The following is a 144,179-nucleotide window of genomic DNA, read 5'->3' as shown; positions in this document are numbered from 1 at the left end:
TCGAATTCAAATTCTTTGAGTCAAACCTTGGTTTCAAAAAGTCAAAGGATGTGTTCATCCTAAAATTCGACTTCTGTTTGACGTTTCTGATTAAATTAAAGATTGAGAAAGATTCAAGGAGTAATTTGAAACATATTTGGTGTTGAAACCTTTATCAAAAACATTCTAAAAATCGAAATCAAATATTGAGTTTGTTTTTTTTTTTTTTACGATACAGTATCTCCTTTTCTTTTATATATATATATATATATATATATATATATATATATATATATATATATATATATATATATATATATATATATATATATATATATATATATATATATATATATATATTTGGTTACTAAGTTACACAAACACTTCCTATCAGACGTTTCTATTTTTAATTACGAGTTTTAAAACAAAAACATAAGCTGTTGATGAATCTATGATCGAATGATTGAAATTTATGAAGAAGAAAAAGAAGGAGTAACAGAAACACGGGTTAATTAGATTCGGATTCATCATATAACCAGAAAATATGTCAGCTCAGCTGGTTTTATTGGGTGATGGGATTTTGAGAGGTCGGGGGTTCGAGCCTCGCACAGGAAATTTTTTTTTTAAAACCCTTTCCAAGGTAGTTTTCTATTATTATTATTATTATTATTATTATTATTATTATTATTATTATTATTATTATTATTATTATTATTATTATTATTATTATTATTATTATTATTATTATTATTATTATTATTATTTACTATTATTATTATAGATTGTTATTGTTATGGTTATTATTATTGTTGTACTTGTTAATTATGGTTATTATTACATGTATTAAAATTACTACTAGTATTATTATTAACATAAGTGTATATATATATAAGAATTATCATTTATTATCATAATATTAGATACAATTATGAAAATTATTATTATTGTTATGGAAATAATATAAGTTACTATTATTTTCATAAATATTAGTATTAACATCATTTTAAATTTATTAGTATTATCATTATGTATTATTATTTTCAATACCATTATGATCAATATAATTAGATAATTATAAGTAGTAATATTAATAATATGAGTATCATTATTGTTATATTATTAAAAATTATTATCCTAAATATTATTAGTAATAAAATTTGCTATAAATATTATTATTATTAGTATTGTTATTATCATTATAATCAGATACAATTTTCATTACTATTATTAATATTATTTTACCAAATAAACATTATGTATATAAAAACATTTATAAGTAACAATACATATAAGTATGTGCTAATGATATTAATGACTTTTACATAAATATACATATATAACATATTAATATCTATTTTATATATAATACTAATCAGATATATATGTATATATTAATGTAACTATATAGATAATAAGAAATTTGAATATAAATACACAAATTGAATATATATATATATATATATATATATATATATATATATATATATATATATATACAAAAGATAAATAATAAATAAATATGAAATTGTTTAATTACAAATATATGCTTTAATATATATATACAAATGATATAGGTTCGTGAATCCAAGGCCAACCCTGCATTGTTCAGTTGTTCAATATAGGCATATGTATTTTTACTACAAAATACATTAGGTGAGTTCATTTGCTCCCTTTTACTCTTTACATTTTTGGGACTGAGAATACATGCGTTGCTTTTACAACTGCTTTATTAAATGCTTTTGAAATATATTTTGAACTGCGAATACATGAAATGCTTTTATAAATATTTGACGAGATAGACACAAGCAAAACATTCCTCGAATGAATTATTATGCAGACAGAAGTTCTGCGGATTATTATTGAATTATGTGGACATGATATTTGCCACCATTGAATTATGTGGACATGATAATTGCCACCATTGAATTATGTGGACATGATAATTGCCACCATTGAATTATGTGGACATGATAATTGCCACCAGTTGATGTGAATGTTATATATCGAGAGAATGATTTTATACACAAGTTAGGTGTATGTTATTTTTGTGCACAAGATATGTGTACGGTTACTATGATTTATGAAAATGGTTTCGTACACGAGAAATATGTACTGTATTTAAAAGATATAGCATGTACATTACATGTGGGTATAGGATTCGGGCCTATTTGTACCATGCAGGATTTAAATCTTGTGGTCTATCAAAGTGATTAATTTTATTGTTTTATGATAAACTTATGAACTCACCAACCTTTTGGTTGACACTTTAAAGCATGTTTATTCTCAGGTATGAAAGAAGTCTTCCGCTGTGCAATTGCTCATTTTAAAGATATTACTTGGAGTCATTCATGACATATTTCAAAAGACGTTGCATTCTAGTCGTTGAGTTCATCAAGATTATTATTAAGTCAATTATAGTTAGATATATTATAAAATAGTATGCAAGCCGTCAACTTTCGATGTAATGAAATATTGTCTTTTCAAAAACGAATGCAATGTTTGTAAAATTTATCATATAGAGGTCAAGTATCTCGCGATGTAATCAACTGTTGTGAATCGTTTATAATCGATATGGACTTCGTCCGGATGGATTAGGACGGGTTGCTTCAGTTGGTATCAGAGCGGTGGTCTTAGCGAACCGGGTCTTGCATTAGTGTGTCTAACTGATAGTTGTTAGGATGCATTAGTGAGTCTGGACTTCGACCGTGTCTGCATGTCAAAAGTTTTGCTTATCATTTTTGTCGGAAATCATCTGCTTATCATCCTTAGGAAATTACCTGTTCATTATTCTTAGTCTAGACACGTTTTACTGCATTGACTGCATGAATAGTGTATAGACAAAATTCATATCTTAGCGTATCTGACAATTTATATCTTAGCGTATATGTTATTGTTACCTTTGCCTGCCAGCTTCCGTAGATTCCTCCGTAACTTATGAAATTTTAGTATTATATATGCATATGTAAATTATGTATTGCAGGGTACTAATCTACATCCTATAATCTATTTCTTATCAAAAATCTTTCATCTAATCATACGAGATGAATCCCTCAACCAGTTCGAGTTCTCAGATTCCGATAGCTATTTCGATAGTTATTCCGACAACTATTCCGACATGGATGTTCACCTAAGCTCCGAAAGCAGCGTCACCAGAATGGATCAATCAGCCATCCCCAATTCATCTGATGAGTTTATAGTCGACTTAACCAATGGAAACGAGAAGAAGGCGATACTTTCCATCAACCAAATTTCCTCTTGACGAAGAACCTGAAGCACTTACCGGCGAACCTGTTCGTAACACCACTTTCACCCTCCTTTCCCGAATATCTCGCCACGACTATATCATAACTCAGATTCTAAACCTTATTTATTTGCCCGTTCTTACCGATAATCATCCCAGAATAATAAGTCAACAAACTACGCGCCCGAGTTGTAGCCTTGAAAAATATGGTGCAAAACGTATCAGCTTCAACAACATCAACGGCACCAACAGTACCACCAACACCAATACCAGTACCATCAACAACACATGCTTCAACATCACAATCTGTACCTCGAGCATAATCATCATTCTACATGACGTTCTACATCAATTATCTTCGTTCTTCATGGCGATTAAGTAATCTCTAATGTTTTAGAGATTATATATTCTAGTTCTAACGATAAATCAAATGAGATTAATATCATATTAACTCATTAAATCCATGATTACATCTGAAGGAAATATATATGTATATATGTTTTCATAAAGATTGTAATAAAAAAAAAGTTTCTTTCGTACAAACTGTTAATGATGAAAATATTTTAACGGGTAGGTAATACCCGAGGAATATTTAGATTTCACATTAATAAGTTACACAGTACATTCTTCAAATCTGATTCAACATTCATTTACTATCCTACTTACATCTACAAAGATACGAACCCGTTCACCGCAGAATAACCATTTTCATTCAATTTCATATTTGGATTTTGACCTATCAGAATCCAACAAGTGGCATAATGAAGAAAAACATTGGACAAAATAAAAATTTGTTAGAAACAAACAAATTAACTATAAGAAATTCTGTTAAGAAACCACGTTAACAAGATCCTAGCTAACTGTTAATTCCGTATTACATTTTATTTATCGCAATTTATTTATCGCATTTTATTTATCGCAATTTTAATTCTCGCAATCTTATTTATCGTTATTTAATTTCTGTTATTTATTTTACGCACTTTAAATATCGGGACACGTATACAAGGTTTTGACATATCATATCGACGCATCTATATATATTATTTGGAATAACCATAGACACTCTATATGCAGTAATGATCGAGTTCTCTACACAGGGTTGATGTTGATTCTACAATAATATATATAGTTTGAGTTGTGATCGAGTCTGAGACATGTACACGGGTCACGATACGTAATTCGAATATTATATATTAAACTATATATGAATTATTGGACTGTCAACTGTGGACTATCGACTGAGGACTAATAACATTGGACAATTAAAATGAATTAAAATATTGATTATAACATATGAAAGTAAATATTTCTTCAAGTTTGCCACTTGATTTCATCTTAAGCCTCATTTGTATCTTGATGATTCCAATCTGCATTCAAACATTTCATGATTCTTGAAAACACCTCAATCGAGAGAATGAACCAACCGCACTTCAGCTACGGAAGAAAAGATTGATGCATATAGTTATGCACCTGAAAACACTCGGAACCTGAGTGAACGTTTAAAACTTATTTGTGCTAGCTCCTTTGGCGTTGTTATTTTCGAAAATCACTTTACAATACCTTTCCAAAGTAGCAAATTTTGTCACAGCTTCAACAAGTCAACTTTGACTTTTCGTTCGAATCAACCTTATTAACATCTTGATTTATACGTGTGCTCTTTTATTGTTACTGGGAAACTTTTTATATTCCATCATACTACCAGCAGACTTACCAGCAACCTCGTTGCTTCTTGGCTTAAATCTCTCCGATAAATCACTATAATTATCTATTGAAATCTTATTATGAACTCATCGGTATCTTATAACGAGAATTGTCATATCAATTACCGAGAATTAGCAAACAGTATTTCGAATCTCACAGCGTTTCTACATCAACAGTTATATGTATACATATAACATTTATCTCTTAGAACTATGATCCTCCACTCTGAAATTCTGAAAAGCACCCAGTTTGCGAATCGATACTCCAACTTTTGAAAAATCTGAATGAAACAGCAGAAACCGTAGACAACCGTAAACGATCTTAACCGTCGGAAGTTTGACGATAAAGAATAGTATGTTGGAAAAGCTCAAAAAAATTGGAACTAGAAAACGTATTGAGCTAACCACGAAGGAGACCAAGGACAAATACAAGGACCATACCATATATTCAAAGAAACCAGGTAATTCTGGATCCGATGAAACCTTCAACGAATATCTTGCTCCGTACACATGTTAAAATCTTGCAGAAAATCTTCCTCCATCAATCATCGAACTTAGAAATTCCAAAATATCATCATAAATATCTTCGATATTTCTGAAGATATTTTCATAAATATTCTCGTCCGAAATTATTTACTTCTTTGTGCTATCTATATTACATCATAAAGGAAACTACCTTAGTTTCTAAATGTCTCTAAAATTCGAGTTTGAATTATGAATGATTTTGAAGTAGTGTTGGAAATTGATGCATGAGTTAGTATAATATAATGACACTTGATCAACGTGATTATATTACAGTAAGTCATGCAGAGTTTCTAATGAAACGTGATGATTCACAGACCATAACGTCATCATGTGTCATGTTACACGACTCTTACATTCCATCTAATCTCAAAACATATCAAGAACATATCCTCTTGATAGTTCTATCCTTTCTCTTGAATTATGGTAGGTTAACCCATCAAGATCGTGCTATTACAATCTCTCTCTTAGAACATTAGTCATGTTCATTCGAAACTTCATACTTACGAATTCTGGATCATTATTCGCTTGACTTAAAGTCGGGAAGAGGAAAATAAAAGGATGAAACTCCAAAATATAAAGGAAACAAAGGGAGTGAATTTATAGTGAAATATCCGACAGAGCAATAGAAATAGATCATCGAATTTAACTAAATAGGATTCTAATTTCCTTAAGAATCAAATCTTATTACAAATATTTTCTCTAAATCCCTTGAATTCCGGAAATCAACCGTGACTACGTCACCGATTAAGACGAACATTCATTTACTCATTTCACTCTTTTGTGATAGCTTCACTCGTACTCTTCACAAAAATCATATCATTTTATCTATATTACTCACTAGTTATAAAACTCTATTTATCAACTCATATGAGTCATAAAAACATACTTATTGTCAGCCATGACCATCCCAATCAAATTTCGGGACGAAATTTCTTTAAATTTATATATAAATCTAGTTTTAAGATTTTTATTTATAAAATTGTAACATATTTTTATTTCTATTCTAGTTTTTAAAATATAAGTTTTATTTAAATTATATAAATATTTTAATTAAATTAAAAACAGAAAATAAAAAAATATATATAAATAAAATTACGTTGAACCTGTCAAAAGAAGCAACCTGATCTGAAATTTGAAACCCCACGACTCGCGGAGTTTTCCAGCCTCGGGCACCGCAAGTCGCGGAGCAGCCCTGACACGGGTACACAGGAACCCTAACAGCATTAATTACGGGATAATTATTATTATTATTATTATTATTAATTCTAAACCCTAATTAGGGTATTTTTATTATAATATTTAGTTTTAATTAGTTTATTTTGTTTTATTTAATTTAATTTAGTTTAATTAAATTATAAAATTAATAATTTTATAAAATAAATAATATAAAAATAATATTTTTATAAAAATTGTACTTTTTACAACTTTTAGTATATTTTTATATTTTATCCCTTTTTAATTGTTTTAGCGTAATATTTGTGTTTTTCGCTAGTTTTTAGTTTTAAGACTTAGTTTTTGCCATAGTTATTTTTATTTCTAGATTTTTAGGCTTTGTCGTAAAATCCCTTAAGTACTTTTTCTTTAGACTAAGATTTAGGTGCTTTAGAATTTTGCGACGCCTTTTTAAGTTTTAGTACATTTTTAAGATATTGCCATTTGGGATATAGTTTTACTTGTAAGCTTTAATATTTTTAGACACCTTTTACCTATGTATCAATTATCATTCCAATTAGTAATCTCAATTTGCGATTATAATTTTAAGTTAGTGATAGTAATAAGGTTGGGTTAGTCGAGTATTTTTAAGTTTTATAGTCATTCTCTGTTTCTTTCATTTTTCGACGCCTTTTTCAATTTTTTTTTCTTTTTCGACCTTTTTCGACGCGCTCTTTTTCTTTCTTATTTCTCGCTATTCTAGTTTTTAGGACATAGATTTTTATTCTACTTCTTATCTATACTTCTTAAAATTACGAAAATTTATTTTAAGTGGTTAAATTGATAGACATCAAAATTTTCTGGTTCGTAGTAATAGTTGGATTTGTACGTGGACCGGGTTATTGGAGCCAAACAGTCCTCAATTATATTGAGACCAAACGAATCCTGCCCCTCTGCTGCATCTTTTGGCTATTCGAAACGTGGGCAAAATCAGAAAAGTCTATTAATTGGATAACTTATATAATTTTTCTTTCTTTTTAAAAACTAATAGGATATTCAGTGAATGCACCGAGCAAGACGTTCACCACCTTTTGTACGTTCACCACCTGTAACTAGATCAAGACATCTAGAAAATATTACCGCCATTGATTTTCCTTTATAATCGTCATCCAGTCGACCAAGTACTCCAATTCAAATTTCCGATAATCCATTTTTTGAACCCGACCTCACAATTGAGAATCCGGATAATATTTAGGGACAATTCATAGATCCTGAACCATTAAATTTTCCTCCGGAACCACCAATCATTCAAACAGAGATTGTTGAGGAACGAACCATTAAATCAGAATCCTCTAGTGATTCAGATTCAACAAATTCAATTATGGAGAATCTGGAACCTTTAAGTATGGAAGACCGAATGAGAGCTAAACGCACTGGCCAAGGTCACGCAATTACTCATCCTGACATTAATGCGCCAGATTATGAAATCAAAGGACAAATTCTACATATGGTGACTAATCAATGCCAATTTAGTGGTGCGCCGAAGGAAGATCCAAATGAACATCTTCGTACCTTTAATAGGATCTGCACACTATTTAAAATAAGAGAAGTTGAGGATGAACAGATATATCTCATGTTATTTCCCTGGACTTTAAAGGGAGAAGCCAAAGATTGGTTGGAATCGTTACCTGAAGGGGCGATTGATACATGGGACGTTTTAGTTGAAAAATTTCTTAAACAATTCTTTCCGACATCTAAAGCCGTAAGACTTCAAGGAGAAATTGTTACGTTCACATAGAAGCCAAATGAAACTCTATATGAGGCGTGGACAAGATTTGGAAAGTTATTAAGAAGATGTCCGCAACATGGTTTAGATACCTGTCAAATAGTACAAATATTCTACCAAGGATGCGACATCACTACAAGGAAAGACATCGATATAGCAGCTGGTGGTTCCATTATGAAGAAAACCGAAACTGATGCTTACAAAATTATTGATAACACTGCTTCCCACTCACATGAGTGGCACCAAGAAAAAGATATCGTTAGATCATCTAAAGCAGCTAGAGCCTATTCTAGCCATGACTTAGATTCCATTTCTGCAAAGATAGATGCTGTCGAGAGACGAATGGAAAAGATGACTAAAGATATCCACTCAATACGAATTAGTTGTGAGCAGTGTGGAGGACCACATTTGACAAAAGATTGTCTCAGTATTGAATTAACAATGGAACAAAGAGAGAATATTTCATACATAAACCAAAGGCCTGGAAATAATTATCAGAATAATTGTCAACTGCCAAGACCGATTTACAATCAAAATCAGAATTATAACCGAAATATTCCATACAACAACCAACAAGGTCCTAGCAATCAACAAGTATCCAATAATACTTACAATCAGCAAAGACCTAATTTTCAAAACAAACCACCACAAACCGATGATAAAAAGCCGAATTTAGAAGATATGATGACGAAGCTAGTTGAAACTCAAACGCAGTTTTTCACATCTCAAAAACAAACTAATGAACAAAATGCTCAAGCATTTAGAAATCAACAAGCTTCTATTCAAAACTTGGAACAAGAAGTAAGTAACCTAGCAAGGTTAATAGGTGAAAGAAAACCGGGAAGTTTACCTAGTGATACAAATGCTAACCCCTAGAATGAAACAGCTAAAGCCATTACCACAAGAAGTGGTACAACACTTAAACCACCTGAAATACCTGTAACTTCTGATGAAGCTATTCCTACTCCACAAGAACCACAACCTGATCAAGATAAGGAAAAAGAACCGGTAGTTGAAAAGGTTAATGAAAATAACACAGCTAAGGATAAACCTTATGTTAAACCATACCAACCACCACTTCCTTACCCGAGTAAAATGAAGAAAGAGAAACTTGAAGCCGAGCAATCCAAATTCTTGGATATGTTTAAACAGATAAATGTAAATCTTCCTTTCATTGATGTGATTTCAGGAATGCCTAGATATGCTAAATTCTTGAAAGATCTAATCACAAATAGAAAGAAAATGGAAGAACTCTCGACCGTTACTATGAATGCTAATTGTTCAGCAGTGCTGTTGAATAAGATACCAGAAAAATTATCTGATCCAGGAAGTTTCACAATTCCATGTTTTCTGGGTAGTCTTAGTTCAATAGAAGCATTGGCAGACTTAGGTGCTAGTATAAATTTAATGCCGTATTCACTATACGCTAAACTAGACCTTGGAAAATTGAAACCAACAAGAATAAGCATACAACTAGCCGATCGATCAATAAAATATCCTAGAGGGATAATGGAGAACATGCTAGTTAAAGTTGGTACTTTAGTATTTCCAGTAGATTTTGTTGTTCTGGACATGGAAGAAGATTCTCAAGTTCCTCTCATATTAGGAAGACCATTCTTAAACACTGCTAAAGCAATGATAGACGTGTTTGGTAAGAAACTGACCCTAAGTATAGAGAATGAGAGTGTTACCTTTTCAGTTGATAGAGCAATGCAACAACCACAATCTGCAGATGATACATGTTATTATATTCAAACTATAGATTCACATGCAGAATTGTTAGAAGAATTTCCAGAATTACAAGGAACAGGAGAATGTTCTTTAGGAGAAGGAACTGAACCAATTGATGAAGTTGAAATGTTAGCTACACTTATAGCTAATGGATATGAACCAACAACAGAAGAAATTCAAATGCTAAAAGAAGAAGACAGATATCGATATAAATCATCGATAGAAGAACCACCGAAATTAGAGTTAAAGCCACTTCCAAACCATTTGGAATACGCTTATTTACATGGTGAATCTGAATTACCTGTAATAATATAGTCTTCTCTTACTAAAAATGAAAAATCTCAACTCATTTCTGTGTTGAAAGCTCATAAACCAGCCATTGCATGGAAGATTCATGATATTAAAGGAATAAGTCCTTCGTATTGCACACATAAAATCCTTATGGAAGAAGGTCATAAAACGTATGTGCAACGCCAACGAAGACTAAATCCTAATATGCAAGATGTTGTTAAAAAAGAAATTATTAAACTGCTAGATGCAGGTCTAATTTATCCAATTTCTGATAGTCCATAGGTAAGCCCAGTTCAATGCGTGCCTAAGAAGGGTGGCATGACTGTTATCACAAATGAGAAAAATGAGCTTATTCCTACTAGGACTGTAACAGGATGGCGTGTATGTATTGATTATAGAAAATTAAATGAGGCCACCAGAAAAGATCACTTTCCCTTACCTTTCATTGATCAAATGTTGGAAAGGCTAGCCGGAAACAGTTACTATTGTTTTCTAAATGGTTTTTCCGGATATTTTCAAATTCCAATAGTACCCAAAGATCAAGAGAAAACCACATTTACGTGCCCTTATGGTACTTTTGCTTACAAACTCATGCCATTTGGACTTTGCAACGCCCCTGCAACCTTTCAAAGGTGTATGATGGCGATTTTTCACGACATGATAGAAGAATGCATGGAAGTTTTCATGGATGACTTTTCAGTCTTCGGTGATACATTTGAATCATGTTTAGCTAATATTGAACGAATTCTGATTAGATGCGAACAATCAAATCTAGTACTTAATTGGGAGAAATGCCATTTCATGGTTAAAGAAGGCATTGTTCTTGGACATAAAATCTCAAAGGAAGGAATTGAAGTGGATAGAGCTAAAGTATATGTAATTGCTAAACTTCCACATCCCACCAATGTTAGAGGAGTTAGGAGTTTTCTAGGGCATGCCGGTTTTTACCGACGTTTCATAAAAGATTTTTCTAAAATTACCACTCCTATGAATAAACTCCTAGAAAAGGATGCTCCATTCATCTTTTCAGATGAATGCGTCAAATCTTTTAATATTCTTAAAGAGAAACTCACTAATGCGCCGATCATGATAACACCAAATTGGAATCTACCATTTGAACTAATGTGCGATGCAAGTGATTTTGCAATGGGAGCCGTTTTAGGATAAAGGATTGAAAAACGATTTCAACCTATATATTATGCTAGTAAGACGTTACAAGGAGCAAAAACGAATTACACAACTACTGAAAAAGAACTCCTTGCTATTGTCTTTGCTTTTGACAAATTTCGTTCATATCTCGTTCTAGCAAAAACGGTGGTCTATACCGACCATTCTGCTCTTAGATACCTATTTTTGAAACAAGATGCTAAACCAAGATTAATCCGTTGGATCTTACTCTTACAAAAGTTCGATATTGAAATCCGAGATAAAAGAGGAACAGAAAATCTCACCGCTGATCATCTTTCTCGTCTTGAAAATCCCGAATTAGAAGTTCTAAATGAATCGGCCATACAAGATAACTTTCCTGATGAATATCTATTGAAGATAGATTATAATGAAATTCCATGGTTTGCAGACTATGAAAACTACTTAGTATGTGGATTCCTTGAAAAAGGATTGTCGTACCAAAAACGAAAGAAATTCTTCAGTGATATAAAACACTATTTATGAGAAGATCCACATCTATTTAAAAGTTGTCCAGATGGAATAATACGCCGATGTGTATTCGGAGATGAAGCTAGTAAAATTTTAAACCATTGTCACACAGGACCAACAGGAGGGCATTATGGGCCTCAACTAACAGCAAGAAAAATTTATGATGCTGGATTCTATTGGCCTACAATTTACAAAGACGCACACCTTCTTTGCAAATCCTGTGATGCTTGTCAAAGGGCCAGAAAAATAAGTCAACGTGATGAAATGCCACAAAATGTCATTCAAGTATGTGAAGTATTTGACATTTGGGGTATTGACTTTATGGGTCCATTTCCAAAATCTCATAATAATCTATATATTCTCGTAGCCATTGATTATGTATCTAAATGGGCGGAAGCACAAGCTCTCCCAACTAACGATGCATGAGTTGTAGTCAACTTTTTAAAACGTCTTTTTGCAAGGTTTGGAACACCGAAAGCTTTAATAAGTGATCGGGGAACTCATTTATGTAATAATCAACTTGAGAAAGTTCTCAAAAGATATGGAGTAACTCATAAAATCTCCACCGCATATCATCCACAAACAAGTGGACAAGTTGAAAATACCAACCGAGCTTTAAAACGTATTCTAGAAAAAATCGTAGGATCAAATCCGAAGGAATGGTCCATTAAATTGGAGGATGCACTCTGGGCTTTTAGAACAGCCTACAAAACTCCAATTGGAACCACACCTTTTAGACTCATTTATGGAAAAGCATGTCATCTTCCAATAGAAATTGAACACAAAGCATTTTGGGCTTTGAAGACATGTAATCTTGATTTACATGAAGCCGGACGTCTACGATTAAGTCAACTAAACGAATTAGAAGAATTAAGACATGAAGCATATGAAAATTTGTTAATCTATAAGGAAAGAACGAAGAAATGGCATGATGAAAGAATCAGAAGTTCAAAAGAATTTAAAGAAGGAGACAGACTTCTTCTTTTCAATTCACGATTCAAGCTATTTCCTGGAAAATTGAAATCAAGATGGTCTGGACCATTCATAGTCAAAAGAGTTTTCCCATACGGAACAGTAGAGTTAATAAATTCAAATGAGATTGAATTTAAAGTTAATAGTCACAGAGTTAAACATTACATAGATAGTCCGATGGAAGTTGACAACGAAGTTAATCACAATTTCGATACCACAGCTAACTAAGTGTGGGGAGAATCAAGTCTTTTAAAGGATAATATGTATTTCTATTAGAGTTAGATTTTCTGTTTTCGTGTAGTTCTCGAAAATGGAACCCGAATGGTCTTTCCCTAGCTGACCCTAAAGAACTAGTCTTCTCCCCCCATTCTGAATTTTTATTTTTTTAGGTTTTTACGAAATGAAGACTTCCTGTGAACTAAATCATGGTCTAATACTACATGCTTTGATCACTAAACGTAATAATGACACATTTCCGAGTGAAATAGTATCAGTAATCAGAGAAAGATTAGACGGAGTAAGAAAAGAATCCAGATGCAAAGATAATAAGTTACAATTTGGTAAAGGAAAATCAAAATCCGCAGCGAAAAGAAGAGCACGACACCTAGAAAGATGTCACAAATGCGGAAAATGGTCACATGGAGGTAAATGTTCAAATAATCAAACCTATTCAAACACCGAATTTGTTACTTTATGCAGAGACGGATATGTTTAGAAGAAAAAACACTGAATGCTCGAGGTTACGCCTTTGTAGCTATGGAAAACCAATTAAACCAACTATCTTATGAGTGGGATAGATCATATCACTAAGAATACTATCTCACAGGTAAGTCTGTACAGTTTTTATTTTTTTTATTTTTTTTTCATTTTTAACCTTTTGATAATAAACGCTAATTTGTTCGCTATAAAGTATTAAATTGGTATTCGATAAAATTAGGTTTGGCGACCGAAATTATTGATATCATACAAAAATTTATTACATCACTGCGAAATTTAACGTTTATTCTTAAGGTATAAATATCTTTAATCAATCAACCCAAAATATTTCAAAAATTCGTCATGAGTTAAATTAGGTCATGGAACCGAAATTACTTTACCGAAAAGAGGGGCGCATATTTTTGATAATATTTGATTGATTAAAGTGGGATAAAAGCCAAAAAGATTTTTAATTTTATTTTTACCATGTTTTTAAAATTAATATATAAATCTTAAATTAATATTGTGAACTTTGTAAGATCAATATGTTTAAGTTTGTCAATATTTGAAAAATTTTAATATTTTTAATATAAGTTTGTATGTATAACAACAAAATTAAATATAAGTTTGGTGTGAATTTATAATATGAATTTTTAATTAAGTTTGGTGTGAATTTTTAATTTTATGCATTTTAAATTTAAGTTTGGTGTGAATTTAAAAACAAAAATTTACTTTATTTCGCTAAGTTAAAAATATGATTTTTAAAATTCGTCGTAAGTTGAAGACTAGGTCTTTGAACCGAAATTGCTTTACCCGAGGGAGGGACGAGAACTTTTATTATCATTATTTTTAAACTTATTGAATTAAAGTATGCCAAAAACATTAAAAAAACCCAAAAATCTTAGCTTTTAAAACAATCGCTACAAAAAGACAAATTTTAAAATTTTGTCGAGGGATGAACTAGGACATCGATCCGAAACGACCTCGTCCTAAATAACAAGGGGAACAAAATTTTAAAATTAATTACTTAATTGTTTTATAAGTTAACGATTATTAAAAAAAGGCACCGCGACTCGCGGAGTTTGCAATGGCCAAATGCCGCGATTCGCGGAGGATGTAAAATACAGAAAAAAATAAAAGGGGCCAAACAGATCAGTCTGCACACACCACACCCACAAATAACTGCGAAAAACACCCGAAAAATACACAAAAATCGAATTTTTTCACCAAAAATCATCAAATCTTTTACTAAAATCATGTTGAGAAGGATGCTATCAAGGAATTACTCAAGAAAAACGGTAAATTTCTACACCTAAACACCATTTAATCCGAAAATTAGTGTTCTTGAGCAATTTTATACCCAATTCGATTTTGATGTTTTTTAGTGTAATTATGCTTAAATTGCTTGTGTATTATGCTTGAATAACCTAGATTGATGCTATTTAACATGATTAGAAGCCTTAAACTTCAAATTTTGAGTAATCTAGGGTTTGTGTTCTTGAGCAATTTGGGGCTTTTTGATATAAACAGGTTATGACCGATTTTTGTCATGAATTGTTGCTAAATTAAGTAGTGTAACATATTTAGGTAGTTAAATGATCCAAACTTTGAGCCTAAACATGATTTTGAGAATTAAAGTAGACTTTTTCAAGTCTAAAATTCATGAACTTGATTTTTAAGAGATAATGCCATTTGAAACTTGTTTAATTGCTAGTAATGATTATTTTGACATGTTATTTGAGTTGAATGCTTATGAACTTGGCGAACATTTTCGTATATGCTTATTTGAAAAAGTGTAGATTTGTTAAAAATATGAAAATGAGCTTAAGTTTGATATAAATTGAACATGTCATTGTAATTATTTTGATTGATGATTTTGCTGACACTAATGCATATTTGGATGCACAAAAATTGTGTTTGATGTGTTTTGCAGACTGAAAGGGGTGAATCTTCATCCCAAGCTCGTAATGCTCCTCCTGAGAATGCGAAACAACAGGATGTTGATAGCTATTATAAACAAGATATACCTCATCCAGTTATGACATTTTCAGATATGCATTTGGAAGAGTTGCACCCGAACTTGAGATTTGACAGACGTTGGATAGATTATCCAAAATACCAAAGGGGCTTGCATACTCTTCATTCTAAAGTTGTTGAAGTACCTAGGGTAATAGAATGGGCACCGTTAGAAGCTGTAGAATTAGCCGGGCCAATTAGAGAATTACTTACACAGAGGTATGGTAATTCTACTTTTAACGATTGGGTACGATTATTCAGCATACGTAGACCTGTATATAAAGTATGGTGTGAAGAATTATTGTGTAGTATAGAAATAAATGATCAGGTAGTTAGTTTAACCGATCGATCTTTTATTAGATTTTTGTTAGGAGGTTCGATGCGCCACATGTCTCTACTAGACATGGCTCAGGCCTTACGTATATATACGCCTGAGGAGTTAGTATCTGCCGATTGTAGAGGGTTGATATTAAATGGTAGAAAGATTGATGAAAATTTTGATACACATGGTGTATGGAGTCAAATGACTAGCCATCACCGATTTAAAGGGGGAAATTACTCTTATTTGGATATAGATAGAGCAGAGTTAAGAGTAATTCATAGGTTTTTAGCTAATTCGATTACACAAAGAGGTATGAATAAGGAAAAGGTAAATGAACAGGATTTGATTTACCATATGTGTATTCGAGACCCACAAAGCGCTGTAAGTATACCGTATTGTGTGGGTTATTATTTATCAGCTATGGTTAGAGGGATGAGACCGCACAGTATAATAGGAGGTGGTAAATTTATTACTTTGATTGCTGAATATCTCGGTGTGGATATAAGTCGGGGGGGATTACTAATCGAAGAACCAGAACCCCACGATACAATTGGTTTAAATGTATACCATGGTGCTAAAGTTTTGAAGAGGCGAAATAACGCCGCAGTACGATATAATGGTAGACATCCACAGATTGAGAGAAACCGACAGCCAGGTAATGTGGGAGGGGGAAATGAAATGACAGAAATGCAAAGGTTTATAGTTTCACAAGAGTACGAAAATGCTAGACATCGAGCATTTGAAGATTGGCAAGTTCATCAAAACCAAATCATAGCTTATTGCCAACAAATAGATAGAAACTATATTCCTACTCCATCGCCCGTATTTCCTCCCTGGTCTATAGAGATCCAACCACCGTATCCTACGTATAACCCAGCCGAAGCATTCTATAACATATACGGTTATGCATGGAACCCCTACTGGTATCAGTATCATCCCTAGTCTACTTAGTTTTATTTATTTTATTATTTGTAATGTTGATACATTTAATACTTATGTTAATATTGTAATAGTTTTTATAATTTTCTAACTTTTATTATTAGATTTTAATAATTTTTGAATGTGGGGTGATATACCAAACTTCAAAAATATGTATATATGTTTGCAGTTTATCTTATGTACACAACAGGGAAAAACAACGCATTTTCAAAGACTGGCATTAAGTTCAGCAAAAGCAACTAATTTTGACGACAAGATGCAAAATATATGTGAAATAACAACAAGACGGAATGAAAAAATGATATGCACCATTTATCATTTAGAAAACAAACGCCAATATGTTTGGAAACTTTGGTAAAATTCAATCATTTTTCTACGCTAATCACCCTCAATAATTTAAATTGTTACTGATTTCTTGCAAATGAGGGCATTGCAAGATCTTAAGTGTGGAAAGGGGTTAAATTCTTTCGGATTTTTATCTTAAACACTTGGTTACCATTAAAAATACTAGTAAAGCAGTAGTTGTATTAGAATCTAGTGCTCTCTGATAATAAAGAACAGCCCTAGTCTTATATACTGACTACCCAATTCTAGTAAAATTTTTCAAAATTTTCAATTAAATGACCTCAAAATCATGTTTATACATATTTATGAATGATAAAACTAGGTTTTAACACCGAAATTATTGTTACCTCGGAAAGGACATAAATTGAGAAACAAACCAAAATATTAAAATTCATTTAAAATGGAATAGAGGACAATAAAAAGGAAAATAAAAGCCAAGTGTGGGAAAATTTACCAAGATATTTTAAACATATGTCACATATTTCTGTAACAAATAACTGAAAATACTTTTGCTTTGGACTAATCTAAACTGTTTTACCCGATGAAAGAAAAGAAGATATGGATCTACACGATGAATCAATTCCATCATTAAAAGGAAGTAAAGTCTTCTGAAAAAGAAACGCGCTTCTTGATTTAGGTCAGGAAGTTGTCGTCCAGACCAGCTGTAGGTTGACGAAAAATCTAGAAAAGTCATCACTAAAATCAGCAGGAAATCCACGGACCTCAGCATAAAACAGGGTCGCCAAGTGGTCAGATTTATCCTAACCATGAGAAGGATTTATCTCGTACAATGGGGGGGCACCGTGCAAATTAGCTTGATAAGACTAATGAATCAGATCCCCAGAAAGGATAATCTCCTTAAAAATTAAAAATCAGCTTTTAAGACTGATATTACTCAATCCTTGAGATTGACCTTAAAGATTGAGAATTCAAACTCATGGAATTCAATGATATCTAAACTCGAGCTTGAACGAGAAAATATTTTGATAAAATTACAAACCGATTTGTTTTCTGAAAACCCTATTTTCAATGCGTTCATTACCATTGAACGTAAAAACCTAGGAATTCACCTGGAATTCATTAGGTCATCTGAACCAAATCGGGTGTCAACCGTAAGAACGGTGGTTGCATAGCATGGTCAAAGACAGGACCTTGTGCCAGACCAAAAAATTATAAGGGTGAGCTTTACTATTGCTCCTACAAAGGATAGTAATTGCGTCCGTCACGTTATAGACCATAATTAAAAGCATGTCAAGGGACATTGCCTTAACAGTTGCTTGTTCAACGCTTTCCTTTACAACCGGACGGTAGTTTATCGAAAGGTAATATACGGAGCAAGTATACTGGACGTGTTGCTTTCCTAATACAAGGATAGCAAGTGGGTGACACAAAACCGCAAGTTTTGAGCTAAAATTTTCAAATCTGAAACCCACCAAACCCACAAAAAGAATTTGCAAACACCGGTGAAGGGTTATTCCGTAAAACTTATTTAGGGTAAAAATGAAATGTCCCGTTCTTATTGATTAAAAACGTTCCATATTAATTGATTTCGTTGCGAGGTTTTGACCTCTATATGAGACGTTTTTCAAAGACTGCATTCATTTTTAAAACAAACCATAACCTTTATTTCATAAATAAAGGTTTAAAAAGCTTTACGTAGATTATCAAATAATGATAATCTAAAATATCCCGTTTACACACGACCATTACATAATGGTTTACAATACAAATATGTTACATCAAAATCAGTTTCTTGAATGCAGTTTTTACACAATATCATACAAACATGGACTCCAAATCTTGTCCTTATTTTAGTATGCAACAGCGGAAGCTCTTAATATTCACCTGAGAATAAACATGCTTTAAACGTCAACAAAAATGTTGGTGAGTTATAGGTTTAACCTATATATATCAAATCGTAACAATAGACCACAAGATTTCATATTTCAATACACATCCCATACATAGAGATAAAAATCATTCATATGGTGAACACCTGGTAACCGACATTAACAAGATGCATATATAAGAATATCCCCATCATTCCGGGACACCCTTCGGATATGATATAAATTTTAAAGTACTAATGCATCCGGTACTTTGGATGGGGTTTGTTTGGCCCAATAGATCTATCTTTAGGATTCGCGTCAATTAGGGTGTCTGTTCCCTAATTCTTAGATTACCAGACTTAATAAAAAGGGGCAAATTCGATTTTGATAATTCAACCATAGAATGTAGTTTCACGTACGTGTGTCTATTTTGTAAATCATTTATAAAACCTGCATGTATTCTCATCCCAAAAATATTAGATTTTAAAAGTGGGACTATAACTCACTTTCACAGATTTTTACTTCGTCGAGAAGTAAGACTTGGCCACTGCTGATTCACGAACCTATAACAATATATACATATATATTAAAGTATGTTCAAAATATATTTACAACACTTTTAATATATTTTGATGTTTTAAGTTTATTAAGTCAGTTGTCCTCGTTAGTAACCTACAACTAGTTGTCCACAGTTAGATGTACAGAAATAAATCGATAAATATTATCTTGAATCAATCCACGACCCAGTGTATACGTATCTCAGTATTGATCACAACTCAAACTATATATATTTTGGAATCAACCTCAACCCTGTATAGCTAACTCCAACATTCACATATAGAGTGTCTATGGTTGTTTCGAAATATATATAGATGTGTCGACATGATAGGTCGAAATATTGTATTCGTGTCTATGGTATCTCAAGATTACATAATATACAATACAAGTTGATTAAGTTAAGGTTGGAATAGATTTGTTACCAATTTTCACGTAGCTAAAATGAGAAAAATTATCCAATCTTGTTTTACCCATAACTTCTTCATTTTAAATCCGTTTTGAGTGAATCAAATTGCTATGGTTTCATATTGAACTCTATTTTATGAATCTAAACAGAAAAAGTATAGGTTTATAGTCGGAAAAATAAGTTACAAGTTATTTTTGTAAAGGTAGTCATTTCAGTCGAAAGAACGACGTCTAGATGACCATTTTAGAAAACATACTTCCACTTTGAGTTTAACCATAATTTTTGGATATAGTTTCATGTTCATAATAAAAATCATTTTCTCAGAATAACAACTTTTAAATCAAAGTTTATCATAGTTTTTAATTAACTAACCCAAAACAGCCCGCGGTGTTACTACGACGGCGTAAATTCGGTTTTACGGTGTTTTTCGTGTTTCCAGGTTTTAAATCATTAAGTTAGCATATCATATAGATATAGAACATGTGTTTAGTTAATTTTAAAAGTCAAGTTAGAAGGATTAACTTTTGTTTGCGAACAAGTTTAGAATTAACTAAACTATGTTCTAGTGATTACGAGTTTAAACCTTCGAATAAGATAGTTTTATATATATGAATCGAATGATGTTACGAACATCATTACTACCTCAAGTTTAGTAGGTAAACCTACTGGAAGTGACAAGAAATGATCTAGCTTCAAAGGATCTTGGATGGCTTGAAAGTTCTTGAAGTAGGATCATGACACAAAAACAAGTTCAAGTAAGATTTTTACTCGAATTAAGATAGTTTATAGTTATAGAAATTGAATCAAAGTTTGAATATGAATATTACCTTGAATAAGAAAGATAACCTACTGTATATAACAAAGGTTTCTTGATCTTAGATGATTACTTGGAATGGATTAGAAAGCTTGGAAGTAAATTAGTAAACTTGAAGGGATTTTTGAAGTGTTCTTGAAGTGTTCTTCCTATGATGATTATAGCTTGATTCTTGAAGTGATTTTTGATGAAGATGATGATTAACTACTGGAAAAATACGTTCATAATAGTGTGAGTGTGTTGAGAGAGAATTAGAAAGAGAATTGGAAGTGAAATGGAGTGAATGATGAGTGGTAATTGGTGAGTGGTGAGTGGGGTTAAAAGGAGTTCTAGTTAGTTGACTAGCTCATGGTAGAAGTTAAAATTGATTAGTCATACATGACATAATCAAGAGTGGAATCCCATGCTAGTTCCTATTGGTATATACCCATAGTAAGTACGTTTTGAAGCTGTGTATAATACGGGTAAGAATACGACTAGAATTCTTGATGAAAGAAAAGAATGGGAAAGTAACTGTAACCATTTTTGTTAAGTATGAGTGTTTTGATATATGTCTTGAAGTCTTCCAAAAGTATTTTAATACATCTAAATACACTACATGTATATACATTTTAACTGAGTCGTTAAGTCATCGTTAGTCGTTACATGTAAGTGTTGTTTTGAAACCTTTAAGTTAACGATCTCAATTAATGTTGTTAACCCATTGTTTATTATATCTAATGAGATGTTAAATTATTATATTATCATGATATTATGATATATTAATATATCTTAATATGATATATATACATTTAAATGTCGTTACAACTATAATCGTTACATATATGTCTCGTTTCGAAATCCTTAAGTTAATAGTCTTGTTTATATGTATATAACTCATTGTTAATATACTTATGGTGATACTTACTTATCATAATCTCATGTTAACCATATGTATATCCATATATATATATATCGTCATGTCGTTTTTACAAGTTTTAACGTTCGTGAATCGCCGGTCAACTTGGGTGGTCAATTGTGTATATGAAACATATTTCAATTAATCACGTCTTAAAAAATTTGATTGCTTAACATGTTGGAAACATTTAATCATGTAAATATCAATCTCAATTAATATATATAAACATGGAAAAGTTCGGGTCACTACAGTACATACCCGTTAAATAAATTTCGTCCCGAAATTTTATGCTGTTGAAGGTGTTGACGAATCTTCTGGAAATAGATGCGGGTATTTCTTCTTCATCTGATCTTCACGCTCCCAGGTGAACTCGGGTCCTCTACGAGCATTCCATCGAACCTTAATAATTGGTATCTTATTTTGCTTAAGTCTTTTAACCTCACGATCCATTATTTCGACGGGTTCTTCGATGAATTGGAGTTTTTCGTTGATTTGGATTTCAACTAACGGAATAGTGAGATCTTCTTTAGCAAAACATTTCTTCAAATTCGAGAAGTGGAAAGTGTTATGTACACCCGCGAGTTGTTGAGGTAACTCAAGTCGGTAAGCTACTGGTCCGACACGATCAATAATCTTGAATGGTCCAATATACCTTGGATTTAATTTCCCTCGTTTACCAAATCGAACAACGCCTTTCCAAGGTGCAACTTTAAGCATGACCATCTCTCCAATTTCAAATTCTATATCTTTTCTTTTAATGTCAGTGTAGCTCTTTTGTCGACTTTGGGCGGTTTTCAACCGTTGTTGAATTTGGATGATCTTCTCGGTAGTTTCTTGTATAATCTCCGGACCCGTAATCTGTCTATCCCCCACTTCACTCCAACAAATCAGAGACCTGCACTTTCTACCATAAAGTGCTTCAAACGGCGCCATCTCAATGCTTGAATGGTAGCTGTTGTTGTAGGAAAATTCTGCTAACGGTAGATGTCGATCCCAACTGTTTCCGAAATCAATAACACATGCTCGTAGCATGTCTTCAAGCGTTTGTATCGTCCTTTCGCTCTGCCCATCAGTTTGTGGATGATAGGCAGTACTCATGTCTAGACGAGTTCCTAATGCTTGCTGTAATGTCTGCCAGAATCTTGAAATAAATCTGCCATCCCTATCAGAGATAATAGAGATTGGTATTCCATGTCTGGAGACGACTTCCTTCAAATACAGTCGTGCTAACTTCTCCATCTTGTCATCTTCTCTTATTGGCAGGAAGTGTGCTGATTTGGTGAGACGATCAACTATTACCCAAATAGTATCAAAACCACTTGCAGTCCTTGGCAATTTAGTGATGAAATCCATGGTAATGTTTTCCCATTTCCATTCTAGGATTTCGGGTTGTTGAAGTAGACCTGATGGTATCTGATGCTCAGCTTTGACCTTAGAACACGTCAAACATTCTCCTACGTATTTAGCAACATCGGCTTTCATACCCGGCCACCAAAAATGTTTCTTGAGATCCTTGTACATCTTCCCCGTTCCAGGATGTATTGAGTATCTGGTTTTATGAGCTTCTCTAAGTACCATTTCTCTCATATCTCCAAATTTTGGTACCCAAATCCTTTCAGCCCTATACCGGGTTCCGTCTTCCCGAATATTAAGATGCTTCTCCGATCCTTTGGGTATTTCATCCTTTAAATTTCCCTCTTTTAAAACTCCTTGTTGCGCCTCCTTTATTTGAGTAGTAATGTTATTATGAATCATTATATTCATTGATTTTACTCGAATGGGTTCTCAGTCCTTCCTGCTCAAGGCATCGGCTACCACATTTGCCTTCCCCGGGTGGTAACGAATCTCAAAGTCGTAATCATTCAACAATTCAATCCACCTACGCTGCCTTATATTCAGTTGTTTCTGATTAAATATGTGTTGAAGACTTTTGTGGTCGGTATATATAATACTTTTGACCCCATATAAGTAGTGCCTCCAAGTCTTTAATGCAAAAACAACCGCGCCTAATTCCAAATCATGCGTCGTATAATTTTGTTCGTGAATCTTCAATTGTCTAGACGCATAAGCAATCACCTTCGTTCGTTGCATTTATACACAACCGAGACCTTGCTTTGATGCATCACAATAAATCACAAAATCATCATTCCCTTCAGGCAATGACAATATAGGTGCCGTAGTTAGCTTTTTCTTCAAAAACTGAAACGCTTTCTCTTGTTCATCATTCCATTCAAATTTCTTCCCTTTATGCGTTAATGCAGTCAAGGGTTTTGCTCTTCTGGAAAAGTCTTGGATGAACCTTCTGTAGTAACCAGCTAGTCCTAAAAACTGGCGTATGTGTTTCGGAGTTTTCGGGGTTTCCCACTTTTCAACAGTTTCTATCTTTGCCGGATCCACCTTAATACCTTCTTTGTTCACTATGTGACTAAGGAATTGAACTTCTTCCAACCAAAATACACACTTTGAAAACTTAGCGTACAATTCTTCCTTCCTCAATACTTCTAACACCTTTCTCAAATGTTCACCGTGTTCTTGGTCATTCTTTGAGTAAATAAGTATGTCATCAATGAAAACAATGACAAACTTGTCAAGGTATGGTCCACACACTCGGTTCATAAGGTCCATGAACACAGCTGGTACATTAGTTAAACCAAATGGCATGACCATAAACTCGTAATGACCGTAACGTGTTCTGAAAGCAGTCTTTGGAATATCATCTTCTTTCACCCGCATTTGATGATACCTGGAACGTAAGTCAATCTTTGAATAAACAGATGAGCCTTGTAGTTGATCAAATAAATCGTCGATTCTCGGTAGTGGGTAGCGGTTCTTGATGGTAAGTTTGTTCAACTCTCGGTAGTCGATACACAACCTGAATGTACCATCTTTCTTCTTGACAAACAAAACAGGAGCTCCCCACGGTGATGTGCTTGGTCGAATGAAAACATGCTTTAAAAGTTCTTGTAATTGGCTTTGCAGTTCTTTCATCTCACTGGGTGCGAGTCTGTAAGGAGTACGAGCTATTGGTGCAGCTCCTGGTACAAGATCTATTTGAAATTCAACGGATCGATGTGGGGGTAATCCCGGTAATTCTTTCGGAAATACATCGGGAAATTCTTTTGCAATGGGAACATCATTGATGCTCTTTTCTTCAGTTTGTACTTTCTCGACGTGTGATAGAATAGCATAGTAACCTTTTCTTATTAGTTTTTGTGCCTTCAAATTACTAATAAGATGTAGCTTCGTGTTGCCCTTTTCTCCGTACACCATTAAAGGTTTTCCTTTTTCTCGTATAATGCGAATTGCATTTTTGTAACAAACGATCTCTGCTTTCACTTCTTTTAACCAGTCCATACCGATTATCACATCAAAACTCCCTAACTCTACTGGTATCAAATCAATCTTAAATGTTTCGCTAACCAGTTTAATTTCTCGATTCCGACATATATTATCTGCTGAAATTAATTTACCATTTGCTAATTCGAGTAAAAATTTACTATCCAAAGGCGTCAATGGACAACTTAATTTAGCACAAAAATCTCTACTCATATAGCTTCTATCCGCACCCGAATCAAATAAAACGTAAGCAGATTTATTGTCAATAAGAAACGTACCCGTAACAAGCTCCGGGTCTTCCTGTGCCTCTGCCGCATTAATATTGAAAACTCTTCCGCGGCCTTGTCCATTCGTGTTCTCCTGGTTCGGGCAATCTCTAATAATGTGGCCCGGTTTTCCACATTTATAACAAACTACATTGGCATAACTTGCTCCGACACTACTTGCTCCGCCATTACTCGTTCCGACACCATTTGTTCCTTTCGTTCTATTAACCCCTGGTCCGTAGACCTCACACTTCGCCGCGCTATGACCGTTTCTTTTACACTTGTTAGAAAATTTAGTGCAGAACCCGAGTGATACTTTTCACACCTTTGGCATAGCTGCTTCTGATTGTTGTTGTTGTTGCGGTTATTATTGTTGTTGGGATGATTGTTGTAGTTGCTGTTGTTGTTGTTGTTGTTGTTGTTGTTGTTGTTGTTGTTGGGCCGTTTGTTGTAGTTGCGATTGATGTTGCAATTGTTGGGATAATTGTTGCGATTATTGTTGTAATTGCTGTTGTTGTTGTATTGGTGATTCTTATCACCGTTTTCCTCCCACTTTCTTTTGACTTGCTTCACATTGGCCTCTTCAGCAGTCTGTTCTTTAATTCTTTCTTCAATATGGTTCACTAGTTTGTGAGCCATTCTACATGCCTGTTGTATGGAGGCGGGCTCGTGTGAACTTATATCTTCTTGGATTCTTTCCGGTAATCCTTTCACAAACGCGTCGATCTTCTCTTCCTCATCTTCGAATGGTCCCGGACACAATAGGCACAATTCTGTGAATCGTCTTTCGTACGTGGTAATATCAAATCCTTGGGTTCGTAACCCTCTAAGTTCTGTCTTGAGCTTATTGACCTCGGTTCTGGGACGGTACTTCTCGTTCATCAAGTGCTTGAATGATGACCACGGTAGTGCGTACGCATCGTCTTGTCCCACTTGCTCTAGATAGGTATTCCACCATGTTAACGCAGAACCTGTGAAGGTATGCGTAGCGTACTTTACTTTATCCTCTTCAGTACACTTACTTATGGCAAACACCGATTCGACCTTCTCGGTCCACCGTTTCAATCCGATCGGTCCTTCGGTTCCATCAAATTCCAAAGGTTTGCAGGCAGTGAATTCTTTGTAGGTGCATCCTACACGATTTCCTGTACTGCTAGATCCAAGGTTATTGTTGGTATGTAGCGCAGCCTGTACTGCGGCTATGTTTGAAGCTAGAAAAGTACGGAATTCCTCTTTATTCATATTCACGGTGTGTCGAGTAGTCGGTGCCATTTCCTTCAAAATAGTCAAATGGAACAAGTTAATCATACAGAATATTAAGAGTAGTTAATAGTATTTCGTAGCATAATATGAACTCATTTATAAAAGCTTTTTCTTCATATTAGCGTTTTATAAGTTTAAATTCGGGTAGTACCTACCCGTTAAGTTCATACTTAGTAACTAATATACAATTCAACTACTACAATTCTATATGAAAAACTGATTATAATAATACTTCGCGTTCAAACTTTTATACAATATTTTACAAACTTATAATACCGCTTATTTTACATAAAGCATGAAATATAGCACACAATAACTTTGATACAAGATAGTTGTGAAGATAATTCTAGCTAGTACACAAGTCGTTCAGCAAAGGCAATAAAGACACGTAATTCATACGTCCAGAAACAAGTCATGCATTCTGGTTTTACTAGGACTACTTCCCATCCTTGGTCTTGTGGAACATAACCGTTATGGCCGTTGATAAGACAGCGTGTTGTAACGTCGTCAAAGGGACGAAGGTTACGTAATGTCCAACAGTCCCGTAACAATCTAAAAACCTCATTTCTTACCCCAATTACCGACTCCGTCACTTGTGGGAACGTTTTGTTTAATAGTTGTAGGCCGATGTTCTTGTTCTCACTTTGGTGGAAAGCGAACATTACTAATCCGTAAGCATAACATGCTTCTTTATGTTGCATGTTAGCCGCTTTTTCTAAATCACGAAGTCCAATATTCGGATATATTGAGTCAAAATAATTTCTTAACCCATTGCGTAAAATAGCATTTGGGTTCCCCGCAATATATGCGTCAAAGTAAACACATCGTAACTTATGGATTTCCCAATGTGATATCCCCCATCTTTCGAACGAAAGCCTTTTATAAACTAAGGCATTCTTGGAACGTTCTTCGAATGTCTTACAAACTGATCTCGCCTTAAATAGTTGTGCCGAAGAATTCTGACCGACTCTAGACAAGATTTCATCAATCATGTCTCCGGGTAGGTCTCTTAAAATATTGGGTTGTCTATCCATTTTGTGTTTTTATACTGTAAAATAGAACAAGAGTTAGATTCATAAAAAAAATACTTATTAATACAAGCAATTTTTACATATATCATAAAGCATAAGCACACTATATTACATATATTACACCACACGAATACAACTATCTTATTCCGACTCGCTTGTTTCTTCTTCTTCGGTTTTAGTTCGTTTTGCCAAGTTTCTAGGGATATATGATGTTCCCCTAATACGAGCCGTCGTTTTCCACATTGGTTTAGAAAAACCTGGTGGTTTAGAGGTTCCCGGGTCATTGTTACAACTTAAGGACTTCGGGGGTTGACGATACATATAAAGTTCATCGGGGTTGGAATTAGATTTCTCTATTTTTATGCCCTTTCCCTTATTATTTTCTTTTGCCTTTTTAAATTCAGTTGGGGTAATTTCTATAACATCATCGAAATTCTCGTCAGAATCCGATTCATCGGAGAATTGGTAATCCTCCCAATATTTTGCTTCCTTGGCGGAAACACCGTTGACCATAATTAACGTTGGTCGGTTGGTTGAGAATTTTCTTTTACTTAACCGTTTTATTATTTCCCCCACCGGTTCTATTTCTTCATCCGGTTCCGATTCTTCTTCCGGTTCCGATTCTTCTTCCGGTTCCGACTCTTCTTCCGGTTCCTCTTCGGGAACTTATGAATCATTCCACGAATCATTCCAATTTATATTTGACTCTTCATTATTATTAGGTGAGTCAATGGGACTTGTTCTAGAGGTAGACATCTATCACATAATATCAAACGCGTTAAGAGATTAATATATCACATAATATTCACATGTTAAAAATATATAGTTTCCAACAAAATTTGTTAAGCAATCATTTTTCAAGTAAACACGGTCGAAGTCCAGACTCACTAATGCATCCTAACAAACTCGATAAGACACACTAATGCAAAAATTCTGGTTCTCTAAGACCAACGCTCGGATACCAACTGAAATGTCCCGTTCTTATTGATTAAAAACGTTCCATATTAATTGATTTCGTTGCGAGGTTTTGACCTCTATATGAGACGTTTTTCAAAGACTGCATTCATTTTTAAAACAAACCATAACCTTTATTTCATAAATAAAGGTTGAAAAAGCTTTACGTAGATTATCAAATAATGATAATCTAAAATATCCTGTTTACACACGACCATTACATAATGGTTTACAATACAAATATGTTACATCGAAATCAGTTTCTTGAATGCAGTTTTTACACAATATCATACAAACATGGACTCCAAATATTGTCCTTATTTTAGTATGCAACAGCGGAAGCTCTTAATATTCACCTGAGAATAAACATGCTTTAAACGTCAACAAAAATGTTGGTGAGTTATAGGTTTAACCTATATATATCAAATCGTAACAATAGACCACAAGATTTCATATTTCAATACACATCCCATACATAGAGATAAAAATCATTCATATGGTGAACACCTGGTAACCGACATTAACAAGATGCATATATAAGAATATCCCCATCATTCCGGGACACCCTTCGGATATGATATAAATTTCGAAGTACTAAAGCATCCGGTACTTTGGATGGGGTTTGTTAGGCCCAATAGATCTATCTTTAGGATTCGCGTCAATTAGGGTGTCTGTTCCCTAATTCTTAGATTACCAGACTTAATAAAAAGGGGCAAATTCGATTTTGATAATTCAACCATAGAATGTAGTTTCACGTACGTGTGTCTATTTTGTAAATCATTTATAAAACCTGCATGTATTCTCATCCCAAAAATATTAGATTTTAAAAGTGGGACTATAACTCACTTTCACAGATTTTTACTTCGTCGAGAAGTAAGACTTGGCCACTGCTGATTCACGAACCTATAACAATATATACATATATATTAAAGTATGTTCAAAATATATTTACAACACTTTTAATATATTTTGATGTTTTAAGTTTATTAAGTCAGCTGTCCTCGTTAGTAACCTACAACTAGTTGTCCACAGTTAGATGTACAGAAATAAATCGATAAATATTATCTTGAATCAATTCACGACCCAGTGTATACGTATCTCAGTATTGATCACAACTCAAACTATATATATTTTAGAATCAACCTCAACCCTGTATAACTAACTCCAACATTCACATATATATTGTCTATGGTTGTTCCGAAATATATATAGATGTGTCGACATGATAGGTCGAAACATTGTATACGTGTCTATGGTATCTCAAGATTACATAATATACAATACAAGTTGATTAAGTTATGGTTGGAATAGATTTGTTACCAATTTTCACGTAGCTAAAATGAGAAAAATTATCCAATCTTGTTTTACCCATAACTTCTTCATTTTAAATCTGTTTTGAGTGAATCGAATTGCTATGGTTTCATATTGAACTCTATTTTATGAATCTACACAGAAAAAGTATAGGTTTATAGTCGGAAAAATAAGTTACAAGTCATTTTTGTAAAGGTAGTCATTTCAGTCGAAAGAACGACGTCTAGATGACCATTTTAGAAAACATACTTCCACTTTGAGTTTAACCATAATTTTTCGATATAGTTTCATGTTCATAATAAAAATCATTTTCTCAGAATAACAACTTTTAAATCAAAGTTTATCATAGTTTTTAATTAACTAACCCAAAACAGCCCGCGGTGTTACTACGACGGCGTAAATCCGGTTTTACGGTGTTTTTCGTGTTTCCAGGTTTTAAATCATTAAGTTAGCATATCATATAGATATAGAACATATGTTTAGTTAATTTTAAAAGTCAAGTTAGAAGGATTAACTTTTGTTTGCGAACAAGTTTACAATTAACTAAACTATGTTCTAGTGATTACGAGTTTAAACCTTCGAATAAGATAGTTTTATATATATGAATCGAATGATGTTACGAACATCATTACTACCTCAAGTTTAGTAGGTAAACCTACTGGAAGTGACAAGAAATGATCTAGCTTCAAAGGATCTTGGATGGCTTGAAAGTTCTTGAAGTAGGATCATGACACAAAAACAAGTTCAAGTAAGATTTTTACTCGAATTAAGATAGTTTATAGTTATAGAAATTGAATCAAAGTTTGAATATGAATATTACCTTGAATAAGAAAGATAACCTACTGTATATAACAAAGGTTTCTTGATCTTAGATGATTACTTGGAATGGATTAGAAAGCTTGGAAGTAAATTAGTAAACTTGAAGGGATTTTTGAAGTGTTCTTGAAGTGTTCTTCCTATGATGATTATAGCTTGATTCTTGAAGTGATTTTTGATGAATATGATGATTAACTATTGGAAAAATACGTTCATAATAGTGTGTGTGTGTTGAGAGAGAATTAGAAAGAGAATTGGAAGTGAAATGGAGTGAATGATGAGTGGTAATTGGTGAGTGGTGAGTGGGGTTAAAAGGAGTTCTAGTTAGTTGACTAGCTCATGGTAGAAGTTAAAATTGATTAGTCATACATGACATAATCAAGAGTGGAATCCCATGCTAGTTCCTATTGGTATATACCCATAGTAAGTACGTTTTGAAGCTGTGTATAATACGGGTAAGAATACGACTAGAATTCTTGATGAAAGAAAAGAATGGGAAAGTAACTGTAACCATTTTCGTTAAGTATAAGTGTTTTGATATATGTCTTGAAGTCTTCCAAAAGTATTTTAATACATCTAAATACACTACATGTATATACATTTTAACTGAGTCGTTAAGTCATCGTTAGTCGTTACATGTAAGTGTTGTTTTGAAACCTTTAAGTTAACGATCTCAATTAATGTTGTTAACCCATTGTTTATTATATGTAATGAGATGTTAAATTATTATATTATCATGATATTATGATATATTAATATATCTTAATATGATATATATACATTTAAATGTCGTTACAACTATAATCGTTACATATATGTCTCGTTTCGAAATCCTTAAGTTAGTAGTCTTGTTTATATGTATATAACTCATTGTTAATATAATTATGGAGATACTTACTTATCATAATCTCATGTTAACCATATGTATATCCATATATATATCGTCATGTCGTTTTTACAAGTTTTAACGTTCGTGAATCGCCGGTCAACTTGGGTGGTCAATTGTCTATATGAAACATATTTCAATTAATCACGTCTTAACAAGTTTGATTGCTTAACATGTTGGAAACATTTAATCATGTAAATATCAATCTCAATTAATATATATAAACATGGAAAAGTTCGGGTCACTACAAAAAAAAACTAGATTTAATTTTCAAAAGATCAAATGTTTTCATAAAGATCCAATTTCCTTAATGGATCTAAATTTTATAGTCATGTGGGACTGTAAACCATATCGCTACTACCATTGTTTATACCACCGTATAGAAATCACTGATGTACAAAGTGTGAAGAATAAAGAAGTGATTCTAGTATTTCAAGACTATATTGCTTGAGGACAAGCAACGCTCAAGTGTGGGAATATTTGATAATGCTAAAAACGAACATATATTTCATAGCATTATTCCTCAAGAAAGACAAGCTTTTAGTTGCAATTGTTCTATTTAAAAGTGATATTCGTTTAAATAATAAAAGGTGAAGACAAAAGACAGATTCGACGAATTGAAGACGCAAACGACCAAAAAGCTCAAAAGTACAAAATACAATCAAAGAGGTTCCAATTATTGATAAGAAACGTCTCAAAATTGCAAGAGTACAAGATTCAAAACGCAAAGTACAAGATATTAAATTGTACGCAAGGACGTTCGAAAATTCGGAACCAGGACCAGAGTCAACTCTCAACACTCGACGCAACGGACTAAAAATTACAAGTTAACTATGTATATAAATATAATATAATATATAATTAATTCTTAAAATTAATATATATATTATAATATATTTATAAATCGTCGGCAAACAAAGAGCCAAAGCTGGGTGAGCTGTAATTTCAAACTCCGCGAGTTGCGGAGTTTGAAGGCAAAAAAATTACGCGACTCGCGGAGTTCACCTGGACTCAAATTCCTATAAAAGCCAACGCAGTTCGACGAAAAATATATCCAAAAATCTCTCTTTCTCTATATGTAAACGTAATATATATATATATATATATATTTTAATTTTAATTTTAATTATAATTCTAATAATAAGGGTATGTTAGCGAATGTTGTAAGGGTGTAAGTCGAAATTCTGTCCGTGTAACGCTACGCTATTTTTAATCATTGTAAGTTATGTTCAACCTTTTTAATTTAATGTCTCGTAGCTAAGTTATTATTATGCTTATTTAAAACGAAGTAATCATGATGTTGGGCTAATTACTAAAATTGTGTAATTGGGCTTTGTACCATAATTGGGGTTTGGACAAAAGAACGACACTTGTGGAAATTAGACTATGGGCTATTAATGGGCTTTATATTTGTTTAACTAAATGATAGTTTGTTAATTTTAATATAAAGATTTATAATTGGACGTCCCTATAAATAACCATATACACTCAATCGGACACGATGGGCGGGATATTTATATGTACGAATAATCGTTCATTTAACCGGACACGGGAATGGATTAATAGCCACTAGAATTATTAAAACAGGGGTGAAATTATGTACAAGGACACTTGGCATAATTGATAACAGAGTATTAAAACCTTAGGTTACACTCAGTCGACATCCTGGTGTAATTATTAAACAAAGTATTAAAATCTTGTTACAATTTAAGTCCCCAATTAGTTGGAATATTTGACTTCGGGTATAAGGATAATTTGACGAGGACACTCGCACTTTATATTTATGACTGATGGACTGTTATGGACAAAAACCAGACGGACATATTAAATAATTCAGGACAAAGGACAATTAACCCATGGGCATAAAACTAAAATCAACACGTCAAACATCATGATTACGGAAGTTTAAATAAGCATAATTATTTTATTTCATATTTAATTTCCTTTATTTTATATTTAATTGCACTTCTAATTATCGCACTTTTATTTATTGTAATTGTATTTAATTGCACTTTTAATTATCGTACTTTTTAATTATCGCACTTTTATTTATCGCAATTTCATTATCGTTATTTACTTTACGCTTTAAATTAAGTCTTTTATTTATTTTTAATATTTTACATTTGGTTTTAACTGCGACTAAAGTTTTTAAAATCGACAAACCGGTCATTAAATGGTAAAAACCCCCCTTTATAATAATAATATTACTTATATATATATTTGTATTTTTATAAATTTAAACTAATATAGCGTTAAGCTTTGTGAAAAAGATTCCCTGTGGAACGAACCGGACTTACTAAAAACTACACTACTGTATGATTAGGTGCACTGCCTATAAGTGTTGTAGCAAGGTTTAAGTATATCCATTCTATAAATAAATAAATATCTTGTGTAAAATTGTATCATATTTAATAGTATTTCCTTGTAAAATATAAGCTATTTTATATACACCTCGCATAACATCAATGCACATACCTTGGAAAAGTCTTCAAACAATGCCAATAAATGATATCAGCTTCACTACCGGTATCCGTATAGATACATCTGATGAACTTGTTTGCAATTTCTGTTGAAATGACCACTGGCTGAACGGATAAGGCCTAATTTTGAATTACTTGAAAAATGATTGGAGCATATCTCCAGCTATCAACATTGTTATCCGACTGCTCACCGTCCTCATAGTGACTACCATTCAACCACACCATTTTGATTACAACATCTGGAGTTAGCTCAGGCTCCGTGATCCGGTCTCCGTACTGGTTTCTGTTATCTCTTCCGCCATGCTCTTCCCTTCTTCTATTCTCACCTCGACGACCTCTTACACCATCATTCTTCTGCCATCCAAATTTTTTGCGAGGATCATTTATCCTATATTATTTTCCTGGCAACAAGTGGTTTAACTCTCCTGATTTGATCTTTGTGATGAATTCTCTCATCAGAGATTTGCAATTATCTGTATCATGACCCCATGCCTCATGAAAGTCACACCATAGTTCACTTTTTGGACCCTCTCGTTCCTCCATAGGTGCTGGAGGATTGAAAGTAGTCCGAATTGGCTCAGTGAAAAGAATCTCTTTTGGAGTTTTAGTCAGCGCCATTATCAACGGATGCCTCTCTATTGGCCTTCTGGTTATGATGAAAATCATTAGGATGATTGTTGCCTCTCCATCCACCATTGGAATTGTCATTCCTCCTCTGATTTCTGTCAAAGTACCGCCCTCCATTGTGCGGTTTGCTACTGCTGCTACCATCAAACTTGCTTAGTCCTAGCTCACCAGCTCGAACATGTTTTTGTGCAACTTCCAACGCTTGATGCAGAGTTTTTGGCAAGTCATACCTTAATGTATGAACAAGTGCACTAAACCTTCGCTGATCCAAACAGAAAATGAAACCGAACACTAGCTGCGACTCTGGAAAATCAGGTATCTTTTGTGCTTCAAGCGTGTATCGCTTTATGAAATTACTCAAGGACTCATTATGATGCATCGTTATCTCATGTGCATCAAGATGTGTCAAAGTGCAGCTACGAAGATTTTGATATTGCATAACAAACTTTGCACGAAGATCCAAATAACTTGTAATACTCCTTGACGGTAAGCTTGCAAACCATTCCCTTGCCATTTTCTGCAACACCATTGGAAACATATGACAAGCTACCTCGTCATCCCAATGTTGTAACCTCATTGCACCCTCAAACATAGTAAGAAAATCTTCAGGATCCGTTGTACCGTCATAAACTCCAATTGCCGGTATGCCAAGATTTCTAGGCAACGGATAGTTAGCAATTCGATCAATAAAATATTGAGTGGACTCTGCCATAGCTGGTGGTTTTGTAGTTTGTTCTCCAGTGATTAAAGCGAAAAAATTATCCACAGCCACAGCACGGACAGCGGGCTGCGCTAAGCGTTGCTTATACTTTACCGGAGCTGTCTGCTTAAGGATTTCATTTAAAAGCAATACCGCCTGCTTCTCAGACATGAACTCATCTTTGTCACCAATTTCATCGTCAGAATCATTATTAATATAGCTCAAGTCATTATCATCCTCAGAGTCATCAATAAGACTGCCCAGCTTGTCAAGTAGTCTGGATAACCTGTACTTTGATATAGATTGCTTTTTCATGATTTGCTTGTCTTTGCCATCCGCCATTCGTCGAAAAGGTATAAATGATGGACATCGTCGTGGTTGCATCAATGGTCGCCTCTCTGGATTAGTAACAAGATTTGGAAGCCTTTCTGCACTTTTGGTTGTTGTTTCTTCGATTACTGACCTTTTCTCTGAATTAGTTGCCAAACGCTTAAGCTTTTCTGCAGTTTCAGCAATTGTTTCTCCAATCGTACCGTCCGGTGGTGGAACAGGTACTTCTTCTTCAGTTACCATGTCTTCAGTTAATGGATTGTTGGCTGCTTCAAGTACATTTATGAATGGAGCTTCAGTTGTTTTTGTTCCTTTTCCGTTTCGCGTGTTCTTTGTATTAGTGGATTGCGCCATTGTTAACACCTATTTCCTTATGAGGTAAGGATTAGTGTGTTAGCACAATACTAGAAATGATCTATCTAAAGGTGGGGGAGTGTTGCCAATTGATTTTTACCCTCGGGAAATAATCCCTGCAGACCCGGTTCACATGTATAGAAAATTGTAGGGTGTCTTAATCAATCTTTTGTCCGCTGAGCGCTGAGCTACTAGCCGGATGACTTCTAGTGAGAGAAAGTACTGTGAGAGAGAGAAAGGTGAAGTCTCTGTTCACAAGTTGTCAGAATGTCTGAATGTGTAAAATGACGACCCAAGGGGTCTATTTATAGTGACAGATCCACCGGATTGTTCGGGGACACGTGTCAGATGATGATACGTTCTGTTATTCGTGATCCGAAGTTTACGCTGAATGTGGCGCCTTCTGGCCAGGGCTTAAGCGTTAGGCGGCCTTCAGGGCTTATACATGACGGAAGCAGCCTGCACAGCGGAGAACGCTTGACGGACAGTTTCACAAAACCATTGTTCTCAGTGTTCCTGATGCTATTTTCATGCGAATATTGTGCCTTTATGCGTGTATACGATAGGATACACCATTATTATTATTATTATTTGTTTAAGATTAATAAAAAGGATAAACACTTAATTGCACGATACATATATTTTTTCAACGAAAAATTAGTAAGTATATAGATAAATAGGAATTGTTTGTAACAACGAAAAATAAAGCATCTTAACTAAATTGGATCCCCTGAATGCGAAACCCCCCACCCCCAACAGAAGAATTAACAACGAGAAGGGTGGAACATGTGAAACCATAATCGAATAGAACGATGCCCGACACAATTGGAGAAGCGGGGGAAACGATGCCGATGTTATAGATAGACGCCTAGAGGCAGTGTTGCAAAAGTTGGCCTAGTGTCTGTGGTTTAGGGTTTAAGTTTATTGATAATGATACAATATATATGAAGCCTAGATCACACAATTTGCAGTGTCAACGACGGTGGTGGAGGTCGAAGACACACCGTTTCCACTGGCAGTGATGGTGGTGAACCAAGTGTGGTGGCTAGGGCTGTTAACGAACCGAACTAGAGCGAGCAGGAAGAATTTAAGCTTGGCTTGTTTAACTATTACTCGGTTCGAACTCGGATCGAGCTCGATTAAAAAATTCATATTTTGTTCGAGTTCGAACTCGATTATTTTTTCTATGTTCGAACTCGAATTCGATGTTCGTTCAAAAGTTTGAAGTTCGATCCTCGTATTTTAACTGATTCCTCCTTTGTGATGTAATATTGTATATGTATTCATGTTTCATGTTACTCGACTCGTTTTTTGCGGGCTCGAGTTCGGGATGGTTTTAGGCACAACCCGATTACCTGACCCCGTATACCCGAAAAAATACACGAGTCCATATATCTGGCCCGTATACCAGATTATCCAGCCTGTATACCTAATTACCCGGCCGGTATACCCGATTACCCGGTCCGAATACCCAAAAAAGACTTGAAAACCCATGGACAAATCCATTTTCACGACAATTTCTAAGTAAATTGGGACCCGAATACCCGTGGGAAAACCCTTTTATCCACTAGTTAGTATTTAAATGGGGACTTCACGGGTACGGGTCTGGGTTTGAGACGGGTTATTTTAATCGGGTTCGGCTCTGAGATTACCTAAATCCACTTTTTTTCTTCCTATGGTAGAATGTGGTGGTTCAGTGTTGGCAGGTGTTTTGATGATGGTTTAAGTGGTTCAATTGTCCAATAATAATTCTATTCTCGGGTGGTAGTCCGATTGTCAGGTAGTGGTCCGGTGTTTCCGATGCTCTTGTGGATTCTTTTTATGATATTGACGGAGTAATAAATATATAATTGGAATTGATAGTGCTCCAAATGAACATATATTTAGGCACAATATCCTTCCAATATGTAAAGCTTTTAGTTGTAATTGTTCTATTTTTATGTAATATTCGTTTAAATAAATAAGTGCGAAGACAAAAGAAGAAAATGACGATTTGAAGACGCGAACGACCAAAAAGCTAAAAAGTACAAAGTACAATCCAAGTGGTTCGAATTATTGATGAGAAACGTCTCAAAATTACAAGAGTACAAGCCGCGAAACGCAAAGTACAAGATATTAAATCGTACGAAAGGACGTTCGAAAATCCAGAACCGGGACATGAACCAACTATCAACGCGCGACGCAACGGAGCTAAAGTTACAAGTCAACAATGCACAAGAATATAATATAATATATAATTAATTATATTATATTATATATATTATATTATATATTAAATAAATACGCGCAGCCCATGTTTAAAACTCAATGTGAGCTGGAACAGCTGGCTATGCGATCGCATGGCCAGAAGGCACAAAACTCATGCACTCGCATAAGTTACTGTAGCAGGCCAAGTTCTATAAATAGCAATGTTTTCTGCCGAATTATGTACGCTCTTTTCATTTCTTTCCTTCTGTAATCATAATAAATATTTATATTTATAATTTTAATTTTAATTTAAGTTTAATAATAATTGGGTTATTGTAAGAAATGTTTTACAGGTTTTAAAGTCGGAACTCTGTCCGTGAACCGCTACGCTATAAATAATCACTGTAAGCTATGTTCTTCCTTTTTAAATTAATGTCTCATAACTAAGTAATTATTATGCTTATTTAAGCCGAAGTAATCGTGATATTGGGCTAAATATTAAAAACGGGGTAATTGGGCTTTGTACCATAATTAAGGTTTGGACAAAAGACCGACACTTGTGAACATTGGACTATTGACTATTAATAGGTAGGGGGTATTGTTTAATTGAATGACAACTCATTGGAACCTGTCGAACCTATCTTCAAATTAGTTAAACTAATAATTATTAAATTGATTACGAATGTCCTATTTAGTGACGTTTATACGACATCGTTTACAATTATTTGATTAATTATTCAGGTTGGGTAATTGATTATTCATTCTGATCAAGTGGGTAAATTAATATTCATATCTAATTAAAACAGGGGTGGATTACATACAGTGACAACTGGTGTAATTGTTGACAGAAGTGATAACTGCGTCACAGTTTAAATCCTTGATTAGTTGGACTATTTGACTTCGGAAATAAGATTAATTTGACGAGCATTTTATAATTATGACTGATTGACTATTATGGACAAAAACCAGATAGGTATCAGATAAATCCAGGACAAAGGACAATTAACCCAGATAAATAAATTAAAATCAAAACGTCAAACAACATGATTACGGAAGTTTAAATAAGCATAATACTTTTATTTCATACTTCATCGTACCTTTATTTACTGTCATTTTAATTACTGCAATTTACTTTATCGCAATTTAAATTCTGTCATTTATATTATCGTCATTTATCTTTACGCTTAAAATATAAAATCGACAAACCAGTCATTAAACGGTAAAACCCCCCTTTTATATAATATTATTACTACTTATATAATTATATATATTTTATATAAATATATTTTATAAAATATAGTACGTATCACTAGATCCCTGTGGAACGAACCGGACTTACTAAAAACTACACTACTCTACGATTTGGTACACTGCCTATAAGTGTTGTAGCAAGGTTTAGGTATATCCCATTCAATAAATAAATAAATAAATAACTTGTGTAAAATTGTATCGTATTTAATAGTATTTCGCAATAAAAATATAACTATTTCGTATACACCTCGCATAACATCAAGTTTTTGGCGCCGCTGCCGGGGAACTCGGCGAAACGCTATAGTTTTTATTTGTAAAAATATAATTAACAAAAAAATATAAAACATTAAAAGAAAATATATAAATATATAAATATATATATATATATATATATATAAATATATATATATATATATATATATATATATATATATATATATATATATATATATATATATATTTAAAAGTTTTTTTTAAAATATATAAAATTATAGATTATTTCTATTTTTTAAAAATATAAGTTTTTATAAATATTTTATATAAATCAGAAATATATATATATATATATATATATATATATATATATATATATATATATATATATATAAATTTTAAAACTATGTCGAACCCGAATTAAAGCCCAATCCCTTCTGGAATTGCAGGCCATGTGACCGCATGGCTGTTTTACCTCAACCTCATGCGATCACATGAGGTGAGGTGACAGGTCTGGTACCTTAGCCGTACGGAGTAGGGTTAGGTTTTAATTATTATTATTATTAACTAATTATAGTTAGGGTTTAATTTAATAATAATTAGTTTTAGTTTTAAATTTATTTTGTATTTTTAAGTTTTAATTAGTTTTATTAATATATAAATTAATACTTTTATAAAATAATAATATAAAAATAATATTTTTATAAAAATAAGTAATTTTGTCACTTTTTATATCTTTTTATCAATTGCATATTTTAATCGTTTAATTCTTAAATTGTATATTTATCGTTCGTAATTAGTTTTAAGTTTAGTTTTTGCCGTAGTTATTTTTATATTTCTAGTTTTTAGGCTTTGCTGTAAAATCCCTTAAGTGCTTTTTCTTTAGAATTAAGATTTAGGCGCTTTAGAATTTTTGCAACGCCGTTTATAGATTTTAGTGCCTAATTAAGTTATTGTCGTTTTGGATATAGAATTCCTTTAAGCTTTAATACCTTTAGGTGCAACTTTTTAGATTTAGTTTTTAGACTTTTAAGTTTCGACGCTTTACTTTCCTATTTTGATTTTTCGACCTTTTATTTTTCGACGTTTTTCGACGCATTCTTTTTCTTTCTTATTTCTCGACGCTCTAGTTTTTAGGATATAGAATTTTCTTTATCTTCTTTAAACTTCGACGAAAAATTATTTTAAGCGGTTAAATTGATAGACATCCAAAATTTTCTGGTTCGTAGTAATAGTTGGATTTGTTAGTGGCGAGTTGTGGGCTTCCGATTTAAAGGGTCCTGGCTACCTGCTGCATCTATTGGCTATTCGAAACGTGGGCAAAATCAGAAAAGTCTATTAATTTGATAACTTTAGTAATTTTTATTTTTATAACTAATAGGATATTCAGTGAATGCACCGAGCAAAACGTTCACCACCTTTCATACGTTCACCACCTGTAACTCGATCAAGACATCTAGCCAATATTGTCGCCGTTGATTTTTCTTTAGAATCGTCATCTAGTCGACCAAGTACTCCAATTCAAATTTCCGATAATCCATGTTTTGAACCCGACTTCAAAATTGAAAACCCGGAGGATATTCAATGACAATTCCAAGATCCAGAACCACTAATCATTCCTCCTGATCCACAAACCGTTAAATCAGAATCCTCTAGTGATTCGGATTCAACAATTTCAATTATGGAAGTAACGGAACCTCTAAGTATGGAAGACAGAATGAGAGCCACACACACTGTGACAACCCGGAAATTTCCAACCAAATTTAAACTTTAATCTTTATATATTCCTGACACGATAAGCAAAGTTTGTAAGTTGAATCTCAAGAATTTTAAACTGTGTTCATACATTCATTTAACCTCGACCAAATTACGAAGATTCACGAACCATTATTTAATTGGATATGAATATGTATAGGTATATGTATATATAACAGTTTGAGAATGTTAACAAAATATTAAACGTATAATACTTTATATGAACGTATTTGTTTCAATATGATTAGCGATGGAATTAGAAGATAATATCAAATGATTGATTTATCAGATACATTGAACTATGATCTTGAGTCCCTATTGAGAGGTCCACTTTGATTTAGAAAACCTTTCCTTTTTAACGGTATTCGGAAAATGGTAAAGTGATTTACAAGTAAGAACAAAAGTGTCAAGTAGCGAGAAGCTAGTCAAATTGGTGGAAATTCCTGTTAAGTTCCAATACATGCCTTACAATAATTACCTCGTGACTTTTGATAAGATAAATTAATTAACCTTCATATTATGTATTGTGAAAGTGAAATTAGAGAATATAGGTAAATTAGGAAATAGATATTGACAAGTTAAATAGATCAACATTTTACATTAATATGATTCCATACGTTTGATTTTCCTTTAAACTTAATCCTACGAGTCATGATTAAAAATGGAAATTTAAAACCCTGAAACCTGATATGATTCATATATGATTGTACTTTCTTAAACGAAAAAGCCTTTTCGATATAATTGACTTTTATTATTAAAAACGTCTTATAACATAAACAACTTCTACTATTATAACCTTTGTAATAAAATGATTTTTGAATATAAAATAATTTGGTTATTAAAACGTTTTATGAACGTTTGTAGATAAATGAACTATATCAATTTTAGAACTTTAAAAATACAAATTTTACAAAATAGTAATTTTTAATATTTAAACAATTTCTAAAAATATAAGTTTTGAATGACATTAGTTTTGAAAGACTATATTAAGTAAATAGTTCAAATTTATATTTCGAAATGGAAAAACAAATATATATAACTTAGTCATAAAACGTCCTGATTTAAAATAATATATTTTGATAAACAACGAGCCACTGATTTATAGAAGCAAATGACCACAACGCTCAATTATATAAGTTACATTTTTCATAACATACATTATCAATGACTAAAACTAAATTTTGATAATGGTACGAGTCACTAAACGTAAAAGGCTAGTTTTCTAAACGTACGAAAGTGCGCTCGAAAAACTGAAAGTGGTACATGAGTCGAGTGATAACGTACGACTCATTTGAACAAAAATTACATTTTAACTATGCACGAGAATATAATATAATCTTTAATTAATTCTAAAGATTAAATATAATATATATTAAATAATATATATATTAACGTATCATGTGTAAATGTGTAATGTAAGGAGTGTCGGCAAATTAGATTAGTGCATATGAGCTGGCAACCAGCATCATGCGATCGCATGATAATATCATTGGGACTCCATGCGATCGCATGGAGTCAAAATCTGGAAATCAATTATAAAATGAACTCGTTCAGCTCATTGTGCACATAATCTCTATCTCTCTATATCACATATATTACTCCGTATATATTTATATTTATATTTATATTATTATTATTATTATTATTATTAATCATATTATTATTATTAAGAGGGTTAAGTGTTATTATTATTATGTATTATACATAAAATACTACGACGAGGTTCTGCCCGCGTGATTCCAAAATGAGCTTTTCGAGTAGGATAGGGCTAAGGAAATTATGGGTTATAGCTATGGAGGTAATGGGTAGGGTTCATGGGTATGCTCGTGAGGTCAATCTAGTGTTTATCGTCTCCGTTGCGTCTACGTACCTTTCCTGTAATATTGAATTTCAATATTGATACGTGAGTACTCGTAAATAAATTTTTACATATTAATAGTGTATCCCTGACTAGTGCTCGAGTATATAGGATTATGCATGCTTGTACTTTTGATATTGCCCTTAGATAGGATATGTTGAATCTTGAGTTAGTTACGCCTACGGTTAAGATAAGGTATAAGATACGCATGTCATTGGAAAGCTAGTGAAAAATTAATAACTTTTCATTTAGATGTCGAATGATTTCGACGAACGGATTTGAAGTTATAGTCAATTGAATTTTTGTAAAAATGATTATTATTATCGTCGTTATTATCGTCGTTCTAGTTTTTATCAAATTACTATTATTATTATTATTATTATTATTATTATTATTATTATTATTATTATTATTATTAATAAAAAGTATTAACATTAAAAATTGTTATTTTTATTATTATTACTATCGTTATTATCGTTAATGTTATAATCAGTATTATTATTATTATTATTATCATTAAAATAGTTATTAGTATTATCCTTATCATAATATTTATTATTATTAGTATTATTATAACTAAAACTAATATTAGTAACACTTAATTATTATGATTATTATTATTATCATTAAAATGAACGCGATATAAAAGATGATTTAAAAGCTACTAACAAATCGATTAGGAAATAATGAGTATGAGTATTATGATAAAATTTAAAATATTGAAAGACATTGATTTAGATAAAATTATCGTTTTTCATTATTTTTATCACTATTATTATTAAAAGTATTATTAATATTAAAAATAGTATTTTTACGAAAATTATTATTTTTAAGAGGAATATCATTGTTAATCAAAAATTTTATTATTATTATCGATTTATCATAATATCATTTTTGGTAAATATAAAAATTAATATTTTTACTAATAAGATAATAATAATTATTATTACAAAATAATACAACTTTTACTTATTATTATTATCAATGTTATTATATCAAATAAATATGTAACACGAATAATATAATTACCTTAATAAAACCTATCATAAAATTTTTATGATATTAAATGAACCTTATGAATTTTATTACTTAAGATATATAAAAGTATATTTTATATAAAATTTTATTTATTAATAAATGAATTATATTATTTACTTTAATAATGCTTTTAAAAATATTTAAAAATATAAAATGATGATATTTAAACTATATAATAATCATGTATAAATTTTGGAAATCATTTTTGAATCAAATTGACTTTTGTTGACTTTTGAATATTAGTCTCGAGCATTAGGATTGTGGTACACTATGATCTGACCTAATTGTTAGACAAATATTGACCAACATATAAATATATATAATTAATTTAGGTTCGTGAATCCGAGGCCAACCTTGCACTTGTTCAATGACGTTATATGTATTTTTACTACGAAATACAATATGTGAGTTTCATTTGCCTTTTTACCCTTTATATTTTTGGGCTGAGAATACATCCGCAATTTTTATAAATGTTTTACGAAATAGACACAAGTAATCGAAACTACATTATATGGTTGAATTATCGAAGCCTAATATGCCCCTTTTTGCTTGGTAGCCTAAGAATTAGGGAACATCACTAATTTTGAGAATTAGTGCACGCCTAATTGACGCGAATCCTAAAGATAGATCTATTGGGCCTAACGAACCCCATCCAAAGTACCGGATGCTTTAGTACTTCGATGTTGTTTTTATCATGTCCGAAGTATTTCCCGGAATAATAGGGGATATTCTTATATGCATCTTGTTAATGTCGGTTACCAGGTGTTCAATCCATATGAATGATTTTTGTCTCTATGCATGGGACGTACATTTATGAGAACTGGAAATGAAATTCTTGTGGTCTATTAAAATGATGGAAATGAATGATTATGATAAACTAATGAACTCACCAACCTTTTGGTTGACACTTTAAAGCATGTTTATTCTCAGGTATTAAAGAAATCTTCCACTGTGCATTTGCTCATTTTAGAGATCTTACTTGGAGTCATTCATGGCATATTTCGAAAGACGTTGCATTCGAGTCGTTGAGTTCATCAAGATTATCATTAAGTCAATTATAGTTGGATGTATTATGAAATGGTATGCATGCCGTCAACTTTCGTTTTAAAGAAAGTTTGTCTTTTAAAAACGAATGCAATGTTTGTAAAATGTATCATATAGAGGTCAAATACCTCGCGGTGTAATCAACTATTGTGAATCATTTATAATGTATATGAACGGGTCCTTTTAGTTGGTATTAGAGCGGTGGTCTTAGCGAACCAGGTCTGCATTAGTGTGTCTAACTGATAAGTCGTTAGGATGCATTAGTGAGTCTGGACTTCGACCGTGTCTGCATGTCAAAAGTTTTTCTTATCATTTCTAGTCGAAAATCATATGCTTATCATCCTTAGGAAATTACCTGCTTATCATTTTTAGTCTAGACACGTCTTGCTACATTAATTGCATGAGTAGTGTATAGACGAAATTCATATCTTAGCGTATCTGCTAAATCTTATGTTATCGTATCTGTTACTTTAAACTTTGCCTGACATATCCCTCAAATTCCTCCGTAATCTACGAAATCTTTTGATCTATATATATATATATATATATATATATATATATATATATATATATATATATATATATATACATATATCCTATGTAAATAGAATACCACCCGATAGCCGAAAAAATCATTTTATATCGAAAAATCCTTTATCCAATCGTACGAAATGGAATTCGTCGTTAGTTCAAGTCATTCGGATTCCGAAATGGAATCTCACTCAAGCTCCGAAAGCAGTGTGACCGGAATGGACCAACCAATCAGTAATCATCTATTCTGGATGAATTGGGGATGGGTTCGTAGCCTCCTCAATCATTGGAGACATGAAGAAGGCGATCCTTTCCATCCACCACATTACCCTCTTGACGAAGAACCTGATGCACTTACCAGCGAACCCGTTCAAAACACCATTTTCTCTCTCATTTCTAGAGTATCTCGTCACGATTATATATTACATCAAATTTTAGATTTTATTTATCCTCTCGTCCGAACCGACAATCACCCCAAGTGTAATAGAAGAAGTCAACGAGCTTCGCGCTCGGGTAGTGGCTTTGGAGAATATGGTGCAGAGATTACAAACACCAGCAGCAGCACCAGCAGCATAACCAGTACCACCATCATCAACGTCAACAGTACCATTACCACCTCCAACCACAACCGCGTCGTAAACCTCTGTAGTGACCCGAACTTTTCCATGTTTATATATATTAATTGAGATTGATATTTACATGATTAAATGTTTCCAACATGTTAAGCAATCAAACTTGTTAAGACTTGATTAATTGAAATATGTTTCATATAGACAATTGACCACCCAAGTTGACCGGTGATTCACGAACGTTAAAACTTGTAAAAACTATATGATGACATATATATGGATATATATATAGTTAAAATGATACTATGATAAGTAAACATATCATTAAGTATATTAACAATGAACTACATATGTAAAAACAAGACTACTAACTTAATGATTTTTAAACGAGACATATATGTAACGATTATCGTTGTAAAGACATTTAATGTATATATATATCATATTAAGAGATATTCATACATGATAATATCATGATAATATAATAATTTAAAATCTCATTTGATATTATAAACATTGGGTTAACAACATTTAACAAGATCGTTAACCTAAAGGTTTCAAAACAACACTTACATGTAACGACTAACGATGACTTAACGACTCAGTTAAAATGTATATACATGTAGTGTTTTAATATGTATTTATACACTTTTGAAAGACTTCAATACACCTATCAAAATACTTCTACTTAACAAAAATGCTTACAATTACATCCTCGTTCAGTTTCATCAACAATTCTACTCGTATGCACCCGTATTCGTACTCGTACAATACACAGCTTTTAGATGTATGTACTATTAGTATATACACTCCAATGATCAGCTCTTAGCAGCCCATGTGAGTCACCTAACACATGTGGGAACCATCATTTGGCAACTAGCATGAAATATCTCATAAAATTACAAAAATATGAGTAATCATTCATGACTTATTTACATGAAAAAAAAAATTACATATCCTTTATATCTAATCCATACACCAACGACCAAAAACACCTACAAACACTTTCATTCTTCAATTTTCTTCACCTAATTGATCTCTCTCAAGTTCTATCTTCAAGTTCTAAGTGTTCTTCATATATTCTACAAGTTATAGTTACATAAAATCAAGAATACTTTCAAGTTTGCTAGCTCACTTCCAATCTTGTAAGGTGATCATCCAACCTCAAGAAATCTTTGTTTATTACAGTAGGTTATCATTCTAATACAAGGTAATAATCATATTCAAACTTTGGTTCAATTTCTATAACTATAATAATCTTATTTCAAGTGATGATCTTACTTGAACTTGTTTTCGTGTCATGATTCTGCTTCAAGAACTTCGAGCCATCCAAGGATCCGTTGAAGCTAGATCCATTTTTCTCTTTTCCAGTAGGTTTATCCAAGGAAGTTAAGGTAGTAATGATGTTCATAAAATCATTCGATTCATACATATAAAGCTATCTTATTCGAAGGTTTAAACTTGTAATCACTAGAACATAGTTTAGTTAATTCTAAACTTGTTCGCAAACAAAAGTTAATCCTTCTAACTTGACTTTTAAAATCAACTAAACACATGTTCTATATCTATATGATATGCTAACTTAATTATTTAAAACCTGGAAACACGAAAAACACCGTAAAACCGGATTTACGCCGTCGTAGTAACACCGCGGGCTGTTTTGGGTTAGTTAATTAAAAACTATGATAAACTTTGATTTAAAAGTTGTTATTCTGAGAAAATGATTTTTATTATGAACATGAAACTATATCCAAAAATTATGGTTAAACTCAAAGTGGAAGTATGTTTTCTAAAATGGTCATCTAGACGTCGTTCTTTCGACTGAAATGACTACCTTTACAAAAATGACTTGTAACTTATTTTTCTGACTATAAACCTATACTTTTTCTATTTAGATTCATAAAATAGAATTCAATATGAAACCATAGCAATTTGATTCACTCAAAACGGATTTAAAATGAAGAAGTTATGGGTAAAACAAGATTGGATAATTTTTCTCATTTTAGCTACGTGAAAATTGGTAACAAATCTATTCCAACCATAACTTAATCAACTTGTATTGTATATTATGTAATCTTGAGATACCATAGACAAGTATACAATGTTTCGACCTATCATGTCGACACATCTATATATATTTCGTAACAACCATAGACACTCTATATGTGAATGTTGGAGTTAGCTATACAGGGTTGAGGTTGATTCCAAAATATATATAGTTTGAGTTGTGATCAATACTGAGATACGTATACACTGGGTCGTGGATTGATTCAAGATAATATTTATCGATTTATTTCTGTACATCTAACTGTGGACAACTAGTTGTAGGTTACTAACGAGGACAGCTGACTTAATAAACTTAAAACATCAAAATATATTAAAAGTGTTGTAAATATATTTTGAACATACATTGATATATATGTATATATTGTTATAGGTTCGTGAATCAACCAGTGGCCAAGTCTTACTTCCTGACGAAGTAAAAATCTGTGAAAGTGAGTTATAGTCCCACTTTTAAAATCTAATATTTTTGGGATGAGAATACATGCAGGTTTTATAAATGATTTACAAAATAGACACAAGTACGTGAAACTACATTCTATGGTTGAATTATCGAAATCGAATATGCCCCTTTTTATTAAGTCTGGTAATCTAAGAATTAGGGAACAGACACCCTAATTGACGCGAATCCTAAAGATAGATCTATTGGGCCTAACAAACCCCATCCAAAGTACCGGATGCTTTAGTACTTCAAAATTTATATCATATCCGAAGGGTGTCCCGGAATGATGGGGATATTCTTATATATGCATCTTGTTAATGTCGGTTACCAGGTGTTCACCATATGAATGATTTTTATCTCTATGTATGGGATGTGTATTGAAATATGAAATCTTGTGGTCTATTATTATGATTTGATATATATAGGTTAAACCTATAACTCACCAACATTTTTGTTGACGTTTTAAGCATGTTTATTCTCAGGTGATTATTAAGAGCTTCCGCTATCGCATACTTAAATAAGGACGATATTTGGAGTCCATGCTTGTATGATATTGTGTAAAAACTGCATTCAAGAAACTTATTTTGTTGTAACATATTTGTATTGTAAACCATTATGTAATGGTCGTGTGTAAACAGGATATTTTAGATTATCATTATTTGATAATCTACGTAAAGCTTTTTAAACCTTTATTGATGAAATAAAGGTTATGGTTTGTTTTAAAATGAATGCAGTCTTTGAAAAACGTCTCATATAGAGGTCAAAACCTCGCAACGAAATCAATTAATATGGAACGTTTTTAATCAATAAGAACGGGACATTTCAGTTGGTATCCGAGCGTTGGTCTTAGAGAACCAGAATTTTGCATTAGTGTGTCTTATCGAGTTTGTTAGGATGCATTAGTGAGTCTGGACTTCGACCATGTTTACTTGAAAAATGATTGCTTAACAAATTTTGTTGGAAACTATATATTTTTAACATGTGAATATTATGTGATATATTAATCTCTTAACTCGTTTGATATTATGTGATAGATGTCTACCTCTAGAACAAGTCCCGTTGACTCACCTAATAATAATGAAGAGTCAAATGTAAATTGGAATGATTCGTGGACTGATTCGCAAGTTCCCGAAGAGGAACCGGAAGAAGAGTCGGAACCGGAAGAAGAATCGGAACCGGAAGAAGAATCGGAACCGGATGAAGAAATAGAACCGGTGGGGGAAATAATAAAACGGTTAAGTAAAAGAAAATCCTCAACCAACCGACCAAGGTTAATTATGGTCAATGGTGTTTCCGCCAAGGAAGCAAAATATTGGGAGGATTACCAATTCTCCGATGAATCGGATTCCGACGGGAATTCCGATGATGTTATAGAAATTACCCCAACTGAATTTAAAAAGGCAAAAGAAAATAATAAGGAAAAGGGCATAAAAATAGAGAAATCTAATTCCAACCCTGATGAACTTTATATGTATCGTCAACCCCCGAAGTCCTTAAGTTGTAACAATGACCCAGGAACCTCTAAACCACCAGGTTTTTCTAAACCAATGTGGAAAACTACGGCTCGTATTAGGGGAACATCATATATCCCTAGAAACTTGGCAAAATGAACCAAAACCGAAGAAGAAGAAACAAGCGAGTCGGAATAAGATAGTTGTATTCGTGTGGTGTAATATATGTAATATAGTGTGCTTATGCTTTATGATATATGTAAAAATTGCTTGTATTAATAAATATTTTTTTTATGAATCTAACTCTTGTCTATTTACAGTATAAAAACACAAAATGGATAGACAACCCAATATTTTAAGAGACCTACCCGGAGACATGATTGATGAAATCTTGTCTAGAGTCGGTCAGAATTCTTCGGCACAACTATTTAAGGCGAGATCAGTTTGTAAGACATTCGAAGAACGTTCCAAGAATGCCTTGGTTTATAAAAGGCTTTCGTTCGAAAGATGGGGGATATCACATTAGGAAATCCATAAGTTACGATGTGTTTACTTTGACGCATATATTGCGGGGAACCCAAATGCTATTTTACGCAATGGGTTAAGAAATTATTTTGACTCAATATATCTGAATATTGGACTTCGTGATTTAGAAAAAGCGGCTAACATGCAACATAAAGAAGCATGTTATACTTACGGATTAGTAATGTTCGCTTCTCACCAAAGTGAGAACAAGAACATCGGGCTACAACTATTAAACAAAACGTTCCCACAAGTGACGGAGTCGGTAATTGGGGTAAGAAATGAGGTTTTTAGATTGTTACGGGACTGTTGGACATTACGTAATCCTCGTCCCTTTGATGACGTTACAACACGCTGTCTTATCAACGGCCATAATGGTTATGTTCCACAAGACCAAGGATGGGAAGTAATCCTAGTAAAACCAGAATGCATGACTTGTTTCTGGACGTATGAATTACGTGTCTTTATTGCCTTTGCTGAACGACTTGTGTACTAGCTAGAATTATCTTCACAACTATCTTGTATCAAATTTATTGTGTGCTATATTTCATGCTATATGTAAAATAAGCGGTATTGTAAGTTTGTAAAATATTGTGTAAAAGTTTGAACACGAAATATTATTATAATCAGTTTTTCATATAGAATTGTAGTAGTTGAATTGTATATTAGCTACTAAGTATGAACTTAACGGGTAGGTACTACCCAAATTTAAACTTATAAAACGCTAATATGAAGAAAAAGCTTTTATAAATGAGTTCATATTATGCTACGAAATACTATTAACTACTCTTAATATTCTGTATGATTAACTTGTTCCATTTGACTATTTTGAAGGAAATGGCACCGACTACTCGACACACCGTGAATATGAATGAATAGGAATTCCGTACTTTTCTAGCTTCGAACATAGCCGCAGTACAGGCTGCGCTACATACCAACAATAACCTTGGATCTAGCAGTACAGGAAATCGTGTAGGATGCACCTACAAAGAATTCACTGCCTGCAAACCTTTGGAATTTGATGGAACCGAAGGACCGATCGGATTGAAACGGTGGACCGAGAAGGTCGAATCGGTGTTTGCCATAAGTAAGTGTACTGAAGAGGACAAAGTGAAGTACGCTACGCATACCTTCACAGGTTCTGCGTTAACATGGTGGAATACCTATCTAGAGCAAGTGGGACAAGATGATGCGTACGCACTACCGTGGTCAGTATTCAAGCACTTGATGAACGAGAAGTACCGTCTCAGAATCGAGGTCAATAAGCTCAAGACAGAACTTAGAGGGTTACGAACCCAAGGATTTGATATTACCACGTACGAAAGACGATTCACAGAATTGTGCCTATTGTGTCCGGGAGCATTCGAAGATGAGGAAGAGAAGATCGACGCGTTTGTGAAAGGATTACCGGAAAGAATCCAAGAAGATATAAGTTCACACGAGCCCGCCTCCATACAACAGGCATGTAGAATGGCTCACAAACTAGTGAACCAGATTGAAGAAAGAATTAAAGAACAGACTGCTGAAGAGGCCAATGTGAAGCAAGTCAAAAGAAAGTGGGAGGAAAACGGTGATAAGAATCACCAATACAACAACAACAGCAATTACAATAATAATCGCAACAATTATCCCAACAATCGCAACATCAATCGCAACTACAACAAACGGCCCAACAACAACAACAACAACAACAACAACAACTACAACAATCACCCCAACAACAATAATAACCGCAACAACAACAACAATCAGAAGCAGCTATGCCAAAGGTGTGAAAAGTATCACTCGGGGCTTTGCACCAAATTTTGCAACAAGTGTAAAAGAAATGGTCATAGCGTGGCGAAGTGTGAGCTCTACGGACCAGGGGTTAATAGAACAAAAGGAACAAATGGTGTCGGAACGAGTAATGGCGGAGCAAGTAGTGTCAGAGCAAGTTATGCCAATGTAGTTTGTTATAAATGTGGAAAACTGGGCCATATTATTAGAAATTGCTCGAACCAGGAGAACACGAATGGACAAGGCCGCGGAAGAGTTTTCAATAGTAATGTGGCAGAGGCACAGGAAGACCCGGAGCTTGTTACGGGTACGTTTCTTATTGACAACAAATCTGCTTACGTTTTATTTGATTCGGGTGCGGATAGAAGCTATATGAGTAGAGATTTTTGTGCTAAATTAAGTTGTCCATTGACGCCTTTGGATAGTAAATTTTTACTCGAATTAGCAAATGGTAAATTAATTTCAGCAGATAATATATGTCGGAATCGAGAAATTAAACTGGTTAGCGAAATATTTAAGATTGATTTGATACCAGTAGAGTTAGGGAGTTTTGATGTGATAATTGGTATGGACTGGTTGAAAGAAGTGAAAGCAGAGATCGTTTGTTACAAAAATGCAATTCGCATTATACGAGAAAAAGGAAAACCCTTAATGGTGTACGGAGAAAAGGGCAACACGAAGCTACATCTTATTAGTAATTTGAAGGCACAAAAACTAATAAGAAAAGGTTGCTATGCTGTTCTAGCACACGTCAAGAAAGTACAAACTAAAGAAAAGAGCATCAATGATGTTCCCATTGCAAAAGAATTTCCCGATGTATTTCCGAAAGAATTACCGGGATTACCCCCACATCGATCCGTTGAATTTCAAATAGATCTTGTACCAGGAGCTGCACCAATAGCTCGTGCTCCTTACAGACTCGCACCCAACGAGATGAAAGAACTGCAAAGCCAATTACAAGAACTTTTAGAGCGTGGTTTCATTCGACCAAGCACATCACCGTGGGGAGCTCCTGTTTTGTTTGTCAAGAAGAAAGATGGTACATTCAGGTTGTGTATCGACTACCGAGAGTTGAACAAACTTACCATCAAGAACCGCTACCCACTATCGAGAATCGGCGACTTATTTGATCAACTACAAGGCTCGTCTGTTTATTCAAAGATTGACTTACGTTCCGGGTATCATCAAATGCGGGTGAAAGAGGATGATATTCCAAAGACTGCTTTCAGAACACGTTACGGTCATTATGAGTTTATGGTCATGCCGTTTGGTTTAACTAATGCACCAGCTGTGTTCATGGATCTTATGAACCGAGTGTGTGGACCATACCTTGACAAGTTTGTCATTGTTTTCATTGATGACATACTTATTTACTCAAAGAATGACCAAGAACACGGTGAACATTTGAGAAAGGTGTTAGAAGTATTGAGGAAGGAAGAATTGTACGCTAAGTTTTCAAAGTGTGCATTTTGGTTGGAAGAAGTTCAATTCCTCGGTCACATAGTGAACAAAGAAGGTATTAAGGTGGATCCGGCAAAGATAGAAACTGTTGAAAAGTGGGAAACCCCGAAAACTCCGAAACACATACGCCAGTTTTTAGGACTAGCTGATTACTACAGAAGGTTCATCCAAGACTTTTCCAGAATAGCAAAACCCTTGACTGCATTAACGCATAAAGGGAAGAAATTTGAATGGAATGATGAACAAGAGAAAGCGTTTCAGTTATTGAAGAAAAAGCTAACTACGGCACCTATATTGTCATTGCCTGAAGGGAATGATAATTTTGTGATTTATTGTGATGCATCAAAGCAAGGTCTCGGTTGTGTATTAATGCAACGAACGAAGGTGATTGCTTATGCGTCTAGACAATTGAAAATTCACTAACAAAATTATACGACGCATGATTTGGAATTAGGCGCGGTTGTTTTTGCATTAAAGAGTTGGAGGCACTACTTATATGGGGTCAAAAGTATTATATATACCGACCACAAAAGTCTTCAACACATATTTAATCAGAAACAACTGAATATGAGGCAGCGTAGGTGGATTGAATTATTGAATGATTATGACTTTGAGATTCGTTACCACCCGGGGAAGGCAAATGTGGTAGCCGATGCCTTGAGCAGGAAGGACAGAGAACCCATTCGAGTAAAATCTATGAATATAATGATTCATAATAACCTTACTACTCAAATAAAGGAGGCGCAACAAGGAGTTTTAAAAGAGGGAAATTTAAAGGATGAAATACCCAAAGGATCGGAGAAGCATCTTAATATTCGGGAAGACGGAACCCGGTATAGGGTTGAAAGGATTTGGGTACCAAAATTTGGAGATATGAGAGAAATGGTACTTAGAGAAGCTCATAAAACCAGATACTCAATACATCCTAGAACGGGGAAGATGTACAAGGATCTCAAGAAACATTTTTGGTGGCCGGGTATGAAAGCCGATGTTGCTAAATACGTAGGAGAATGTTTGACGTGTTCTAAGGTCAAAGCTGAGCATCAGAAACCATCAGGTCTACTTCAACAACCCGAAATCCCGGAATGGAAATGGGAAAACATTACCATGGATTTCATCACTAAATTGCCAAGGACTGCAAGTGGTTTTGATACTATTTGGGTAATAGTTGATCGTCTCACCAAATCAGCACACTTCCTGCCAATAAGAGAAGATGACAAGATGGAGAAGTTAGCACGACTGTATTTGAAGGAAGTCATCTCCAGACATGGAATACCAATCTCTATTATCTCTGATAGGGATGGCAGATTTATTTCAAGATTCTGGCAGACATTACAGCAAGCATTAGGAACTCGTCTAGACATGAGTACTGCCTATCATCCACAAACTGATGGGCAGAGCGAAAGGACGATACAAATGCTTGAAGACATGCTACGAGCATGTGTTATTGATTTCGGAAACAGTTGGGATCGACATCTACCGTTAGCAGAATTTTCCTACAACAACAGCTACCATTCAAGCATTGAGATGGCGCCGTTTGAAGCACTTTATGGTAGAAAGTGCAGGTCTCCGATTTGTTGGAGTGAAGTAGGGGATAGACAGATTACGGGTCCGGGGATTATACAAGAAACTACCAAGAAGATCATCCAAATTCAACAACGGTTGAAAACCGCCCAAAGTCGACAAAAGAGCTACGCTGACATTAAAAGAAAAGATATAGAATTTGAAATTGGAGAGATGGTCATGCTTAAAGTTGCACCTTGGAAAGGCGTTGTTCGATTTAGTAAACGAGGGAAATTAAATCCAAGGTATATTGGACCATTCAAGATTATTGATCGTGTCGGACCAGTAGCTTACCGACTTGAGTTACCTCAACAACTCGCGGCTGTACATAACACTTTCCATGTCTCGAATTTGAAGAAATGTTTTGCTAAAGAAGATCTCACTATTCCGTTAGATGAAATCCAAATCAACGAAAAACTTCAATTCATCGAAGAACCAGTCGAAATAATGGATCGTGAGGTTAAAAGACTTAAGCAAAACAAGATACCAATTGTTAAGGTTCGATGGAATGCTCGTAGAGGACCCGAGTTCACCTGGGAGCGTGAAGATCAGATGAAGAAGAAATACCCGCATCTATTTCCAGAAGATTCGTCAACACCTTCAACAGCTTAAAATTTCGGGACGAAATTTATTTAACGGGTAGGTACTGTAGTGACCCGAACTTTTCCATGTATATATATATTAATTGAGATTGATGTTTACATGATTAAATGTTTCCAACATGTTAAGCAATCAAACTTGTTAAGACTTGATTAATTGAAATAGGTTTCATATAGACAATTGACCACCCAAGTTGACCGGTGATTCACGAACGTTAAAACTTGTAAAAACTATATGATGACATATATATGGATATATATATATTGTTAACATGATACTATGATAAGTAAACATATCATTAAGTATATTAACAATGAACTACATATGTAAAAACAAGACTACTAACTTAATGATTTTTAAACGAGACATATATGTAACGATTATCGTTGTAAAGACATTTAATGTATATATATCATATTAAGAGATATTCATACATGATAATATCATGATAATATAATAATTTAAAATCTCATTTGATATTATAAACATTGGGTTAACAACATTTAACAAGATCGTTAACCTAAAGGTTTCAAAACAACACTTACATGTAACGACTAACGATGACTTAACGACTCAGTTAAAATGTATATACATGTAGTGTTTTAATATGTATTTATACACTTTTGAAAGACTTCAATACACCTATCAAAATACTTCTACTTAACAAAAATGCTTACAATTACATCCTCGTTCAGTTTCATCAACAATTCTACTCGAATGCACCCGTATTCGTACTCGTACAATACACAGCTTTTAGATGTATGTACTATTGGTATATACACTCCAATGATCAGCTCTTAGTAGCCCATGTGAGTCACCTAACACATGTGGGAACCATCATTTGGCAACTAGCATGAAATATCTCATAAAATTACAAAAATATGAGTAATCATTCATCACTTATTTACATGAAAAAAAAATTACATATCCTTTATATCTAATCCATACACCAACGACCAAAAACACCTAAAAACACTTTCATTCTTCAATTTTCTTCATCTAATTGATTTCTCTCAAGTTCTATCTTCAAGTTCTAAGTGTTCTTCATATATTCTACAAGTTATAGTTACATAAAATCAAGAATACTTTCAAGTTTGCTAGCTCACTTCCAATCTTGTAAGGTGATCATCCAACCTCAATAAATCTTTGTTTCTTACAGTAGGTTATCATTCTAATACAAGGTAATAATCATATTCAAACTTTGGTTCAATTTCTATAACTATAACAATCTTATTTCAAGTGATGATCTTACTTGAACTTGTTTTCGTGTCATGATTCTGCTTCAAGAACTTCGAGCCATCCAAGGATCCGTTGAAGCTAGATCCATTTTTCTCTTTTCCAGTAGGTTTATCCAAGGAAGTTAAGGTAGTAATGATGTTCATAAAATCATTCGATTCATACATATAAAGCTATCTTATTCGAAGGTTTAAACTTGTAATCACTAGAACATAGTTTAGTTAATTCTAAACTTGTTCGCAAACAAAAGTTAATCCTTCTAACTTGACTTTTAAAATCAACTAAACACATGTTCTATATCTATATGATATGCTAACTTAATGATTTAAAACCTGGAAACACGAAAAACACCGTAAAACCGGATTTACGCCGTCGTAGTAACACCGTGGGCTGTTTTGGGTTAGTTAATTAAAAACTATGATAAACTTTGATTTAAAAGTTGTTATTCTGAGAAAATGATTTTTATTATGAACATGAAACTATATCCAAAAATTATGGTTAAACTCAAAGTGAAAGTATGTTTTCTAAAATGGTCATCTAGACGTCGTTCTTTCGACTGAAATGACTACCTTTACAAAAATGACTTGTAACTTATTTTTCTGACTATAAACCTATACTTTTTCTATTTAGATTCATAAAATAGAATTCAATATGAAACCATAGCAATTTGATTCACTCAAAACGGATTTAAAATGAAGAAGTTATGGGTAAAACAAGATTGGATAATTTTTCTCATTTTAGCTACGTGAAAATTGGTAACAAATCTATTCCAACCATAACTTAATCAACTTGTATTGTATATTATGTAATCTTGAGATACCATAGACACGTATACAATGTTTCAACCTATCATGTCGACACATCTATATATATTTCGGAACAACCATAGACACTCTGTATGTGAATGTTGGAGTTAGCTATACAGGGTTGAGGTTGATTCCAAAATATATATAGTTTGAGTTGTGATCAATACTGAGATACGTATACACTGGGTCGTGGATTGATTCAAGATAATATTTATCGATTTATTTCTGTACATCTAACTGTGGACAACTAGTTGTAGGTTACTAACGAGGACAGCTGACTTAATAAACTTAAAACATCAAAATATATTAAAAGTGTTGTAAATATATTTTGAACATACATTGATATATATGTATATATTCTTATAGGTTTGTGAATCAACCAGTGGCCAAGTCTTACTTCCCGACGAAGTAAAAATCTGTGAAAGTGAGTTATAGTCCCACTTTTAAAATCTAATATTTTTGGGATGAGAATACATGCAGGTTTTATAAATGATTTACAAAATAGACACAAGTACGTGAAACTACATTCTATGGTTGAATTATCGAAATCGAATATGCCCCTTTTTATTAAGTCTAGTAATCTAAGAATTAGGGAACAGACACCCTAATTGACGCGAATCCTAAAGATAGATCTATTGGGCCTAACAAACCCCATCCAAAGTACCGGATGCTTTAGTACTTCGAAATTTATATCATATCCGAAGGGTGTCCCGGAATGATGGGGATATTCTTATATATGCATCTTGTTAATGTCGGTTACCAGGTATTCACCATATGAATGATTTTTATCTCTATGTATGGGATGTGTATTGAAATATGAAATCTTGTGGTCTATTATTATGATTTGATATATATAGGTTAAACCTATAACTCACCAACATTTTTGTTGACGTTTTAAGCATGTTTATTCTCAGGTGATTATTAAGAGCTTCCGCTGTCGCATACTTAAATAAGGACGATATTTGGAGTCCATGCTTGTATGATATTGTGTAAAAACTGCATTCAAGAAATTTATTTTGTTGTAACATATTTGTATTGTAAACCATTATGTAATGGTCGTGTGTAAACAGGATATTTTAGATTATCATTATTTGATAATCTACGTAAAGCTTTTTAAACCTTTATTGATGAAATAAAGGTTATGGTTTGTTTTAAAATGAATGCAGTCTTTGAAAAACGTCTCATATAGAGGTCAAAACCTCGCAACGAAATCAATTAATATGGAACGTTTTTAATCAATAAGAACGGGACATTTCAACCTCAACCTCACAATCTGTCCCACGAGCATCAACGTCATACGCACCATGGATACCAAGGAATACCAACAACAATAACTGACGAAGTATTAATTCATAACTTCATTGGAGAAACATTCCGCGACGATTATGTAATCTCTAAAGTCTTAGAGATTATCTAATCTAGCCCTAACCATAAATCAGTTAAGCGAACCAAAATGATAGAAGGAAGAGTAGAAACCCTGACAAAAATGGTGTGTGATTAACAAGCTAAACTTGTTTTACCAACAGCATCAACAGTACCGTCAGTGTCACCAGCATCGTCAGTACGGTCAGCATCAGAATCAACAACACCTATAACATCACAAACTCTGTCAGTTCAAGAATCACTGTGGACATCATTACGAATCAATAACACGTATATTGTATCAACGAGTTATGAAGAATTAACACATTCCCTCTGAAGAAATTATATCTATATTTTATATATATATATATATTTTGAAATAAAAATAAATCTTTCCGTGCTAAGCTATTGTATGTGAATCTTAACTACTCGGTTATTTCATATTACAAATATGCAATAATGTACGTCCCTCGCCCGTGACTTAACCATCATTAACTACAATCTCTGTCTCAATTCAACAAATTCCAATTCCTAATAAATCAAGTATATATTTGATTTTACACTTCATCATTGATGTAACCGAAACTTTTCAGATAACATCATTCGTACTTTGCGAAGTTCACAAGAATTTAACGAAAACCTACATCACATCTCAACAAATAACGAAGTATTGATTCATAATTTCAATATTATTGAAGAAATACTTATGTAATCTCTAAAGCCTTCAAGGCATTATTCAATTCTAGTTTCAACCGTAAATCGAATGAGTTTAATTTAGTATTAACTCATTAAAATCTATTTTACATCTGAGGAGAATATATACATATATATTTTCACAAAGACTGTAATAAAATTCTTATGTACAAAATATTAATTGTGAAATTTTTTTAACGGGTAGGTAATACCCGAGATATATATATATATATATATATATATATATATATATATACAATTAATATGTTACATTTTTCGAATCTGATCAAGCAAAATTATCAACTATACTTCCTACTTTCACAATAATATACATTCTTTCATAGAAATCAAAATAACCATACTCATTCAAACCCAATTACATATTCTGATTTTGAAACCTCAGAACTCAATTCAAGATATAACCGGTTTCATCACTTTTAGATTCCTACATCTTTCAAAGCTATACTTTGACTTCAAAACTGTGTTAGAACATCAAATGTATATTAACGATTACAATATGTGTTCAAACCCTTCGAAAATTTCTGAAGACACTTCAAATAATGAGCAATCGAGATAATGATTCAACCACATATTACCTACGGTTATGTAATTAAAAATCTCTCGAAACCAAAATCATAATTCAACACATATCTGTGTCAGATCCTTTGGCATTTATTAGTAAAAATAACCTTGCAATTCCTTTTCAAAGTAGCAAATTCTATCACAGCTCCAGCAAGACAACTTCGATTTTTCATTTGGATTAGCCTTATCATAATCTTGATATATATGATTACCCTTTTGTTATTAGAGAACTTTTCATATTCCACCACATTAGCAATAAACTTATTCACAACTTCATTGATCTTTAAGCCTCTCTGAAAAATTGATGTACATATTCATTTGAAACATCCGCATCTTGTAACAAGAATTTTCATGCCAATTACTGGGAATCAACAATCAGTATTTTGAAATATCGCAGCATGTCTACGCCAACAGTTAAATGTGTACATATAACGTCTATCTTCTGGAATTACACACTTCGAATGTAAAGTTTCTGAAAAACACCCTAAAATGCGAACTAATTCTCCGAAAGTGGAAAAGTGCTGATGAAGCAGCAAAAACTGTAAACGGTTTGACAGTAAAAAGTTTAATGATAAAGATTAGTGTATTAGCGAAGTTCAGAGAAAGAGAAGTTTTGGAACAGAAAAACGGATTGAGCAAAGTATGAAGGAGGCTGTGGACAAATCACCAAGACTGAACCTGGCTTCAAAGGATCCAAATGATTCAATACCTGCTGAAGTCATTAACGAATACCTTGTTCCTGACTTTAAACCCCTGCGGACAATATTCTTCATCATCCTCTGATATTAGAAATTCTAAGATATCATCGTATCTTTCATTATAAATATCCTCCATATTTCTGAAGGTATTTTCATAATCATTCTTATCTGAAATCATTTACCTCTTCGCGCTATCTGTATTGAATCATAAAAGAAACTATTTTAGTTTCTAAATTCTGAAACATTCGAGTTTAAAATAGGAATATTTTTGAAGTAGTATTGGGAGCTGAAGCATGAGTTAGTATAATATAATGACACTTGATCAACGTGATTATATTACAGTAAGTCATGCTGAGTTTCTAAATGGAACGTGATGATTCACAGATCATATCATCATCATGTGCCATGTTATACGACTCTTGTATTCTATTTAACCTCTAAAATATCAAGAAAATATTTCTTGATGATTCGGCCTTTTCCAAGGTATTCTGGTAATTTGACAAGTCACGATCGTGCCATCACAATTTCCTTCCTAGAATATTAACAATGTTCATTCCAAAATTCATATCTCATAATTCTGGACCATTACAAGTGGTGCTTAATCGCAAGAAGAAGAAACGAAAGGACAAAACTCCGAAATAGAAATTAGGGTATAAATTGTAGCAAATAAAAGAGAGCATTAACTGTGGATGACAATGATTATAGAAGACAGAAGCATAGACTTTGAAATATAAGGGAAGATATAAAGCCCAACGACAAACCAGAAATTATAAACCATATATATCGATGCATATAGCAATATAAAGACACGGGAAAACTAGAAACACTATAAACCCAAGTGTATAGTAGAAGTAAATAGATTCTTCCAGCGGCAGATGAAAAAGAAGAATGACAGATATGAAGGTAAGGAGTATATCAAGAATCAGAACTGGATGGAGCATATTGACAAATACTTTAAAGTATAAGTTGAGGGAGAAAGAAGAGAAGGTGTGAGTTGTAAGGAAACGAAGGGAGTGGATTTATAGTAAAATATCCAACAGAGCAATCAAAATGGATGATCGCATTTAAAGCGGATCCTAATTTCCTTAATCAAATCCTATTACGAAGATTTTCTCCAAATCCCTTGAACTTGGAAATCAATCCTATCTACGTCAAAAGATATGACGAATCTATACCTACTCATTTCACTCTTTTGGTAACAGCTTCACTCGTACTCTTCACAAAATCAAATGGTTTTATTCATATCACTCATTGATGATAAAACCCTAATCTTCAGCTTATATGCATCATGAAAACATACTTATTGTCAGCCATGACCATCCCAATCAAATTTCTGGACGAAATTTCTTTAACGGGTAGGTACTGTGACAACCCAAAAATTTCTGACCAAACTTAAACTTTAATCTTTATATATTCCCGACACGATAAGCAAAGTTTGTAAGTTGAATCTCAAGAATTTTAAACTGTGTTCATACATTCATTTAACCTCGACCAAATTACGAAGATTCACGAACCATTATTTAATTGGATATGAATATGTATAGGTATATGTATATATAACAGTTTGAGAATGTTAACAAAATATTAAACGTATAATACTTTATATGAACGTATTTGTTTCAATATGATTAGCGATGGAATTAGAAGATAATATCAAATGATTGATTTATCAGATACATTGAACTATGATCTTGAGTCCCTATTGAGAGGTCCACTTTGATTTAGAAAACCTTTCCTTTCGGAAAATGGTAAAGTGATTTACAAGTAAGAACAAAAGTGTCAAGTAGCGAGAAGCTAGTCAAATTGGTGGAAATTCCTGTTAAGTTCCAATACATGTCTTACAATAATTACCTCGTGACTTTTGATAAGATAAATTAATTAACCTTCATATTATGTATTGTGAAAGTGAAATTAGAGAATATAGGTAAATTAGGAAATAGATATTGACAAGTTAAATAGATCGACATTTTACATTAAGATGATTCCATACGTTTGATTTTCCTTTAAACTTAATCCTACTATTCATGATTAAAAATGGAAATTTAAAACCCTAAAACCTGATATGATTCATATATGATTGTACTTTCTTAAACAAAAACGCCTTTTCGATATAATAGACTTTTATTATTAAAAACGTCTTATGATATAAACAACTTCTACTATTATAACCTTTGTAATAAAATGATTTTTGAATATAAAATAATTTGGTTATTAAAACGTTTTATGAACGTTTGTAGATAAATGAACTATATCAATTTTAAAACTTTAAAAATACAAATGTTACGAAATAGTAATTTTTAATATTTAAACGATTTCTAAAAATATAAGTTTTGAATGACATTAGTTTTGAAAGACTATATTAAGTAAATAGTTCAAATTTATATTTCGAAATGAAAAAATAAATATATATAACTTAGTCATAAAACGTCCTGAGTTAAAATAATATATTTTGATAAACAACGAGCCACTGATTTATAGAAGCAAATGACTACAACGCTCAATTATATAAGTTACGTTTTTCATAACATAAATTATCAATGACTAAAACTAAATTTTGATAATGGTACGAGTCACTAAACGTAAAAGGCTAGTTTTCTAAACGTACGAAAGTGCGCTCGAAAAACTGAAAGTGGTACATGAGTCGAGTGACAACGTACGACTCATTTGAACAAAAATTACATTTTAACTATGCACAAGAATATAATATAATATTTAATTAATTCTAAAGATTAAATATAATATATATTAAATAATATATATATTTATGTATCATGTGTAAATGTGTAATGTAAGGATTATCGGCAGATTAGATTAGTGCATATGAGCTGGCAACCAGCATCATACGATCGCCTGATAATATCATTGGGACTCCATGCGATCGTATAGAGTCAAAATCTGGAAATCGATTATAAAATGAACTCGTTCAGCTCATTGTGCACATAATCTCTATCTCTCTATATCACATATATTACTCCGTATATATTTATATTTATATTATTATTATTATTATTATTATTAATCATATTATTATTATTAAGAGTGTTAAGTGTTATTATTATTATGTATTATACATAAAATACTACGACGAGGTTCTGCCCGCGTGATTCCAAAATGAGCTTTTCGAGTAGGATAGGGCTAAGGAAATTTTGGGTTATAGCTATGGAGGTGATGGGTAGGGTTCATGGGTATGTTCGTGAGGTCAATCTAGTGTTTATCATCTCCGTTGCGTCTACGTACCTTTTCTGCAATATTGAATCTCAATATTGATACGTGAGTACTCGTAAATAAATTTTTACATATTAATAGTGTATCCCTGACTAGTGCTCGAGTATATAGGATTATGCATGCTTGTACTTTTGATATTGCCCTTAGATAGGATATGTTGAATCTTGAGTTAGTTACGCCTGCGGTTGAGATAAGGTATAAGATATGCATGTCATTGGAAAGCTAGTGAAAAATTAATAACTTTTCATTTAGATGTCGAATGATTTCGACGAACGGATTTGAAGTTATAGTCAATTGAATTTTTGTAAAACTGATTATTATTATCGTCGTTATTATCGTCATTCTAGTTTTTATCAAAGTATTATTATTATTATTATTATTATTACTACTACTACTACTATTATTATTATTATTATTATTATTATTATTATTATTATTATTATTATTATTATTATTATCAATAAAAAGTATTAACATTAAAAATTGTTATTTTTATTATTATTACTATCGTTATTATCGTTAATGTTATAATCAGTATTATTATTATTATTATCATTAAAATAGTTATTAGTATTATCCTTATCATAATATTTATTATTATTAGTATTATTATAACTAAAACTAATATTAGTAACACTTAATTATTATGATTATTATTATTATCATTAAAATGAACGTGATATAAAAGACGATTTAAAAGCTACTAACAAATCGATTAGGAAATAATGAGTATGAGTATTATGATGAAATTTAAAATATTGTAAGACATTGATTTAGATAAAATTATCGTTTTTCATTATTTTTATCACTATTATTATTAAAAGTATTATTAATATTAAAAATAGCATTTTTACGAAAATTATTATTTTTAAGAGGAATATCATTGTTAATCAAAAATTTTATTATTATTATCGATTTATCATAATATCATTTTTGGTAAACATAAAAATTAATATTTTTACTAATAAGATAATAATTATTATTATTACAAAATAATACAACTTTTACTTATTATTATTATTATCAATGTTATTATATCAAATAAATATGTAACACGAATAATATAATTACCTTAATAAAACCTATCATAAAATTTTTATGATATTAAATGAACCTTATGAATTTTATTACTTAAGATATATAAAAGTATATTTTATATAAAATTTTATTTATTAATAAATGAATTATATTATTTACTTTAATAAAGCTTTTAAAAATATAAAATGACGATATTTAAACTATATAATAATCATGTATAAATTTTGGAAATCATTTTTGAATCAAATTGACTTTTGTTGACTTTTGAATATTAGTCTCGAGCATTAGGATTGTGGTACACTATGATCTGACCTAATTGTTAGACAAATATTGACCAACATATAAATATATATAATTAATTTAGGTTCGTGAATCCGAGGCCAACCTTGCACTTGTTCAATGACGTTATATGTATTTTTACTACGAAATACAATATGTGAGTTTCATTTGCCTTTTTACCCTTTATATTTTTGGGCTGAGAATACATCCGCAATTTTTATAAATGTTTTACGAAATAGACACAAGTAATCGAAACTACATTATATGGTTGAATTATCGAAGCCTAATATGCCCCTTTTTGCTTGGTAGCCTAAGAATTAGGGAACATCACTAATTTTGAGAATTAGTGCACGCCTAATTGACGCGAATCCTAAAGATAGATCTATTGGGCCTAACGAACCCCATCCAAAGTACCGGATGCTTTAGTACTTCGATGTTGTTTTTATCATGTCCGAAGTATTTCCCGGAATAATAGGGGATATTCTTATATGCATCTTGTTAATGTCGGTTACCAGGTGTTCAATCCATATGAATGATTTTTGTCTCTATGCATGGGACGTACATTTATGAGAACTGGAAATGAAATTCTTGTGGTCTATTAAAATGATGGAAATGAATGATTATGATAAACTAATGAACTCACCAACCTTTTGGTTGACACTTTAAAGCATGTTTATTCTCAGGTATTAAAGAAATCTTCCGCTGTACATTTGCTCATTTTAGAGATCTTACTTGGAGTCATTCATGGCATATTTCGAAAGACGTTGCATTCGATTCGTTGAGTTCATCAAGATTATCATTAAGTCAATTATAGTTGGATGTATTATGAAATGGTATGCATGCCGTCAACTTTCATTTTAAAGAAAGTTTGTCTTTTAAAAACGAATGCAATGTTTGTAAAATGTATCATATAGAGGTCAAATACCTCGCGGTGTAATCAACTATTATAATGTATATGAACGGGTCCTTTCACACATGGGCCAAGGTCACGCCATTATTAAGCCAGACATTAATGCGCCAGATTATGAAATCAACGGACAAATCCTACACATGGTAACTAATCAATGCCAAAATAGTGGTACGCCAAAAGAAGATCCAAATGAACATCTTAGAACCTTTAATAGGATCTGTACTCTATTTAAAATCAGAGAAGTTGAGGATGAACAGATCTATCTCATGTTATTTCCGTGGACTTTAAAGGGAGAAGCCAAAGATTGGTTAGAATCGTTACCTGAAGGGGCGATTGACACATGGGATGTTTTAGTTGAGAAATTTCTTAAAAGATTCTTTCCGGCATCTAAAGCCGTGAGACTTTAAGGAGAAATTATTACGTTCGCGCAAAAGACAAATGAAACATTATATGAGGCGTGGACAAGATTCGGAAAATTGTTGAGAGGATGTCATCAACACGGTTTAGATACTTATCAAATAGTACAAATATTCAACCAAGGATGCGACGTTACTACACGAAAAGACATCGACACAGTAGCTGGTGGTTCCATTATGAAGAAAACCGCAACCGAAGCTCACAAAATTATTGATAACACAGCCTCCCACTCTCATGAGTGGCATCAGGAAAAAGATATCTTTCGTTCATCTAAAGCGGCTAGAGCCGATTCTAGCCATGACTTTGATTCCATTTCCCCAAAAATATATGCTTTCGAGAGACGAATGGAAAAGATGAATAAAGATATTCATGCAATACGAATCAGTTGTGAGCAATGCGGTGGACCACACTTAACGAAAGATTGTCACATTGAGCAAACCATGGAACAACGAGAGAATGTTTCCTACATGAACCAAAGGCTGGAAAATAATTATCAAAATAATTATCAACTGCCAAGGCCAAACTTCAATCAAAATCAAAACATTATTTACAATCAAAATGGGCCAAACAATAACTCGTACAACCAACAAATTCCGAATAACCAACCAACTCAAAACAACACTTTCAATCAACAAAGACCTGGCTTGTATAAGCCACCATAACAAACCGAAGAGAAAAAGTCAAATCTGGAAGAAATGATGACAAAGCTAATGGAATCTCAAACACAATTTATTACATCTCAAACCCAAACAAATGATGTGACGACCCGAGAATTTTCGACTAAATTTAAACATAATCTTTATATGATTTCGATACGATAAGCAAAGTATGTAATGTTAAGTATAGAAAATTTTGAAACAATGTTCATATATTCAATTGACTTCGACTGCTCTCGACGATTCATGAACAATTAATTATAAATAGATATGTGTGTATTTATATATAAATAATAATTCGAAATATAATTTTAAATATTGTATGTTGTTGTTACTAAAATTTATTTTTTGTAAAATAAAATAAAAATAGGATATTATAGTAATTATTATTTAAAATATATCTCTATATATAAATAAAAATATATTAAAAATAAATATTAAATGATTGTAATACTCGTTTGATGTTTCGATTAATATTAAGCAGGTTAAATTCAAACTTATGCGATTTTAAAATAAAAGTTGATCCGAAAACGAGTTATATAAACGTTAGCTTTATTAAAAATATATTTAGAATCTATTTGATTAATTTTAAAAATATTTAATTTTGAGTTGAGATCGAGCTCGAATGACAGGTCAATTTTTATGATCGATATTGCACAAGTTTAAAATTGAATTTATGAGAAGTTGAAATTAAACGTTGGTCCATAATTAAGTTTTATAAATTCTAAGTTTGCTAAGAATATATTGAGCTAAGTTTTAATACTCTGTACAGATTAAGTAAAAATAAATAAATAAATAAATAAATAAATAAATAATAGACAGACTTTTTATGATTGATTTTTCACATTTAATGACTGAAATAATTAAAGAAATTTAATATAAAAAGTACGATTTTTCTGGAGACTTTTTATCCGTCATTGATTATCAATGGAGCACCAAATCCAGTCCGTAAATAGTGACGAGTAATATTATGACACGTTTATATAATTATAATATATATTTCCTTTCACTTTTGATTGAAATTCAATCCATGAACTTAATGGACATAAGATTCCATGTGTTACTTTGACATTTTTCTTGATATCCACTAGTAACCAACTCATTTCTATTTCACACCTACTCGACAAACAAGACAATACATGTAACAACCATTAATACTATTTGGTACTGTGATTGATTGAAATTATGAATTCATGATCGAGATTACTAGTTGTTTTCCACTGTGCCTAACTTAATTATAAACTAGTGTGTTTGTTTGTTTCACTTTTACACTTATATAGATATATGCATTGCACTCATATATAGATACATAGTTAGAGCAGAGAAGTGACAAAACAATCACCACTTCACTTCACAAATTCGACAACTCACAATCATCACCTTTATTCTTATTTCTTTTCTTGCTATATCATCAGAACCACTAGACCACTTTCATCAACCCATAACCTGATTCTCTTTTTCTATTTCGAACAATCATCAACCGGTACCTGTCTCCTTGTTTCTTACTTGATGAACAAAGACCACCTATATCAACCAGTACAATACCACCTTCACTCTCTATTCTTATTGTAGAACCATCATAAATCGCCTTTATGCTTATTCTACTCGACAACTATCACAACCATTTAACCACCATAAGTCACCACCTTCAACTCAATTTGAAACATATTTAAACAACCCGTTATCTACCGGTCATCACTCCACCATGAGCAACACCACCACTCGCCACCACCCTGCATCATCTATGACAACATCACCTTGAATGAAATCTATATCAATCACCTCAACCCTTTGATCACCATTAAACACTACCACTGCGACCTTGCTGTTGCTGCTACTGTACATCGAAGACCACCTCCCTATCTCTCTCTTCTCTTTTATTTTGGGCCATAAACCCTCACACTCAAACTACCACCAACACCATCATTTAACTGCTACTACTCTAATCTTCTATTTCTGTCCAGAACTCACAACCTCACATCAAGTTATTCATAATACAACCCGTTTTCTGATTTCCGGTTTCAGTTTTCGATCACCTCAACACGATCACCACTCTTTCGGCCTTTAACTCCACCACCAACCCTAAGTCATAGTGAGCTACCAATCTTTTATTGCAGCTGCGTCTACTACAAATCACTTCTGCTCTAATACTCGATCACCATCCGCCACCACAACCACACCCCTCTTCATCACCCCTTTAAAACTTATGATCACCAGGTATGACTTCTGTTTTCTATCGATACTATACAGCAACCATTGCTGTTAAACTATTGCATTTATTCCTATTCGACTGAAGCTAAAGCTAAACACATCGCTGCTATTCCCTGCTTAACATTTGAAGATTCACAAAACCAATCTAAATTCTAAAATACAATCAATTTTACAATTCAACAAAAACAACTATGTACATAAAATTCAACATGAGTAATTCAAAGAGACTAATAAGATCCCTAGTATTCGAACAAAATTAAAAACTAATCAAACTTACATACATAGATCCTTAATTGTATGAATCGATTGAAACAGAGAATCGAAATCGATGACTGATGAAGAGTAATGATGTAAACGATGATGGTGAATCGAAGTGATGAAGATAAAACAGGAAATAACCGATGATGATGATTAGGGTTACGATTTGGGGAGGATTGTTAAAAGTAATATCGCTGGTGATGATGATGAACTGAGACAATTGGGTAACCAGGTTCGATATAGATCAAATTATATGGATATGGATTGGGCTTTATTAATTGGGCTTCTATATTTTAGTCTAAATGTACATGGACTTCATTTAAATGGTTAAGGTATTTATGGGGCGAATTAAATCATGAATGAAATAGCAGATTGGTGGTTGGGGGTTTGTTTGTTAATCGGGAGGTCTTTGGTTCGAGACTGGGCGGTGGCAATTCTTTTTAGGAAGCTTATCTAATCATTTAAAGGTAGTATTTTTATTGTTATTATTATTATTATTATTATTATTATTATTATTATTACTTCGAATTATTTTAGTATTATTATAATTATTATTTATACAAACAAAAGATATTTATATAAAAATATACTTATTACATATATCATAAGTATATCTAATTTACTATTTTAATAACATATATATATATATATATATATATATATATATATATATATATATATATATATATATAACATTGATAATAATAATTACATTACTGTATAAAATAGGTAATATATATTATAGTTAAAATATGTAACCTAGTCTGAATGTCATTATATGTTAATTATATGTTTTAATATATATAACTAATATAGGTTCGTGAATCCGAGGCCAACCCTGCATTGTTCCGTTGTTCAATATAGTCATATGTATTTTTACTACAAAATACATTAGGTGAGTTTCATTATTCCCTTTTTAAATATTTTTGCAATATATTTTTGGGACTGAGAATACATGCGCTGCTTTTATAAATGCTTTACGAAATAGACACAAGTGATCGAAACTACATTCTATGGTTGGATTATCAAATCGAATATCACCCTATATAGTCTGGTAATCTAAGAATTAGGGAACAGAAACCCTAATTGACGCGAACTCTAAAGATAGATCTATCGGGCCCAACAAGCCCCATCCAAAGTACCGGATGCTTTAATACTTCGAAATTTATATCATGTCCGAAGGAGGATCCCGGAATGATGGGGATATTCTTATATGCATATTGTGAATGTCGGTTACCAGGTGTTCAATCCATATGAATGATATTTTTGTCTCTATGCATGGGACGTATGATTATGAGAAATGGAAGTATGAAATCTTGTGGTCTATTAAAATTATAAAATGATTCTTTATGATAAACTAATGAACTCACCAACCTTTTGGTTGACACTTTAAAGCATGTTTATTCTCAGGTACGAAAGAAATCTTTCGCTGTGCATTTGCTCATTTTAGAGATATTACTTGGAGTCATTCATGACATATTTCAAAAGACGTTGCATTCGAGTCATTGAGTTCATCAAGAATATTATCAAGTCATTTATAGTTTAGATATATTATGAAATGGTATGCATGTCTGTCAACTTACGATGAAATGAAAGTTGTCATTTAAAAATGAATGCAATGTTTGTAAAATGTATCATATAGAGGTCAAGTACCTCGCGATGTAATCAACTGTTGTGAAACGTTTATAATTGATGTGGACGTCGTCCGGATGGATTAGGACGGGTCTTCACAAATGAGAGGTTTGATCAGTCATTAAGAACTCAACAAGCTTCCATTTGAATCTAGAAAAACACGTAGGTACTCTTGCTAGCATGATGAGTGAGAGGGAACAAGGAAAGCTACCAAGTAATACTGAAGTAAATCCTCGAAATGAGAATGTTAATATGGGGTCAACAAATTCTGAAAAACCATCATCAGAAGATGGGAAGGTTTTCGATGTGAGTAACAATGAAGAAGTTACAACACCACCACCACCCGAGTATGTAAAGCCAGTGGTGGCACCATATAGACCACGCATCCCGTTTCCAAGAAAAGGAGTTGAGTATGAGCAAGTGATAGGTAATAAAGTTTGTGATACCTTTGGAAATAAGAAGAAGAAGAATAAGAAAGTACAAGAAACAAAAACCGTAAAGATAAACCCAGTAAAGACAGTTCCACCAAAACTTCCACCAAGGTTGGGTGATCCAGGTGAATTTATTGTTCCTTGTCTACTTAGTGATTGTTTTATGTATGATGCACTAGCAGATTTAGGTGCGAGTGTGAGTGTTATGCCTCTTTCATTATATAAGAGATTAGGAGTAGGTGAGTTAAATCCAACAAACATGAGTGTTAGACTCTTTGATCAAACCATTAGGCACCCAGTTGGAATTACTGACAACCTACCCGTTCAAGTGGGTAATTTAACCTTTTTAGTCGAATTTATTATCATTGACATAGAAGAGGACCCAAACATTCCTCTAATTTTAGGTCGACCATTCTTAGCGTCCACCGGGGCATTATTTGATGTAAGAGAGGGTAGAATGACACTTAGTAATGATGAAAAATCAATCACCTTTGTGAGTTGAAAGGCTAAATCTCTATCAACCAAAACCGTTGAACCAACAAAAATGATTGGTAAGAACCATATTGTTTTACCAACTCCAACGGTAGTGCTTAATAATAATAAAACTCCTAAGTTTGGGGAAGATGAAGCAATACCTAATGATGACTTGATAATAATGGTGTAACCTATGGTCTACACGCATAAAATGAAAGTTATGGAGCTCTGAGTTACGGACGTTTTGGCTTTTGAATCACTTAAATTCGACTTCGTATGACAAAGTTATGCCCAAATTAGTGAAGACACGTAAGCAACTGGGTTTTAGAATTAATTAGGCCCAAGAAGTAGCCCATGAAGCTTCCTTACCAGCCCAAGATTTGCCTATAAATAGAGGAGTTCCCCATCTCATATGGACATTAGAGGAGAGATCAGACTCTCCACTTTCTCTCTCACACACACTTTCTCTCTCTAGATTCCATCTGCCATCCGCCCAGCTCCAAAGCACGTGACCTCATCCTCTCAGCTCCATGGCACGTGACCTCATCCTCTCAGCTCCAAGGCATGTGACCTCATCCTCCTAGCTCCATGGCACATGACCTCAGCCGCCCAGCTCCAAGGCCGCCTAGCTCTAAGGCCGCCCAGCTCCAAGGCTGCCCAGCTCCAAGGCCGCCCAACTCCATGTAGTAACCCGAAATTTTCCATGTTTATATATATATTAAATGAAATTGTTATTTACATAATTAAGTGTTTCCAACATGTTAAGCAATCAAACTTGTTAAGACTTGATTAATTGAAATAGGTTTCATATAGACAATTGACCACCCAAGTTGACCGGTGATTCACGAACGTTAACACTTGTAAAAACTATATGATTACATATATATGGATATATATAGTTAACATGATATTATGATAAGTAAACATATCATTAAGTATATTAACAATGAATTACATATGTAAAAGCAAGAGTACTAACTTAATGATTTTGAAACGAGACATATATGTAACGATTATATTTGTAACGACATTTAATGTATATATATCATATTAAGAGATATTCATACATCATAATATCATGATAATATAATAATTTAAAATCTCATTTGATATTATAAACATTGGTTTAACAACATTTAACAAGATCGTTAACCTAAAGGTTTCAAAACAACACTTACATGTAACGACTAACGATGACTTAACGACTCAGTTAAAATGTATATACATGTAGTGTTTTAATATGTATTCATACACTTTTGAAAGACTTCAAGACACTTATCAAAATACTTCTACTTAACAAAAATGCTTACAATTACATCCTCGTTCAGTTTCATCAACAATTCTACTCGTATGCACCCGTATTCGTACTCGTACAATACACAGCTTTTAGATGTATGTACTATTGGTATATACACTCCAATGATCAGCTCTTAGCAGCCCATGTGAGTCACCTAACACATGTGGGAACCATCATTTGGCAACTAGCATGAAATATCTCATAAAATTACAAAAATATGAGTAATCATTCATGACTTATTTACATGTAAATAAAATTACACATCCTTTATATCTAATCCATATACCAACGACCAAAAACACCTACAAACACTTTCATTCTTCAATTTTCTTCATCTAATTAATCTATCTCAAGTTGTATCTTCAAGTTCTAAGTGTTCTTCATAAATTCTACAAGTTCTAGTTTCATAAAATCAAGAATACTTTCAAGTTTGCTAGCTTACTTCCAATCTTGTAGAGTGATCATCCAACCTCAAGAAATCTTTATTATTTACAGTAATATATCTTTCTAATACAAGGTAATACTCATATTCAAACTTTGATTCAATTTCTATAACTATAACAATCTTATTTTGAGTGGAAATCTTACTTGAACTTATTTTCGTGTCATGATTCTGCTTCAAGAACTTTCAAGCCATCCAAGGATCCTTTGAAGCTAGATCCATTTTTCTCATTTCCAGTAGCTTTATCCAGAAAACTTGAGGTAGTAATGATGTTCATAACATCATTCGATTCATACATATAAAGCTATCTTATTCGAAGGTTTAAACTTGTAATCACTAGAACATAGTTTAGTTAATTCTAAACTTGTTCGCAAACAAAAGTTAATCCTTTTAACTTGACTTTTAAAATCAACTAAATACATATTCTATATCTATATGATATGCTAACTTAATGATTTAAAACCTGGAAACACGAAGAACACTGTAAAACCGGACATACGCCGTCGTAGTAACACCGCGGGCTGTTTTGGGTTAGTTAATTAAAAACTATGATAAACTTTGATTTAAAAGTTGTTCTTCTGGAAAAATGATTTTTCTTATGAACATGAAACTATATCCAAAAATCATGGTTAAACTCAAAGTGGAAGTATGTTTTCTAAAAATGGTCATCTAGACGTCGTTCTTTCGACTGAAATGACTACCTTTACAAAAATGACTTGTAACTTATATTTCCGACTATAAACATATACTTTTTCTGTTTATATTCATAAAATAGAGTTCAATATGAAACCATAGCAATTTTATTCACTCAAAACGGATTTAAAATGAAGAAGTTATGGATAAAACAAGATTGGATAATTTTTCTTGTTGTAGCAACGTGAAAATTGGTAACAAATCTATATTAATCATATCCTAGCTAACTTATATTGTATTATACATGTATTCTAATATATTATGTAATCTTGGGATACTATAGACACGTATGCAAATGTTTTGACATATCATATCGACCCATGTGTATATATTATTTGGAACAACCATAGACACTATATGCAGTATTGTGGGAGTTAGCTATACAGGGTTCAGGTTGATTCCAAAAATATATATACTTTGAGTTGTGAACTAGCCTGAGACGTGTATACACTGGGTCGTGGATTGATTCAAGATAATATATATCAATTTTTTTTGTACATCTAACATTGGACAACTAGTTGTAGGTTACTAACGAGGACAGCTGACTTAATAAACTTAAAACATCAAAATGTATTAAAAGTGTTGTAAATATATTTTGAATATACTTTGATATATATGTACATATTTGTTATAGGTTCGTGAATCGACCAGTGGCCAAGTCTTACTTCCCGACGAAGTAAAAATCTGTGAAAGTGAGTTATAGTCCCACTTTTAAAATCTAATATTTTTGGGATGAGAATACATGCAGGTTTTATAAATGATTTACAAAATAGACACAAGTACGTGAAACTACATTCTATGGTTGAATTATCAAAATTGAATATGCCCCTTTTTATTAAGTCTGGTAATCTAAGAATTAGGGAACAGACACCCTAATTGACGCGAATCCTAAAGATAGATCTATTGGGCCTAACAAACCCCATCCAAAGTACCGGATGCTTTAGTACTTTGAAATTTATATCATATCCGAAGGGTGTCCCGGAATGATGGGGATATTCTTATATATGCATCTTGTTAATGTCGGTTACCAGGTGTTCACCATATGAATGATTTTTATCTTTATGTATGGGATGTATATTGAAATATGAAATCTTGTGGTCTATTGTTACGATTTGATATATATATAGGTTGAACCTATAACTCACCAACATTTTTGTTGACGTTTAAAGCATGTTTATTCTCAGGTGAATATTAAGAGCTTCCGCTGTTGCATACTAAAATAAGGACAAGATTTGGAGTCCATGTTTATATGATATTATGTAAAAACTGCATTCAAGAAACATATGTCGATGTAATATATTTCTATTGTAAACCATTATGTAATGGTCGTGTGTAAACAGGATATTTTAGATTATCATTATTTGATAATCTACGTAAAGCTTTTTAAACCTTTATTGATGAAATAAAGGTTATGGTTTGTTTTAAAATGAATGCAGTCTTTGAAAAATGTCTCATATAGAGTTCAAAACCTCGCAACGAAATCAATTAATATGGAACGTTTTTAATCAATAAGAACGGGACATTTCACTCCAAGGCCGCCCAGCTCCAAGGCCGCCCAGCTCTAAGGCACACTACACATCATATTTTCTCATATATGACTCAGCAATATATTTTATCACTCAGGATACAGGCAGAACATACGTAAGCCCTATTTTAAGATTGACTTAAGCCACGCCATGGTTTCAGACCATGATTCGCGTCTGCAGGGATTCGTCCCGAGAGTAAACATCAATCGGCAAACTACTCCTTACATGGTTCATTCTACCTTGCACTAGTACATATATACCTACTCTCTAGTAGAGAAATACGTACTAACAGATAACAAAGAACCCCGTTGTTGATACGAAATTAAATGATCCCGTTATTAATAGTTTAATGAAGAAACTTATTAAACAGATTCGCGATTGTAGAACCAAGGGGAACTTTAAGTTATGTAACCGGTTAGTATCCAATCTATCACCTAAAGAAAAGGCGAAACTAGTTGAATTTGTGGATGTTACACAGGAATCCGACCAATGGCTTAAAACAAAAGTCACAGATATGCAAGTTGATTATGGTCCAAAAGAAATTGACGATGAAGTTAATCACAATTTTGACACCACAGCTACCTAAGTGTGGGGAGATTCAAATGTTCTAAAAAGAAAATACTGTCTAGAGTTAGTTGTTCTGTTTTCGTGTAGTTTCGAGAATGGAATCCGATTGGTCTTTTCCACTAGCAGACACTAAAGAACTAATTTTCTTCCCCCATTCTAAAATTTTTGTTTTATAGGTTTTTTTTGAAATTTATATGCATTTTTAAATTTAAGTTTTGTGTGAATTTAAAAACAAAATTTACTTTATTTCATTACGTTTAAAAAATGATTTCTAAAATTCGTATTAAGTTAAAGACTAGGTCATGGAAACGAAATTGCTTTACCCGAGGGCGGGGCGACAAATTTTGTTATCATTATTTTTAATATTATTGATCTAAAGTATACCAAAAAAAAAATTAAAAAACCCAAAAATCTTTGCTTTTAAAAAAATCTCTTTAAAAACGACAAATTTTAAATTTTGTCGAGGGACGGACTAGGTAAACATACCGAAACTACCTAAAGTAAAAGGAAACAAAATTTTAAAAAAATTATTCATTTAAATTGTTTTAATAAATAAAGGTTTATATATATATATATATATATATATATATATATATATATATATATATATATATATATATATATATATATATGTAAAAGTATGTATATATATGTTTGTAGTTTATCTCATGTACAAAACAGTGTAAAACAGCGCACTTTCAAAGATTAAGTTCAGCAAAAGCTATTAATTTTGACGATAAGACGCAAAACATATATGAAATTACAACAAAAGAAATGAACGATGAGGCGCGCCATCTATCATTCGACGAGCTTAGAAATTTCAAACTGGGTATTTTTAATCACTTTTCTACACTAATCACCCTCATGAATTTATAATTATAGTTTGATTTCATGCAAATGAGGGCATTGCATGATCTCAAGTGTGGGGAAGGGTTATAAATTCTCTCGGGTTTACACTTAGTTTAATTGCCAAATTTTGTTAAAATTTGAAAAAATTTCAACTAAATGAATTCAAAATCATGTTTATACATATTTATGAACGATAAAACTAGGTATTAATACCGAAATTATTGTTACCTCGAGAGAACATAAATGGAGAAACAACCCAAAACGTTAGAATTCATTTAAAATGGAATAGAGGAGAATAAAAAGGCAAAGAAAAGAATAAATAAAAGCTAAGTGTGGGAAGAATTTACCAAGTTCTTTAAAACATATATCACATATTTTGTACAAGATTATTGCAGGTACTTTTGCTTTGGACTAAACTAATCAGTTTTACCCAATTTACTGTAATATATTTGAAAGAAAGATGGATCTACATTATGAATCAATTTCATCATTGAAAGGAAGTAAAGTCTTCCGAAAAAGATGTACCATCTCAGGTAACACGTTCCCCGTAGCATGATATTGTCCGCTTTGCCCGTAGGCGCACGAATTTTTCTTGGCGACCAAAGATGACGAACACTTTCCCAGGAGGTCACCCATCCTGGTAGTGAACTCGCCCGAGCACGCTTAACTGCAGAGTTCTCATGAGATCTGCTGCGCTTGTGGTCCCAAAACGCGTCATGCTAGGAAAGGTCTCCACACCCTTATAAGGCATGCTTCGTTCCCCTCTCCAACCGATGTGGGATGGATGTAACACGGATGTTACAATCCTCCCCCTAATGGGATACAGCGTCCTCGCTGTGCACGTTTGGTCCGGGGCCTGGCTCTGATACCATCTGAAGTGCCCCATTCATATACAATATAAATGATTCACAATAGTTGATTACATTGTGAGGTAATTGACCTCTATATGATACATTTTACAAACATTGCATTCGTTTTTAAAAGACAAACTTTCTTTACATCGAAAGTTGACGGCAAGCATACTATTTCATAATACTTCCAGCTATAATTGACTTAATAACAATCTTGATGAACTCGATGACTCGAATGCAACGTCTTTTGAAATATGTCATGAATGACTCCAAATAATATCTCTAATATGAGCAAATGCACAGCGGAAGATTTCTTTCATACCTGAGAATAAACATGCTTTCAAGTGTCAACCAAAAGGTTGGTGAGTTCATAAGTTTATCATAAACAGTAAAAATTCATCATTTTGATAGACCATAAGATTTAAATGTTGCATGGTACAAATGGTCCCCAAATCCTATACCCACCTTTAATGTACATGCGATATATTTTAAATACAGTACACCTTTCTCGTATACGAAATCATCTTTCATAAATTTTAGTAATCGTACACATATCTCGTGCACAAAAATAACATACACATAACATGTGTATAAAATCATTCTCTCGATACATAACATTCACTTTTCATTGCTTTTATAGCTTGGCTTGGTAACCGACCTTAACATATAATGCGCATAATAATATCCCCAAAACAGAACATCTCGTCTGTATAATAATCATATAAACTTCGAAGTACTAAACACCACGCCCACTAGACCTTCAGTCTAGTGAACATTCTGGGTGGGGGTGTTAAACCCGGTAGCTACCTTTAGGATTCGCGTCAATTAGGCGTGCACTAATTCTCAAAATTATTGATGTTCCCTAATTCTTAGGTTACCAAGCAATAATAATCAGGGGAAAAATATTCATATCAATTGTGGCAATTATCACGTCCACATAATTCAATGGTGGCAATTATCACGTCCACATAATTCATTCGAGGAATGTTTTACTTGTGTCTATCTCGTCAAACATTTATAAAAGCATTTCATGTATTCGCAGTTCAAAATGTATTTCAAAAGCATTTAATAAAGCAATTGTAAAAGTAGCGCATGTATTCTCAGTCCCAAAAAATGTAAAGAGTAAAAGGGAATCAAATGAACTCACAATACGATATTTTGTAGTAAAAATATTCAGACGACGATACAGAACAATGCAGGGTTAGCCTCGGATTCACGAACCTATATAATTTATATATATATATTAAAACATATAATGACAATTAACTAATTTATATATTAATATTATTAATATACTTCTTGTATTAATAATTTGTTAGTTAATTAGCTATATTCATTTTTATATATAAATACCCTTTTTGTTTGTAAAAATAATAATTATAATAATACTAAAATAATTTGTAGTAATAATAATAATAATAATATTAATATTAATAAAATAATAATAATAATGATAATCATAATAATAATGTTAAAAGTAATAATAAAAGTAATGTTAATACAAATAATAATAATGATGATACTTTTAATAATAATTCTAACAATAATGGTAATTCATTTAATCATGTCTTAATTATAGTTATAGTCATGACCAAATCTTATATTATTTTAATCATAGTCTATACTATTTTCATGTCCTTAATCTCTTTTAAATCATAAGGTTAATACTAATCCACGTAATCTTAACGTTTTGATAATATTTAATCATAATTATAATAATAATAATAATAATAATAATAATACTTATTCTATTAATAATAACTAAGTTAATAATAATGATAATAATAACATTGATTAATAAGACTAGTAATAATAATAATACTATTAATAATAATATCAATAATAATAGTAATAATAACCATATTAGTAAAAGTAACAATAATTATAGTAAAAGGGTACAACCTTTGAAGAAAGGGGCTTTAAAAATAAAACGCCGCTCCCCGGGCTCGAACCCGTGACCTCTCGTTCCCCATCCAAATGCCCAACCATCTGCTCTACTTCTCACTTATGATTATTTCGTACCCAGGTGTATATATGTATTCGGCCCAACTTATAAAGAATATCATGGGACTCGGCCCAATGAAAACCACAGCCTAAGAGTAAGAAGGATGCCGGCCCAAAATAACAAACAATTCTGGCCCAAAATAAAATTGATGAGTTTTGGGGCCTCTTGTCGACTGGGCAAAAAAAATAAAAAAGAGAATATTGTAGCAGCCTATTCGTTAACCATCATCTTCGTCTTCTTCAATCATCATCACGATCATATCATACCGAACACGTATTCTCATCATCTCATCGTGCATCATCTATCATCGTTATTTCTGTTATAACATAAAAAAAATAGCAACAGCCGTAGTAACCGGAGGTGGGGTGTTTGGGTCTATAAACAGGAACAACGATAACAACAATTTAGGTAATCACATTAGGGTTCGTGGGTTTCGTTTTTCAGATAATAAAGTAAGTATAATCAGCCACCTAAACAGATTCTTAGTGATGGTTTGGAGCTACAACAGCAGGAAATAATAGCAATAATGGTGGCGTTTGCTAAATAGAAACGAAACAGGCAAAGCAGCTTTAATGGAGGTTTGGGTCTCGAATATAACACAGGAACTGTAGCAGTATAGTTTAACCAAAAATAGAAGTTGTGTAGTTTAGCAGGTGATGGTGGTGATGATTAAATGGTGCTCCGGTGGTGGTTTAATCATTGAATCAAAACAAAAAGCAGGAGTGGTTGTGATGGTTTTGTAGTTTTGGTGAGTGCAAGCAAATTTAGAAGAGAGGGAGAGAGAAAGAAATAGAGAAAGATGGTGACTAGGGTGGTCCGGTGGAAGGTGATTGATGGTGGTGATTCTCAAAAGAAAAACATGTAGCAGGTGATTGTAGGTTTGTGTTTGATGGGTGTCAATGATTCTTAGTGATGAAGGTCGACGGATGGTGGTATGGCGTTTGTGGGTGTCGATGATAATGATGGTCCATGATAGTTTTAAGTGGCGTTTACGGTTGTATGTGGTGAAGAAGGTGGTAGTTTTATGGTTGGGTCTCGATTCATCAGGAAACAGAAAGTAAGTGTATGATGGATGGTTGGTTATAGATACATATATACTACGTAATACATATCTTACATATTTGTGGTAGTGAAGGTAAAGCAATTAATAATACTACTTTAATTAACCACTATCACATATAATGATATCTACTTCACAAAAATCATACATAGATTAGGTAATAATAAAGTCATTGTCATAAGTATAGATTATTTATAATTATGTCTGTTACTTTTGTTTAGTTTAAATTAAATGAGTCACATGTAGTTGTTAGACTTAATATCTATGGCCGATTCTTTTGGAGTTAAATGTGGCAAGTGGGAAAATGGAATATAGTACTAGTAGGTTGTTTACATATACATATATATTTATTTTCAGTGGAATTGAAAACAACTAGCAGAGTAACAACAAATTATTTTAATCAATATGTCCACTTGATTCACGGACGTAATTAAATAATTAATATAATAATAATTATAATATTAAATAATAATAATTAAAGTAAACATGATTAATCAGGTAGCAGCCTTATATCGTATCCCGGTGTAAATCAGTGGAGGATAAAAGTATTCGGAAAAATCCCAAATTTTTAAATTAACTATATTTATTTATTTTGGTCATTATAGTATAAAATTCAATCATTAAATATTAAATAAAAATTACATTAATTATTTACTCCCAACCCCAAGTAAAATATAGTTAGTGTAAAAATTTATCAAATAACTTCTAAATATATTATTAATAAGCCTATAATTTATAAAACTCATTTTTGGATCACCGTTTATTTTAAAATCATATAATTTTTTTTAACTCGTTTACTATCAATCGAATGACACATGAGCGTTATCGTCGTTTACTAAATAGATTCGAAATTACAAAAATATGTATTTAATATACTTTATTTAGAGTTATGTTTTAAATAATATTTATTATATTTTTATTTTATTTTACATAATTAATTTTACTATCAACAACATATAACATTTCAAATTTTATTTTCTATTATAATTATATATGTATATGTATATATACACACATATCTATTTACAATTAATTGTTCGTGAATCTTCGAGAACAGTCGAAAGTCAATTGAATATATGAAACAGTTCAAAACTTTTTGAGACTCAACATTGTAGACTTTGCTTATCGTGTCAGAATTATATAAAGATTTAAGTTTAAATTTGGTCGGAAATTTCCGAGTCGTCACAAAAGACACGCGCTTCTTGATTTAGGTCAGGAAGTTGTCGTCCAGACCAGCTGTAGGTTGACGAAAAATCTAGAAAAATCATCTCTAAAATTAGCAGGAAATTCACGGACCTCATAATCAAACAGGGTCACCAAGTGGTCAGACTTATCCTATCCATGAGAGGATCTGTCTCGTAAAATGGGGAGGGCGCCGTGCAAATTAGCTTGATAAGACTAATGAATCAGACCCCCATAAAGGATAATCTCCTTAAAGATTAAAAATCAGCTTCTAAGCCTGATATTATTCAATCCTTGAGATTGACCTTAAAGATTGAGAATTACAAATTCATGGAATTCAATGATATCTAAACTCTAGCTTGAACGAGAAAATATTTTGATCAAATTAAAACCGATTTGTTTTCTAAAAACCTATTTTCAATGAGTTCATTACCATTGAACGTAAAATCCTGAGAATTCAGTAGAATTCATTAGGTCACCTGAACCAAATCGGGTGTCATCCGTAAGAACGGTGGTTGCATAGCATGGTCGAAGACAGGACCTTGTGCCATACCGAAAAATTATAGGGTGATCTTTACTATTGCTCCTACAAAGGATAGTAATTGCATCCGACACGTTTTAGACCATGAACATCTGCATGTCATTAGACATTGCCTTAACAGTTGCTTGTTCAACGCTTTCCTTCACAACCGGACGGTAGTTTACCGAAAGGTAATATACGGAGCAAGTATACTGGACGTGTTGCTTTCCTAATACAAGGTTAGCAAGTGGGTGACAAAAAACCGCAAGTTTTGAACTAAAATTTTCAAATCTGAAACCCACAAAACCCACAAAAATAATTTGCAAACACCGGTGAAGGGTTATTCCGGAAAACTTATCTAGGGTAAAAGCTAGAATGGATTTTCCAAAGATCAAATGTTTTCATAAAGATCCAATTTCCTTAAAGGATCTAAATTTTTAATAGTCATGTGGGACTGTAAACCACATCGTTACTATCATTGTTTATACCATCGTATCAAAATCACTGATGTATAAAGTGTGAGAATAAAAAAAGAGATTCGAGTGAAGTGTGATTTTATTTTAAGTTCTGTATTGCTTGAGGACAAGCAACGCTCAAGTGTGGGGATATTTGATAGTGCTCCAAATGAACATATATTTAGGCACAATATCCTTCCAATATGTAAAGCTTTTAGTTGTAATTGTTCTATTTTTATGTAATATTCGTTTAAATAAATAAGTGCGAAGACAAAAGAAGAAAATGACGATTTGAAGACGCAAACGACCAAAAAGCTAAAAAGTACAAAGTACAATCTAAGTGGTTCGAATTATTGATGAGAAACGTCTTAAAATTACAAGAGTACAAGCCGTGAAACGCAAAGTACAAGATATTAAATCGTACGAAAGGACGTTCGAAAATCCAGAACCAGGACAGGAACCAACTATCAACGTGCGACGCAACGGAGCTAAAATTACAAGTCAACAATGCACAAGGATATAATATAATATATAATTAATTATATAAAATTATATATATTATATTATATATTAAATAAATACGCGCAGCCCACGTTTAAAACTCAATGTGAGCTGGAACAGCTGGCCATACGATCGCATGGCCAGAAGGCACAAAACTCATGCACTCGCATGAGTTACTGTAGCAGGCCAAGTTCTATAAATAGCAATGTTTTCTGCCGAATTATGTACGCTCTTTTCATTTCTTTCCTTCTGTAATCATAATAAATATTTATATTTATAATTTTAATTTTAATTTAAGTTTAATAATAATTGGGTTATTGTAAGAAATGTTTTACGGGTTTTAAAGTCGGAACTCTGTCCGTGAACCGCTACGCGATAAATAATCACTGTAAGCTATGTTCTTCCTTTTTAAATTAATGTCTCGTAACTAAGTAATTATTATGCTTATTTAAGCCGAAGTAATCGTGATGTTGGGCTAAATATTAAAAACGGGGTAATTGGGCTTTGTACCATAAGTAAGGTTTGGACAAAAGACCGACACTTGTGAACATTGGACTATTAACTATTAATAGGTAGGGGGTATTGTTTAATTGAACGACAACTCATTGGAACCTGTCAAACATATCTTTAAATTAGTTAAACTAATAATTATTAAATTGATTACGAATGTCCTATTTAGTGATGTTTATACGACATCGTTTACAATCATTTAATTAATTATTCGGGTTGGGTAATTGATTATTCATTCTGATCAAGTGGGTAAATTAATATTCATATCTAATTAAAACAGGGGTGGATTACATACAGTGACAACTGGTGTAATTGTTGACAGAAGTGATAACTACGTCACAGTTTAAATCCTTGATTAGTTGGACTATTTGACTTCGGAAATAAGATTAATTTGACGAGCATTTTATAATTATGACCGATGGACTATTATGGACAAAAACCAGATAGGTATCAAATAAATCCAGGACAAAGGACAATTAACCCAGATAAATAAATTAAAATCAAAACGTCAAACATCATGATTATGGAAGTTTAAATAAGCATAATACTTTTATTTCATATTTCATCGTACCTTTATTTATTGTCATTTTAATTACTGCAATTTACTTTATCGCAATTTAAATTCTGTCATTTATATTATCGTCATTTATCTTTACGCTTAAAATATAAAATCGACAAACTGGTCATTAAACGGTAAAACCCCCCTTTTATATAATATTATTACTACTTATATAATTATATATATTTTATATAAATATAGTTTATAAAAATATAGTACGTATCACTAGATCCCTATGGAATGAACCGGACTTACTAAAAACTACACTACTCTACGATTAGGTACATGCCTATAAGTGTTGTAGCAAGGTTTAGGTATATCCCATTCAATAAATAAATAAATAAATAACTTGTGTAAAATTATATCGTATTTAATAGTATTTCGCAATAAAAATATAACTATTTCGTATAGACCTCGCATAACATCATGTTATTATAAATATGGATAAGATCGTTCATGACGCTCGTCACCTAGGGTTTTTCTCGCTAGTGGAGATTCAATGTGATAGTTGCTAGAGACGTTTCCTTTTGTGAACCCAAAAATATGGATAAGAGTAGTAATATATAAAAATTTATAATTTAATAACAACTGAACCACCATCGGATCAACTGAACACCACCGAATCATCAAAGAATCATTACCGGACTAATGGACATCTGATGCTGCATACTCTAGCATTTAGTGTTGAACTATTAAGAGTTAAAACACTATTTTAATCATTAAACATCATTTCATGATCTTGCTAATTTAGAAGATTTAAAGTTGTTATTAGACTCACTAGTTCTGAATAATCATCTGGATGCATGGTTTAGGTTTAGGGTCTAGGGTTTAGGGTCTAGGGTTTAGAATCAGGGTCTAGGGTTTAGGGTCTAGGGTTTAGGGTATAGAGTTTAGGGTCTAGGGTTTATGGTCTACGGTCTTGGGCTTATAGTTTAGGGACTAGGGTTTAGGGTTTAGGGTCAAGGGTTTAAGGTTTAGTGTCTATGGTTTAGGGTCTAGGGTCTAGGGTTTATAGTTTAGGGTTTAGGGTCTAGGGTTTATGGTCTATGGTTTATGGTCTAGGGTTTAGGGTTTAGGATCTTGGGTTAAGGGTCAAGGTCTTGGGTTTAGGGTATAAGGTTCAAGGTCTAGGGTTTAGGGCTGAGGGTCTAGGGTTTAGGGTTTAGGGTTTAGGATATAGGGTTTAGGGTCTTGGGTTTAGGGTTTATGGTATATGGTTTAGGGTATAAGGTCTAGGGTTTATGGTATATGGTATGGGGTTTGGGGTAGGGGTTTATGGTCTATGGTTTAGGGTCTAGGGTTAGGGTTTATGGTCTAGGGTTTAGGGTATAGAATATAGGGTTTGGGAATCTAGGGTTTGGACCACCATCAGATCAAATGAACACCTCTGAATCACCAACGAACCATTACCGGACTAACAGACATCCGATGATGTATACTCTAACATTAAGTGTTGAACCATTCATAATCACAACACTATATTAATCATTAAACATCTTGTCATCACCTTGCTAATTTAGAAGTTTTATAGTTGTTATTAGACTTGTTAGTTCCGAATTATCATCCGGATTCAAGGTTTAAGATCTAGAGTCTAGGATTTATGGTCTAGGGTTTAGCGTCTAGGGTCTAGGGTCTAGGGTCTAGGGTTTAGGGTTTCGGGTCTAGGGTTTAGGGTCTAGGGTTTAGCGTATAGGGTCTAAGGTTTAGGGTTTCGGGTCTAGGGTATAGGGTATAGGGTTTAGCATCTAGCGTCTAGGGTCTAGGTGTAGTGACCCGAACTTTTCCATGTTTATATATATTAACTGAGATTGATATTTATATGATTAAATGTTTCCAACATGTTAAGCAATCAAACTTGTTAAGACTTGATTAATTGAAATAGGTTTCATATAGACAATTGACCACCCAAGTTGACCGGTGATTCACGAACGTTAAAACTTGTAAAAACTATATGATGACACATATATGGATATATATATATATATAGTTAACATGATACTATGATAAGTAAACATATCATTAAGTATATTAACAATGAACTACATATGTAAAAACAAGACTACTAACTTAATGATTTTTAAACGAGACATATATGTAACGATTATCGTTGTAAAGACATTTAATGTATATATATCATATTAAGAGATATTCATACATGATAATATCATGATAATATAATAATTTAAAATCTCATTTGATATTATAAACATTGGGTTAACAACATTTAACAAGACCGTTAACCTAAAGGTTTAAAAACAACACTTACATGTAACGACTAACGATGACTTAACGACTCAGTTAAAATGTATATACATGTAGTGTTTTAATATGTATTTATACACTTTTGAAAGACTTCAATACACTTATCAAAATACTTCTACTTAACAAAAATGCTTACAATTACATCCTCGTTCAGTTTCATCAACAATTCTACTCGTATGCACCCGTATTCGTACTCGTACAATACACAGCTTTTAGATGTATGTACTATTGGTATATACACTCCAATGATCAGCTCTTAGCAGCCCATGTGAGTCACCTAACACATGTGGGAACCATCATTTGGCAACTAGCATGAAATATCTCATAAAATTACAAAAATATGAGTAATCATTCATGACTTATTTACATGAAAACAAAATTACATATCCTTTATATCTAATCCATGCACCAACGACCAAAAACACCTACAAACACTTTCATTCTTCAATTTTCTTCATCTAATTGATCTCTCTCAAGTTCTATCTTCAAGTTCTAAGTGTTCTTCATAAATTCCAAAAGTTCTAGTTTCATAAAATCAAGAATACTTTCAAGTTTGCTAGCTCACTTCCAATCTTGTAAGGTGATCATCCAACCTCAAGAAATCTTTGTTTCTTACAGTAGGTTATCATTCTAATACAAGGTAATAATCATATTCAAACTTTGGTTCAATTTCTATAACTATAACAATCTTATTTCAAGTGATGATCTTACTTGAACTTGTTTTCGTGTCATGATTCTGCTTCAAGAACTTCGAGCCATCCAAGGATCCATTGAAGCTAGATCCATTTTTCTCTTTTCCAGTAGGTTTATCCAAGGAAATTAAGGTAGTAATGATGTTCATAACATCATTCGATTCATACATATAAAGCTATCTTATTCGAAGGTTTAAACTTGTAATCACTAGAACATAGTTTAGTTAATTCTAAACTTGTTCGCAAACAAAAGTTAATCCTTCTAACTTGACTTTTAAAATCAACTAAACACATGTTCTATATCTATATGATATGCTAACTTAATGATTTAAAACCTGGAAACATGAAAAATACCGTAAAACCGGATTTACGCCGTCGTAGTAACACCGCGGGCTGTTTTGGGTTAGTTAATTAAAAACTATGATAAACTTTGATTTAAAATTTGTTATTCTAAGAAAATGATTTTTATTATGAACATGAAACTATATCCAAAAATTATGGTTAAACTCAAAGTGGAAGTATGTTTTCTAAAATGGTCATCTAGACGTCGTTCTTTCGACTGAAATGACTACCTTTACAAAAACGACTTGTAACTTATTTTTCCGACTATAAACCTATACTTTTTATGTTTAGATTCATAAAATAGAGTTCAATATGAAACCATAGCAATTTGATTCACTCAAAACGGATTTAAAATGAAGAAGTTATGGGTAAAACAAGATTGGATAATTTTTCTCATTTTAGCTACGTGAAAATTGGTAACAAATCTATTCCAACCATAACTTAATCAACTTGTATTGTATATTATGTAATCTTGAGATACCATAGACACGTATACAATGTTTCGACCTATCATGTCGACACATCTATATATATTTCGGAACAACCATAGACACTCTATATGTGAATGTTGGAGTTAGCTATACAGGGTTGAGGTTGATTCCAAAATATATATAGTTTGAGTTGTGATCAATACTGAGATACGTATACACTGGGTCGTGGATTGATTCAAGATAATATTTATCGATTTATTTCTGTACATCTAACTGTGGACAACTAGTTATAGGTTACTAACGAGGACAGCTGACTTAATAAACTTAAAACATCAAAATATATTAAAAGTGTTGTAAATATATTTTGAACATACTTTAATATATATGTATATATTGTTATAGGTTCGTGAATCAACAGTGGCCAAGTCTTACTTCCCGACGAAGTAAAAATCTGTGAAAGTGAGTTATAGTCCCACTTTTAAAATCTAATATTTTTGGGATGAGAATACATGCAGGTTTTATAAATGATTTACAAAATAGACACAAGTAATTGAAACTACATTCTATGGTTGAATTATCGAAATCGAATATGCCCCTTTTTATTAAGTCTGGTAATCTAAGAATTAGGGAACAGACACCCTAATTGACGCGAATCCTAAAGATAGATCTATTGGGCCTAACAAACCCCATCCAAAGTACCGGATGCTTTAGTACTTCGAAATTTATATCATATCCGAAGGGTGTCCCGGAATGATGGGGATATTCTTATATATGCATCTTGTTATTGTCGGTTACCAGGTGTTCACCATATGAATGATTTTTATCTCTATGTATGGGATGTGTATTGAAATATGAAATCTTGTGGTCTATTATTATGATTTGATATATATAGGTTAAACCTATAACTCACCAACATTTTTGTTGACGTTTTAAGCATGTTTATTCTCAGGTGATTATTAAGAGCTTCCGCTGTTGCATACTTAAATAAGGACGAGATTTGGAGTCCATGCTTGTATGATATTGTGTAAAAACTGCATTCAAGAAACTTATTTTGTTGTAACATATTTGTATTGTAAACCATTATGTAATGGTCGTGTGTAAACAGGATATTTTAGATTATCATTATTTGATAATCTACGTAAAGCTTTTTAAACCTTTATTGATGAAATAAAGGTTATGGTTTGTTTTAAAATGAATGCAGTATTTGAAAAACATCTCATATAGAGGTCAAAACCTCGCAACGAAATCAATTAATATGGAACGTTTTTAATCAATAAGAACGGGACATTTCAGTTGGTATCCGAGCGTTGGTCTTAGAGAACCAGAAAATTTGCATTAGTGTGTCTTATCGAGTTTGTTAGGATGCATTAGTGAGTCTGGACTTCGACCGTGTTTTCTTTAAAAATGATTGCTTAACATTTTTGTTGGAAACTATATATTTTTAACATATGAATATTATGTGATATATTAATCTCTTAACGTGTTTGATATTATGTGATAGATGTCTACCTCTAGAACAAGTCCCATTGACTCACCTAATAATAATGAAGAGTCAAATGTAAATTGGAATGATTTGTGGACTGATTCACAAGTTCCCGAAGAGGAACCGGAAGAAGAGTCGGAACCGGAAGAAGAATCGGAACCGGAAGAAGAATCGGAACCGGATGAAGAAATAGAACCGGTGGGGGAAATAATAAAACGGTTAAGTAAAAGAAAATCCTCAACCAACCGACCAAAGTTAGTTATGGTCAATGGTGTTTCCGCCAAGGAAGCAAAATATTGGGAGGATTACCAATTCTCCGATGAATCGGATTCCGACGAGAATTCCGATGATGTTATAGAAATTACCCCAACTGAATTTAAAAAGGCAAAAGAAAATAATAAGGGAAAGGGCATAAAAATAGAGAAATCTAATTCCAACCCCGATGAACTTTATATGTATCGTCAACCCCCGAAGTCCTTAAGTTGTAACAATGACCCGGGAACCTCTAAACCACCAGGTTTTTCTAAACCAATGTGGATAACGACGGCTCGTATTAGGGGAAAATCATATATCCCTAGAAACTTGGCAAAACGAACCAAAATCGAAGAAGAAGAAACAAGCGAGTCGGAATAAGATAGTTGTATTCATGTGGTGTAATATATGTAATGTAGTGTGCTTATGCTTTATGATATATGTAAAAATTGCTTGTATTAATAAGAATTTTTTTTTATGAATCTAACTCTTGTCTATTTTACAGTATAAAAACGCAAAATGGATAGACAACCCAATATTTTAAGAGACCTACCCGGAGACATGATTGATGAAATCTTGTCTAGAGTCGGTCAGAATTCCTCGGCACAACTATTTAAGGCGAGATCAGTTTGTAAGACATTCGAAGAACGTTCCAAGAATGTCTTGGTTTATAAGAGACTTTCGTTTGAAAGATGGGGGATATCACATTGGGAAACCCATAAGTTACGATGTGTTTACTTTGACGCATATATTGCGGGGAACCCAAATGCTATTTTACGCAATGGGTTAAGAAATTATTTTGACTCAATATATCCGAATATTGGACTTCGTGATTTAGAAAAAGCGGCTAACATGCAACATAAAGAAGCATGTTATGCTTACGGATTAGTAATGTTCGCTTCTCACCAAAGTGAGAACAAGAACATCGGGCTACAACTATTAAACAAAACGTTCCCACAAGTGACGGAGTCGGTAATTGGGGTAAGAAATGAGGTTTTTAGATTGTTACGGGACTGTTGGACATTACGTAACCCTCGTCCCTTTGACGATGTTACAACACGCTGTCTTATCAACGGCCATAACGGTTATGTTGCACAAGACCAAGGATGGGAAGTAGTCCTAGTAAAACCAGAATGCATGACTTGTTTCTGGACGTATGAATTACGTGTCTTTATTGCCTTTGCTGAACGACTTGTGTACTAGCTAGAATTATCTTCACAACTATCTTGTATCAAAGTTATTGTGTGCTATATTTCATGCTTTATGTAAAATAAGCGGTATTGTAAGTTTGTAAAATATTGTATAAAAGTTTGAACGCGAAATATTATTATAATCAGTTTTTCATATAGAATTGTAGTAGTTGAATTGTATATTAGCTACTAAGTATGAACTTAACGGGTAGGTACTACCCGAATTTAAACTTATAAAACGCTAATATGAAGAAAAAGCTTTTATAAATGAGTTCATATTATGCTACGAAATACTATTAACTACTCTTAATATTCTGTATGATTAACTTGTTCCATTTAACTATTTTGAAGGAAATGGCACCGACTACTCGACACACCGTGAATATGAATGAAGAGGAATTCCGTACTTTTCTAGCTTCAAACATAGCCGCAGTACAGGCTGCGCTACATACCAACAATAACCTTGGATCTAGCAGTACAGGAAATCGTGTAGGATGCACCTACAAAGAATTCACTGCCTGCAAACCTTTGGAATTTGATGGAACCGAAGGACCGATCGGATTGAAACGGTGGACCGAGAAGGTTGAATTGGTGTTTGCCATAAGTAAGTGTACTGAAGAGGACAAAGTGAAGTACGCTACGCATACCTTCACAGGTTCTGCGTTAACATGGTGGAATACCTATCTAGAGCAAGTGGGACAAGATGATGCGTACGCACTACCGTGGTCAGCATTCAAGCACTTGATGAACGAGAAGTACCGTCCCAGAACCGAGGTCAATAAGCTCAAGACAGAACTTAGAGGGTTACGAACCCAAGGATTTGATATTACCACGTACGAAAGACGATTCACAGAATTGTGCCTATTGTGTCCGGGAGCATTCGAAGATGAGGAAGAGAAGATCGACGCGTTTGTGAAGGGATTACCGGAAAGAATCCAAGAAGATATAAGTTCACACGAGCCCGCCTCCATACAACAGGCATGTAGAATGGCTCACAAACTAGTGAACCAGATTGAAGAAAGAATTAAAGAACAGACTGCTGAAGAGGCCAATGTGAAGCAAGTCAAAAGAAAGTGGGAGGAAAACGGTGATAAGAATCACCAATACAACAACAACAGCAATTACAACAATAATCGCAACAATTATCCCAACAATCGCAACATCAATCGCAACTACAACAAACGGCCCAACATCAACAACAACAACAACAACAACAGCAACTACAACAATCATCCCAACAACAATAATAACCGCAACAACAACAACAATCAGAAGCAGCTATGCCAAAGGTGTGAAAAGAATCACTCGGGGTTCTGCACCAAATTTTGCAATAAGTGTAAAAGAAATGGTCATAGCGTGGCGAAGTGTGAGGTCTACGGACCAGGGGTTAATAGAACGAAAGGAACAAATGGTGTCGGAACGAGTAATGGCGGAGCAAGTAGTGTCGGAGCAAGTTATGCCAATGTAGTTTGTTATAAATGTGGAAAACCAGGCCACATTATTAGAAATTGCCCGAACCAGGAGAACACGAATGGACAAGGCCGTGGAAGAGTTTTCAATATTAATGCGGTAGAGGCACAGGAAGACCCGGAGCTTGTTACGGGTACGTTTCTTATTGACAATAAATCTGCTTACGTTTTATTTGATTCGGGTGCGGATAGAAGCTATATGAGTAGAGATTTTTGTGCTAAATTAAGTTGTCCATTGACGCCTTTGGATAGTAAATTTTTACTCGAATTAGCAAATGGTAAATTAATTTCAGCAGATAATATATGTCGGAATCGAGAAATTAAACTGGTTAGCGAAACATTTAAGATTGATTTGATACCAGTAGAGTTAGGGAGTTTTGATGTGATAATCGGTATGGACTGGTTGAAAGAAGTGAAAGCGGAGATCGTTTGTTACAAAAATGCAATTCGCATTATACGAGAAAAAGGAAAACCCTTAATGGTGTACGGAGAAAAGGGCAACACGAAGCTACATCTTATTAGTAATTTGAAGGCACAAAAACTAATAAGAAAAGGTTGATATGCTGTTCTAGCACACGTCGAGAAAGTACAAACTGAAGAAAAGAGCATCAATGATGTTCCCATTGCAAAAGAATTTCCCGATGTATTTCCGAAAGAATTACCGGGATTACCCCCACATCGATCCGTTGAATTTCAAATAGATCTTGTACCAGGAGCTGCACCAATAGCTCGTGCTCCTTACAGACTCGCACCCAGCGAGATGAAAGAACTGCAAAGCCAATTACAAGAACTTTTAGAGCGTGGTTTCATTCGACCAAGCACATCACCGTGGGGAGCTCCTGTTTTGTTTGTCAAGAAGAAAGATGGTACATTCAGGTTGTGTATCGACTACCGAGAGTTGAACAAACTTACCATCAAGAACCGCTACCCACTACCGAGAATCGACGACTTATTTGATCAACTACAAGGCTCGTCTGTTTATTCAAAGATTGACTTACGTTCCGGGTATCATCAAATGCGGGTGAAAGAAGATGATATTCCAAAGACTGCTTTCAGAACACGTTACGGTCATTACGAGTTTATGGTCATGCCGTTTGGTTTAACTAATGCACCAGCTGTGTTCATGGACCTTATGAACCGAGTGTGTGGACCATACCTTGACAAGTTTGTCATTGTTTTCATTGATGACATACTTATTTACTCAAAGAATGACCAAGAACACGGTGAACATTTGAGAAAGGTGTTAGAAGTATTGAGGAAGGAAGAATTGTACGCTAAGTTTTCAAAGTGTGCATTTTGGTTGGAAGAAGTTCAATTCCTCGGTCACATAGTGAACAAAGAAGGTATTAAGGTGGATCCGGCAAAGATAGAAACTGTTGAAAAGTGGGAAACCCCGAAAACTCCGAAACACATACGCCAGTTTTTAGGACTAGCTGGTTACTACAGAAGGTTCATCCAAGACTTTTCCAGAATAGCAAAACCCTTGACTGCATTAACGCATAAAGGGAAGAAATTTGAATGGAATGATGAACAAGAGAAAGCGTTTCAGTTATTGAAGAAAAAGCTAACTACGGCACCTATATTGTCATTGCCTGAAGGGAATGATGATTTTGTGATTTATTGTGATGCATCAAAGTAAGGTCTCGGTTGTGTATTAATGCAACGAACGAAGGTGATTGCTTATGCGTCTAGACAATTGAAGATTCACAAACAAAATTATACGACGCATGATTTGGAATTAGGCGCGGTTGTTTTTGCATTAAAGACTTGGAGGCACTACTTATATGGGGTCAAAAGTATTATATATACCGACCACAAAAGTCTTTAACACATATTTAATCAGAAACAACTGAATATGAGGCAGCGTAGGTGGATTGAATTATTGAATGATTACGACTTTGAGATTCGTTACCACCCGGGGAAGGCAAATGTGGTAGCCGATGCCTTGAGCAGGAAGGACAGAGAATCCATTCGAGTAAAATCTATGAATATAATGATTCATAATAACATTACTACTCAAATAAAGGAGGCGCAACAAGGAGTTTTAAAAGAGGGAAATTTAAAGGATGAAATACCCAAAGGATCGGAGAAGCATCTTAATATTCGGGAAGACGGAACCCGGTATAGGGCTGAAAGGATTTGGGTACCAAAATTTGGAGATATGAGAGAAATGGTACTTAGAGAAGCTCATAAAACCAGATACTCAATACATCCTGGAACGGGGAAGATGTACAAGGATCTCAAGAAACATTTTTGGTGGCCGGGTATGAAAGCCGATGTTGCTAAATACGTAGGAGAATGTTTGACGTGTTCTAAGGTCAAAGCTGAGCATCAGAAACCATCAGGTCTACTTCAACAACCCGAAATCCCGGAATGGAAATGGGAAAACATTACCATGGATTTCATCACTAAATTGCCAAGGACTGCAAGTGGTTTTGATACTATTTGGGTAATAGTTGATCGTCTCACCAAATCAGCACACTTCCTACCAATAAGAGAAGATGACAAGATGGAGAAGTTAGCACGACTGTATTTGAAGGAAGTCGTCTCCAGACATGGAATACCAATCTCTATTATCTCTGATAGGGATGGCAGATTTATTTCAAGATTCTGGCAAACAATACAGCAAGCATTAGGAACTCGTCTAGACATGAGTACTGCCTATCATCCACAAACTGATGGGCAGAGCGAAAGGACGATACAAACACTTGAAGACATGCTACGAGCATGTGTTATTGATTTCGGAAACAGTTGGGATCGACATCTGCCGTTAGCAGAATTTTCCTACAACAACAGCTACCATTCAAGCATTGAGATGGCGCCGTTTGAAGCACTTTATGGTAAAAAGTGCAGGTCTCCGATTTGTTGGAGTGAAGTGGGGGATAGACAGATTACGGGTCCGGAGATTATACAAGAAACTACCGAGAAGATCATCCAAATTCAACAACGGTTGAAAACCGCCCAAAGTCGACAAAAGAGCTACGCTGACATTAAAAGAAAAGATATAGAATTTGAAATTGGAGCTACGCCCAAAGGCGTTGTTCGATTTGGTAAACGAGGGAAATTAAATCCAAGGTATATTGGACCATTCAAGATTATTGATCGTGTCGGAACAGTAGCTTACCGACTAGAATTACCTCAACAACTCGCGGCTTTACATAACACTTTCCACGTCTCGAATTTGAAGAAATGTTTTGCTAAAGAAGATCTCACTATTCCGTTAGATGAAATCCAAATCAACGAAAAACTTCAATTCATCGAAGAACCCGTCGAAATAATGGATCGTGAGGTTAAAAGACTTAAGCAAAACAAGATACCAATTGTTAAGGTTCGATGGAATGCTCGTAGAGGACCCGAGTTCACCTGGGAGCGTGAAGATCAGATGAAGAAGAAATACCCGCATCTATTTCCAGAAGATTCGTCAACACCTTCAACAGCTTAAAATTTCGGGACGAAATTTATTTAACGGGTAGGTACTGTAGTGACCCGAACTTTTCCATGTTTATATATATTAACTGAGATTGATATTTATATGATTAAATGTTTCCAACATGTTAAACAATCAAACTTGTTAAGACTTGATTAATTGAAATAGGTTTCATATAGACAATTGACCACCCAAGTTGACCGGTGATTCACGAACGTTAAAACTTGTAAAAACTATATGATGACATATATATGGATATATATATAGTTAACATGATACTATGATAAGTAAACATATCATTAAGTATATTAACAATGAACTACATATGTAAAAACAAGACTACTAACTTAATGATTTTTAAACGAGACATATATGTAACGATTATCGTTGTAAAGACATTTAATGTATATATATCATATTAAGAGATATTCATACATGATAATATCATGATAATATAATAATTTAAAATCTCATTTGATATTATAAACATTGGGTTAACAACATTTAACAAGACCGTTAACCTAAATGTATATACATGTAGTGTTTTAATATGTATTTATACACTTTTGAAAGACTTCAATACACTTATCAAAATACTTCTACTTAACAAAAATGCTTACAATTACATCCTCGTTCAGTTTCATCAACAATTCTACTCGTATGCACCCGTATTCGTACTCGTACAATACACAGCTTTTAGATGTATGTACTATTGGTATATACACTCCAATGATCAGCTCTTAGCAGCCCATGTGAGTCACCTAACACATGTGGGAACCATCATTTGGCAACTAGCATGAAATATCTCATAAAATTACAAAAATATGAGTAATCATTCATGACTTATTTACATGAAAACAAAATTACATATCCTTTATATCTAATCCATACACCAACGACCAAAAACACCTACAAACACTTTCATTCTTCAATTTTCTTCATCTAATTGATCTCTCTCAAGTTCTATCTTCAAGTTCTAAGTGTTCTTCATAAATTCCAAAAGTTCTAGTTTCATAAAATCAAGAATACTTTCAAGTTTGCTAGCTCACTTCCAATCTTGTAAGGTGATCATCCAACCTCAAGAAATCTTTGTTTCTTACAGTAGGTTATCATTCTAATACAAGGTAATAATCATATTCAAACTTTGGTTCAATTTCTATAACTATAACAATCTTATTTCAAGTGATGATCTTACTTGAACTTGTTTTCGTGTCATGATTCTGCTTCAAGAACTTCGAGCCATCCAAGGATCCATTGAAGCTAGATCCATTTTTCTCTTTTCCAGTAGGTTTATCCAAGGAAATTAAGGTAGTAATGATGTTCATAACATCATTCGATTCATACATATAAAGCTATCTTATTCGAAGGTTTAAACTTGTAATCACTAGAACATAGTTTAGTTAATTCTAAACTTGTTCGCAAACAAAAGTTAATCCTTCTAACTTGACTTTTAAAATCAACTAAACACATGTTCTATATCTATATGATATGCTAACTTAATGATTTAAAACCTGGAAACATGAAAAACACCGTAAAACCGGATTTACGCCGTCGTAGTAACACCGCGGGCTGTTTTGGGTTAGTTAATTAAAAACTATGATAAACTTTGATTTAAAAGTTGTTATTCTGAGAAAATGATTTTTATTATGAACATGAAACTATATCCAAAAATTATGGTTAAACTCAAAGTGGAAGTATGTTTTCTAAAATGGTCATCTAGACGTCGTTCTTTCGACTGAAATGACTACCTTTACAAAAACGACTTGTAACTTATTTTTCCGACTATAAACCTATACTTTTTCTGTTTAGATTCATAAAATAGAGTTCAATATGAAACCATAGCAATTTGATTCACTCAAAACGGATTTAAAATGAAGAAGTTATGGGTAAAACAAGATTGGATAATTTTTCTCATTTTAGCTACGTGAAAATTGGTAACAAATCTATTCCAACCATAACTTAATCAACTTGTATTGTATATTATGTAATCTTGAGATACCATAGACACGTATACAATGTTTCGACCTATCATGTCGACACATCTATATATATTTCGGAACAACCATAGACACTCTATATGTGAATGTTGGAGTTAGCTATACAGGGTTGAGGTTGATTCCAAAATATATATAGTTTGAGTTGTGATCAATACTGAGATACGTATACACTGGGTCGTGGATTGATTCAAGATAATATTTATCGATTTATTTCTGTACATCTAACTGTGGACAACTAGTTATAGGTTACTAACGAGGACAGCTGACTTAATAAACTTAAAACATCAAAATATATTAAAAGTGTTGTAAATATATTTTGAACATACTTTAATATATATGTATATATTGTTATAGGTTCGTGAATCAACAGTGGCCAAGTCTTACTTCCCGACGAAGTAAAAATCTGTGAAAGTGAGTTATAGTCCCACTTTTAAAATCTAATATTTTTGGGATGAGAATACATGCAGGTTTTATAAATGATTTACAAAATAGACACAAGTACGTGAAACTACATTCTATGGTTGAATTATCGAAATCGAATATGCCCCTTTTTATTAAGTCTGGTAATCTAAGAATTAGGGAACAGACACCCTAATTGACGCGAATCCTAAAGATAGATCTATTGGGCCTAACAAACCCCATCCAAAGTACCGGATGCTTTAGTACTTCGAAATTTATATCATATCCGAAGGGTGTCCCAGAATGATGGGGATATTCTTATATATGCATCTTGTTATTGTCGGTTACCAGGTGTTCACCATATGAATGATTTTTATCTCTATGTATGGGATGTGTATTGAAATATGAAATCTTGTGGTCTATTATTATGATTTGATATATATAGGTTAAACCTATAACTCACCAACATTTTTGTTGACGTTTTAAGCATGTTTATTCTCAGGTGATTATTAAGAGCTTCCGCTGTTGCATACTTAAATAAGGACGAGATTTGGAGTCCATGCTTGTATGATATTGTGTAAAAACTGCATTCAAGAAACTTATTTTGTTGTAACATATTTGTATTGTAAACCATTATGTAATGGTCGTGTGTAAACAGGATATTTTAGATTATCATTATTTGATAATCTACGTAAAGCTTTTTAAACCTTTATTGATGAAATAAAGGTTATGGTTTGTTTTAAAATGAATGCAGTCTTTGAAAAACATCTCATATAGAGGTCAAAACCTCGCAACGAAATCAATTAATATGGAACGTTTTTAATCAATAAGAACGGGACATTTCACAAGGGTCTAGGGTCTAGGGTTTACGGTCTAGGGTCTAGGGTGTAGGGTATAGGGTTTAAGGTCTAAGGTTTAGGGTGTAGGGTATAGGGTTTAGGGTATGGGACTACCTACAATTGGATAGTATAATTTATTTGGAAGTAACCAGTCTCTTTGATACCGGATGAAAAATTAAAAGTTATATTTATTAAAAATTTTACTTAAACTGTCAAAGATGAAATGTCCCGTTCTTATTGATTAAAAATGTTCCATATTAATTGATTTCGTTGCGAGGTTTTGACCTCTATATGAGACGTTTTTCAAAGACTGCATTCATTTTAAAACAAACCATAACCTTTATTTCATCAATAAAGGTTTAAAAAGCTTTACGTAGATTATCAAATAATGATAATCTAAAATATCCTGTTTACACACGACCATTACATAATGGTTTACAATACAAATATGTTACAACAAAATAAGTTTCTTGAATGCAGTTTTTACACAATATCATACAAGCATGGACTCCAAATCTCGTCCTTATTTAAGTATGCGACAGCGGAAGCTCTTAATAATCACCTGAGAATAAACATGCTTAAAACGTCAACAAAAATGTTGGTGAGCTATAGGTTTAACCTATATATTATCAAATCATAATAATAATAGACCACAAGATTTCATATTTCAATATACATCCCATACATAGAGATAAAAATTATTCATATGGTGAACACCTGGTAACCGACATTAACAAGATGCATGTATAAGAATATCCCCATCATTCCGGGACACCCTTCAGATATGATATAAATTTCGAAGTACTAAAGCATCCGGTACTTTGGATGGGGTTTGTTAGGCCCAATAGATCTATCTTTAGGATTCGCGTCAATTAGGGTGTCTATTCCCTAATTCTTAGATTACCAAACTTAATAAAAAGGGACATATTCGATTTCGATAATTCAACCATAGAATGTAGTTTCACGTACTTGTGTTTATTTTGTAAATCATTTATAAAACCTGCATGTATTCTCATCCCAAAAATATTAGATTTTAAAAGTGGGACTATAACTCACTTTCACAGATTTTTACTTCGTCGGGAAGTAAGACTTGGCCACTGGTTGATTCACGAACCTATAACAATATATACGTATATATCAAAGTATGTTCAAAATATATTTACAACACTTTTAATATATTTTGATGTTTTAAGTTTATTAAGTCAGTTGTCCTCGTTAGTAACCTACAACTAGTTGCCCACGGTTAGATGTACAGAAATAAATCGATAAATATTATCTTGAATCAATCCACGACCCAGTGTATACGTATCTCAGTATTGATCACAACTCAAACTATATATATTTTGGAATCAACCTCAACCCTGTATAGCTAACTCCAACATTCACATATAGAGTGTCTATGGTTGTTCCGAAATATATATAGATGTGTCGACATGATAGATCAAAACATTGTATACGTGTCTATGGTATCTCAAAATTACATAATATACAATACAAGTTGATTAAGTTATGGTTGGAATAGATTTGTTACCAATTTTCACGTAGCTAAAATGAGAAAAATTATCCAATCTTGTTTTACCCATAACTTCTTCATTTTAAATCCGTTTTGAGTGAATCAAATTGCTATGGTTTCATATTGAACTATATTTTATGAATCTAAACAGAAAAAGTATAGGTGTATAGTCGGAAAAATAAGTTACAAGTCGTTTTTGTAAAGGTAGTCATTTCAGTCGAAAGAACGACGTCTAGATAACCATTTTAGAAAACATACTTCCACTTTGAGTTTAACCATAATTTTTGGATATAGTTTCATGTTCATAATAAAAATCATTTTCCCAGAATAAAAACTTTTAAATCAAAGTTTATCATAGTTTTTAATTAACTAACCCAAAACAGCCCGCGGTGTTACTACAACGGCGTAAATCCGGTTTTACGGTGTTTTTTGTGTTTTCAGGTTTTAAATCATTAAGTTAGCATATCATATAGATATATAACATGTGTTTAGTTGATTTTAAAAGTCAAGTTAGAAGGATTAACTTTTATTTGCGAACAAGTTTAGAATGGACTAAACTATGTACTAGTGATTACAAGTTTAAACCTTCGAATAAGATAGCTTTATATGTATGAATTGAATGTTGTTATGAACATCATTACTACCTCAAGTTCCTTGGATAAACCTACTGGAAATTAGAAAAATAGATCTAGCTTCAAAGGATCCTTGGATGGCTTGAAAGTTCTTGAAGCAGAATCATGACACGAAAACAATTTCAAGTAAGATTTCCACTCGAAATAAGATTGTTATAGTTATAGAAATTGAATTAAAGTTTGAATATGATTCTTACCTTGTATTAGAAAGATAACCTACTGTAAGTAACAAAGGTTTCTTGATCTTGGATGATTACTTGGAATGGATTTAGAAAACTTGGAAGTAAACTTGCAATCTTGGAAGTATTCTTGATTTTATGAAACTAGAACTTTTGGAATTTATGAAGAACACTTAGAACTTGAAGATAGAACTTGAGAGAGATCAATTAGATGAAGAAAATTGAAGAATTAAAGTGTTTGTAGGTGTTTTTGGTCGTTGGTGTATGGATTAGATATAAAGGATATGTAATTTTGTTTTCATGTAAATAAGTCATGAATGATTACTCATATTTTTGTAATTTTATGAGATATTTCATGCTAGTTGCCAAATGATGGTTCTCACATGTGTTAGGTGACTCAAATAGGCTGCTAATAGCTGATCATTGGAGTGTATATACCAATAGTACATACATCTAAAAGCTGTGTATTGTACGAGTACGAATACGGGTGCATACGAGTAGAATTGTTGATGAAACTGAACGAGGATGTAATTGTAAGCATTTTTGTTAAGTAGAAGTATTTTGATAAGTGTCTTGAAGTCTTTCAAAAGTGTATGAATACATATTAAAACACTACATGTATATACATTTTAACTGAGTCGTTAACTCATCGTTAGTCGTTACATGTAAATGTTGTTTTGAAACCTTTAGGTTAACGATCTTGTTGAATGTTGTTAACCCATTGTTTATTATAACAAATGAGATGGTAAATTGTTATATTATCATGATATTATGATATATAATATATCTTAGTATGATATATATACAGTTAAATGTCGTTACAACGATAATCGTTACATATATGTCTCGTTTCGAAATCATTAAATTAGTAGTCTTATTTTTACATATGTATTTCATTATTAATACACTTAATAATATATTTACTAATCATTTAACATAATTAACCAAGTGTATCAATGTCTTAATATGATTCATATGTACCTAGTAAGACGTTGTTATAACGATAATCGTTATATATATCATTTCCGAGTTTCTTAAATTAATAGTCTCATTTTTATGTATATAACTCATTGTTAAAATACCTAATGAGATACATACTTATAATAAAATCATGTTAACTATATATATAACCATATATATGTCATCGTATAGTTTTTACAAGTTTTAACGTTCGTGAATCACCGGTCAACTTGGGTGGTCAATTGTCTATATGAAACCTATTTCAATTAATCAAGTCTTAACAAGTTTGATTGCTTAACATGTTGGAAACACTTAATCATGTAAATAACAATTTCATTTAATATATATATAAACATGGAAAAGTTCGGGTCACTACAGTACCTACCCGTTAAATAAATTTCGTCCCGAAATTTTAAGCAGTTGGAGGTGTTGACATATCTTCTGGAAATAAATGCGGGTATTTCTTCTTCATCTGATCTTCACGCTCCCAGGTGAACTCGGGTCTTCTACGAGCATTCCATCGAACCTTAACAATCGGTATCTTGTTTTGTTTAAGTCTCTTAACCTCACGATCCATTATTTCGACGGGTTCTTCAATGAATTGAAGTTTTTCATTGATTTGGATTTCGTCCAACGGAATAGTGAGATCTTCTTTAGCAAAACATTTCTTCAAATTTGAGACGTGGAAAGTGTTATGTACAGCCACGAGTTGTTGAGGTAGCTCCAGTTGGTAAGCTACTGGTCCGACACGATCTATAATCTTGAATGGTCCAATGTACCTTGGATTTAGTTTCCCCCGTTTACCAAATCGAACAACGCCTTTCCAAGGTGAAACCTTAAGCATGACCATTTCTCTAATTTCAAACTCTATATCTTTTCTTTTACTGTCCGCGTAGCTCTTTTGTCGACTCTGGGCGGTTTTCAATCTTTGTTGAATTTGGATGATTTTCTATGTAGTTTCTTGTATTATCTCCGGACCCGTAATCTGTCTATCCCTCACTTCACTCCAACAAATCGGAGACCTGCACTTTCTACCATAAAGTGCTTCAAACGGCGCCATCTCAATGCTTGAATGGTAGCTGTTGTTGTAGGAAAATTCTGCTAACGGTAGATGTCGATCCCAACTGTTTCCGAAATCAATAACACAAGCTCGTAGCATGTCTTCAAGCGTTTGTATCGTCCTTTCGCTCTGCCCATCAGTTTGTGGATGATAGGCAGTACTCATGTCTAGACGAGTTCCCAATGCTTGCTGTAATGTCTGCCAGAATCTTGTAATAAATCTGCCATCCCTATCAGAGATAATAGAGATTGGTATTCCATGTCTGGAGACGACTTCCTTCAAATACAGTCGTGCTAACTTCTCCATCTTGTCATCTTCTCTTATTGGCAGGAAGTGTGCTGACTTGGTGAGATGATCAACTATTACCCAAATAGTATCATAACCACTTGCAGTCCTTGGCAATTTAGTAATGAAATCCATGGTAATGTTTTCCCATTTCCATTCCGGGATTTCAGGTTGTTGTAGTTGACCTGATGGTTTCTGATGTTCAGCTTTGACCTTAGAACACGTCAAACATTTTCCTACATATTTAGCAATATCGGCTTTCATACCTGGCCACCAAAAATGTTTCTTAAGATCCTTGTACATCTTCCCCGTTCCAGAATGTATTGAGTATCTGGTTTTATGAGCTTCTCTAAGTACCATTTCTCTCATATCTCCAAATTTTGGTACCCAAATTCTTTCAGCCCTATACCGGGTTCCGTCTTCCAGAATATTAAGATGCTTCTCCGATCCTTTGGGTATTTCATCCTTTAAATTTCCCTCTTTTAAAACTCCTTGTTGCGCCTCCTTTATTTGAGTAGTAAGGTTATTGTGAATCATTATATTCATAGATTTTACTCGAATGGGTTCTCTGTCCTTCCTGCTCAAGGCGTCGGCTACCACATTTGCCTTCCCCGGGTGGTAACGAATCTCAAAGTCGTAATCATTCAACAATTCAATCCACCTACGCTGCCTCATATTCAGTTGTTCCTGATTAAATATGTGTTGAAGACTTTTGTGGTCGGTATATATAATACTTTTGACCCCATATAAGTAGTGCCTCCAAGTCTTTAATGCAAAAACAACCGCGCCTAATTCCAAATCATGCGTCGTATAATTTTGTTCGTGAATCTTCAATTATCTAGACGCATAAGCAATCACCTTTGTTCATTGCATTAATAAACAACCGAGACCTTGCTTTGATGCGTCACAATAAATCACAAAATCATCATTCCCTTCAGGCAATGACAATATAGGTGCCGTAGTTAGCTTTTTCTTCAATAACTGGAACGCTTTCTCTTGTTCATCCTTCCATTCAAATTTCTTCCCTTTATGCGTTAATGCAGTCAAGGGTTTTTCTATTCTGGAAAAGTCTTGGATGAACCTTCTGTAGTAACTAGCTAGTCCTAAAAACTGGCGTATGTGTTTCGGAGTTTTCGGGGTATCTCACTTTTCAACAGTTTCTATCTTTGCCGGATCCACCTTAATACCTTCTTTCTTCACTATGTGACCGAGGAATTGAACTTCTTCCAACCAAAATGCACACTTTGAAAACTTAGCGTACAATTCTTCCTTCCTCAATACTTCTAACACCTTTCTCAAATGTTCACCGTGTTCTTGGTCATTCTTTGAGTAAATAAGTATGTCATCAATGAAAACAATGACAAACTTGTCAAGGTATGGTCCACACACTCGGTTCATAAGGTCTATGAACACAGCTGGTGCGTTAGTCAATCCAAATGGCATAACCATAAACTCGTAATGACCATAACGCGTCCTAAAAGCAGTCTTTGGAATATCATCTTCTTTCACCCGCATTTGATGATACCCGGAACGTAAGTCAATCTTTGAATAAACAGACGAGCCTTGTAGTTGATCAAATATGTCGTCGATTCTCGGTAGTGGATAACGGTTTTTGATGGTAAGTTTGTTCAACTCTCTGTAGTCAATACACAACCTAAATGTACCATCCTTCTTCTTGACAAACAAAACAGGAGCTCCCCATGGTGATGTGCTTGGTCGAATGAAACCACGTTCTAAAAGTTCTTGTAATTGACTTTGCAGTTCTTTCATCTCGCTGGGTGCGAGTCTGTAAGGAGCACGAGCTATTGGTGCAACTCCTGGTACAAGATCTATTTGAAATTCAACGGATCGATGTGGGGGTAATCCCGGTAATTCTTTCGGAAATACATCAGGAAATTCTTTTGCGACGGGAACATCGTTGATGCTCTTTTCTTCAGTTTGTACTTTCTCGACGTGTGCTAGAACAGCATAGCAACCTTTTCTTATTAGTTTTTGTGCCTTCAAATTACTAATAAGATGTAGCTTCGTGTTGCCCTTTTCTCCGTACACCATTAAGGGTTTTCCTTTTTCTCGTATAATGCGAATTGCATTTTTGTAACAAACGATCTCTGCTTTCACTTCTTTCAACCAGTCCATACCGATTATCACATCAAAACTCCCTAACTCTACTGGTATCAAATCAATCTTAAATATTTCGCTACCCAGTTTAATTTCTCGATTCCGGCATATATTATCTGCTGAAATTAATTTACCGTTTGCTAATTCGAGTAAAAATTTACTATCCAACGGCGTCAATGGACAACTTAATTTAGCACAAAAAACTCTACTCATATAGCTTCTATCCGCACCCGAATCAAATAAAACGTAAGCAGATTTATTGTCAATAAGAAACGTACCCTGATAAGGCTAAAAAGGAACATATATTTCATAGCAATATCCCTCCTAAATAATAGGTTTTCATATGTAATTGTATTATATTTTCATTGTAATTTTTTAAATAAATAAGTGCGAAGACAAAAGGCGAAAACGAAGATTTGAAGACACAAACGTCCAAAAAGCTCAAATGTTCAAGATACAATTTAAAAGGTTCAATTTATTTATGAAAAACGTCTAAAAATGACAAGAGTACAAGTTACAAAACGAAAAGTACAAGATATTAAATTGTACGCAAGGACGTTCGAAAATCCGGAACCGGGACATGAGTCAACTATCAACGCCCGACGCAATGGACCAAAAATTATGAGTCAACTATGCACAAGAATAAAATATAATATATAAATAATTATATAAATTATTTATATATTATAAATATATATATAATCATGTCAACAAGCTATGAGACAAAGGATCCTGAGCTGGATTTTCAAACTCCACGACTCGCGGAGTTTGAAGGCCAAAAACTCCACGACTCGCGTAGCTGTCAGAAATCAAAATGCCTATAAAAGGCCATGCATTCGTTCGATAAAAAATAATAAATAATAATAATATACTCCGTAAGATAATAAATAAATAAATATATAATATATATATATATATATAGTATAGATTAGTGTTATATTATATTAGTTCGGGTTATGTAAAAGTTATTTTTACGGGTTTTTGAAGTCGAAATTCTGTTCGTGTACCACTACGCGATAAATAATCAATGTAAGCTATGTTCTCCTTTTTTAAATTAATGTCTCGTGCTTAAGTTATTATTATGCTTATTTGAGCCGAAGTAATCATGATGTTGGGCTAAATATTAAAGACGGGGTAATTGGGCTTTGTACCATAATTGGGGTTTGGACAAAAGAACGACACTTGTGGAAATTAGACTATGGGCTATTAATGGGCTTTATATTTGTTTAACTAAATGATAGTTTGTTAATTTTAATATAAATATTTACAATTGGACGTCCCTATAAATAACCATATACACTCGATCGGACACGATGGGCGGGATATTTATATGTACGAATAATAGTTCATTTAACCGGACACGGGAATGGATTAATAGTCACTAGAATTATTAAAACAGGGGTGAAATTATGTACAAGGACACTTGGCATAATTGATAACAAAGTATTAAAACCTTGGGTTACACGCAATTGATATCCTGGTGTAATTATTAAACAAAGTATTAAAACCTTGTTACAGTTTAAGTCCCCAATTAGTTGGAATATTTGACTTCGGATATAAGGATAATTTGACGAGGACACTCGCACTTTATATTTATGACTGATGGACTGTTATGGACAAAAACCAGACGGGCATATTAAATAATCCAGGACAAAGAACAATTAACCCATGGGAATAAATAAATAATCAACACGTCAAACATCATGATTACGGAAGTTTAAATAAGCATAATATATTTTATTTCATTTTTCCTCGTACTTTTATTTATTGTCATTTTAATTATTATTATTTATTTTATATTGTTAGTTAAATATCGTCATTTACTTTACGCTTCGCTTAAAATATAAAATCGACAAACTAGTCATTAAACGGTAAAACCCCCTTTTATATATTATTAATATAATATATTTTGTACAAATATAATTGTTTAAAATATAGTGTGAAATAAGCCAGCTCCCTGTGGAACGAACCGGACTTACTAAAAACTATACTACTCTACGATTAGGTACACTGCCTATAGTGTTGTAGCAAGGTTTAGGTATATCCCATTTGTAAATAAATAATTAAAACTGGTGTAATTTGTAACGTATTTCGTAGTAAAATATAGTACTATCACGTACCCCCACGCTACCACATCAAGTTTTTGGCGTCGCTGCCGGGGAACTCGGCGAAACGCTATATTTTTAATATATATTTGTATACATATATTTATATATCATTTTTAGAAAAACAATAAAAAACAAAAAAAAAAAAAAAAAAAAACCTGGAACCCAGACCCATGCGATCGCATGAGCCGGGTGTTGTAAAGCCATGCGATCGCATGGCCTGATCTGACACTCCAGAAACCCTATTTCAGCATTTATTATGGGGTATTATTTATTATTATTATTATTTAGGGTTATTTATAATAATATTTAGTTTTAGTTTTAATTTAATTTGTAATTTAAGTTTTAATTAGTTTTATAATTATAAAAAAATTAATACTTTTATAAAATATATAATATAAAAATAATATTTTTATAAAATTTATATTTTTATCATTTTAATTACAATTTGTATTTTTATCGTTTATTCGTAATATTTGTATTTTATCGCTCGTACTTAGTTTTAAACTTAGTTTTTGCCGTTGTTATTTTTACTTCTTGATTTTTAGGCATTGCCGTAAAATCCCTTAAGTGCTTTTTCTTTAGACTAAGATTTAGATGCTTTAGAATTTTGCGACGCCATTTTTTAGATCTTAGTGCCTAATTAAGTTATTGCCGTTTTGGATATAGAATTCCTTTAAGCTTTAATACCTTTAGGCGTAACTTTTTAGATTTAATTTTTAGACTTTTAAGTTACGACGCGCTATTTTCTTATTTTTATTTTTCAACATTTTTCGACGCGCTCTTTTTCTTTCTTATTTCTCGCCATTCTAGTTTTTAGGACTTAGAATTTTCTCTATTTCTTCTCTAATAATTCAAAACGAAAAATTATTTTAAGCGGTTAAATTGATAGACATCCAAATTTTCTGCTTCGTAGTAATAGTTGGATTTGTTAGTGGCTGAGTTGTGAGCTTCCGATTTAAAGGATTCTGGCTCCCTGCTGCATCTATTGGCTATTCGAAACGTGGGCAAAAGCAGAAAAGTCTATTAATTTGATAACTTATATCATTTTTATATTTATAACTAATAGGATAATTAAAATTTGGTAATAAGCGCATTATGAAAAGTCTTGAAGATATTTTGGAAACTCTTTACGACATACGAAATCAATACTCTCAACCGAGTGTTGATGACAATTCGTTCGGTCAATCTTGGATCACGAATGACGAAACAATAACTGGTTGTGAAATCTGTGGAGATTATCACTCAACATGGGAATGTTGTTATTACGTTCCTATGAAAAATTATAAACCCATGGAACCTGAATGGAATGATTATGAAGAATACAATTCAAATTGGGATTATTCCCAAGAATATATCCAAACTCAACAACCAGAAGACGAGGAAAATTATGTGCCTGAAAATTCTTTAGATTATATGAAAATCAAACTCGAAGAACTCGATGCTCAAAATGAACAAATGAGAGAGTTTGTAAATCGGCAAGCTGAAACTCTATCAGATTACACACCTGTTGATCTGAGGAGTATTGTGCAATAAAATCTCATATCATCGAATTTTGATGAATTCGAGAGCTCCGAAATCACCAATTATCCCGATGATACTTTTTATTCAGCTTTACCAATTTCACAACATATCGACACATTAGCCTCTACCAACAAAATCATCAATCAATCAATAAATGAAGAAGAAGTAAGGGTGACAAATTGGTACTCTTGGGAAAACGATAACGTTGAAAATTTTACCCCCAAGACCAACATGGTGGGACCGATTAATGAAGAAGAATTTGCTTTGATCCCGGAATTCACCATTCCACAACCTTCCAACCCAATATTCTCAATAGACGAGTCATCTACTGAAGATGAACTACGGGTTGTAATAGATAATGACACCTTGGATTTCACCCAATTGGATAATAGAGGTGAAACCTTTGATCCCGAGAATAAAAGGAAGAAAACGTTAGGAATTGTCCGCCCTATAATATGTATGTCGATGTATATCGATCCATTTGACCAAGAACCAGAAAAGAGACATATCCATTTACTAAAAGCTACACTTAAAAAGAATTAAGTAGTGATATTCGGGTAGGTCTAAACTTTAAACCCATTGATATATTTTATACCACCCGAGATGTAAATAACTGGCTCACTATTTTAATTCGTGGAACTTATTCTACCGACTTCACATGTCGTCAGCTAAGTGTGGGGAAGTCTAACCCCACTTAACGTTAAATTAGGGGTTCGGGTTAGTGCATAACTCGTTAATAAAAATGCATGATTAGGGTAAAAGACGCTTTTTCAAATATTAGTAAACAGTTCAGAAAAGCAGCCATTTTTGAAAAAAAAAAGCATGTGTGATAAAACAAGAAGGAATGAACGATGAGGCGCGCCATCTATCATTCGACGAGCTTTGTAATTACAAACTGGGTATTTTTAATCACTTTTCTACACTTATCACCCTCGTGAATTTATAATTATAGTCTGATTTCATACAAATGAGGGCATTGCATGATCTCAAGTGTGGGGAAGGGTTATAAATTCTCTCGGGTTTACACTTAGTTTATTTGCCAAATTTTGTGAAAATTTGAAAAATTTTCAACTAAATGAATTCAAAATCATGTTTATACATATTTATGAACGATGAAAACTAGGTGTTAATACCGAAATTATCGTTACCTCGGAAAGGACATAAATTGAGAAACACCTCAAAACGCATGAATTCATTTAAAATGGAATATAGGAGAATAAAAAGGTAAAGAAAGAAACTAAGTGTGGGGAGAATGTACCAAGTTAATTAAAAACTATCTATCACATGTTTGTGCAAAGTTATTGTAGGTACTTTTGTTTTGGACTAAATTAACTGTTTTACCCGATGAAAGAAAAGAAAAAATGGATCTACACGATGAATCAATTCCATCATTAAAAGGAAGTAAAGTCTTCCGAAAAAGACACGCGTTTCTTGATTTAGGTCAGGAAGTTGTCGTCCAGACCAGCTGTAGGTTGACGAAAAATCTAGAAAAGTCATCACTAAAATCAGCAGGAAATCCACGGACCTCAGCATCAAACAGGGTCGCCAAGTGGTCAGACTTATCCTAACCATGAGAGGATCTGTCTCGTAAAATGGGGAGGACGCCGTGCAAATTAGCTTGATAAGACTAATGAATCAGATCCCCAGAAAGGATAATCTCCTTAAAAGATCAAAAATCAGCTTTTAAGACTGATATTACTCAATCCTTAAGATTGACCTTAAAGATTGAGAATTCAAACTCATGGAATTCAATGATATCTAAACTCGAGCTTGAACGAGAAAATATTTTGATCAAAAATTACAAACCGATTTGTTTTCTGAAAACCTATTTTCAATGCGTTCATTACCATTGAACGTAAAATCCTAGGAATTCACCTGGAATTCATTAGGTCACCTGAACCAAATCGGGTGTCAACCGTAAGAACGGTGGTTGCATAGCATGGTCGGAGACAAGACCTTGTGCCAGACCGAAAAAATTATAGGATGATCTTTACTATTGCTCCTACAAAGGATAGTACTAGCATCCGACACGTTTGTGGACCATAATTAAATGCATGTCATTAGACATTGCCTTAACAGTTTCTTGTTCATCGCTTTCCTTTACAACCGGACGGTAGTTTACCGAAAGGTAATATACGGAGCAAGTATACAGGACGTGTTGCTTTCCTAATACAAGGTTAGCAAGTGGGTGACACAAAACCATAAGTTTTGAGCTAAAATTTTCAAATCTGAAACCCACAAAACCCACAAAAATATTTTGCAACACCGGTGAAGGGTTATTCCGGAAAACTTATCTAGGGTAGAAGCTAGATTGAATTTTCAAAGATCAAATGTTTTCATAAAGATCCAATTTCCTTAAGGATCTACATTTTCATAGTCATGTGGGACTGTAAACCGCCTTTCAAATGTGCACTTTGCTTTGGAAACCGAAAGTAAATCGACTATTTGATTGCAAGTATCGTTGACCTAAACCCGAGGCAACTGTGGATGACACACCCACCTTTAACCATGGTTCTATCGTTACTATCATTGTTTATACCACCATATCAAAATCACTGATGTACAAAGTGTGATGAATAAAAAAGTGATTCATGTATGTTTTTATTTCAAGTTCTGTATTGCTTGAGGACAAGCAACGCTCAAGTGTGGGGATGTTTGATAAGGCTAAAAAGGAACATATATTTCATAGCAATATCCCTCCTAAATAATAGGTTTTCATATGTAATTGTATTATATTTTCATTGTAATTGTTTAAATAAATAAGTGCGAAGACAAAAGGCGAAAACGAAGATTTGAAGACACAAACGTCCAAAAAGCTCAAATGTTCAAGATACAATTCAAAAGGTTCAATTTATTGATGAAAAACGTCTAAAAATGACAAGAGTACAAGTTACAAAATGAAAAGTACAAGATATTAAATTGTACGCAAGGACGTTCGAAAATCCGGAACCGGGACATGAGTCAACTATCAACGCCCGACGCAATGGACCAAAAATTATGAGTCAACTATGCACAAGAATAAAATATAATATATAAATAATTATATAAATTATTTATATATTATAAATATATATATAATCATGTCGACAAGCTATGAGACAAAGGATCCTGAGCTGGATTTTCAAACTCCACGACTCGCGGAGTTTGAAGGCCAAAAACTCCACGACTCGCGGAGCTGTCAGAAATCAAAATGCCTATAAAAGGCCATGCATTCGTTCGATAAAAAATAATAAATAATAATAATATACTCCGTAAGATAATAAATAAATAAATATATAATATATATATATATATATATATATATATATATATATGTATATATATAGTATAGATTAGTGTTATATTAGATTAGTTCGGGTTATGTAAAAGTTATTTTTACGGGTTTTTGAAGTCGAAATTCTGTCCGTGTACCACTACGCGATAAATAATCAATGTAAGCTATGTTCTCCTTTTTTAAATTAATGTATCGTGCTTAAGTTATTATTATGCTTATTTGAGCCGAAGTAATCATGATGTTGGGCTAAATATTAAAGACGGGGTAATTGGGCTTTGTACCATAATTGGGGTTTGGACAAAAGAACGACACTTGTGGAAATTAGACTATGGGCTATTAATGGGCTTTATATTTGTTTAACTAAATGATAGTTTGTTAATTTTAATATAAAGATTTACAATTGGACGTCCCTATAAATAACCATATACACTCGATCGGACACAATGGGAGGGATATTTATATGTACGAATAATAGTTCATTTAACCGGACACGGGAATGGATTAATAGTCACTAGAATTATTAAAACAGGGGTGAAATTATGTACAAGGACACTTGGCATAATTGATAACAAAGTATTAAAACCTTGGGTTACACGCAGTTGATATCCTGGTGTAATTATTAAACAAAGTATTAAAACCTTGTTACAGTTTAAGTCCCCAATTAGTTGGAATATTTGACTTCGGATATAAGGATAATTTGACGAGGACACTCGCACTTTATATTTATGACTGATGGACTGTTATGGACAAAAACCAGACGGGCATATTAAATAATCCAGGACAAAGAACAATTAACCCATGGGAATAAATAAATAATCAACACGTCAAACATCATGATTACGGAAGTTTAAATAAGCATAATATATTTTATTTCATTTTTCCTCGTACTTTTATTTATTGTCATTTTAATTATTGTTATTTATTTTATATTGTTAGTTAAATATCGTCATTTACTTTACGCTTCGCTTAAAATATAAAATCGACAAACCGGTCATTAAACGGTAAAACCCCCTTTTATATATTATTAATATAATATATTTTGTACGAATATAATTGTTTAAAATATAGTGTGAAATAAGCCAGCTCCCTGTGGAACGAACCGGACTTACTAAAAACTATACTACTCTACGATTAGGTACACTGCCAATAGTGTTGTAGCAAGGTTTAGGTATATCCCATTTGTAAATAAATAATTAAAACTGGTGTAATTTGTAACGTATTTCGTAGTAAAATATAGTACTATCACGTACCCCCACGCTACCACATCATACCCGTAACAAGATCCGGGTCTTCCTGTGCCTCTTCCGCATTAATATTGAAAACTCTTCCGCGGCCTTGTCCATTCGTGTTCTCCTGGTTCGGGCAATTTCTAATAATGTGGCCCGGTTTTCCACATTTATAACAAACTACATTGGCATAACTTGCTCCGACACTACTTGCTCTGCCATTACTCGTTCCGACACCATTTGTTCCTTTCGTTCTGTTAACCCCTGGTCCGTAGACCTCACACTTCGCCGCGCTATGACCATTTCTTTTACACTTGTTGCAAAATTTGGTGCAGAACCCCGAGTGATACTTTTCACACCTTTGACATAGCTGCTTCTAATTGTTGTTGTTGTTGTTGCGGTTGTTATTGTTGTTGGGATGATTGTTGTAGTTGCTGTTGTTGTTGTTGTTGTTGTTGTTGGACCATTTGTTGTAGTTGCGATTGATGTTGCGATTGTTGGGATAATTGTTGCGATTATTATTGTAATTGCTGTAGTTGTTGTATTGGTGATTCTTATCACCGTTTTCCTCCCACTTTCTTTTGACTTGCTTCACATTGGCCTCTTCATCTGTCTGTTCTTTAATTCTTTCCTCAATCTGGTTCACTAGTTTGTGAGCCATTCTACATGCCTGTTGTATGGAGGCGGGCTCGTGTGAACTTATATCTTCTTGGATTCTTTCCGGTAATCCTTTCACAAACGCGTCGATCTTCTCTTCCTCATCTTCGAACGCTCCCGGACACAATAGGCACAATTCTGTGAATCGTCTTTCGTACGTGGTAATATCAAATCCTTGGGTTCGTAACCCTCTAAGTTCTGTCTTGAGCTTATTGACCTCGGTTCTGGGACGGTACTTCTCGTTCATCAAGTGCTTGAATGCTGACCACGGTAGTGCGTACGCATCATCTTGTCCCACTTGCTCTAGATAGGTATTCCACCATGTTAACGCAGAACCTATGAAGGTATGTGTAGCGTACTTCACTTTGTCCTCTTCAGTACACTTACTTATGGCAAACACTGATTCGACCTTCTCGGTCCACCGTTTCAATCCGATCGGTCCTTCGGTTCCATCAAATTCCAAAGGTTTGCAGGCAGTGAATTCTTTGTAGGTGCATCCTACACGATTTCCTGTACTGCTAGATCCAAGGTTATTGTTGGTATGTAGCGCAGCCTGTACTACGGCTATGTTTGAAGCTAGAAAAGTACGGAATTCCTCTTCATTCATATTCACGGTGTGTCGAGTAGTCGGTGCCATTTCCTTCAAAATAGTCAAATGGAACAAGTTAATCATACAGAATATTAAGAGTAGTTAATAGTATTTCGTAGCATAGTATGAACTCATTTATAAAAGCTTTTTCTTCATATTAGCATTTTATAAGTTTAAATTCGTGTAGTACCTACCCGTTAAGTTCATACTTAGTAGCTAATATACAATTCAACTACTACAATTCTATATGAAAAACTGATTATAATAATATTTCGTGTTCAAACATTTATACAATATTTTACAAACTTACAATACCGCTTATTTTACATAAAGCATGAAATATAGCACACAATAACTTTGATACAAGATAGTTGTGAAGATAATTCTAGCTAGTACACAAGTCGTTCAGCAAATGCAATAAAGACACGTAATTCATACGTCCAGAAACAAGTCATGCATTCTGGTTTTACTAGGACTACTTCCCATCCTTGGTCTTGTGGAACATAACCGTTATGGCCGTTGATAAGACAGCGTGTTGTAACGTCGTCAAGGGGACGAGGGTTACGTAATGACCAACAGTCTCGTAATAACCTAAAAACCTCATTTCTTACCCCAATTACCGACTCCGTCACTTGTGGAACGTTTTGTTTAATAGTTGTAGCCCGATGTTCTTTTTCTCACTTTGGTGAGAAGCGAACATTACTAACCCGTAAGCATAGCATGCTTCTTTATGTTGCATTTTAGCCGCTTTTTCTAAATCATGAAGTCCTATATTCGGATACATTGAGTCAAAATAATTTCTTAACCCGTTGCGTAAAATAGCATTTGGGTTCCCCGCAATATATGCGTCAAAGTAAACACATCGTAACTTATGGGTTTCCCAATGTGATATCCCCCATCTTTCAAACGAAAGTATCTTATAAACCAAGACATTTTTCGAACGTTCTTCGAATGTCTTACAAACTGATTTCGCCGTAAATAGTTGTGCCAAAGAATTCTGACCGACTCTAGACAAGATTTCATCAACCATGTCTCCGGGTAGGTCTCTTAAAATATTGGGTTGTCTATCCATTTTGTGTTTTTATACTGTAAAATAGACAAGAGTTAGTGATGCGTGATTATGACTTTTAAAACGCAGTTTAGAACAAGCTTTCTTCACCCAACAGATCTGAAACTAAACACCCAATTGGTAACAGTAACAGCCCCAAAACAGAGTATAAAACTCTGAAATAAGAACACAAGGATAGAGAATCTAAACCCTTAATTGATAAAGATACCACCACAATTAGAGATCTAGAAACACTCCAAATCTTCAACTACAGCTGATAAAGATTCCACCACAACTATAATATCAGATATGAAGATTTAGATTTCACCACAATGTTTGATAAAGTAACACCACAAACACTGATAAAGAAACCACTCTTAGCCACCGGAATCAAAGATTCGTAAAGACACAGAGATTTTGTAAATAGATAAGCTCTATCAAACTTTTCATTCAATCATTAACCAAGTTTTACAATTACAAGAACTCTCTATTTATAGTAGAAGCTTAACAGCTATTTTCTAAATAAGACAAAAACATAAAAAGGAAATGGAGACAAAAAAGGACAAACAATTACAAATTAGCCAATAAGAATAAAGGACACAATCTGTAAAAAGCCTGCCATTTGTTAGTGCTCCTTCCCATGATAAAAGCATCCAATGATAAATGGGAGTCTTCCTTGGACAGCTAACATTCTTCTAGAACAGCCACACACGTGTTAAGCACATGACCTGATCGGTTTATTGAAAAGCAGAAGTAAACTTGAATTGTATCAGCAAGTTGGCCATTCAGACAGAAAATAGCATCGCGTGCTGGTTGTACTAGAGTTTCGTGTGCTGATTGAACTAAAATTCTTTAGCTGGTTGAACTAGCTGGTTCGCCTAAGCATAACTTTGCTGGTTCGATTTGCTGGTTACCCGGCTGAGTGAATTAAAGCTTTACTGGCTGAACTAAACTCATTTGCTGGTCCGGCTAGCTGGTTCTTCTTCGTTGCTGGCTTGCCTTCAACTATCAAAAACTTTATTCATGAAAACATAACTACTTCAGTTTAAGGACTGAAGTAGGGTCACCCCTGAGCTTCTTGAACCAGCTCCAAAAATAATTAGATGATACGAAATAGATGGCAACATGACCATTGCTTGGCCTGATTCGGGTGTAACATCTTTTGAGCTCGAGCTGGCTGTGTTGCTGGTTACATTGCCCAGCTCACCCGCATCATCCTCTCCCTCTAAAAAGGAACTTGACCTCAAGTTCTCGAGGTTGTCATCTTCCAAGTAGGGCATCAAATCACCAACATTAAAAGTGCTATACACAGCAGTATCACCAGGCAGCTCGACCTTGTAAGCATTATCACCAACTTTTTCCAACACTTTAAATGGACCCTCAGCTCTTGGCATCAGCTTGTTCTTCCTTTTTGCTGGGAACCTTTCCTTCCTTAGATGAATCCAAACAAGATCACCAGGAACAAAAGTGGGCTGCTTTCTGTGCTGGTTAGCTTTAGCCTTGTATTGCTGGTTGGTCTTCTCAATTTTGCCCTCACTTGCTCATACAGCTTCTTCATTTCTTTGGCCTTTGCTACTGCATCAACACTTACCTTAGGCCCAATTGCAAAAGGAATCAGATCAATGGGTGTGAGTGGATTTGCACCATAGCAGATTTCAAATGGTGATTTTCCTGTGGAGTAATTAGGGGCTCTGTTAAAAGCAAATTCAGCTTGAGCAAGCTTCAAATCCCACTCCTTCAAACTTTTCTTCACAAGTGCCCTTAGCAACATTCCCACAGTTCTATTGGTAACTTCAGTTTGACCATCAGTTTGGGGATGGTGAGAAGTGCTGAATAAAAGCTTTGTTCCAAGCAGCTTCCATAATGTCTTCCAAAAATAGCTTAAGAACTTTGTATCTCGATCAGACACAATGGTTTTGGGAACTCCATGAAGACGAACAATTTCTTTGAAGAATAAAGTAGCAACAACAGTAGCATCATTGGTTTTGTTGCAGGCTATGAAATGAGCCATCTTTGAAAACCTGTCAACAACAACCATAATAGAATCTTTGCCTCGCTGAGTCCTTGGTAAAGCAACAATGAAATCCATGCTCAAATCTTCCCATGGCTGGTTGGGAACAGGAAGAGGAGTATATAAACCCTTGTGAAAAGTTGACTTAGCTTGACAGCAGGTAGCACAACGATTAATCACAGCTTTGACATCTTTATCCATACATGGCCAGTAGAAGTGTTCACTTAGGATATCCAATGTCTTGTTAATCCTAAAATGACCAGCTAAACCACCTCCATGTGCTTCTCTAATCAGCAACTCCCTGATTGAATCTTTTGGGATGCACAATCTGCTGCCCTTGAATAGAAAACCATCTTGCTCAATATAATCTCTTTTGGACTCAGCAGGAGAACAGTTCAAAATAGGAGCAAAGTCTGGATCAGCTTCATATAACTCCTTAACAAATGAAAATCCAAGAACTCTAGCTTCCAGAATTGACAACAAAGAATATCTTCTTGAAAGAGCATCAGCAACAACATTAGAAGTACCAGCCTTGTGTTTAGACACAAAGGAGTACATCTGCAAGAATTCAACCCATTTTGCATGCCTTGGATTTAATTTGTGCTGCCCATTAATGTATTTTAATGCTTCATGATCAGAAAAGAGAACAAACTGCCTTGGCTTCAAATAATGTGACCAATGATCAACAGCTCGAATGATGGCATAAAACTCTTTATCATAAGTGCTATAATTCAGCTTTGACCCATTTAGCTTTTCACTGAAATAAGCTACTGGTCTTTTTCCTTGCACTAGCACAGCTCCAATGCCAACACCACTTGCATCACATTCAAGTTCAAACAACATATCAAAATTAGGCAAAGCAAGTATAGGTGCTGAACTTAGCTTCTCTTTCAATGATTCAAATGCTGATTGGGCAGAACTAGACCATTCAAATACCCCTTTCTTCATACAATCAGTAATTGGAGCAACAATTGTGGAGAAGTCTTTGATAAATCTTCTATAAAATGAAGCTAAACCATGAAAACTTCTGACTTCAGTGATGGTAGAAGGACTAGGCCATGATCTGATTGCTTTCACCTTAGATGGATCCATTGAAATGCCTTCTTCAGAAACCACATATCCAAGAAACACTACTTTGCTGACAAAGAAATCACACTTCTCCAGCTTTGCATATAACTGATTCTGCCTTAATAGCTCAAATACTTTCCTCAGATGATCCAAGTATTCTTCTTTAGTTTTTGAGTACACTAGGATGTCATCAAAGTAAACAACCACAAACTGACCAATAAGTGGCCTGAGCACTTCATTCATAAGCCTCATGAATGTGCTGGGTGCATTAGACAACCCAAAAGGCATAACCAACCACTCGAATAATCCACCTTTGATCTTGAAAGCTGTCTTCCATTCATCTCCTTCTTTCATTCGAATCTGATGATACCCACTTCTAAGATCAACTTTGGAAAACACACAAGAACCATGCAGCTCATCTAGCATATCATCTAATCTAGGTATGGGATACCTATACTTGATGGTGATGTTGTTAATAGCTCGGCTGTCTACACACATTCTCATAGAACCATCTTTCTTTGGAACCAGCAAAGCTGGTACTGAACAAGGACTCATGCTGGTTCTAACATATCCCTTGGCAACCAACTCATTAACTTGCTTTTCTAATTCTTTTGCTTCATGAGGGGAACATCGATAAGCTGCTTTATTAGGAAGAACAGATCCAGGTACAAGATCAATTTGATGTTCAATACCCCTGATTGGTGGTAAACCAGTAGGTAACTCAGTAGGAAACACAACAGTAAATTCGGATAACAATGGCTTTACCCTAGCTGGTATTTCATCATGCTGGTTCAACTCATCACTTTCAACCATCAGCAATAAATAAGCACCAGCACCACCCTTTAACTCAGTATCAACTTCAGCTTGAGTCATAAACAAAGTTTTATCATTCTTAACAGTAGGGTCAGCTCTAGGTATTTCACTAGGCTTTAAAGAAGTGAGGGTGATCTTCTTTCCATTCACATACAGCGAGTAAGTATTTTGATGTCCATTATGATAGACATACTTATCAAACAACCAAGGTCTACCAAGCAGCAAATGACAAGCATCCATAGGAATAACATCACAAGTAATCTCATCTTGATAAACAGTACCAATAGAAAATGGAACAGTAACTTGGCGAGTAACCTTTACCTCACTGCCTTGGTTAAGCCATTGAAGTTTGTATGGATGAGGATGCTTCTTTGTAACCAGCTCAAGCTTTTCCACCATGTGAGCAGATGCTGCGTTTGTACAGCTGCCTCCATCAACAATCAGGCTGCACACTTTACCCTTGACTGTGCATCTTGAATGAAAGATGTTTTCTCGCTGGCTCTTATCTTCAATAGTCTCAGCTGAGTGCATCACTCTTCGAACCACTAAAAACTCTCCAATATCAGCAACAACAAACTCTTCACTATCAGACTCATCATATGCTGGTTCAGTTTCAAAACCCCCTTCCAAATCTTCAATCTCCCTTAGTGTAAGAGCACGCTGGTTAGGACATTGAGCTTGAAAATGCCCAAATCCATGGCACTTGAAGCATTTTCTTCTATCATCTTTAGGACCAGCTACAACCTGCTCTTTGCCTTTAGATACTTTGGATGCTGCCTCATTATGCCTAGGCAGCATAGATGATTGACCCTTCATAGGCAGCACAGCTGGCTTGGAATAAGACTTAAAATTAATTTTCTTTTTTGCTTGTTTCTCTACTTGAATAGCCAGCTTGCAATCACTCTCAAAAGTCCATAGAGGCTGCATTTCAACTTGATCAGCAATAGAAGCATTTAAGCCTCCAACGAATCTTGCTATAGTGTGTTCTTCAGCTTCTTTAACATTTGTACGAATCTTGAGCTGCTCAAACTCTCTGATGTAATCAACAACATTCATGCTGCCTTGCTTGAGTGTATTCATCTGGATATACAGCTCTTGCTTGTAAGCTTGAGGAACAAACCTCTTTTGCATACACTCTTTTAACTTGGACCAGGTTTTGATTGTTTTCTTCCCTTCATATTGCCTTTCTTTTTTTAGATTATCATACCACATTGAAGCATACTTCTTTAATCTGATTACAGCAACTTTAAAGGCCTTTTTATCATCATAGCCTTTAACCTCCATAATTCTATCCATGGCCTGAACCCATTCAAAGTAATCTTCAGGATTAGAGGACCCTTCAAAATCAGGTGGATCTATCTTGATATCTTTCAAATCATCAGCCTTTTTCCTATGCCTTCTTCTTCTTTGTGAAGAAGCATGAGATCCATCAGTAGATTGGCTACCATCCTCAGATTCAGTACTAGAAGACACAATAGTTGTATCTCCATTTTCAGATCTAATTCTATTTCTTCTTGGAACACCATCTTCCAACAAGTTAACCATTCTTTCCATCTGATGTTGTAGAGCTTCAATAGCTCTATCTCTTCTAAGATTATGAGCTTCTTTAAGAGTCATATTCCTTGGAATATCAGCCATTTCAAATATCAGATCTGAAATAGACCTTTAGCAATAAATAGAAACCCAGATCTGAAATAAAGCTTAACAGCTCTAAAACAGAGTATGAACTGAAACAACAATAAAAATGATAAGAAAGCTTCGATTTGAACAACCTAAGCTCTGATACCACTTTGATGCTTGATTATGACTTTTAAAACGCAGTTTAGAACAAGCTTTCTTCACCCAACAGATCTGAAACTAAACACCCAATTGGTAACAGTAACAGCCTCAAAACAGAGTATAAAACTCTGAAATAAGAACACAAGGATAGAGAATCTAAACCCTTAATTGATAAAGATACCACCACAATTAGAGATCTAGAAACACTCCAAATCTTCAACTACAGCTGATAAAGATTCCACCACAACTATAATATCAGATATGAAGATTTGGATTTCACCACAATGTTTGATAAAGTAACACCACAAACACTGATAAAGAAACCACTCTTAGCCACCGGAATCAAAGATTCGTAAAGACACAGAGATTTTGTAAATAGATAAGCTCTATCAAACTTTTCATTCAATCATTAACCAAGTTTTACAATTACAAGAACTCTCTATTTATAGTAGAAGCTTAACAGCTATTTTCTAAATAAGACAAAAACATAAAAAGGAAATGGAGACAAAAAAGGACAAACAATTACAAATTAGCCAATAAGAATAAAGGACACAATCTGCAAAAAGCCTGCCATTTGTTAGTGCTCCTTCCCATGATAAAAGCATCCAATGATAAATGGGAGTCTTCCTTGGACAGCTAACATTCTTCTAGAACAGCCACACACGTGTTAAGCACATGACCTGACCGGTTTATTGAAAAGCAGAAGTAAACTTGAATTGTATCAGCAAGTTGGCCATTCAGACATAAAATAGCATCGCGTGCTGGTTGTACTAGAGTTTCGTGTGCTGATTGAACTAAAATTCTTTAGCTGGTTGAACTAGCTGGTTCGCCTAAGCATAACTTTGCTGGTTCGATTTGCTGGTTACCCGGCTGAGTGAATTAAAGCTTTACTGGCTGAACTAAACTCATTTGCTGGTCCGACTAGCTGGTTCTTCTTCGTTGCTGGCTTGCCTTCAACTATCAAAAACTTTATTCATGAAAACATAACTACTTCAGTTTAAGGACTGAAGTAGGGTCACCCCTGAGCTTCTTGAACCAGCTCCAAAAACACTTAGATGATACGAAATAGATGGCAACACGACCATTGCTTGGCCTGATTCGGGTGTAACATCTTTTGAGCTCGAGCTGGTTGTGTTGCTGGTAACATTGCCCAGCTCACCCGCATTAGTTAGATTCATAAAAAAAAATATTTATTAATACAAGCAATTTTTACATATATCATAAAGCATAAGCACACTATATTACATATATTACACCACACGAATATAACTATCTTATTCCGACTCGCTCGTTTCTTCTTCTTCGGTTTTGGTTCGTTTTGCCAAGTTTCTAGGGATATATGATGTTCCCCTAATACGAGCTGTCGTTTTCCACAACGGTTTAGAAAAACCTGGTGGTTTAGAGGTTCCCGGGTCATTGTTACAACTTAAGGGCTTCGGGGGTTGACGATACATATAAAGTTCATCGGGGTTGGAATTAGATTTCTCTATTTTTATGCCCTTTTCCTTATTATTTTCTTTTGCCTTTTTAAATTCAGTTTGGGGTAATTTCTATAACATCATCGGAATTCTCGTCGGAATCCGATTCATCGGAGAATTGGTAATCCTCCCAATATTTTGCTTCCTTGGCGAAAACACCATTGACCATAATTAACCTTGGTCGGTTGGTTGAGGATTTTCTTTTACTTAACCGTTTTATTATTTCCCCCACTGGTTCTATTTCTTCTTCCGGTTCCGACTCTTCTTCCGGTTCCTCTTCGGGAACTTGTGAATCAGTCCACGAATCATTCCAATTTACATTTGGCTCTTCATTATTATTAGGTGAGTCAATGGGACTTGTTCTAGAGGTAGACATCTATCACATAATATCAAACAAATTAAGAGATTAATATATCACATAATATTCACATGTTAAAAATATATAGTTTCCAACAAAATTTGTTAAGCAATCATTTTTCAAGTAAACACAGTCGAAGTCCATACTCACTAATGCATCCTAACAAACTCGATAAGACACACTAATGCAAAATTCTGGTTCTCTAAGACCAACGCTCGGATACCAACTGAAATGTCCCGTTCTTATTGATTAAAAATGTTCCATATTAATTGATTTCGTTGCGAGGTTTTGACCTCTATATGAGACGTTTTTCAAAGACTGCATTCATTTTAAAACAAACCATAACCTTTATTTCATCAATAAAGGTTTAAAAAGCTTTACGTAGATTATCAAATAATGATAATCTAAAATATCCCGTTTACACACGACCATTACATAATGGTTTACAATACAAATATGTTACAACAAAATAAGTTTCTTGAATGCAGTTTTTACACAATATCATACAAGCATGGAATCCAAATCTCGTCCTTATTTAAGTATGCGACAGCGGAAGCTCTTAATAATCACCTGAGAATAAACATGCTTAAAACGTCAACAAAAATGTTGGTGAGCTATAGGTTTAACCTATATATTATCAAATCATAATAATAATAGACCACAAGATTTCATATTTCAATATACATCCCATACATAGAGATAAAAATTATTCATATGGTGAACACCTGGTAACCGACATTAACAAGATGCATGTATAAGAATATCCCCATCATTCCGGGACACCCTTCGGATATGATATAAATTTTGAAGTACTAAAGCATCCGGTACTTTGGATGGGGTTTGTTAGGCCCAATAGATCTATCTTTAGGATTCGCGTCAATTAGGGTGTCTGTTCCCTAATTCTTAGATTACCAGACTTAATAAAAAGGGGCATATTCGATTTCGATAATTCAACCATAGAATGTAGTTTCACGTACTTGTGTCTATTTTGTAAATCATTTATAAAACCTGCATGTATTCTCATCCCAAAAATATTAGATTTTAAAAGTGGGACTATAACTCACTTTCACAGATTTTTACTTTGTCGGAAAGTAAGACTTGGCCACTGGTTGATTCACGAACCTATAACAATATATACATATATATCACAGTATGTTCAAAATATATTTACAACACTTTTAATATATTTTGATGTTTTAAGTTTATTAAGTCAGCTGTCCTCGTTAGTAACCTACAACTAGTTGTCCACAGTTAGATGTACAGAAATAAATCGATAAATATTATCTTGAATCAATCCACGACCCAGTGTATATGTATCTCAGTATTGATCACAACTCAAACTATATATATTTTGGAATCAACCTCAACCCTGTATAGCTAACTCCAACATTCACATATAGAGTGTCTATGGTTGTTCCGAAATATATATAGATGTGTCGACATGATAGGTCGAAACATTGTATACGTGTCTATAGTATCTCAAGATTACATAATATACAATACAAGTTGATTAAGTTATGGTTGGAATAGATTTGTTACCAATTTTCACGTAGCTAAAATGAGAAAAATTATCCAATCTTGTTTTACCCATAACTTCTTCATTTTAAATCCGTTTTGAGTGAATCAAATTGCTATGGTTTCATATTGAACTCTATTTTATGAATCTAAACATAAAAAGTATAGGTGTATAGTCATAAAAATAAGTTACAAGTCGTTTTTGTAAAGGTAGTCATTTCAGTCGAAAGAACGACGTCTAGATGACCATTTTAGAAAACATACTTCCACTTTGAGTTTAACCATAATTTTTGGATATAGTTTCATGTTCATAATAAAAATCATTTTCCCAGAATAACAACTTTTAAATCAAAGTTTATCATAGTTTTTAATTAACTAACCCAAAACAGCCCGCGGTGTTACTACGACGGCGTAAATCCGGTTTTACGGTGTTTTTCGTGTTTCCAGGTTTTAAATCATTAAGTTAGCATATCATATAGATATAGAACATGTGTTTAGTTGATTTTAAAAGTCAAGTTAGAAGGATTAACTTTTATTTGCGAACAAGTTTAGAATTAACTAAACTATGTTCTAGTGATTACAAGTTTAAACCTTCGAATAAGATAGCTTTATATGTATGAATCGAATGATGTTATGAACATCATTACTACCTCAAGTTCCTTGGATAAACCTACTGGAAATGAGAAAAATAGATCTAACTTCAAAGGATCCTTGGATGGCTTGAAAGTTCTTGAAGCAGAATCATGACACGAAAACAATTTCAAGTAAGATTTCCACTCGAAATAAGATTGTTATAGTTATAGAAATTGAATTAAAGTTTGAATATGATTATTACCTTGTATTAGAAAGATAACCTACTGTAAGTAACAAAGGTTTCTTGATCTTGGATGATTACTTGGAATGGATTTAGAAAACTTGGAAGTAAACTTGCAATCTTGGAAGTATTCTTGATTTTATGAAACTAGAACTTTTGGAATTTATGAAGAACACTTAGAACTTGAAGATAGAACTTGAGAGAGATCAATTAGATGAAGAAAATTGAAGAATGAAAGTGTTTGTAGGTGTTTTTTGTCGTTGGTGTATGGATTAGATATAAATGATATGTAATTTTGTTTTCATGTAAATAAGTCATGAATGATTACTCATATTTTTGTAATTTTATGAGATATTTCATGCTAGTTGCCAAATGATGGTTCCCACATGTGTTAGGTGACTCAAATGGGCTGCTAAGAGCTGATCATTGGAGTGTATATATCAATAGTACATACATCTAAAAGCTGTGTATTGTACGAGTACGAATACGAGTGCATACGAGTAAAATTGTTGATGAAACTTAACGAGGATGTAATTGTAAGCATTTTTGTTAAGTAGAAGTATTTTGATAAGTGTCTTGAAGTCTTTCAAAAGTGTATGAATACATATTAAAACACTACATGTATATACATTTTAACTGAGTCGTTAAGTCATCGTTAGTCGTTACATGTAAATGTTGTTTTGAAACCTTTAGGTTAACAATCTTGTTGAATGTTGTTAACCCATTGTTTATTATAACAAATGAGATGTTAAATTGTTATATTATCATGATATTATGATATATAATATATCTTAGTATGATATATATATACAGTTAAATGTCGTTACAACGATAATCGTTACATATATGTCTCGTTTCGAAATCATTAAATTAGTAGTCTTATTTTTACATATGTATTTCATTGTTAATACACTTAATAATATATTTACTTATCATTTAACATAATTAACCAAGTGTATCAATATCTTAATATGATTCATATGTACCTAGTAAGACGTTGTTATAACGATAATCTTTATATATATCATTTTCGAGTTTCTTAAATTAATAGTCTCATTTTTATGTATATAACTCATTGTTAAAATACCTAATGAGATACATACTTATAATAAAATCATGTTAACTATATATATAACCATATATATGTCATCGTATAGTTTTTACAAGTTTTAACGTTCGTGAATCACCGGTCAACTTGGGTGGTCAATTGTCTATATGAAACCTATTTCAATTAATCAAGTCTTAACAAGTTTGATTGCTTAACATGTTGGAAACACTTAATCATGTAAATAACAATTTCATTTAATATATATATAAACATGGAAAAGTTCGGGTCACTACAAAAAATATATTTAAGATAAGTTATTTTAGCACTTATCACGTTGGAGTATAACTTAAAACTAATAAAAATATAAAAAGTGTTAATTAGGAAATTTTAACAAAATTGCAAATTTTAAATATCCTATTCTTATTTTTTCCAAAATTTTAAATTCCCTCCTTTTATTTTCTCAAATTTTTGAATTCCCCTTAATTACATCTCCTCTCATGATTATCCCCAATAGCTGTTTCTTTATCCTTTTTATGGCTCTTGCCCTGTCAGTTTCATCGCCATTTATCATCTCCATCATCCTGACCTAGTGTTTTGATTTCGTTTTTCCCCACGCCGACTAAACTGAAGCGACCGTCGTAGTGTCCGTCGTGTTTTTGAATTTGCTTTTGTTTCTCTCTCACCTTCAAGAGTAAATCAAACAAATTAGGGTTTGTGGCGATTGTTTGCTGCGATCCCTGCATATTTCCTGTAATTGACATCAACTCATAGGGGTTTCCCGCTTGTCAGTCGGTAATCGTGATATCCAATGAAGATTTGGGTAGCGATTAGGGTTTGAGGCGATGAAACTCAGACCGGGCCATCACTTATTTAGTAGCAATGGACACCGTTTCTGTCATCTCCGCAGTCTCAATAACCATCTCAACTCCCCATTTCTGGCATATGGTATTCATCCTGCTTGTTATGTTTGTTATATAAATCTTTTCAATGTATCTTATCTCTAGCGTTTTTACCTTATTTGGTGGATTTTTTTTTTGTGATGTCTGTATTCCTCATGTATTGTATTTGTATGTTTTGTAATTTGATTTTCTACTGTACCTGTTTGCTGGGGTATTTACCTTATTTGGTGGATTTGGTTGCCATGGTTGTTGATAACGACTGTTGTGGCTTGCATTATAAAGTGAGCTTATTGCTCTTATATACTAAATGTGAATGGAATGATGTAGTTTTATCCTAAAAAAATTTGCTTTTCAACGGAGGAGGGAACTTGATCGTCACTGATTGGGGTATGCATTCTTCCATTTTGTATTGATTAACTAAGTTACACTGAGGTGTCAATAAAATTAAAAAAACCCTTGGCTACTTTGTAATTTGTAGAAACATTTAACAGTTTTTTGGATATGTTCACGTCATGAGCTAATCTTACTAATATCATATATAGTATACATAGCAGATTTTGTTGTGCTTATTTTTTATTATTTACTTGAGCAGTTATCATTTGACCGGTTTGTGTTACTATAATTTCGGCTTTTTACATCAACATATTTCAAGTTCATACAGGTTCTGTTTAGTTTTACGTTGTTTGTAGGTTGTTTATGAGTCTCGACCTTTTTGTGTCACGGGGTTCTCTTCCTATTACGGAATTTTTTATGATACGTTGTTGTATTTTCGTGTTTTATCTTTTGTGATTCCGCTGTTGTGATATGCCTTCTTATTCTTTGTTGTTAATTGTCGGTTTTTTGATGGTATGTGTATTTCTAGCTGTGTCATTTATAAGTTTTTTTTGCTTCAAATTTTATTTGTAATTAGTAGCAGCACTAATTTATTATATACGATAATGGCAACTATAAAAGTTAAAGAAAATGTGAAAGAATATGTTTCCAGTGAGATTGTTACTGTTAATAGCATCGGTTTCAATCCAACTTCTAGAGTTCTAGCTCTCCGAGGCAAACAGCAAGAAGTGTTTTACAACATGGTAGTGACTGTACATTTTTAACCGATGCCCGCCATCAGGTACATTTTTAACCGTTTCTTGGTTACGTGAAGTGTATATTGTTTTGCAGCATTTCCTTTTCAATTTTAGCTAAAAAATATATTTGTTGTCATCATAGGTTTGACTAATTCTGTTCCTGTCCAAAAATTAACGCACGTGCCTTCTCTCGTGAATGTTGAAAGTCAGCAACTACCATCTGAAGCCTTTGTTCGTTTTCAGCCTGAACATACATATATGTTTTGTCCTAAATTTGCTCCGACTGGTTCTATATACATGCATACACTCTCTGTGGTTTCATGTTTTAATTGCTTTCCAACTTTATATCATATAGTTTAGGTTATTTTGCCATGTTTAATTCACTGTGTTGCACAGCATATCAACGAGGGAATTTTTATAGATTACTAATGTTTTCGGAAAAGAAGGGAGTTCGTTTTGGAATTTATCGTACAGGTCACCCGTGCCGAATGGTTCTCACAAGGTAATTTATAGTCATTCTACAATTTACTTTACAATACAAGTATTTGAAACTGTTGGATCCGGTCGACCTTCAAACACCTTTTTGTCCCGCATTTTATATTACGAGTATATACTAAATGAGATATTAACTAAATGAGATATTAACTAAGGTATGCGTGTGTGATTTAGGGTTTTAATACTGTATTAGATTTGATCAGATCACGAATGAACTTCTTGTTTTTTATTTATTAAGATCTCAAGTTCTGGAATTAGATTGTTAGTGTATTGATTATTGATTATAGATGTAAAATTAAATGGATTTGAATTCAATCCCCCTGATTAAAGTTAATTTTAGTTTTGTTTATTGTATTAGTATTCAGTTCACCTAATTCAAGTTATGATCTTTTAGGCGTTTATAGTGTTGAGTTTAGTTGAAATTGAATAGTTACTTTATCATTTTTAACAAATCGTGTTCCCATTCTTTTATTTTTTGTTGCTATAAATCTATAATGATGTTTAAATGGGTTAATAAATGTTTGTTAAAAACTGAATTTTATTTCGGAGACAGTTAATCTAAAAAACATTATCTCTATATACTAATCATAAAACTGCCTCCTACCCCTGTTGCGTTACTGTTTTGTTTGTCCTCGGTTGTCTTTTTACCTTCTCTTATTTATTAATGAAATAGTATCCAATGGTAACCTCACACTTATGATTTAGTAAGTTTGAGCCTCGAATTTGTGACATTTGGTTAATGATTTGATAATGACTCTTACTTAGTGAAATAATGAGTTTGGTACATGATGACTATATATGAGCTGTAGTCCCATTAACTTTTGACTTATATTATACTCCTTCCGTTCCACTACAAGTGTCCACTTACTTTTTGCACACAGTTTTAGGAAATCACACTAACTTCATTCTCCACCAATCATAAGCTTTCTCTCTCCAGAATAACCTCTTCTGATTGGTCAAAAAACAAAGTGGACACTTCAAATGGGACGTCCCAAAATAGTAAGGTGGACACTTTAGATGTGACAGAGGGAGTAAGGATTTCAAGTTTTAATAGTATGGTTATTGATCATATACATACTTATGTATATGTATATTTTTAGTGCTTAAGGCCATTTAAAGGCAAAAGCATAAGACAGCTAAACCGCGGTGAATCCTAATGAACGCGGTAGGATTACGCAGAATATTAAAGAGTGCGAAGGATTCTCGCAGTGTTTGTGCGGAATGCCTAAGTGCCCGCACATCTTACTTCCGCGTAACTCCTGAACCTATAAATAGGGAGTTTGGCCTCTCATTTTAGGTTGTTGATTCTGGAAGAATTGCTCTAGCCATATTGATCTCTCTCGTGACTTTGCCCGAGACTTGATCATTGTTTAGTTAAGGTAATTTACGAAGACCGGGACATGGTTGTTGATCGTTTAGCACTTAACGAAATATGACAATAAGGTCCCAAAACCATAATCGACATCCATTATACCCCCTCATTGAACTCAATCCTTGATTAACCTTAATAGGATAATCTAGGATTGATCAATTGGCGCCACCCGTGGGACACAAATAGAATTGAAATGAGAAATTTGCGTTCGTTATAATCGAGCTATTAAACTCATTTTCTAATTCTAATCGTGTTATTTTCTTCATTATGTTGCAGGAATATGCAATTCGTGTAACAATAGTTGTGAGCAAAGTGAAATGACGAGGCGACAAAAGCTTTTGGCTACTAAGAAAGTTGTAAATATGAATTTGAAGGTGCATAAAGCACGCGAAACCTGTTTAAACAAAAGTTTGCCAAAAGAACTGAAAAAGTGCAAGATGCGAGAATAATAAGCACAATACACAAGAAAAAAGGATTCAAAAAGCGAAAAGCAGAAGTGTTTGAAAAATGGCAATTCGCGCCTATTACATTCCCATTTGCGCAATATCGTGAAATGAATGACATGCCGTTAGTCATATCGTGTAAAATCGAAAATACGGGAATCACAATTATGAAAATACATGTTGATACTGGTAGTAGTATAGATTTGATATACGAGCAATGCTTTCGTCAACTACCAGAATGTATCAAAGCAGAACTAAAGCCAACTGCGATATCCTTATCTGGTTTTGCGGGTGAATCTGCCTGGCCCATGGGGCAATTATCATTAGAAATTGAATTGTGCGACGAAATAGAGGTGAAGTTGACAAGGCAAGCCAGTTAGATTTTTATGTAATACGCGCTGCCTCGCGTTATAACATGTTATTGGGAAGATCTGCGTTGCGAAGGCTTGGCATAGTGTCATCTACAATACACGGAATGGTTAAATTCACTACTTGCAAGGGTGTGGCAACAATAAATTCTATGCTATGCCACCAATTTGTGCGGCTATAAGCACGCAAGACGCAGATGTTGCGCATAAAATTGAAGAAGATAATATGGTCATTGTAAATCCTAGGTATGTTGATCAAAAACTTAAAATTGGCACTGAATTGAATGCAAAAATACGAAGGAAGATTGTGCAATTGCTTGTCGCGTATATGGATGTATTTGCTTGGAGTGAACAAGATTTGACTGGGGTTCCGCGTAACGTTGCAAAACATAGATTAAATGCTAATCCTGCGTTAAAACCTATTGTGCAAAAGCGCAGAGGAATGGCTCCAGATCGCATGAAGTGGTTATCTGCGGAGGTTGCTAAGTTAGTTAATGCAGGAATATTGCGCGAAGTAAAATATCAAACATGTAATGACCCGTCCTAATCCATAAGAACGAATACAATAACATATGATTACATCGCGAGATATTTGACCTCTATATGATAAATTTTCCAAACATTGCATTCGTTTTAAAAGACAAACTTTCATTTACATCGAAAGTTGACAGGCATGCATGCCATTTCATAATATATCCAACTATAATTGACTTAATAATAATCTTGATGAACTCAACGACTCGAATGCAACGTCTTTTGAAATATGTCATGAATGACTCCAAGTAATATCTCTAATATGAGCAAATGCACAGCGGAAGATTTCTTTCATACCTGAGAATAAACATGCTTTCAAGTGTCAACCAAAAGGTTGGTGAGTTCATTAGTTTATCATAATCATTCATTTTCATCATTTTAATAGACCACAAGATTTTCATTTCCATTTCTCATAAATATACGTCCCATGCATAAAGACAAAAATATCAGTCATATGGATTGAACACCTGGTAACCGATGTAGAGACCCGTCCTAATCCATCCGGACGAAGTCCATATCGATTATAAACGATTCACAACAGTTGATTACATCGCGTGGTACTTGACCTCTATATGATACATTTTACAAACATTGCATTCGTTTTCGAAAAGACAATCTTTCATTACATCGAAAGTTGACGACATGCATACCATTTCATAATATATCTTACTATAATTGACTTAATAATAATCTTGATGAACTCAACGACTCGAATGCAACGTCTTTTGAAATATGTCATGAATGACTCCAATTAATATCTCTAAGGTGAGCAAATGCACAGCGGAAGATTTCTTTCGTACCTGAGAATAAACATGCTTTAAAGTGTCAACCAAAATGTTGGTGAGTTTATTAGTTTAACATAAATAATCATTTCATAATTTTAATAGACCACAAGATTTCATATTTCCATTTCTCATAAACATACGTCACATGCATAGAGACAAAAATATCATTCATATGGATTGAACACCTGGTAACCGACATTAACAATATGCATATAAGAATATCCCCATCATTCCGGGATCCTCCTCCGGACATGATATAAATTTCGAAGTACTAAAGCATCCGGTACTTTGGATGGGGCTTGTTGGGCCCGATAGATCTACCTTTAGAGTTTGCGTCAATTAGGGTGTCTGTTCCCTAATTCTTAGATTACCAGACTTAATAAAAAAGGGCATATTCGATTTCGATAATTCAACCATATAATGTAGTTTCAATTACTTGTGTCTATTTCGTAAAACATTTATAAAAATTGCTCATGTATTCTCAGCCCAAAATATAAAGGGTAAAAAGGCAAATGAAACTCACCTAATGTATTTTGTAGTAAAAATACATAGAACGACATTGAACAAGTATAGGGTTGGTCTCGGATTCACGAACCTATAACATTTGTATATTTATTAATATTCATAGTTGTAATTGATCACATATATATATAAATGTATTAGTTATATCATTTTTAGGTTAATAATATATATATGTTTTATATGTTCATTTCGTATATAAAGTATTAATTTTGTTATGTTATGTGTGTAAAATATATATATGTTTATGTATGTACTTCATTTGTTTATCGAAACAGTAGTTCTAATTACACTAATTTAATATTAGTAAAAATAATGATAATAACATTAATGATACACTTATGTTAATAACAATTCCAATTTTTGGTAATAACCATGATATTAATAATAATACTTGTAAAAATTAATTTTACTGTAAATGATAGTTATGATAATGATTTTAGTAACTACCTAATAACATTGATAACAATAAAAATAATAGTTTTAGTGATATCTAGATAATAATTTTAGCAAAAAATGTTAGTAATGGTAGTAGTAATTTTAATAATAACAATACTAATAATTGGGATCATATTAACAATATTGATCGTATTTATAATTATACCTTTGTTAATAATAATAATAATAATTCTTATATTTATATAATGATACTAATACTAATATTTAATGTCAAGTGTTAATTCTAATACTAACAATAATGATACTTAATAATAATAATAATGATAATAAAGATAATAATACTGGATACTTAATAATAGTGCTAATAATAATCATAATTATAACCATAATCATAATAATAATAATAAATGATACTTTGTTCATGTATTAGTAATAATAATAACAATAGTTATAATACTAATAACAAATAACAATAACAATAATCAATAATAATAATAATAATGATAATAATAATAATAATAATATTAATAACAATAATAATAATAATAAATAATAATAATAATGATATTTAAAGTCTACCTCAAAGAAAGGGTTTCCCAAAAAAAAACAGCCCATGCCCAGGCTCGAACCCGTGACCACTCGCACACACACAAACTTCTTTAACCACTTATCTGTTTCTGTTTTCTCTGAATAACAACCGATTGAATTTTTATTATACTAATATTCGTGTTCATCTTCTTCAACGAGCTAGTCATCCAGAGGTCGATCCTATCCTTAGCTACACTTTGATTTATCTTTGAAAGATAATAGAACATGACTAGATTCGTAATTAACAGACTCGAATAAAAAAAAATTAAACAGATTTCAGTTCATGTTACTGTCGTGAAATTTTTTTTTTTTTTTTTTTAAAACTCAAATCTTGATATCAATTTCTAGGCACTTTCAGGATATATTTAAAACATGAATTAGTTTCTAAATCTATCCTATAAACTCCTGAAATCCTCAATTTATCTTGAATCAAAACACAAAATTCGAATTTTCCCATGAACACATTCTTTGACTTTTAAATTGTGAACTTTGACTTCAAAATTAAGATTCGTTATTAGGAATTTGGATTTGAGACTTTGCAGAAAGTTTTAGTATGGGATTCCTAACAAAATGACATTTATAGATTTTGATATTAAATAGAAAATCGAAACTTGGCTTGAAATAACATGAACAGAGGGTGTCGTGGGTTTTTCTTAATTTTCAGTCTTTGATTCTGAATTGCAGATAAGTATAACCTATTAATAATCACATGATTGAAGTAGGAACATTGTTATATCACGGATTTGTGTATCATTGTTATATCACGGATTTGTGTATCATTAGTCGACAAAAAAAAAAATTTAAATCAGAAGAAGAAAAAAAACGCAAGTAGACAAGAGGGATAAATAAATAAAATATATATCAAATCTAGATTTCAATCTGATTCGTGATTCTTCTTCTAGATTATTAATATTCTAATTTCTAAATATATCTTTTATATATATTATTAATAATAAATATATCTTTTATTTGATTTATATATTGTTACAAATACTAATTTATTAGTGATTATTAATATTATTCGTATTTTTATCATTATTAATGATAATAATAATAATAATAATATATATATATATATATATATATATATATATATATATATATATATATATATATATATAACAAATTACGTGTATCAAATTTTATGTCTATATTTCATGTTTTAAAGATAATACTATTAATAATAATATCAGAATAATAGTAGTAATAATAATAATAATAATAATAATAATAATAATAATAATAATAATAATAATAATAATAATAATAATAATAATAATAATAATAATAATCTGAATAATAACTAAGATCATAATTTTTACTAATAATTATGTTATTAATAATAATAACAATATAACAAATCATATATATCCAATTATCATATCTATATATTATATATGAAAATAATAATATTACTAATACTGTTATTAATATTAATATTAGTATTAATAATAATGGAAGTGATTATAACAACTATATTCTAAGCTTGTAATTAACTTTAATATCTTAATATTACATATTATTAATTATGTATCATTTAATAATTAAATCTATATACAATAACATATAATATTTATACCCTTTATATATAATTCAATATATATATATATATATATATATATATATATATATATATATATATATATATATATATATATATATATCATAGTAATTAAATTTTGAACTTGTAGTTTTGTTTAATATATTAATATTACAATTTATTACATATGTAATGTTTACTAATGATATAATATACAATTGAATATTTATACACTGTATATACTACTATATACTTGCAGTAATAATTTTATATAGAAATCATGTATATTATATAAAGATTTAATAACAACTCTATTATCTTGTATCTTATTTTAGAATTTAGTATTTATAATCTAATCGTATAATATTTCAATTTATATTTTAAAACATTATATATATATATATATATATATATATATATATATATATATATATATATATATATATATATATATATATATATATATTTATATGTATATATTTTTAAATAGTTGTTCGTGAATCTTCGAAAATGGTCAGAGGTCAAATGAATATATGAACATCGTTCTAATGTTTTCTAGACTCAACATTACATACTTTGCTTATCGTATCGAAATCATATAAAGATTAAGTTTAAATTTGGTCGGAAATTCCCGGGTCATCACAGTACCTACCCGTTAAAGAAATTTCATCCCGAAATTTGAGTGAGGTGGTCATGGCTAACAATAGAAATGTTTTCATGACGAGTATGAGCTGATAAATAGAGTTTTTTCATTATTAAATAATACAGATAAAATAATTCGATTATTCGAAGAGCATGAATGAAGCTATCACAAAAGAGTGAAATGAATAAATGAAGTTTCATTTTAACTTTTGACGTTGTCTTGGTTGAATTCAGAAATTAAGGTGCGTCTTAGCTTTTGACATTATCTTGATTGAATTTCGGAATTCAAGGGATTTAAAGAAAATCTTCAAAATCTAAAAGATTTGATTTTTCGGCGAATAAAGAGATTAAGATCTCTATAATTAAATACGGTGATCTGCCTCGATTTTTCTATCAGATATTTCACTATAAATTAACTTCTTCCATTCCGTTACTTTTACCTCTCCTATACCCAATTCCCAAATTCAAAAGTTTATGAAAATGCTAAATCCAGTTCTGATCCTTGTCCTTATCCTTACTATCACAACTATCATTCTCTTTTTCCAACTTCCACCAGAGGAATATGTTTATTTCTACTTTGCCCTTGGGGTTATAGTGCTTTTAATCCTCCAGTGTCTTTATGTTGCTATAAACATTGATATACACGGTTTGTAATTTATGTGTCATTATCGGGCTTTATATCTTCCCTTATACTTCTAAGTCCTTGCTTCTGTTTTCTATAATCATTTTCATTCCCAGTTAATACTTCCCCTATTTGCTGCGATTTATATTCCAATTTCTATTTCGGATCTTTGTTCATTCTTTTCTTCTTCTTGCGATTGGGCATCTCTTATAATGATCCAGAATTCGTAGATATAAGTTTCAGAATGAACATTGTTAATGTTCTAAGAAAGAAACGGTAATAGCACAATTTGACTTGTCAAATTACCAGAATTCAAGGAAAGATAGGACTATCAAAAAAAATATTTTCTTGATATGTTTATAGACTAGACAGAACGTAAGAGTCGTGTAACATGGCACATAATGACGTTATGATCTGTGAATCATCACGTTCCATTTAGAAACTCAGCATAACTTACTGTAATATAATCACGTTGATCAAGTGTCATTATATTATGTTAACTCATGCATCAGTTCCCAACATTACTTCAATAACATTCATATCTTAAACTCGAAAGTTTACAGAATATAGAAACTAACAGTTTCTATATGATGTAACACTGATATCACGAAGAGATTAATGATTTAGATAAGAATAGTTATAAAAATATCTTCAGAAATATGAAGGATATTTATAATGAAAGATACGATAATATTTTTAAATATCTAAGATCAGAGGATGATGAAGACTATTGTCCGCAAGGGTTTAGAGTAAGGAGCAAGATATTCGTTAAAGACTTTAGCAGACATTGAATCATTTGGATTCTTTGAGGTCAAACTTATTCTTTGTGATTTGTCCACGGCTTCCTTCATAGTTTCACATAATTCACTTTTCGGTACTAATTTTCTATTGAATGTTTCCAATATTCCATTCTTTATCACCAAACTTCCAATGATTAAGGTCGTTTACAGTTGTCTATGGTTTCTGCTGCTTCATTCAGTTTTTTTTCTTCATCATTCAGAGTATTGATTTGTGACTGAGTGCTTTTCAGAATTTTAGAATGAAAGATCATAATTCTAAGAGATAAATGTCATACATATAACTGTTGATGTAGATATGCTGTGAGTTTTCAAAGTACTGATTGCTGATTCCCTGTAATTGGTATGGCAGTTCTCGTTACAAGATGCGGATGAGTATATGATAGGGTTTCAATGAATAAATATAGTGATTTATCAGAGAGATTTAAGCCAAGAAGCAACGAGGTTGCTGGTACGTCTGCTGGTGGAATATAAAAGAATTCTCCGGTATAAAAAGAGTAATCGTATATATTAGGATTATAGTAAGGCTACTTCGAATGAAAAGTCGAAGTTGGCTTGCTGGAGCTGTGACAAAATTGGCTACTTTGAAAAGGGATCGCAAAGTTATTATTTTTTTTAATGAATGTCAAAGGATCTGACGCGGCTACGTGTTAAACTTTTACTCAGTTGCTGAGAGTTTCTCAGGTGCATAACTATATGCATAAATCTTTCCTTCCATAGATGGAGTGCGGTTGATACATCTTGTCGATTGAGGTGTTTTCAAGAATCATGAAAGGTTTGAACGCAGAATGTAATCGTGAAGATACAAATGAGGTTTAAGACGAAATCAAGTGGCAAACTTGAAGAATTGTTTAGTTTCATATATTATAATCAATATTTTAATTCATTTTTAATTGTCCAATCTTGATAGTCCGCAGTCGATAGTCCACAGTTGACAGTCCAATAATTCATATATAGTTCAATTTATAATATTCAAATTAATTAATACGTATCGTGACCCGTGTACATGTCTCAGACTCGATCACAACTTAAAGTATATATATTATTTGAGAATCAACCTCAACCCTGTATAGAGAACTCGATCATTATTGCATATAGAGTGTCTATGGTGATTCCAAATAATATATATATATATATATATATATATATATATATATATATATATATATATATATATATATATATATATATATATATATATATATATATATATATATATATATATATATATGCGTCGATATGATATGTCAAAACCTTGTATACGTGTCCCGATATTTAAAGTGCGTAAAATAAATAACAGAAATTAAATGACGATAAATAAAATTGCGAGAATGTAAATTGCGATAATTAAATTGCGATAAATAAAATGTAATACGGAATTAACAGTTAGCTAGGAACAGTTAGCTAGGATCTTGTTAGCGTGGTTTCTTACCAAAATTTCTCATAATTAATTTGTTTGTTTCTAACAAATTTTATTTTGTCAAATGTTTTCTTCATTATGCTACTTGTTGGATTCTGATAGATCAAAATCCAAATATGAAATTGAATGAAAATGGTTATTCTGCGGTGAACGGATTCTTATCTCGGTGGATGTAAATAGGATAGTAAATGAATGTTGAATCAGATTCGAAGAATGTACAGTGTAACTTATTAATGTGAAATCTAAATATTCCTCGGGTATTACCTACCCGTTAAAATATTTTCAACATTAACAGTTTGTACAAAAGAATTTTTAATTACAATCTTTATGAAAATATATATACATATATATTTTCTTCAGATGTAATCTTGGATTTGATGAATTAATATGATATTAATCTCATTTTATTTTTCTGTTTAAATTATAATATATAATCTCTTAAAACATTAGAGATTACATAATCGACATGTAGAACGAAGATAAATGATGTAGGACGATATGTAGAGCGAAGATTAAAGATTATAGATATCGACTGTTAGATTGTTGATGGAAGGTGTGAATGATAGCATATGTGAATTAAATATGATAAAAGTCCTTTAAATCTTCTTTTATCTTTCTCGGGTATTACTTACCCGTTAAAAATTTACACGTCATAGTTAATATGAAAAGAATTTTGTTACGATCTCGAGATATACATAAACATATATACGCATATCCTTTTAATCGTGAACCGAAAGTATTTGAATTACTATTTCATAATTCATCATTTTTAGTATTCTTCGATGTCTGTGGTGCTTACGGAGCTTGTGGTGATTGCAGTGCTTATGGTGTTGAAGAGGATGCTGGTACTGGTGGGGTTACTGCTGGTGTTAGTACTGCTTGTGGTACCTGCGTAGTAGATGCGAGCCTAGCTTCCAAATCGAATACCGTCACCTCCAGGGTTTCTACTTTACGCTCGAGTCTATGAATTAGTTCTACCCATTCTTCCGTAAGGTTTGTCAATTCTTGATATTTAGTTCGAAGTCTTCTAACTTCTTCTAATAATCCTATCTGATTGGAATTCGGGAGTAGAGGACAAATACTATCTTTAACGACATCGAGTCGACCTTCGAGGTGGAAAATCCGTGCGAAAAGAGTGAAAACGGTATTGTGAACAGGTTCGCCGGTAAATGGATCGAGCACTCCGACGTTAGGCGGTAAGTTCGGCTCGTGATATGGAGTACCTTCTTCATTTCTCCATAGGGCAAGTATTTCGCGAACCCATCCCCACTTTCTAAAGAAATCACGGTAGTTGATCGGTTGGTGCGCTCCTGTCACGCTGTCTTCAGAGTCAGAGGAACTTGGTCGATTCGTAGAGGCCATCTTACGTGATCACAGAAAAGATTTTTGGTATGAAAAGTTTAGTGACAGTAATTGATAGTTGGATGGTATTCTCAATACATAATATGCATAGATATATAAAATACCAGGATCCCTTAAATTACGGAGAAATTTACGGGAGATATCAGGCAAAGTATACCGTAATAGATACGCTAAGATATGAATTTGTCTATACACTATCGATGCACTAAATGCAATAATACGTGTCTAGACTAAGAATGATAAGCAGGTAATTTTCGACACTAAATGATAAGCAAAACTTTTGACATGCAGACACGGTCGAAGTCCAGACTTACTAACGCATCCTAACGACTATCAGTTAGACACACTAATGCAAGACCTGGTTCACTAAGACCACCGCTCTGATACCAACTGTAGAGACCCATCCTAATCCATCCGGACGAAGTCCATATCAATTATAAACGATTCACAACAGTTGATTACATCGCGAGGTACTTGACCTCTATATGATACATTTTACAAACATTGCATTCGTTTTTGAAAAGACAATCTTTCATTACATCGAAAGTTGACGACATGCATACCATTTCATAATATATCTTACTATAATTGACTTAATAATAATCTTGATGAACTCAACGACTCGAATGCAACGTCTTTTGAAATATGTCATGAATGACTCCAATTAATATCTCTAAGGTGAGCAAATGCACAGTGAAAGATTTCTTTCGTACCTGAGAATAAACATGCTTTAAAGTGTCAACAAAAAGGTTGGTGAGTTCATTAGTTTAACATAAATAATCATTTCATAATTTTAATAGACCACAAGATTTCATATTTCCATTTCTCATAAACATACGTCCCATGCATAGAGATAAAAATATCATTCATATGGATTGAACACCTGGTAACCGACATTCACAATATGCATATAAGAATATCCCCATCATTCCGGGATCCTCCTTCGGACATGATATAAATTTCGAAGTACTAAAGCATCCGGTACTTTGGATGGGGCTTGTTGGGCCCGGTAGATCTACCTTTAGAGTTC

General features: G+C 33.0%; 1 protein-coding gene across 1 annotated transcript; it reads right to left on the bottom strand.

Moving 5' to 3' along the window:
* Positions 1-69,854: 69,854 nt before the first annotated feature.
* Positions 69,855-123,514, bottom strand: LOC139864003 (uncharacterized). The gene is made up of 7 exons (XM_071852597.1): positions 122,492-123,514; positions 121,984-122,248; positions 120,903-121,551; positions 120,017-120,791; positions 119,604-119,882; positions 70,139-70,342; positions 69,855-70,046 (listed from the first exon to the last, which is right to left on the bottom strand). The coding sequence occupies exons 1-7, from the start codon at positions 123,512-123,514 to the stop codon at positions 69,855-69,857; spliced, it is 3,387 nt and encodes a 1,128-aa protein (XP_071708698.1).
* Positions 123,515-144,179: the final 20,665 nt, after the last annotated feature.

Source organism: Rutidosis leptorrhynchoides, chromosome 8, assembly GCF_046630445.1.
Source record: "Rutidosis leptorrhynchoides isolate AG116_Rl617_1_P2 chromosome 8, CSIRO_AGI_Rlap_v1, whole genome shotgun sequence".
Classification (NCBI taxonomy): Eukaryota; Viridiplantae; Streptophyta; class Magnoliopsida; order Asterales; family Asteraceae; genus Rutidosis; species Rutidosis leptorrhynchoides.
Note: the sequence above shows the minus strand (reverse complement) of the source record. Positions and strands in the feature narration are given on the sequence as shown.

Coding starts and splice junctions, on each gene's coding strand:
- LOC139864003 (XM_071852597.1), bottom strand. CDS start 123,514: ATGTGGTATGATAATCTAAAAAAAGAAAGGCAATATGAAGGGAAGAAA. Junction 122,249..122,491: donor CTTGGTTGTTTGATAAGTAT/GTCTATCATAAT, acceptor GCTAGGGTAAAG/CCATTGTTATCCGAATTTAC. Junction 119,883..120,016: donor CCATTGATCTGATTCCTTTT/GCAATTGGGCCT, acceptor CACAGAAAGCAG/CCCACTTTTGTTCCTGGTGA.